Source organism: Lutjanus erythropterus, chromosome 16 (assembly GCF_056507025.1).
Source record: "Lutjanus erythropterus isolate fLutEry1 chromosome 16, fLutEry1.hap2, whole genome shotgun sequence".
Taxonomy (NCBI): Eukaryota; Metazoa; Chordata; class Actinopteri; order Lutjaniformes; family Lutjanidae; genus Lutjanus; species Lutjanus erythropterus.
This window is the reverse complement of record NC_139332.1, coordinates 5,612,748-5,756,926: the sequence shown is the minus strand read 5'-3', so window position 1 is coordinate 5,756,926 and position 144,179 is coordinate 5,612,748. Positions and strand designations below refer to the sequence as shown.

General features: G+C 40.0%; 1 protein-coding gene across 1 annotated transcript; it reads right to left on the bottom strand.

Annotated features, from left to right (window-relative positions):
• Positions 1–71,881: 71,881 nt before the first annotated feature.
• Positions 71,882–136,195, bottom strand: foxo6b (forkhead box O6 b). The gene is made up of 2 exons (XM_084739095.1): positions 134,815–136,195; positions 71,882–74,535 (listed from the first exon to the last, which is right to left on the bottom strand). Exons 1-2 carry the CDS (start codon positions 135,313–135,315, stop codon positions 72,808–72,810), a joined length of 2,229 nt encoding a protein of 742 aa, XP_084595221.1. The 5' UTR covers positions 135,316–136,195; the 3' UTR covers positions 71,882–72,807.
• Between the last annotated feature and the right edge of the window lie 7,984 nt (positions 136,196–144,179).

The window sequence follows — 144,179 nt, the reverse complement described above, 5'->3', positions numbered from 1 at the left end:
AGTCTGACCCTCAGTCATATTCTTCCTGTTGTTTTTCTTTCCTACCAAATACAGTCATTGTTCACTCCCTCACGATATAAAGGCTTTGGCAGCTTTTTCACAGCTCTCCTAGCAACCCCAGCAGGTGCTATCATGGAGGCCCATTGGAGAATTGACTGCAGTCGTACAACAGCTAAATATATAACAGGTTGTCAAGAAAGAGAGATTTACCTGAGAACCAAACCAGTGGTTATAGGCAGCAGAGACGAGATGGAAGTGCAGTTGCTAAGTTGCCAAAAGGTTCAGTGTCTGTATGAAGTTCAGACAAGTTTCCACTGACATGCGGGTGAGTCGATAATGACCGGATTCTCGTATTAGGATGAACATTTCTTTCAGACTTGGGGTTTTTCATCATACTGTACCGTCTTATGGTCCGGCCTTGAAGACAGATGCACCGCTGTGAGCCCCGCTGTTTCTCGCCTGCGCTGATTGGACTTTTGCAACGACACACTGACCGCTCAGTGGCCCACTGGAATCACAGATTGATGTCTCAAAACCCATACACACACACAAAAACACAAACACACTCGTTTTCCATGCTGATGAGCGGAAAAGTACACAAACGTGTGGCATGGATTCATTCAAATGTGCCTGCGCGCGTGTGGATTTTCAAGTTCGAGCTGAGGATAAAAGTGAATGAGTGTGTCAGACGTGGGTGTTTGTGTTAATATCATATGTGTGTCCATGTGTATGTGAGTGGGAGAGAACTACAAACTGAAGCAGAGCAACTTTTTTTTTTTCTTTTAGGTTTGGTTGGAATCTTGAGGGGAAGTTTGGAGTTTTGATCAGTGATGTAACGGAGGGTAAACTCACCTAATCTCAGTTTGGCCATGTTTTCTGGCTGATGTAAATGCTCATGATGTAAATTCAGTGTACAACATGTTAAGCAGTTTCACACTGATGTAAGTTAAATGAAATGACTTCAAAAAAAACAAAAGCAAAACAGAAAACATAACGAGTGTGGATACCTCCATGGGCAGTTTTTTTTTTTTTAATGTCCATCAATAGCTTTTAACTACCATTAACTGTGGTAGAAGAAAAAAAATAAAATAAAAAAATAAAATCTGAAGAAGATAAATCAAATTAGGTGTAGTGATGAGAAATACACATTAACTACAGCACCATTTATGAAATACATAGTCTAGACTACAGAACATATTTGTTTATTCCATAAATATATCAGTTTTCCGTCAGATTACACCTCATTTCCTGTCTTTTTATATATGTACAGGTTTTAGACATGCACATTATTGGGTTTTTGCCAATATCTAATATGCTGATTTTTTGCAGCTCATTTTGGCCCATTGCCAGCGCCAACATGTGTGCACATTTTTTCCACCTAATTGCAGAGAGCATCAGTTCTGTCCTGTAGTGATGTCATGATACCAGAAATTTAGCAGTTAATACCAATACTAGTAAATTTCCATGATCCTCTGTTCCTAATTCAATACCACTGTAAAAAAACAAAAGCATATTATTATTATTATTGTTATTATTGATGATGATGGTAGTAATAATGACAATGATCAGATTTATATAATGCTGCTGACATGATTGTTATTATCATCATTATTATCAATAGTATCTTTTTTTTAGTAAGTATTAAGTAAGTATTTTAGTAAGTATTGACAGCTTCTTTTGGTGGGGTTTATCTTGGTCCTTATTTGTCTTCCTTTTTTTTCCTTCTCACTTTAAAAAACATTTTTGTGATTGAATGGCCAAAAAAAGTCACCACCTGGATTTTAACTAAGCAACTAGGTCAGAACCTTTGATTGGATAATTACTGGTTATTGAAGTTATTGAACCCTAACTTGTGTAGTGAAGAGCTTCTCATTTCTTAAACAACCATGTCAGACGAAATATCCTGTGGTCGTGGAAAAGATGAAGAAGGCTCAAATTATTGACCTGCATCAAGCAAAGAAAACAACTACGGAGGATGATGAAACTACTAAAATTGAGTTAAGAACTGTCCAAAACATTATTAAAACCTGGAAGAATAGTGGTGAAACAACATCTTCAAGGAAGAAGAGAAAAAATCTTGAAATTAAACATTTGGTGAAATCAACAGTAGAAGTCACAGCTATGTATAATAGTGAAAGTAAGAGCCTTTCTACACACACAATGTGAAGAGAAGTCAGGCGATTAGGACTAAACAGCTGTGTAGCCTTAAGAAAACCACTTATCAGTGAGAATGATCAGAAAAAAAGGCTTCAATTTGCTAGAGAGCATAAAGATTGGACTGTGGAGTGATGGAAAAAGGTCATGTGGTCTGATGAGTCCAGATTTACCCTGTTCCACAGTAATGGCGGCATCAGGGTAAGAAGAGAGGTGGATGAAGTGATGCTCCCATCATGCCTCATTTTCACACATGGATTGTCCACCGCAGAGTCCAGACCTGAACCCCACTGAGAATCTTTGGGACGTGCTGGAGAAGAGTTCACGTAGTGGTCCGACTCTCCCATCATCAATACAAGATCTTAGTGAAAAATTAATACAACTCAGGACAGAAATAAATGTTGTGACATGTATAAGCTGATTGAAACAATGCCATGGCAAATGCGTGCCGTAATCAAAGCTAACAGTGGTCAAACGAAATATCAGAGTGTGTTGTTTTGGGGTCAGGCAGTGTATATAGGATGCTAATATTTCAGCATGTTCTTTGTCTTGATATGATTCATATTACACGATATGATCTTGCAGCACATTAATCAAAGCATGTGCTTAGATGAAATATGTCAATAAATAAAAAGTATTTAAAAAACAGTCGTTGTTTTTCTTTGCCACCTGAAATAAAAAAAACCTCTTCTGAGCTTCTAGAACAAAAGACTGAGGGGGAGATTTACTGAGCCTGCCACAAATTCATTGCCATGTCTGGAAAGTAATGCAAAAGTGATTTCTGCTCATGATATTATTATATTAAAATCTGTTGCTTTTTCTTTTCTCTCATTCTCTCCCTCGTTTTTTTCCCATCTTGATTTAACAGATCATTTTAACAGAATAGTAGTTGTAGGTTGATGCTGTATTTTTGTAGCCTGCTGTTCGGCTGCACAGTTTTCACCGTTTCAAGATTCAGTGTATTTTGTCGTGCTTTGAGCTGAGCTGACAGAGCGCACTGGATGCGCGGCTGTGCACACTGCTGCAGCTAAGAGGGGGAGAGGAAGGTAGAAGGAGGACTATTGCACACAGTCTTGCCGGAAGTCATTTCTACTCCAGCTGCTGCTTTGTCACTTCACCCCCGTCGTAAGAAAGAAAGTCAATCTGAACCCGTCTGCCTCCTGGGTCAACTGGGTTGATCTGCGCATCACTACGTGGTATTCTGTATGAGTGGAAGTGGAGCTGCTGCTGCAGCTGCGTGTGTTGCTATCTTACATGTGCAGTTGTTGTTCAGTGCTGGTAGGCGTTCTTCTCCTTCCTCTGGCGTTTAATAGCAGAGTACAACATTTGTAAGCGTGTATGATGTACCTGTCACATCCAGAAGAATTGCATCTCTGGTACCTCCAGTGCTGTGAAAAAAAATATTCCACTACAGGAGAGTAGGGAGAACTGATACTTTGGTATCAAGTTGATGCCAAAATTTTGAAAATGTGTCGGTTCTAACATATTATATCTATGCCTGATCTCATCATGATGGCCCACTGGCAGATGTAGACAAATGCAGTGCTCTTCAAAATGTTCACATTAACTGAAATAATAATGATGGCGTTTGATGACGGCTCTTAATATGAGAGAAAGCACACAGATTATACACTGACAAAAGCCTATCCATGACTCTGTCTGCAATTATGTGAGCTAGCTAACCCCCTAAATCACTGTGCCGCACATATCAATAACAACAAGCTAGTTAGCAACTAAGTGACCAAATCGTATTATTGTTCCAAGTGTGCAGACACTGTTATGAGCCACAATGGATCATTTTGTAACTTCTCAACTCTGACATACTGTCGATCTCAGAAGCCTGCAGCAAAAGTGCAGAGGGTGAAGCTAACGTAGCTAATGTAAGCCATGCTACAACTAGGGATGTGCGCGATTAGTCGACTATTCAATTAAACGTCCCCACCCATGCTAGTCGGCACCAGACATACTAGTCGTTTAAACTATTTATTAATATTTCATTCATGCACGATGCCAGTTATGCAGCCGCCCACCACTAGTTGGGGCTGCAGCACTGTCAGACAGCAGCCCTTCTCGCCCAGTGCATATGCCACGATCGCCCTGGCAACCTCGGATGTTTATATCAGCAAAGTCGGACAGATGGCAGCTCGTAAAAACCAGCGCGGTTTGGCAGTGTTTTAATCTAGAAAATGGAAATAATGTTGAATGTAGACTGTGACAGAATAAGCTGATATATATTCACTCGACTGGAGAAATGTGACCACATTAAGCACATACACAGACATAAACCTGCAGGTGGAGCTGCTAGCACTGCTAACATTAGCCACACTGTGTGTCAGGCTGGCAGCTAACATTAGCTCTGGGTCCTTTACCTGCAGACACTGTGACCCTCTTTGGTCTGAAAAGGTGAAGCATTTAGTGAGTTGTTGTCATGTTTTGTACATTAATGTGTAAGGTTTGTATTGCACAGCGCAAACTAGCGAGCATTTTAGCAGCATTTCAAGTATGATTTGGCGTTTGAAGACTGTCATTAACATCTTTAAATGGCTCTTAATACACAAACTCCAAAATATTCAGTGTAGTATGTGTAGTAGGGGTCCCTGCTCCGTCTCTCTACTTTAAAGATGTAAATATCAGTACAGAATATTGGCATCTAGCTTCAGTCCAACATATTGCACCACACTTGCTTTTATAGATTCAAATGGATCAATTCATTTAGTCTAAACTGATTACAGATTTTGTCAATAATTTTGTAGGTGGCCAGGCAGGGAGAGAAAGGCTACACTGGAGGTGGAAAATTTACCGATAAAAAAGGGCGACTGCCAGGCCTGTAAAGTATTTCAGTCCAAGTCCAATCACATGTGCTTTCTTTTCACCCTTTTCCTTGCCTCCCCTCCAGCTGAAGCTGTTACAGGTCCTGATAACCTGGTTGAGACTGACCCAAGCTGTCGGGACCTCCCGAGGGTTGCCCCCCTGGGTCAGGACCACCAATCAGGGGCTAACAACTCCGAGGTCCTGGAGAGGCAGAGGGAAAAAATCTAAAACAGAGCAGCAGAGAACTGCTCTCTTCACCATCAACTCCAGTTCACTCTGTCCTCAGAGGAAGTCTGGGAAGAGAGTAAGATCTCTGGACCATTTGAAGCATATTACATTATTAAAAGAGCTAAAGATAGAACAACTAATAACTTTTCTCCAACAATGTAAAAATGTCATATTTGGCATATTATGACATTATAAAGTTGATAGCCAACATGCCAGTGAACTGCTGGCTGGTTACACTTCCAGCAGGCAAAGCAAGATTAGCGTTCATTTGAATCCTGATGAATATAAAACCAATATTCACTCTATTTTTTACTCCTTCAAGACAACACTTGACTCTTTGGCTCGCCTGTAGCTCATCTATGTACAGCAGTTGCTAGTTATGTCTTTCTGCTGCTTCCAAAATGAAAATCCATTCATTATCTCTCACCCTCATGCCAATTGAAGGTCGGGTTTAGTTTTTTAGTCCACAGAACACTGGCAGTTTTTTTTACGTTTGAACACGCTGTTTTCCTCTGAAACTCCAGCAAAGAGAAAACATAAAATGCCTCCATACATTGAAAAAACGCAAACTGTTGGACCAAGTTAAAAAAAAAAATACTTCAGTTGGTGATGAATTAGGTTGATGAATTAATGAATTAGGTTTTTTCAAATCAAATTAACAACTTAGATCACAATTGCTTTCAGTCAGACAGCATTAATAATTTGAGTTATTTCAAATGAAGAGTTTGCATTCTTGCAACTTAAATTTAAGGTAGGTCAACTTTAAAAAACATGAATTTCCAACTCAATTTTTTACCTTATCCTAAAGTAAATACCTCTCCTGAACAACCGATTAGTATGGTTTAAGGAAAAGTAATGTTTATAGTAACATTTGTGTTTAATTTTAGGTTGTTAAATATATTTTAAATACTTTGCAAGTAATTAATATTTAAGTATGATCACAACACAGAACCTGGCCAATACATATGCATAAAATGCATAAACTTTTAAAATTTCAGTCCTTTTCTCTAAAAAAAATATGCAGTTATTAGGACAAAAATTCTTATTTTGCTTAGCCATGAATTTAACAAGTTGTTAAGTGCATATTAACACAACAAAGTATTACACAAAATAAAATGCATAATGTACATTAATATTCTCAATACTGTTATGGTTTCCTCTCGAAAATTGTCAGCAGTGATGTTAATTGTGTACATTTGAAGTAAATAGAAAAAAAACACAACTAACATATTAAAGGGATAGTACACACCAAAATGAAAATTCAGTCATTATCCACTCACCCTCATACCAATTGATTGAGTCCACAAAAACACTGCTGGAGTTTCACAGGAAAACAGCATTGTGAATAGTAATCAGTTTTCAAATGAAAAAAAAAACCAGCGGAAAGAAAAAAGAAAAAATATACAATGCCTCCGTATTGCTCAATTGGTATAATTCAAGTCTCCAAAAGCCCCGACGTGCTGTTCAAGCTGAGGATGTACAGTGAAGATTTTGGGTCCAAACTTGGTATAAATGATGTCTTTCAAATAAACATGGCATGTCGGGGGATTACACCAGGCAAGCAGCACTATTTGATTATAATAAATACATTATTATGAATATATTATTTTATTCTTATTTTATTTACACTGTTATTTGTTGTAGCATCTGATGCATGTTAGTGTGCATAATTCTTAACTTTTTTACATACTTGTGTATCCATTTCTTTTATACTATTGTTATACTATTTTGTTATATATTTTAGTAGAGTGTACTTTTTTTTTTAGATATACTACTATACTATACTATACTATACTTTTATTTCAAAGTTCTTGACTCCAGGTAAAGTAAGGGGGGCCCTCAAAGGAAATCTTGCCCTCAGCCTCCTCTTGTCTAGAGCCGGCCCTGGTAAGAAAATAAAGTTTTTTCACACATGGGTTGAGAATGCTCTTTTTATAAAAATATGGCTTCCAGACACATTTGTTCTATTATATTTATGGCCTTTGCTCTCCGTTCTGATAATTAAAACTAGTACACCAAATTGGCTGTGTGCTCTGAGGAGTTTCACACCTTTATATATACTGTTTAAATGTGGACTGCCCTCCCTCCTCCCCCTCCCACCTGTAGCGCTCTCATCTTGGCACCCTCTCCTCCATAACTATCTTGGCTCGTACAAGTGAGTGCCTTTTTTTTTTTCCCCGAGCCCGACGCCTGCTCCCTCATTCACTAATCTCTAATCAGAGCTCACAGCCCCGCCGCTCCACAGTTAACCTCTAGGCACTCGGGAGACGCTCCTCCACCTCCCCTGCATATGGCCGTTGTGGATTTTGGGCGGCAGCCAGGGTGCCCTCTCGCGTCCGCCCGCCTGTCCACCCGCCAAACGTTGGCCCCGTACTGAGGCACAAAGGCATTTGTATGCCAGTCATGTTTTGGAGGGGCCACTGGTTCTGGAAGACTGTGGGAAAGAGGGCATTTCTACAGTGAAACAGCCCCGTTTTCACACATTCCTGAGGAGGGCATATTGAGCTCATTATCATAGCTCACTACAATGGCTCTTTGTGCGGGATCTGGGATTTGGGAGGGTGCCAAGTATCCTCGGGTGCATGTGTAGATGCACATGTGTGAATCTGTCTTCATATTTTTCATGTGTAAACTGAAGCAACGGATATGTTAAATAATGCTTAATATGAATTGTGATGTAGTGAAAGATTACAAGCTCAATTTAAAGCAAAGCACAGTTTCATTGTTCTCACCAGAAAAACAACAACAATTAGCATTCTTTTAATTCATGTAATAGCAAACAAAACGGTTCACAGTAAACAAATCTGCTCCATATTCTTTACATAGTGCATTCAGTATATGGAAATATTCTTTTATATCGCAAAATCCTAAAAGAAGTTATCTCAGGGCACGTTTCAAACAGAGCAGATCTAGACCACCTCTGTTATTTACAGAAACTTTTCCACCATGAGCAAGCACTTGGAGAGAGTGATGAGGAAAAATCCAGAGCCAGACTCTGGGTGGGCAGCGATCTGCCTCGACCGGTCGGTTCTCAGAACTGTACTGTAGAACTGTGCAATATTTCAGAACTGTATTTCACTGAATGAAGACCTATGGACATGGGGAAAAAATCTCTTCATGTTAGCGAGCTTGCTAATCTGGCAAGCTAGCAAACTCATTGGTGTTGTTGCTAATAGAAGAATAAGGTCAGTCAGTTTATTCAAAAGACACTAGTTGCCTACCATCAATTCTTGTCTCAAATCCTCTCTTTTGTGGACCAGCTTATTCTTTGACAGACAAGGTTGTCTCACTGCTAATATGCTATGATAGCCTCCTCCATTTTGGACGCTGTCAAGCATGCTGATGTGATTGGTCAACATTGCAAATTTACTCATAAAAGTGATGTAGTCACATAGTTACAGTCGTATTTCAAATTAGCTAACATTAGCAAAACCCTAGCTAACTAGCTCAGAAACAATTGGTTTGGATAAGCTTGCTAGTTGGGTAGTGTTTTACTGACTCATTCTTGAGGATTGGGACAAAATATATTTTTAGAGGGTTTTGATTTTTACTCTGCAGTTATGCCGGAAAATATATTTTATAAGTTCAAACTCTTTGCTGTTAAACCAACAGGCCAAGCTCGTAGAGGTTAAACTTTTTATTGAAAAGATTTTCCATCCAGTGGAGTTGATGTCTTAAAGAGTTGGTTGGGGTTTTTTTTCATATCACAGCAGAGTTGTAGTGAGCAGCCATTTTATTTTTTAAAATGTCTCAGAGTTCTCTTAATACTAATCAAAATTCACATTTTTAAACTATAATTCTTATTTAGCTTTGCAGGGTTGATGTGTTATGGTTGAGACACATCTGATAACAAAAGTATTTAATGAATTTGTCAAAAAATAGAAAGCTAACCAGTGCTCAAGCAGTATTCCCACCTTTTTTTTTAAAACAGGAAGTGAGACAAGGGTCCTTAGGGTCTAGCTAACCCTTTTTATGCCTGATTAAATCAGGTTTTTATATAAAAAATATGACAGAGTTGACAGCAAACTGGAGTGCAAAATATAGATTTTAAAACAAAGACGATTATAATAGCATATTTTTGCACTTCTGTTATCAGTAGGCATTGTTAGTTTTAGATTTTGAAGGATCTTAAGCAAGTTTATAAATAAATAAAAAATACAAATAAACCAAAGCAAAACATTTTGTATATTCCACATATTTAATATATATAAACCTTTAAAGAATAAATCTTTGCAAAAAAAAAAATGGAATTAGAGGGTTGCTATGAATTTTTTTAGTTTTCAGTTCTAAAGTATAGACACTCTGTATATTTACATAAAAAACTAGAAAATACAAAAATGGGCAGGACCTTTTGGCAGCAACAGGGTGTGTATGTGTCAAAATATCAGATATATCAGGCTTTGATACACACGCAATACTTGTTGGTAGGATACATTCATTGTTTGGGATGTTTTCATAGGGACTGATGACAATAAGAGAATATTGGATATTAGCAGATTTATCCTTTTAAAGAACTGCCAAAGGTAAAGAGTTGAGTTTTTGTGTTTAAAATATTGTTAGCTCTGCCTGTGTTTGCAGCCCTGGTGTAACTGCGTGTGTAATTTGGCAGGTATGTTTGAGTCAATGAGTGTCTGTTGCAGTAGTCGTGATGATAGCAGGGGGGTGGGGAGTGTGTATTGTGTTACACAGGAACACATTAGCAGCCAGCCACTCTGAAAGTGGCGCGCTCACTTCCTACAAGGATGCTCCCAGCAGCCACACTGATCGAAGTCGACATCAACAGCTTTCCCTCTGCTTCCCTGCCCTCAACACGCACACACACACACACACACACACACACACACACACACACACACACACACACACACACACCAACAGCAGCAACAAAACATTTTCATGACAAAAATGGCGACAGCAGCAGAATCAATTGGAATCTTCCTTCTCCAGTGACACCAGTGAAACAGAGCCGAGCAGAAGTTACAGCAGCAGATGCGGCGAGGCCATCATGTTTCACTATGTATTCCCACTCGCGCACTGAAAATAGAGACCCCCCACCCTGAACGCATCACCCTATCGTCTAGACCCCCGTCTCCGACTCTCCCTCACTGCATGTGGCCAAAACAGAAAGGGAGGGCGATTCCTCCTCTGCCGGGAAAAAGGTTAAAAGGGGCTGTCTTTCATCAGCTCATCATCCTCAACTCCCTCTGCATAATTTATGGGCTTGTTACTGTAATCAAAAATTCTTCTTTATTTTTTTATTTTTTTGAGGGGGCGGGGGTGGGGTTGGTAGATGCACGGTGGAGGCAGTGCTCTCCCCGCACAAACGGTTTCCCGCGAACCCGGGCCTTTTCATGTGAAATGAGATACTGCTGTGATGTCCCTCGGGTAAGAAGGCACACACAACACATACACAAAGTTGCGGAGAAGAACTCTGTGTACACAAGCAGCACAATATCTCAAACTTCCCTCTCTACTCGGCTCATGAATCTTAATGAGGGCATAATGTACAGACAGATTCACACGCTGTAGACCCAGCTACAGCATGTGATGGTGTTGGTTTACAGGCTATTGTTGGCCAGACTAATTGATCATGAGGTCATATCTTGGTTTTTGCCTCCAATATCTATAACAGCTAGACAGCAGCATCGCCAATCTCCTAGCAACTGCTTCTTGCACCATATAAGGAGAAGTCTGAGAAATTAATGGGAAAATATGCACCAAACCCAAATTTATATATGCAATAAACTAACTGACAAATGTCTATGATATCAAGTTTGGAAGCAACAATGATAAATTGTCTATCACTACTAAATAAATGCCAATGATTCCCAAAACCTCATATAAGACACTTGTCCCTTTAACACAAAAGTTAGCATGTATTAGTTTTTTTTTAAAAAAACTTAGGTCTGGGGTCTGCAACCTTCACAACCAAAAGAGCCATTTTCAGCCAGAAAAAGAAAAATATAAATCTGTCTGGTGCTGCAACAATTACAATTTCTCAATTCTCAAAATTTAGAGGAAAAGACAGAGCCATGGATTTCAGCTGCCAAAACCTTTTTTAAAAATTTGTTTTTTTTGTAAAAATTTTTTACAAAAAAAAAAAAAAAAAGTTGAGATAACTCAAAATTTCAAGGCAACGTACTGCAATAGATTTTTGAGCCCAACTCAAACTTTTTTTTTTTAAATAAACTAAAAAAAGTTTTGCTGACCTGTAATTTTCAGTTAAGATGTTTTTTTATTTCTTAATAAGAAAAAAAAGTATTTGAAAAAATTGGTCACAGCAAACTGCGAAGCTATTTTATTTTTTAATATTTATTATTTTTGTGCCTGAAAATTAAATGGTTTTAATTGAAAATATGAAAAATTTAAACATCATTCACTTTTACTTGAATGCTTTACTCAATATTTCTTCTGTACAATTTCTGGAGGAGTTCTAAAACTCAAAGTTTAGATTTATCTAAAGAAGAAAAATAAATTATCTCAACAACAATCTCAATATCTGATTTTTTGCAAAAGCCAGAGGGATCCACTGGAGAGGAGCTGAAGAGCTGCATGTGGCTCCGGAGCCGCGGGTTGTGAACCCTCTGCTACAGGGTTTTCAGTCGTGGATGAAACTCAGATCTTCATGGCGTTTCTTCGCTTCCACAGTTGAAGCAGCATCACATCGGTTGAGGCAGAGCACTGAGGCCATGTCTGCTATCAGGTGATTATTATCAGCCAAATCCTGCAATCAGCAATCATGTTTAAACAAGTTGCTGTTTATAAGTTGACAAGCTCATGCTTACTCTTATAATTCATTCTGCTTGTTCTCACCTGCTACATGCTGCTGTTACTGTTCTCCTGTCTACAGCCATCCTCATTATTACTCGTCATATTAAAAGTTGAGTCACTTTTTTCAGTGATAGGTAAATAATTTACTTAAAATCAGTGTTGCCAGATGGAAAATGCAGCAATATTGTACTGCGGCGTTGAAATGATATTTTAACAAATACTATCGTACATATTACCTGTGACTGGGATGCCGTGGACTGTACTCTGTCATCTGAACAAGATGACAACTGTGTGTTGTTTCACACACAGATCATTACACAGTCCATTCTTACCCGTCCAAACAAAACTCCCAGATCTACCAGTTGCGTAAATCAGTGGTGCTGATGTGATTGAATGTTCTCCAATTAGAAGTAAGATTTTGTGGTGGGTTTATTAAAACAGCAATATTATCATACATTTGGCCTTTTTTGGAATTATTGATTATACTTGCATATTGTGCAGTTGTTCAAATTACAGTACAAAAAAAACAACAGTAATCGGACATTTGGCATCATGACCCAGTTACTCAAGATAATCCACAGACAACTAGTTTCTTTCCAGTAGATTCTAAAGTAGTTCTGGTAAATTCTACTGCAGAAAGAAAGTAGTTCCTACATGGAACTCTTGACAACAAGGTCTGTGGATTATCTTGAATAACTGGGTCATAATATTTGGAAAGAGACACTAGTTTTGAATTTTTTAAATGTCTTTTTTTTGGTGCTTTGAGCACCACAAGCTGAGTGCCATTTAGTGCCATTTTACTGGAGAGCAGGCGAACATCTCTACAGCTGATATCTCCAAAACTCTGCAACGCAATAGATGACTTTGCTCATTTTAATGGAGCTGGTAATAACATTTCTTCCCTGACTTTGGGGTTGATCCTTATCCAGTGTTTAATATTCAGATTTCCCCGGCAAAGTTGTTAGGCCTGGTGATGAGTATCTTTTGACAGGGGCCCCAGCGTGGGCCAACGAGGGAGGGCCTCAGACTTTCTGTGATGACATAATCATGGCCAGAAATTGCAGAATTGAGAATTTAAAAAAGCTGTAACACCTCTAGATTAAGTCATTGCTGAAAGCTGACAGGAGATTTGAATTGAGTTGTTATAAATAAGTCATTTATTCAGAAGCATATTTTAATAAATTGACCATTATAGAGTTTTACAAGAATCTGACAGTCTTAGAATGATGAGTTTAGCAACGAGAGTTCCTTCAGCATACAGTCATAAATAAGCATAGAACTCAGTAAAGTTGACCTTTTGCACATGAAATGTCATCACATCATCGTTTTAGACATTGGTGTGACATTATCATAATTAACGTAGGAAATCATGAGTTATGATCAAAACTGTGTTTAGTGAGGTCAAAGTTACATTGAACTTTCACCACAAAAAAACTGCTCAATTCATTCTTGAGTCTAAGAGGACATTTGAAAAGGGCAGACAGACAAAACTTAACGCCTCAGGCCATAAAAACAGGTTTTTCAAAAACTGTAAACCACAGACGTCTTTGGGATATTCAAAAACAGCTGCGGACACACACACACACACACACACACACACACACACACACACACGTATAGTTCTTAATTGCGGAGTTAGACTGTTTTGATTGTTGGTCCCCCCCAACACTATATATGTCCCACAACCCCTCTCACACTTTCAGCGACTCTCTCAGTCCAAATCAGTCCAGCAGTTCACTTCAGCTCACTTCAGTTCCAAGAGCTCGACACAGAAGAAAGAAAAATACCATCCTGTCACTGTCCTCTGGTGGCTCAAAAATGTCTGGACATGTCTAATAAAGCTGCTAGACTGAGCGTCCATGTTTCAGGTCATTTTCAGGTTGTAGTGGTGTTTGACGCTGAGACAGTGGAGTGGACACACCCCCAGCATTTCAGAAGCAAACTGCTCATTTTTTCATAAATTTGAGATCTAATCTTATACACTCAGCAATATTTTAATCATTCAAATTTGGCTGGTTGGATAATAACATGTTCTGTTGTGTGTTAGGTTCAGAACACACATTTATTGTTGTTTCACACAAACTTTAACAAATGAATCCTGCACGTATTCAAAGAACCAAGTACAATTAGAGTTTAAAAGATAACGTTAACATCAAGGTAGCAGTATACCTCACATGCATGCTGTGAGGGTGGGGCCTTTTCTTCCATTGTATAAAAGTACATGTAGCACATATGTATAAGTCTTGACATGTTGACTCACACTGTTACAACTTTATTTTCCCATTCTTCCTGAGGAGATACAAGTTGTGTTTTATTCATCATGTTATATTTCTATATTCTGTATGCTTCACACTGTCAATGCAGTTGTGTGAGACTCCTCCAGAGGACTGGATTCCTCTCTGCAGAGCTCTACTGTCATGTCTGTCCCTCTGAGGGCGGGAACTCTCCATCATTACAGCTGGAATGGTGTGGTGCATGTGGATGTGCTGCATGAAAACACGCATGTGGGTAGGAATGTTGGTACGCTGTGTTTATTGTGAGCGCGAAGAGACGAAGCAGCCTAACGAGCGATGAACACACAGCCATCTCACACTATCGGAATCTTTAACCGCAGCCTTAAAATACTGTCCTGACAGTCAGCGCTGAGGGGAAAGAGGAAGTTGTTGGCCACAGAAACCTGCGATCTTATGTGATTCAACCGCTGGTCATCCACCTCATCAAACCCAAGCCCATACCAGGCCTCTTGATAATGCAGCCGGCTACCGGTGGGCTGACCTGACAAGCTGGGCGCTGAGTGTCGAGTCTGGCCAAACACATTCCTACACAGCCACGAGACTCTCCACCCTGTGGGCTGAAGACCATTCCTGGGCTCTTCCTCTGTAGTTCTGGTAACTGACTGTGCACGTGCTCAGACATTAACGTGCAACATTTTTATCATTAGATAACATAAACCTACACTGATATGTGGAGAAATAATGATGGCTCACAGAGCTACTGTTAATGCATGAATGTGTCAATCTTACCACAGCCATGGCAGCACCATTTGGGTATTTTTTTGTAATTTATGCAGTTTAATATAAACCCAATGCTCAATCCCAGTTCCAAAAAAAAGTTGGGATGTTGTATAAAACACAAATAAAAACAGAATGCAATGATTTGCCAGTACATTAAGACTTATATCCAACTGAATACAGTACAAAGATAAGATATTTAATGTTCAAACTTTTCTGTTTTTTGTTAATATGCATTCATTCTGAATTTGATGCCTGCAACATGTCAATAAAGTTGGGACAGGGGCAACAAAAGATTGAGAAAGTTATGAAATGCTTAAAAAACATCTGATTGGACTTGTAACAGGTGACAGTATCATGATTGGGTATTAAAGAGGCGTCCTCCAAAGGCTCACAAGCATGGGTGAGGGTGAGGTTCACCACTTTGTGAAAAACTGCTTTGGCAAGTCCAACAGTTTAAGAACAGCATTTCGCAACACAGAACTACAGCAATTTAGAGATTTTACCATCTACAATCCATAATATCATGAAAAGATTCTGAGAAATCTCTGCATTTAAGGGTCAAGGCTGAAAACCAACATTGAATGTCTGTGACCTTTGACCCCTCAGGCAGCACTGCATTAAAAACCCACATCATTGTATAAAGGACACTACATGGGCTCAGGAACACTTTGGAAAACCATTGTCAGTAAACACAGTTTTTCTCTGCATCTACAAATGCAAGTTAAGACTCTACCATGCAAAGAGAAAGACATATATCAACAACATCCAGAAACACTGCAGACTTCTCTGGACCTGCGTCCAACAGCGTGGCTTCATAGTCAAAGAGTTGAGGTACCTGCCTACAGTCCAAACCTGTGTCCCATTGAAAATGTGTGGTGCAATATGAAGCACAAAACATATCAGAAACCCCAGACTGATGAGCACCTGAAGTCATATATACATACAATTACTGTCCTCAGTTCCCAAACGCTGACTGAGCGTTGTTAAAAAAAAAAGGTGATCACAGTAAATCTGCATAGACCTCAAGAAGTATTTGCAAATCACTGCATTATATTTTTATTAAAGTCTTACACAGCATCGCAGCCTTTTTGGAATCATTGTATGATAAACCAAATGTATGATGTTCATTTGATATATTTTATATCTCACACAGTTACGACACATATGGATAGTGCTGTCAGGGAAGGATAAACTTAACAACTTTATATAGCTGAGATAGTTCCTCCTGTTTGCCATCAATAACATTTTCTGTAATAACTCTGGTGAAACCTCAGACTCAAATGCAGAGGACACACAGGAGGTTGAGCAAGGTTCAAAAGAAAGCATGGTCTTTACTAGTCCAAAAAAATGATGCACAAACAAGGAGTCCAAAAAAAAGCTAACAAAACAGACAGGGAACAGGCAAAGTTCAAAAGAAAATCCAGGGATTCAAACACAGAGAATGCTAGAAAGCTATGACACAAAAGGACAAAGACAATCAGGCAGAGACATGAGGAGCTGGTGGGTTTATATAGACAGGGATGGCTAAGAGGATAATCAGGGGCAGGTGAGTTAAGTGGCAGCAGGTGTGGTTGATGAAAGGCGGGAAAAGACAGGAAAGTGCAACGACACAAGAGGTTCATATTTCAAAATAAAATTTAAAATAAATCCAGAATGTTACACTTTTAGATCCCAGTATGATTTCCTTGGATGTGATTTTTTTAAAGACAGATCTTAGATGTAAATAGTGTAAAAATACAGAATCACCGAGGCCAGACTGCACTTCCAGCTCACAGAATGGTATAATATCTCCATGCCTTGTAACCTGTCCAATCTGACAGATATTTTGGTGTTGCCAGGTTCTCTGCAGCAGTGTTATACCACCTGCAGGTAACGGTGGATTATTCCATATTGGACACGATGGTAGAGGCAGGTTTGTGCACTGGCTTTGCAGTTTCACAAGAAAATCAATTAGCAGATTCTCTATTTTAGCTTTATATTTGGGATAATAATGTTACAGTGATCATTTCGTTGTATAGATATGGATATGGTCCTGTCCTCCAGCCATTCCTGCTACCTACTGCATATTGATTCTTATCTTTGTGTGCCCAGGACAGTGGGAGTGAAGTAAAATAAAGCCTTCAAAGTAGACTTGGACACCGAGCCCCTCTGCAAGAAAGGACCAGAGGATTAGGTAATAACACAAAGTATTTCTGTAGAAAATTCCTAAACAATTTCTCAGTTTTTCAGTAACTTAGCAACATGCACACACACCATGTATATGCAGTAAAAGGTACAGCCTGCGCCACATCTTGCACGTCTTACACAGGCTCACACAGGGATGTTGTTGAAAACTCTCTGGCTGTTGTGATCCAGCTATTATTTGAAATAAATGAAACAATCAACTGGAAATAAAGTAAGAGCCTATATTATTTTTTTCCTGTTCTAATGAGGTTGAGTTATGCTTCATTATGCAGGTGACAGAGTCAATAAATGTGTGAAACTGAAGCAAAATACAGCTGGTGTGAAGAAATGTTCAATGGTTAGAACTGTAAGCCAGCAGAAAAATGACAACTACCAACATAAACCACCATGTTTTGAAGAGACACATTACTTTGTATTTTGGAAACTTACTGAGTCAAACAGCTAACCACAAAGTACTCAGCCCAGCACAAGGCATGATGGGAAATGTGGGATGTCGCTACCTGCTACAATATTTTAACCTACATTACAAACCGTAGCTGAGACAGAGAGCAACACGCTCTGCTCTGCCTAGGCTGCAAAATGCAGATAATTATTTTTATCCTGTGCTTTTTATTGGGCATCAACCTGATGTTTATGCTCATGTTGTCAAAAAAAAAAAAAAAAGATTTGGAGCATAACTAACACTCACAGTTATGCCCTTGAGACCTGAGCCTGCACAAAGTCAGTGCTAAGTCAGTAGCTAAGTAAAAATACTTTTATTCTGTATGTAAGTATATTTTTCAGGTATTCTGTCTGTATCTTTACTTGAGTATCTATTTTGCTGACAACTTTTTACCTTTGCTCCCCACATTTTAGCACAAATATCTGTTCTTTATATTCCATACCTTTTCAAAACATGCCCGTTTCAACCAAAATAGATAGAAGATAACAGGTGATGCATGGTGCATATGATGCATAACAGACGCAAAGACATGAAAATGATGAAAAAGATGTAACAAGATGAAAACGACTAACAAGACGAAAACAATGTAGTGAGACAAAAACAGCATAAAAGATGAAAAAAGAAGTAACAAGAAGACAAATTTCAAAAGATTCAAATGAAATAATACAATAACAATGCAAAAAGATGACAACAATGAAACAATGCCAGCCCACGTTAAAGATGTAACAGAACAAAATTTAAAGATGTAACAAGACAAAAGCCTTCGTGGCCTCAATCCTGAAGATGAACTGACTGAGGAGGCTCTGAATTTTCACTTGTTTTGTGTCCAACATTGGATTTAATCAACCTGCTCGGAGCAGCACATGACAGTACAAAACATGTCATTTCCTGTTGCCAGCAGGTGGCGCTATGATTATGACTGAGTATTGTCATGTCAATTGTCAATTTAGGGCAGATTTAACCATTTACAATTAAGTTACAGCAACGTCCTGTTTTATGGCAAAACAACAAAAAACTGCCCGCCACGCAACAAAAACTAAAGCTTTTAATTGCATTTGATCACAAACAAATCTAGATGGCGCAAACCAGTTTTGATGTTGATCTGATTAATTCTGTTGGATGAGTTTGTTAAAAATACAATGCCTGGAAATGGTAAGAAATGGCGCCAAAACTACACATTAAATTCAAAATGTCCGACTTCCTGTTGGGTTTAGGGTATGGCTCCAAGAGGCTTTTTCGCAAGTCTGCACTTGCTACATGTTCCCACCGAATTGCGTACGTCTACGTCAAATGTGCGGAGGGGGCTGCTTCGCTGAAATTTTGTAGGGGACTTTGCCACGCCCAAACATGTATGTGCAAAGTTTGGTGAGTTTTTGAGCTTGTTTAGCCCTTCAAAAATACGACTGAATTCAGCAAATAGTAAATAGTAAATGATTAATGATAATTCCTTCTGTTTTAATAGCGTCCTCACACACTAATAATAAATACAGGCTCAGATTGCTACTTTTCCTAGTTAAAGAATAATTTAGTTTGACATACAAAATACAGCTACAAAAATAATTCTTATGCAATTAAGCTTTTCCAAGATTTTTTAAAATGGAATTGAAAGTTTGCAAGAAGTTGCTATAGAAATCATTACAGAAAAAGTAAAGCAGGAAAGACAAAACAACAGAAAAAGAAAAACCAGTTTCCCTCTGACAGCGCGGGCCACCTGACCCCGTCCAGCTGAGGCGTATTAATGATTGAGCTGACCAGCAGCTTAGTTTCTGGATGAACAGCCCTGTGGAGGAGTGTTTCTCTCACTGTGATGCTAACTTTTCTGCTTGTCCTCCTGAAAACAGGTGCCATCAGCAGCGAATGGTAGAAACTTCAGAGGGAAGAGAGGCTGAGGGGAGATAAAGAGAGTGAAGAGGCCTTTGAGTAACAGCTCATCTTTTATTTGGCAACACTTCAAATGTAGCCCGTTTACCACGTCTAGACGAGACAGCTTTCACAGCCAGGGTAGGGTACTGCGTTTTTTTTTTTTTTTTTTGTTACCCAAGTATATAAAGGCTATTTACTGTAACAGCAGAAGACAGACATCTCTTTTAGTTTTCCTACCACAGACGCTCTACTTCTCCTCTACGTTGCAGATGAGTTTGTCAGATGCCTGCGTCCACCTCTCTTTCTCTCCGTCTAACCCTCCTCCTCTCTCTTCTCGCAGTCTGTTTGAAGCTGTGAAAGAAGTGAGACAATCTGATCCCGTTTGATGGATAATTTGAAAAACTCAGCGTGCGAGATCAGGGCTGAGACGATGTTCGTTTTCTCGTGGCTGGGCTTCAGAAAGTGGGTCGTACAAAGGGACTTGTTCTCTTTCCGCGGCCCTTTAAATTCGACAGTCAGCGTGTTGAGACCGCTTATGTACTCTAACTACCGCCACGAGCTTTTCATGTGGCTCTTCATGCTGTTTTGCTGTTGAGAAGGCCCGTATTAAAAGATGCAGTGTGCAGAGGAGGCTTTCCGCTTCAAATATTTGTGGTTTTTACATCAGGTGTAGCTAAACGGACCTGCAGACAATCCCAGCATGCCTCTGTTTTCCTGCCCGATTACTGTGATTCAAACGCAATTCCAACAAACACTCTTAAATAATTAATAACAGAAAGTCATTATTTGTGTTGATATGATGATTATGATGGAGCTACCCAGAACTGATTCCACTGAGGCGTTTGATCACATTCAATAAATGCACACATCAAGAAATGTTATTATTTTAATGCCGGTTCTCAGTAGAGAGACGCAGCGTCCCAGGATGGTGAAGATACGCTTTAAAGGCTCGCATTTTATAACTTCATCCGGACTAAAAAGAGAATATTTTCATGCTGTTGTCAGGAAATTCAAATCAAACCTAAAGAGTTGGGAAATGGGAAAAAGAAGTATTTGAGCGACTGGTAGCTTCATTCCAAAGTAGCAACATAGGTTTCCATAGTTTTTTTATGACAGTTTTTATCCCCAACAGGCGTAAGATGGGAGGGGATCATGTAATCACTTCCGACTGTGTATGTGTGAGTTGTGACAGCTTTTGTGTGCAACTGTTATATTGTATTTGTTTATTATTTATTTAATTTATTTATTTGTATTCTTATTAGTTGTTAGTTAGTTAGTTTACTTTTTGGGGTGCCGGCCAGGTAATAACCTGACAAATATTGTCCAGTCACACAGTCATATACAAGAAGCCACCACAAAGGATGTACGCCTTAAATGAATGGATAAGTTCACACAACCGTGAAAATAGACAACCATTTACACCAAGAGAAAACACCACTTTGCTTCTTCAAAAAGTAACAAGTACAAGGCACTGATTTTTCTCAATAAATAAACCCATTAGAAGACAAACGTTAGAGTCCATTTTTCAGTCTAAAAAAAAAAAAACACACCAAATATTCAGTCCTTCTTGGAAAAGAAAAATGTTGAGTTCTGACAATGTTGAGTTGGAACAACTTTAACCAGACGTGTTTAATTTTTCAGCAAAAATTAGAAATGTTTGTGAAGTTCAATGGTGAAAATGGCCCGGTCTCTTTAGGGGGTAATTTTCGAGTTTTAAAGCTCTCTCAGCAGAGACATGATTGCTTCAAGTTTTCAGATTTCACATAGAAACTGTTAAGTGCACTGCCTTAGAATGACAGTCTGCCACGTCAAGTGCAGACCATTAAGGGCACTTATTCACCTTCTATAAAGTAGAGGGATTTGTGGGAGATAGATTTGAAAGGTAATGTTCAAAATCTATTCCCTTGTATGGGTGAAGCTCCAGAAACACAGGATCCTACCGAATGAAACTAGATAGCATCTGTTGTTAGAGGCTTCTGTTTAAGCAGTTCCACGTGTTTCAAACAACAGATCTGTTTGTAACCTGTTTGTCTCCAGTTTTCACCTCAGAGACAACTCTGAGGACAAGTATAGTTGTTTTTCCATCCAGATGTATTCCAAATTTTAACGGAATCTTGAGTAAATCAGCAAAAGAAAATGTGAATTGATGCTTGTTTCAGCACACTACCTTTAAGTGATCATTAGGAGTTGGTTCGAGATAACCAGTAGGTGGTGCCAATTCTCCAGTCAGAAAACCATCGTACCATCGCAGAGGAAGACCGTGCAACAAGATGATGTCATCAAAGAACGCCAGTTATTCATTAAAGGTCAAAAAATCTGACAAATTCCACCTCAAGCGAGCGTAAATCATTTAGCCTTTTCCATCAAAGTTTTCAAATGTGACATTTCAAAATGCTATTAAAATACTATTGTTTCATTACCCGTATTGATAGTAGTATCACAAAATGCCTCCATTAGAGCCTAAAATTCTATATTGCATTATAACAGCAAGGACATCATTCTATACAGTGATCAAATACCACAAAATTTATTAACCCCAAAACAAAACCCTACTAATTCCTAGTAGCATCCTGTACCTGAGTCCCCCAGGACAGTGGACATGTTCTATTGCGTACATTCTCTGTATATGTTTGCTCGTGTTTTACAAAGAGATGAACCTGAGCCAGGCCACACCAAAATGACAGCAGTCATATAACATCCATACATAGTTCACTTAATGAAAGTAAAAAAGGTGCCGGAACTTCTTTTAAAAAATGCGCTGACGGAAACAGAACTTATGACAACCTCAGGGTTGCACTGGATTTTAGCTCGCAGAAATTCAATTTGACTGACAAAGGCAACATTCCATGTTGAATCGGATCAAAACATTCTCTTTTTAGGTATTTTGGTCAGTTAATGCTATGGGAGCTGTGTGGACACTATACTTTTTTCCTTGACTAAATTTGTTATGCTCAGGGCATTGTTACATTAGAACATATTTGCTAAAAATGTGTGAAAAGACCGAATTATGTAGTTAGAATTGTGGAGTTAGACTGCAAAAGATTATTTCTGTTCAGGATTTTTTGAGCGGACCTGAATCATGGCCGTGAACTGACACCCTCCTGGCAGCCTACCTAGGTCAGTAACAAACATCCCTTCAGTGACTCTCTCAGTTCAAGTCAGTCCAGCAGTTCACTTCAGCTCACTTCAGTTCCAAAACCCGACACAGAAGAAAAAAAAATACCATCCTGTCACCGTCCTCTGGCTCCGGTGGCTCAAACATGTCTGGACATGTCCAATTAAGCTGCTACATGGAGCTATATGCCCCCAGTGTTTCAGAGCAGAGATAACTGCTAATCTTTTGTGATTTTGAGACATAATTTTATACACTTGGCAATTTTTTTAATCATTCAAATTTGGCTGGGCAGTTAATAACAAGTGTTTCTGTGGTGTGACAAACTCAGAACATACATTTATTTTTGCTTTACACCTTTAACAACACACAGAGCAGATTAGCAGCAGTGTACAGCAGGTACTCAATGATAATCACCTGCTTGCTGTCTCTAAATCACTTAAGATAAGAGCTACAATGCTTCAAAACTAAAATCCAAATAGTAAAATATTGCCACACTGAGTGGTGGAGTGGAACTATGTCTCCAAGCCACAGGGTGTCCTTCTCCGCCTCGCCGGTGGGATCCTGGGCTTCTCTGATGACGGGGTGCAACTGTGGCTTCTGGGGAGTGTCTGGAATGGGTGCCATCTCCCTGCGGTGCTCCACAGAGGCCTGATGACGGGAAGAGAAGGGACATGTCACCGTCCTCGACCGGCCATTGGTTGACATGGGAGAGGACGAGGAGGAGAAAGAAGGAGAAGGAGGAGGAGGGTGAAAACAGAGGGTGCATGGGAATGGCTCATTCTCTCCTCCACCGCCCGGCAGCTCTGGCATATCACCAACGTTATGGCGGTAATTGATTCTCTCTGTGCCATTAGTCTCTGAGACAAAGATGCGCCAACGAGAGGGGGTGCTGTCACTTAGAGGCTGGCATGGCGCCCAGCCACACACTCTCCTCAACACACAAATAGATACATGCAAAGATATACTGGTTTTACACACGCACACACATTTAGTTTTTCACACAGATGCAAAGTAGCGTTGGTATAATGTCAGCTGTCAAGGTCTGTTGAAGCAAGAGCATTGCTCATTTGCAAATAAGCCGAACATCAACAGTATACAGCGCAAACATGCTTAATGCAGAGCTGTACACAGAGAAAATCAAAGAGAATACAAATAACCAGTGATCAGATTTGACATTCTCCTCTTATACATGACATTATTCTGTTTGTGTTATGTTTGTGAGGTTACTGTGGTCGCGGCACACACACATTTCCACACACTCGAATATAAAACGAGAACTCCCCAGACAAAGAGCAGGGCATGTCTTTATCTCATTAAAGTTAACGAGAGGCTGCTGTCTTCTGCCTGCACACCAGCTGTAATCTGATCCAGAAGACCTCCACTTGCTGTGGGCATGAGGCCTCAGCGCCGTCACCGCTACCAGCGCCATGATGCTCAACGCCGTCACAACACTCATCACTGTTCCCTTCACTGCTGCTGCCGCAGCTGCCGCCACCTTAAAGATTGTGTAAAACAACAATAAATGTGGGTTCAGAGTTTGTCACACCACAGAAACATGTTATTAACCATTCAGCCCAAAGTTTTAAGATTAAAAACATCACTAAGTTTGTAAAATTAGGTCTCAAAATCATGAAAAAATGAGCAGATTTCTCTGCTCTGAAACACTGGGGGCGTGTCCATGACCTGAAGACAACCTGAAACATGGATGCTCTGTCTAGCAGCTTTAGAGCCACCAGAGCCAGAGGACGGTGACAGGATGGCGTTTTGTTTTTTTTCTTCTGTGTCAGGTTGTTGAAACTGAAGTGAGCTGAAGTGAACTGCTGGGCTGATTTGGACTGAGAGAATTGCTGAATGTGTGTTTCCATGACTGACTGTTAAGACGGGCGAAGGGACAAGGAGGTGGTGTCGTTCATGTGTGTGCTGGGCAAGTTACTGAAATTTAGTAATTAGTTACAATTATTTCTCTAAAAAAGTAATTGAATTATTTTACCAGTCATTGCATTGTACTGCTTACTAGGGAAAGTAATTTTTGTGTCTATTGCAGCTACATTGTTTTAGTGTAGCTACATTTTTATACTTTATTCTAGCTTTTTTATGTACATATATTAGTTTAGTGACAACTGTCAATTTTTTAATCTATGTATGGTACCCACTGCCAGTAAAAAGAGTTAATACTCCCAAACACCAGAGGGCAGCAATGACTAGTATGTACCTGTACCCTACACCTTTATTGCCTATGGTTTAGACATTAGGATTTAATAGAAGACCACGTGGAGGTGGACATGTTAACTATGTAGGTAACAAATAATTACATGATGAACAGTTGAATGAAAAGTCTTGTGAGTTGAGTCAGGATTGCCATGAGAGCGAAAGTAAAACAGATAGTGACAGGAGAGAGAGAGATGACAGGACTGACTCCGAAACATCTCATCAATATGGCGGACACGCCAGGGGAGAGATATTACTACAAGACATAAGTAACAGATTGTGATACTTAAGAGTGAAGGACTTCAATGTCCAGGGTCCGTATTACTGAAACTCCCAAACTTGTATATTAAATATGTATATATTGTATATTATGTTTCACAAACATCCCAACTTTGTAGCCAACGTACTTACTAACTAACGGTAGCTGATGATAGTGTTAACTAATGGTAGTCGCATTCACTAACTTGTATAATCAGTATATGTATATGTTCAGTATATATTTTAATGTGAACAAAACAATGCTTACAAAGTTTTTTTTTTTTAGCTTGACTTGGTCAGAAGATAAAGGTTTTTATCTAAAAGACGGAAGTCCATAGTTCATAGTTAGATAGGGTATCCTAACCTGAGATTCCAAAAGTTAGCTCAGATTTTCCTTTGAAATAATAAAATGGACAAAATCCTATCTCAAACTCTTCTTGCCTTAATTTAAGGTTCATGATAGAAAGCTTCTGTAACATGGCCTAGGTCTCTTTCTCCATTCCCATGTGCCAGGGGTGCAAGCAACACAATCAATAATGTGTTTTATTTAGTTTGATATAGTTAGATAGATGCAAATACTGTCTTCTTATTTCAGTTACGGAGTCGAGTGAGTTCCATGTCTCCTTCCTTCCTACCTGCCAGAGGTGACAGGTAACACACCAACATCTCGACAGTGTTTAGTTTAGTTTCTTAAGCTTCTTTTTGATAATTAAATGCTATAAGATAAGTGTGTCTGACTAAATTGTGAAATAGTTTACTTTCATTTTCTGCATATAATGTTTACCAAACTGATATATTTTACTGTGATATTATTTCAGATATGGAGTTGAGGGAATTAAGATCCAGGTCTTAAAATCATTTTTTCTTTCTTAAAAATCCATTATTTTTGTCTTTTTGATAAAAATCACCAACATTCAAATTTTTATAAAAAATGAATTAAAGTTATACAATAATAAAATAAAAAGTTATAGTATAATAAAATGTGTTTACTGTTTCTTCTTTTTATATATTCCCCATTGACATATTCAGAGAACAAATTCTTCTAAGGGTCTTCAAAGATTACTAAATATGATCAGAAATGCTGGCTGGCAACTTAGAAACAATACTCTGGCAGAGAAGGTGTTAAAGCTCATCGTAGTCATCACCATAACTCTCATCGCTGTCGTAACGGCCATTACAGAAATCCTCACCGTCGCCACGTCACCGTATCATCTTTACTGTCGACACATGAATGCCAAACATTGTACACCGTCACCATGGCAATTGTCTTTTGTCATCCTCCCTGATGCTGTTTCTCATCACCATGGCCACGGCAGCAGTACCTGCTTCACACTGAGGGAAAGAGGTGGAACAAAAGCAGGTAAAGCCCATACACACACACACACACACACACATACACACACACACACACACACACACACAAAAAAAAAAAAAAAAAGGAGAGCATGCACTGAATGCCAATTAACCAAATGAAGCATCAGCTACACTCTTAGAAATTAAAGTGCTAACTAGAACCATAGGGCTCTTTGGCTTGTTTTCATGGGAGAACCTTTTTTGTTCTCTAATAAAAAAGAATATTTAAGGCTGCCTAGAACCCAACATACTGGGTCATATGTATTAACCCCCTATGAAAGGTTCTACAGAGAACTCTTCTAAGGTGTTTTGGCTCCACACAGAACTCTCTCTACATCGTCTATCCAGAACCTTTCCACCTTCTCAAAGTGAAAAGAACTCACCCATTGGGTTCTAGCAAGAACTCTTTTGTATTCCAAGGGTTTCATCCAGAACCCACTCAGGGCATTGCACCAGGAGCCCTTTTATATTCCATGGGTTTCATCTAGCACCCACCTAGGGACACCTAAAATTATATTTGAAGTGTTTCATTTAGAACCAACCCAGGTGGTTCTCCTGAGAACCCTTATATATTCCAAGGGTTTCATCTGGGACCCACTCAGGTTGTTGCAGCAAGAGCCCTTTAATATTCAACGGTTTCAGCTAGAACCCACCCAGGGGCAACTAGCATTATATTCTGAGGGTTTCATTTAGAACCAATACAGGCAGGTCTAAGAACCCTTTTATATTCCAAGGGTTTCATCTAGAACCCACACAAGACCTTCCACCAAGAACCCTATTATAATCCAAGGGTTCCATCTACAACCAAGCCAGGTGGTTCTACTAGAATCCTTTTATATGCCAAGGGTTTCATCCAGGACCCACTGAGGTTGTTGCAGCAAGAGCCCTTTAATATTCCAATGGTTTCAGCTAGAACCCATCCAGGATGTTCTATTAATACTACTCCCCTTTTATATTTCAAGGGTTTCATCTAGAACTCACTCAGGGCATTCCACCAAGAACACTTTCACATTCTAAGGGTTTTAACTAGAACCCACCTACTGAGAATCCTTTTATATTCCAAACATTTCATCTATAACCCAGCCAGGGTGTTCCGCCAAGAACCTTTTTATATTCTCCAAGGGCATTCTACGAAGAACCCTTTTATCTTCCTAAGGTTTCATCTAGAACCCACTCACAGCACTCTAACAAGAATCCTTTATATTCCAAGGGTTTAATGTAGAACCCACCCAGGACACTCTACCAAAGAGCATTTTATATTGCCAGGTTTTCATCTAGAACCCTCCCAGGGCGTTCTAACAAGTAGCCTTTCTTATTCCAAGGGTTTCATATAAAACACAACCAGGCCTTTCCTTTAAGAACCCTTTCCTAGTCCAAGGGTTTCATCTAGAACCCAGCCAACCTATATTTCTAAGAGTGTAGCGGAGACAATAGCCTTTCAAAGTCAGTTACGAGCTAATTAAAGAACATATAGCATACAATCTAAGATCAGTGAGATCAGTTTGCCCTCAGGCGCTGGGAGCTGCTTCATAAGCGTTCTTCCTCGTCTCTAAAGCGAGCTCTGCATGTAGGGACCGGAGTAAAAGAAAGGGTCTGAACCGGTGGCAGTCCTCCATCACTCCAGGAGAGTTTAAGCAGCCCTGCCTGACTTTATTCCTCTCGCCTCTCAAGGCCTGCTACTACTTGGATGCTCATTTGGAGTCTGTAATTAATTGGAGCCTCTATTTTTTCATCTATTTTTGTTTGGCTGTTGACCGACGTGTGGTCCTCTCACGCGCTCGTCTTCAGGTCGACGTGGCTCCCTAATTAAGACTCCAGAGGACGGCTAATTGCTGTTGCGTGCCTCTCGGCGGAGCAAGGGAGCCTTCTCCCGGCGCTGCCCGGAAAGAGCGCCCGAGCGCTGAATTAAAGGGGCTTATGTAAGCTTGCGGTGAAACTATTAAACACCGACCAACTTTTCCTTGTGAGGAACTGCCACTTGATTTAATGGGCCTCATTAAAAGTGCACATCACAGAGATCCAAACCGCTCTCTCCGGCTTCACACGACAATGGGATAATGGTTCCTCCTCCATGCTGTCAAAGCCTAATCCTAAATATTGAACAGTGCTATTGCTCCCACAGAGCGATCCAAAATGGGCTGCAGCGTTCTTAAAAGGAAGGATTCACGTCATTTGTCTTTTTTGACAAGGGGCAGAGAGGAGCAAGTGAAGGAAGAGATGGCGCTGAGCAGCTCGCTGTTGTTTATTGCGAGCGGTAAATGGAGAAATCTGGGGCTGCATGAAAATAGATCCTGTATCAGGCTGAAATATTGTTTTCACTCCACACATTTTTAAATAAGTTTTCGTCTGACGGGGCGAGATCAAATACATGTTGGCTTTGTTTATTAGGAGACTGGCATGGTTGAAATCTGATTAGATGTCACAAAGTAAATCCTCACATCTATCAACACATACACATTTTAATAGTCCTACACTTAGACGCCTTTTTTCCAACACCTGTCGTGTTTTTAATGTTAAGATGTCGACATTATTATCACCACTGTCTTGTTGCTACTGTTGACATGCCTAAAACAAAGCATGCACTACAGAATTACATTTCCAGGGTGTATAAGTGCACATATGGATATATTCTTTTATTTATTTATTTATTTAGATTTTATTCCCAGACTTGGGATTACATTTAACACAATTATGTCATCTGGATACAAAAAAAAACTGTATTCCATTACAGTTACTGATAAAAAAAAAAAAAATACAATTGGGCTACAGATACATTTAGTAAAAATTGGGATTACTAGTAGGAATACAATTTTAAAATAAAGAACAATATACTACCATGCACAGTGCACACTCAGCTGCCAATTCATTATCACGGCCTCTAGTGAAAAATGTTTCACTGACTTTGTCTTTAAATCAATCAATTTTGGTTGGGCAAACTAATAAACCTAACAATGAACATGAAACACTTAGAGCTGCAATGATTAATCTATTATTAACTGACCATTAAATAAATCTGATTCTATTGTGATATTTGACTGTTTCTTTACTCCTCTCTGACAGTAAATGGAATATTTTTGGGTTGTGGGCAAATCAAAACATTTCAAGACATCATCTTGGACTTTGTTGAACATTTATCACCTTTTTCTTACATTTCATGGACCAGACAACTAAACAATTAATTGATCGATTGATGATGAAAATAATTATTAGCTGCAGCACTAAAAACACGATATTAGGCTGAACAATTTCATCATATTTTATATTGAGATAATCCAAAAAATAATAGAAAGTACTGAAGTTGTATTACTTTAATATTATGATACTTGGAATATGTTACTGATTACATTTTTTACAGGTAATAGACTACATTTTTAAAGTAACCCTCCCAACACTGATTATCAAAGTCTACTGCATTAATAATCTGTTTATATGTTGAATGTATGTGCAGCAGGAAAGAATTTCAATGTGCGACCTTGTGTTGCACAGTGGCAAACAAATAACCTTCAAACCGTATACTCATTCTAAAGGGATCAGAAAATGTGAAGGGATTTTTTTCTAAGCAACAGACTTAAAGACAGTGAATAAAAACTAGATTTCCAGTTTTTTTTCCCTGTGTTCCTTGTATCCTGTTTTCTCCTGGTATCTCTTGGTATTTGTCAAATGTAAAACATAATTAATTTTGCAATTATATATAATTTGGATGAATCCTCCTGCACTTTGAGTTTAATACAGCTAAAGCCACTCTTAGTGTTGATCCATACGCTGTATAAGGATGGACAATGTATCTCCACTTCCTCCCATTAAACAAAAATAGAGATAAAATATCCCAAATATGAGAGCTGCCATCTTACGCTGGTGACATCATTTGGGGCCAGAGTCTGCGTGGGGTTGGAGCTCAATTGTGAGCTACTGTTCACAACAAAACAAACAAACAAAGAAACAATTAAATAGTCCTTTTTCACACATAATAACCAAAAAACTTTGTATGTCCTCTTTTGGCCTTCATAACAGCTTACATTCTTGCTGCCATTGTTTTTATGTACTTTTCCACAGTCTCTTTTGTTATTGAGTTCCAAACAGTTTCTATCTGTTCCCACAGACTTGCTTTAGATGAAACTTTTGTGCGATCAATCTTTGAACCTACTAAATCCCAAATTTGTTCAATAGGATTCAAATCTGGACTTTGACTTGGTCAGTCCATCAGTTCCAGAACTCCAGATTCCTTTTTCTTGGTCAAATAGTCTCTGCACAGCTTTGAAGTTTGCTTGGGCTCATTGTCTTGTTGGTATATGAACCCACGACCAATCAGACTCGGTCTAGAAGGGATTCCATGATGCACTAAGACGTCGTGGTAGACGTTCTTGTTCATGATACCGTCGATTTTCACTAATTTGCCCACGCAGTTTCCACAAATGGAACCTCATACCATAATGGAATCTCCACTGTGTTTCACTGTGGGTGCATCTGGTATCAAAACGTTCTCCAGGTTTTCTGCAGACATAAACACGATGATGCTGACCGAAGAGGTCAAACTTGGACTCATCCGTCCAGAGTACCTTCTTCCACTCATCAACAGTCCAGTGTTTGTGCTCCCTGACAAATCTGAGGCGTTCCTGGATGTTTGCAGGCCTCAATAATGTCTTCTTAGCAGCTAGTCCTCCCTTTAAGCCTTGTTCCATCAGTCGTCTGTTTTTGGTCCTTCTGGAGACTTTCTCACTTTGATCTAGAAGCATTTATCTCTGCCTGAAGATCAGCAGTGGTCTTGGTCATACTTGGCCACACTGTGAGACACTTTATGTCTTTCCCAATTTGTCTCCGAGACCATCCAGCATCATGAAGTGCTTTAACGCAGACTCTTTCATTTTCAGTGAGCTCTCGACGTTTCACCATTTTGAACAGGAATGAGGAATTTCACACTGAATTCACCGTTTTCTACCCAAATTTGAGGTGACTCACTGGGCTTCTCTGAGAAGTCAGAAATTAATTAAGTATAACATTCAAACACTGAAAATAATTCTTCTGTTCAGGAATGCTGTTTTTTGTTCTGATTTTCTGTAAAACAGTAAATTTTAAAATTCATGGATAACAAAGAGCTAAAGAGCTTCTACATACTGGTGTATTAACCATTACAGAAACATAATAAATAATTTTGGTAATTACCAATGCTGTTAATTTAGGGCAGCTGTGGCACAAACCTTACACTGGGTGGTGGTCTAATAAATTTGTTAAGCACTGTACAGTCAATGTGATGAACCCACAGAGAATCATCACCAACCCTGCAGTTTCCCTCTGCTCTACTTATCATTTTAGTGTCTTTCTGCTCATTGCTTTTATAAAAGTTGTCCAGCAGCTGTTTTCAGTGAAGACGCTATGATAAACTCACTGTACACTACCTGCACAGCACCTAACAACAGATGCTCACAGTTAGCAACTAGCTGGTGAAGAGTCAGGTATTTCCTTCAGGAGTTGCTAAATGAATGTTGCTCTGTGTTTGCTGGATGTGTAAATGGATACCTGCTAGCAAGTTTGCAATTACAGCTGTAGAATGTTATCATATATCAGTGTTGTGTTAACAGTTTGCTCTGCTGCCCATTTTAACCTGTAAACCTTACTCTAGATTTACATCTTGTAGTCAGCAGCTGGTAGAGATTTTACACCGGCTTTTTGTGTTTTTTAAAAAATGTGAATCAACGCTACCACATGAGGTGTTTGACATTACAGTCATAAATGTGAACAAAAATTGTTAGACTGATGGGTCCAGTGGTATGTGAGACTGGCTGCAGACAGAGGACATTCATACATTCACACATCCTTACCCATCGTAGTAAAGATAATTAAAATCAAACTTGAACAATTGAAAATAGATTAGTGTGATAAGAACTGCCCAAAATGACTGTAACCATCTTTGGGAAAAAATTATTTGATGTATAGTTTGACTTTTTAGTTTGGCCCATGTCCCATATACTAACATGGAGGAGGTGGGGTTTATGACATATACAGCCAGCCACCAGGGGGCGATCAAGATGCTTTGGTTTCACTTTTAGGGAGGTGCCATGTTGTTTATCGTTATATACAGTCAATGTGATGAACCCGCAGAGAATTATCAACAACCGTGTGGTTCCCTTCTGCTCTACGGATCATTTTAGTGTCTTTCAGCTCGTTGTTTTGCTGTACTTTACTGTTTCAGTTCAACCTGCTCAGCACCAACCAGCAAGTTAGCACATCTGGTGAACATAGTGGCGCATTTAGCTGCTAAAGAGTCAGATATTTCCCTAAGGAGTTGTTAAGTGAATGTTGCTCTGCATCTGCTGGATGTGTAAATAGATGTCTGCCGACAAACTTTACCATAACAACCATATAATGTGATAATATGTCAATGTTGTGTTAACGGCTCGCTCTGCTGCACATCTTAACCTGCAACTCTTCCCCTACATTCAAAGTCACACAAGATCGGCCAAGTTCTTTTATATGTTCTCCTGTAAAATCTGCGAACAGAGCCCAAAGAAAGACAAGACAGTTTGGAGAGAGAGAGAGTATAGATTCTGTAGGAGGGAGGGAATGAGGAAACACAGCAGCAACAATTACTTAAGAGACACAATTAAGACACGAGCACAGCAAAGACCACTACCACAATGGGCGCTTCGGCAGATACCCTTGAAACATTCCTTCACTTCAAACACATAACTTGTGCCTCTCACAGAAAAAAAAAAAAAAAGCTTGAAGAGAAGAAAGAGATGGTAAAAAAAACAAAAACAAATCAGGAAGAAGCTGGAAATGAGTCCAACTCATGCATAACTTCAAACACTCCATCTTCAAAGTTGCATAACATTAAAAACCAAGCCCACTCCGAGTTCTCAACATCAAAAACCAGCCAGCATCGAGGGGACACTGCCGAGCCTGCTGAGCCATGCCCTCACTCTGAGGCACAACATGCACCCACCCTCCTCTTCATCTTCATCCTTTGTCGTCCCTCGCTATTGTCCTTGGGGTATTTGTTACCACAGAGCAATACAGTATTATGGGTAAAAGGAGGGCCAGGTGGTAACGCACATAATGACTTCCCGCCCCAAGAGCAAGCAGACAGAACACAGAAACCCTCTGAATTCTCTCCGCCACACTGCCTTTTACATCACATACATGTATATTTCTGTTTATGTGTGAAAGGCGACGGTGACAAAGACTGAGGGCGTAAAGCAGCGGCCTCCAGCCTTTGTTGTTTGACGTACCACCACAGCCCTGTCAACCTCATGAAGCCTTCGACAACACGCATCGTGTGCAACACATCTTCATACCGGTGGAGGGTAAGTATATTATGTAAGTCACGTGGCGTTAAATGCATGGATAATGTGAAACTGTAGCAGCTTGGTTAGGTTTAGAAAAAGACAGGGTTTTGAATTAAAATAAGTACCAGTGTCAGTGTTTAGAAAGCAGGGTGACTGATGGTGGATAAATACGCCAATATCAACAAAGAAAAGTCATGTATAATTCCATTATTTCGCATTACATTACATCTAATATACATGGTTATCTTAGCCAGTAACATTTGTTTTTGATCAAACTTTTATCAGTAAATTAAATAGAAAAATGCAATCAGTTATGCTATCGATTTCAGAATGTGACTGGCTCCAAAATAACATTTTCATCACCTAGTAAGAAACTCATGAAGGCGAATGCAAACATGGTTCCACAACAGCCACACTGACAATGCTGCCTGCAGGCACATCTGCAGGCAGCATTGTCAGTGTGGCTCTTTGTTTAGCAGCCTCGTGAGCACAGTCAGCCCGACTAATCTGACAGTCAGTTAATGGAAGTGACGTTATGTAAGTTGGGTAATGTAAGGCAGTGGTTCCCAACCCCCCGACTTGTATCAAAGGAAAGCTGAGCTCCACTGTCCCCCCCAAGCAATCACATTAATTTAATAATTAACTGCTGCATGACTAAATTAGTTAGTTAACTTTTTTAGGTAAGACACAAAATTACTCAGATTAAAGCTGTACTAATCGATGAGTAATCAATAGTCTAGAAAGGGCAGTAATTGGAGCTCATTTGACGTTGTTTTGTCAGGCATAACCATTCATTGGATAAGGAAACTTACACTGAAAGTAATAAAAAAAAATTAAAATGAGGAAAAATATCCCATTTATATCTTATTCATTATTAATGACATATGACATAGACAAGCTTGAAATGCTTAAAAAGAGTTTCCATTTGATTTTGGAAAATGTTTAGGAATCCTGAAATTGTTATTGTAGTTGTCATGTACAAATCTGATTTTGAGGACCTCAGGGCAGACAGAGTCATGGGGACCCAATGTGATTTCTGGTGCCCCCTAAGGGGGTCTCTGGACCCCAGGTATAACCAGTGATGTAAGGTAACGGAAGGTAGCGTAATGTGAGCACAGGCATCAGCCAAAGACAACTATCTCAAAATGCGGGATATTTATTTATTTATTTATTCAAAAAGAATCCCCATTAGCTAGTGCCCTTGACACAAGCTAATCTTCATGGGGTCCAAAATCAATTCATCATATAGATCATTAGCTTATAACATCACATATGTACATCACATGTGTGTAACAATGACTGTGCATGTAAGTTACAATTTTCAGAACCATGCATTCCAAAGTATTTTCCAAACTGACTCTGCTTACTCTTTGAACAGAGGTAGGTCAGAAGGAAGTTTCATCATGAATTGAATTGGGATTGGGATAATCGGCCCAATTAATTCACAAACCAATTATTCAGTCTATTAGACGTAACCTAATATAATGTTGTGTTTGTATTATCCATCCTTAGGTCCTGGCCGACTCCTTCAACAGACTTTGTCACTCTACGTCATCTGACTTCCTTCTTTGACGATCAGTTACAAACGTACTTTCAGTGACTCTCTCAGTCCAAATCAGTCCAGCAGTTCACTTCAGCTCACTTCAGTTCCAACAACCTGACACAGAAGGAAATAAAATACCATCCTGTCACTGTCCTCTGGCTCTGGTGGCTCAAACATGTCCAGTAAAACTGATAGACATAGCGTCCATGTTTCGGGTCATCTTCAGGTCGTAGTTAACAGACACGCTTCCAGTGTTTGAAAAAATATTGAAACTTAATTTTACATTTAATGATTTCTTACAATTAATAATTCAAATTTGGCTCGATGGAACATTTATTGTTGCTTTACAAGATCTTGATGTATTTTTTCAGAAGAGTGAGGGAACTACACACAGCAAAGGACCACAGGCTGGAACTGAACCTGTGACCTCTGCAGAGGACTAACAGTCTCAGTGCATGGGACAAGTGCTTTACCAACTGAGCTACAGCAGCTTCCAAATGTCACAGAACTTTCTTTGACATTATCTCTGGTTACTGTTAGATAGCCAGAAGTAACGGGCAAATGACTGAAATATTTTCAACAATTTATCCATAACTTTTGGTGAACTATTTCAACCATTTTATATATATATAATATTTACATATGATTTGAACTCTTAATTTATTACTTTTAACTATACATTTGAGACTCCTCACTCAGTTGGTTTTCATGCACTCCCATTTGCATTTGTTACAGCTGGCATATTTTTTTTTTTTTATTATTAATAATTTCAGTTTTCTTTAAATTAACTGAGCTACTCTACATCTTTCCAACCACCCCCTGGCAACTGCAGAAGTACTACTTACCATAGGCGCCTAGTTATATTTAAAAGTGGGGTTGCAATATTAGTCACAGCCAAGGAGAATGTGGCAGGATTTTTTTTTCTTCTGTAGTGGTGACAAAACATTAAAAATATACATATATTAGTTTGAATTTTGGATTTTGTTGCCTCTGTTGTTCAGCTCTGCTTTTATAGTGGTAGAAGACTTGATGATTGTTGCTGGAGAGAGCACGTCTACTCTCCAATGATATTAAACATTTTTAATTTTTATTATTATTATCATGAACTATTTGTGATCCAAACTAGCCCAAATTTTTAAAATGAGCAAAGCTGTATGATCAAAAAGTTTGAATTAAAATAAAGCTCCCTGCGCTCTGTGGGGAAAATATTACACCAAACTCCCTTGAAGAAATAAGACATATGAACAACTCTTTGTGTGTGTAAAAACACATGACTCTACAAACACAAGATAAAGGGCATCATATGTCGACAGTCAGCTTGTCAATTCGGCATCAATATAATCCATAAATACAAACTGTATTTCTGTATAAATTCTACATATTGTTTCCTTAACTGCCTCTGTTGGACAGCTCTGCTTTGTTATTAGTATCATGAACTATATTTGATCCAAACCAGCTTAATTTTTTTTAAAATAGAAAAGCTGTGTAATCAAAAAGTGTGAATTCAAAAGCACACATTTGCTCCATGAGGTCAAATAGTGCTGCTTTAGAGCTGTAATGGTAAATCAAACAATTGATCATCAATCAACCATTGAATTAATCACCAGCTATTCGAGAATCAATTACTCAGTTTGACAATTTTTTTAAGGGAAAAAGTTAAAATTCTTTGATTTTTGCCTCTTAAATGTGAATATTTTCTGGTTTCTTCACTCCTCTCTGACAGTAAACTGAATATCTTTGGGTTGTGGACAAAACAAACATTTGAGGACATCATCTTGAGTTTTGGGAAACACCGATTTCCACCACATTTTATAGACCTAATAACTAATTGATTAATCAAGAAAATAATCAACAAAATTAATCAACTATGAACATAATCGTTGGTTGCAGCCCTAAACTGCTTCACTGCCATTTCCCAGGCGCCTGTGCCCCTCACAAAACACTGGATCCCACCACCGAATTATTAAAATGCGCTGTCATTCATAACACATCTGAGCATAAAACTACATTTCTGTGCAAAAAAGTTCTGTCGTGCAACTCTGAACAGGAAAAAGAATCTGCATTTTACAGCACGGGGAAGCTGTAGGATAAGGTGTGAGGTGACAACAAGCAGATTGCAATCAGCAGGTGCAAAGTGTGATCGTGCTGTCATATAGAAAAGACAAATGTATAGGAGGCACCGTGGATAGAAAGGTGTAAAAACACGCTGGTGTCTTTAAGTCTTCACTTGGCTTTTCCCCTCCTTTGTCACTTTCAAATGCTCCTGACAAATTCTCCAATATACTGATAAACACATACAAAATCCCGCCCACACGTTTAAACAGAAAAAGCTCTTCAGAAGCGCACCTTTCCACCCACATATGTTGACATACGCACATGAACAAACTGGTAATGTTCCATCAAAGCTTATAGCGCCCATTAAAACGCGGAGACAAACACGGAGCCACGGCTCGTAGTTAACACCCACACACTCTTGAATGGCGTGCCTTTCCATCACTGCAATTGCCAGTGACAGTGACAATCATGTACCCCACTCAATTACACCTGGCTAATTGTTGAGATGCCACATTACCATAGAGGGACTCACAAAGACAAGTCACACGCGTTATATAAAGTCGATATATATAAACACAGGCCTGTGATATTTCTCACTAAACATATAGTATTGCAGTTTTGCATAAGCATGCTACGCCCTCATGTAATCAGATAATGGATTATTTAAGCATCTGCTCTCACCACGCCGTATAAACCGATGTAGATACAGTACATCTTCTCTCTTTTTTTTCACCCTCACACACACATTCTGTGCACAGAACACGGCACACACTTTGCCTGAAGGATTTTAATTTGAGATGCAGACTCCAGTGTCATAGTGAATGATATTAAAAGTCGTATCATGAATAAATCAGGAGACAGAGGACTCACCTCAGCAATGTGACAGATAAGCAAAGAGAAACAGCACACAGGAGGAGACAGAGGGAGAGGAAGAGGTTCAGGACTGACGGAGGAGAGACCGATAAATAAAGCCGCTCGCGTTTTAACAATACAGACAAGCAGCAGCGGTTTGATGTAGGCCATTAGTTTATGGCACTTCCTAACAAGGCTGTAATTGCTTTACTGCTAAATCCACAACATACCTTCATCTGTCATCCGATCACTCCACATTGCTTTTTTTTTTTTTTAATCCAAACAGAAAGACGTGCTCATAATGAAACCCTTCATTTGTAACAAATCACTCAGCCGGAACATCAGTAGAAATTGACAATTTGTCCATTTGTCATGTCGTTTCTGAACGAGACGGGGTGTCGCAGCGGGGGAGCGGTGCATCCAAAATTTCTGAAGGGGCAAGAATTCATTCAAAGCTGTCAACATTTCGAATCAAGAGGGAGCGCAAGATGATGAAGTGATGTGTTGATTTGGGTGCTGTAGGCATGTGAGACCTTGAAGGCTCTGTCTCGAACCAGCAGGTGTTAGCGCTTCTTGACCTCGTCCTTCTCTTAAGTACTGCACACAACTGAAGAAAGATAAAAGAACTGGTTATGTTTTTTGTAGCACTTCTGCTCCTGCTGCAAACTCTCAATCTGCATTGAAGGACCTGCGTCAACTTAGTTTTTTGTGCCACAAACCAACATTTGTGCTGTGAATGAATAGAATTCGTTCCACATGGTGTAAATGCAGTGCAGAGGTTGACAGATGCTCATGACGTTCTTTGTGATAACCAGCCACGACAGTGATATTGTTCTATTGTTTTTATATTAGAACCCGACAGATAATGGATTTTGGGGGCTGATGCTGATATGAATATTATGGAGTAAATCTATGTTGACATATCACCCAATATTCTTAACTTACCTACATAAAATCCAAAATGACAGCAGGGCAATTAAACAGTCATTTTTCACTAATATTTTAAATAATTAAGAATAACTATAAATTTAAGTGAAATACAAATAGAATAATTAAGAAAATATACAGAAAACTAGGCCTAAAAACAAAAACTAAAATATGCATTATACTCTGTAAGAAAATATTGTACAACATTTATGCTGAGATGATATAGACCAGTATAGCTGTGCTAAGGCAATATAATAACAATATATAGGCTGACCAATAATAAAGGCCGAATGATATATTGGTCTTGCTCTAGTTTATGTCTGTGAACAAATGCAATCACAAAACAGCTGTGTAGTTGAAATCAAAATGAAGGCCAAGTTCAAAGATGGGTGTGGTCCTGACAGAGGTGAAGAGGAGAGGTAGGACGTAGGGAAGGGGCCACGTGAGTTATGTCGTCATGCAACTGATGTCACTACCATCACGTGACATACATAAGTAAACTTAACTTCCATAACATACGCACTTATTTTACCCCAAAACATGATGTTTTCCTGAAGTTAACAAATTCATTTTTGTGCCAAAACCTACTGCGACTGTTGTACAACATTAATCATGTCCGGTACGCCTGTCGGTGGTGGTGGTCAATGGCAGACAACATATTCTGTTGCTTAGGTACGAGGATGTGTTGGGAGATTAAGCTTTGAACACAACATGAAAATGACCTTAGTTGCTGTGGTGGACATATTAGCAAACAGTTCCCTGTGTGCACATACAGGAGGACATGGAGCAAAATTAGGATGCGTTTATGTCCAACTGATGAATGTCTGTAAAAGTGCAGCTTTAAAGGACAAATCTGTAATATATTTACTGTAATTTATTATAAAATGACCATGACCATTTTTCATCAGAGATCAAGGAAACATGCTAAAATACTGGCAACAATGCAAGAGTTGGGATGCCTTCCTTTGAAATCTCTATTCTGAGCCAGAACAGCTGTCTTAGTTTGCCTGTTTAACATTAATTCAAGTTCAAATTAATGCTGAATGTTCGCCAAATGAGTAAGTGTCTGTTTATGAGTCATAAGAAAGCATTAATAATCTTTTAGAAGGAGCATAAGTTTAATTTAATTGAGCAAAATGTTAATGGAGTTTGGGAGGCAGTATGGCAGGCAGCCATTGAACTCCAACTCCAGTGTGTATTTTCAGAGCAGTGGGCTTTTGTTTTCAGGATAACAGGCTGAACTTTACATTGACAGACAACTGACAGTTATAAACAGTTGATTAACTTACCGTGGAGAACTCGTCTTTGTTTATTATTGGTAAATTACAATGTTACAGTTGTCTTGCACTCCTGCAGTATTCCTGCTGCCTGCCTGAGCTTCCTCGAGTCTGAGGAGGAGGGTGCAGGGGGAAACAACTTGCTTCAACCATAGATCGTAAATTAAATTTGGATTCAGCCCGTTAAATAGAATATTGAATAAATATAAATAAAGTTTTTGTTACACGCTGCTCCTTTGAGTTTGAATTGTGTCGATACCTGCGCAACACTGTTTCTACATGTAGGTAGATAAAGGTTCATCCTGACCACAGCTGCAATACTTTTCACTGAATGTCTTTATTTTACCTTCCTTCTATAATGTTTTATTTGAAACAAAATCTCACATTTGTAGAGAATTTGAAGAGTTTCCCCTGTAGGGGTGAGCTGGCTCACACTGCCTAAGGTAGTTTTATTCATATGGAGAGTTTTTGTCTCCCATGATGCTCTGAGTATCCCCCACCAATGAGGAGACCCACCCACCCAGAGCCATTCACAGGGGTCAGGAGGACAAATGAACAGAGGGAACAGCAGAGTGAATATCAGCCTGCTTCTGTCTGTAGGCGGGTGGCTGCATGTAATCTGCAGCTCTGTCTAACTAGCCGAGAGGAGGGTCCGCCACGTCAACTGGTGTCTGCTGCGTGTGTGCGTACGCGCACATACGTGTGCATGAATATGCATGCGTATTTGTGTGTGTCTGCGCTGTGGTTACCTCTGAGGGGAGACGGCGGTGCTGTCGGCAGGTTAATCCAGCCCTCAGGCTAAGCATCAAACTTTCAGATCAGAGAATCAATAATTCAGACAGCAGCTTGTCAGGATCTATCACAGAACACAGACTGAGAGGCAGGCGGCGGCACAACAAAGGCACAGAGGTGATTTACAGCCTCATACAATTCACACACATACAAATAAAGGTGGACGCAGACTCCCTGCGTAATTGCGCACCGATACGCTGAAATCACAGGCGCGGATACACACACGTAATGCTCAAAAGCGAGCAAACATGCGCATACATAAATTCCCTCGCACACAAAGAGCCACACCTTGACTTCAATCCCCAGAGATATTACAAAAAACTGATTGATGGTCCGAATCACTTTTTGATTCCCAAACCTCAGAATCTAAACTCATTCCATCCCGACTACGGCGCGTCACAGATCTACTGCTGTGCTTAAGATCCACCAGCTAGTCCTTGAAGTATACACCACCCTATTAATATGGCCGTGGCACTGTTGTAAATCCCCTGCAAATCAGAGAAACACAGCAACAAACCATGTCTGTTTAGTGTGCGTTGTGGGGGAGTGAGCTGGTAGGGGGTAAGAGAAATTGAGGGATATTTCAGCGCGTGGGTGTATAATGGCTATCAGAGGTGACTTTCAGTGGGATCAACTCAAAACACTCGCACACAAACACACAAACAAGCTTTTTTCCCCTTTGCTCGTGCAGTCACAGACACACAACATTAGCTTATACAGATACCCATATCAAATGATCATGCAGCAGCAACTAGCAAGCTTCTGTGGGTGTATGTGTGTGTGAGAGATGTGTGTGTCTGCATGAGGCAGTCATAAAGTGAAAGTGCTGACGCTCGGAGACATTTTCTTGGAGCTGAGTGAGCCCCTGCAGGCCTGGTAACCTTGAGTTCCATGCCATGTGTGAACTACAGGCTGCCAGCCGACATAGCGCATGTGTGTGATGGTGTGGCGACCAATCACAGCTCCCCATTCACCCACAGGTTATCTCTGTGTTGTAACCCTTTACTACAGGCTATGCACCTTTTGGAGTGTGATCCTGATGACAAAAAAGGAGTAGCAGGTTGTTTTTGGGCTGTTTAGCCCAGAGTTTTACCTCTCAGGCTAAATACTGGCTGCCCTAAACATCTGACTGTTTGTTGGGTACTACAACGCCTGACAGGAAAATATAAAGACACCAATCACAGCTGAAAAAAGTACTGCTGCCACCTCCTCTGCAAATTTTGTGTCAAATAATTTAATCAATGTTTTGTATAGATGCTGATATGTAATTATACTAGTTAACAGTTATCTCCTGCAACAGCTGTTACTAAGCTGGGGGTTGTAATGTAATTTTAACTGTAAGTCCAAACTTAATGTTCCTTATTTAAAACATTTTATTTATTTAAAACATTTTACACACCATAAATAAAACCCATACTCAACTCCCTCGCCCTTCCCAAGCCAATCTCTAAGACTTCCAACTTCTGTCACACTCTGTTAACAAGACATAGCATGAGAATACCGTTGTGTGTCTTAAAGAATGTTGTGTTGTTGTTATTTCCCCACAAAAAGTATGCAATTCATATACATAGTAAGGTTTCAAAAGAGCTAAAAAGATCTCACATACAGTTTTAGTAAACTATATAGCATGTTAGTAAGAAATTTTGGACTAAAACAGTGTCATAGTTGGCTAATGCTGGTAAAAATGCTAAGCTCATGTAAATCAAATCATTGAAATAAAGTTATCTCAACAAAGCAAATGAATCACCTGAAGCTGCTGATAAAGTTGTCGATGACTGTCTTAAAGTTTCATCGTCCACGGGGGTTAAACGTCTTCGGTGCAATATTCAGGCACGCTAAAGTTAGCAGCAGCCACTTCGGGGAACCTGGCTTTCAGGTACAGCTTTTAGATATATTTTGTTTGACCATGTTTTGCCCTGATCAGCTTTTCATTTCACATTACAAATATTACAGCTAGTGCTGGCTACTTTAGTTTTGAACAAGTACAGCTCACCATTGCCATGACTCACATGACAAGGGTCATGTCGTTCTCAATCATTCTCTCTAAATTACTCTCTCATCCAGATTGTACGCTTCAGTCCTGAAATTAGGCAATGATTGATTCAACTGATTGGTTCGTGTGTTGGGTCATGGGGGCTTATATATACACATTAAATCCTGAATACAGAAATTGTGAAATTTTGCCTTTACACAGACTTTAAAAGTAGGGCTGTTCCAATACCGACCTCCCATACTGCCTATAATGGTGGTAATGGTATGAGTGAGTACATGTATCTATGCACAGAGCTGGTACCATATAATTTATTTACCCCAAGACAGGACCCTCCTACTTCCCAGCAGCATCACATACATTTACATACATACATCTTTTCACCCAGGATGGTGAAGTCATGCAGTTTACAAAGGAACAAAGAGTTTAACCTGAGCTAGGCCATACAGCAATGACAGCAATCATATCACATTTCTACAGAGTTAGTAGTTTACAATTTTCTTTAAGGCAATGACCAATATGCAAAGTTTTGAGATTGGAATCAGTTTTCAGAGGATAAAAATGGTATGGAACATTTCACAAGCCAGAAGACGTCGGGAAATATTGTCCTAAAAGACAGCAGATATGAACGTGAAGAAGATGAAGTATTATGAAGGATTGCAGAAAAGTGCTGTTTATACAAAGTAACAATCATTTAAAAAATGGGTCCATAAAGCCAGTTCCACATAGAAATAAGTTTCCCAGTTTGATGTGGAAAAACTTGACCGGTCTCCACAGATCCCTGACCTCAACCTCAGCCTCACACCTTTAAGAAGAGCTGAAACACCGACCGAGAGCCAGACCTCATCACTCAACATTAGTGTTGGACCTCAATAACGCTCCTGTGGCTGAACTGGCTTGAAATCCCGCAGCTGGTTCAACATCTGCTGGAAAGCCTGAAACCAAAAGAGGGGACGTTGTTATAACAGCAGATAAATGACCGCAGAGACATCTGATGGTCACAAAGAGTGCAAAGTTTAGGTTTCTACACAGTTAGTTTGAATGTCCACATACTTTTGGCCTTATAGTGTCATATTTCTATAGTTTTTTGTTGTTTGTTTGAGGAATTCTGACTTCACTTTTTACATCTAACCTTATAGTGAAGACAGTTAGCGAGTGAAGAGAGATGGCGAGAGAGAGAGAGAGCAGTGTGACCTGAAGAAGAGAGGCAGATAAAGAGATAAAAGGATAAAGAGGGATGAGAGACGAGATGGAGGATGCAAGAGAGGAAAAGGAAGGAACAGCCTGCTTGCTTCCTGTGTTCATCTATATTTCACAGCACTTTCAATTAGTAGCAGTATGGCTGCAGAGCGGACGAGAGAGATAAAGAGAGAGCTAGAGAGAGAGAGGTTTGCTGCAGGTCACTGTGGCCGAGTAATGGCCTCTCTCTGACTCTCTTTAAAGGTGTTTGCAAACATAAAGTCTGTTTGCTTTGGCCTGGAGCGGGGCAGCAGCTCGTGGTTTGGTGCATCTACATATTTCTCAGGTTATTTTTAATGTTGCAAAACTTGGAGCACGCTGTAATTTATCAAGAGAAGCCACATGGAAGAGGTCTTTCCGTACATTGCTTGGAAAAATTGGGACTTTTTCTTGGGGGAACGCTCGATCCACAACTTTTTCAGCCAACCTGGTGCAAGACGAGGTCAAGTTCAAAGTACAAACAAACACAATTCTGTGAATATGATATTGAGACATGGTGGAAATTCGTTTTAAATAACTTTGAAAAGTGTTTTGAGCTGATAATAGAAAGACGTGCCCCGAGTTCACCTGATGCTGGTAAAAGTTCTTGACAAATGTGGGCTTCAACTTTCATTTTGGTGCACTAAAATTTTTGTCAGTATTGAGCTGGGAATATATCTGTATTTAAAAGTACTATGAGGAACTTTAAGAAAATCCTTGTTATTAAAAGCCCAGACTGAAATTGTCAAGTCTACAAGAACCAAAAGGTGAAAGGGGCCTTGGTATACCCAGCTTCCAGTGGAATAACTGGTTGTTTGTACTGCGCCCTGTCTCCAAATTATTAAATCATGCTTCTCGGGTGTCCTGGAGGCCAATGGAAGAGAACACGGTGCACACTCACAGGTTACAAGACCTGATATGCTGCATCATTCCACTCAAACAATCAAAAGAGGAATTTAGCTCAACTAAAATGGAAGTAATCTCTACTTGGAGTCTTGCCGAAAAGTACTGCAAAGTTTTGTCTAACTCGTATATTCACTCTCCCATTTTAATAATATCAACCTCCAATTGGGGAGCCAACGAATTTCATCTTCTCAACATGGCAGGAACAGGGTTCACACTCTTGGTGGCATTTATGGTCTTTGGGGCCTTCGACCGTTCCAAGACATCCAGGAACATTTTCATCTACCTGGAGCATAATTGTTTTTCTATCTTGAACTCCACACAGTGTTGCACACTTACAGTGTGCCTTGAAACATACCTCCTCGCATACATCCATTTTATACAGCTCTGACCATCCCCAGTGGACTGGTCTCGACAATATACTCTATCTTACATAAGGCCTCCTGTAAGCCCTGATCAATTGGCAGACTGTGGAAGGCGAACCTCTCCTCAAATAGCTCCAACCTAAATTAGAAACTAATCTGGCAGAACTATCTTCCAGGAACTCCAACCATGAAGATTTTCATTTCACTTTCATAATTAAATAAAGGTTTTTTTGTTTGGTCTTTTGGTTTATGTTCTTTATTTTCTTGTAATTGCTTGCCAATTTAGGACCAACCAACGCATGGACACTTTTGATTATGTGCATTTACTTACTTATAGGTGATCTATCAACTTGTAACCTCACCCTATATACTTGTTTAAATACCAATAAAATATTGATCACAAGAAAAAGAAAATCCTTGTTATTAATAACACAGGTGGCATTAACTGATCTGTTAACTGAACTGCAGTCAGCACTGTGTTACTTGCGCTTGCCAGCACTCTGTAAGCATGAGGCAGCATCCTGGGCATCGGCCAAAACAGTGCAACACAACCTCATACCTAAACAACAGAAAAGATCAATCACCAATGATTCCCAAAAACATATAAGACCATTGGAGAGTACCAGTGGACCTTAAGTATGTTATGTAATACTTTTAATAAGTCGATTTGAACTTTTGGTTTCACAGGGAACACGAAGCCCACCCACCTCCTCCTCCAAAGATGGACTCTTTTTATACTACTCACTCATAACTACTACGGTCACTAGAGATTGCTGCCTAACAATAAACATGAATATATGTCATAATAAGCTGCGACCTAAACAACCATTTTTCTGGTGAGGGCTGTGACTGAAAATGATTCACAGGCATTATGTTGATATATAAGTAAAGTTAAGGCGCTTTCACACCTCACAGTAACCAGTCTGACAACCGCCTACCTGCGAGGGCATTCCCCGAAAACCCACCAAAAGTCCACAACATGTATACCAGTTTGGTGGAAATGTTGTCCCTGTACAGAGCTAGTGCTATGTTGTACAGCTCTATTTGATTGGCCAAAGCCAGGAGGCAATTGCCAGAAGTTCAGTATGATAAAGGCTCTTTGTAACTAGCAGCCTGATGTAGTATGTAACTCCCCATAAAACCACAACTTGTTGCTTTAACATTTCTGTTTGTGCATGAACAATTAAAAGAGATATGGTGTGTTAATTAGTGAGATTTAGTAGGCAGACTAGAATACACGTTCCTTGCTTTGACTCTTCAGGCTGGGCTGAGCTAAGCTAATCATGTCTTGGCTCTGGCTTCATGAAAAAATGAGCAGTTTTCTCTGCTTTGAAACACTGGAGGTGTGTCAGCTCTACTGTCTCAGTGTCAAACACCACTATGACCTGGAAACAACCTGAAACATGGACGCTGGACATGTCCAGACATGTTTGAGCTACCAGACCCAGAGGATGGTGACAAGATGATATTTTTTAAATTCTATGTTGGGTTGTTGGAACTGAAGTGAGCTAAAGTGAACTGCTGGGCTGATTTGGACTAAGAGAGTCACTGAAGGTATGTTTGTAACTGACCATTAGGGAGGGTGAAGAGAGGGGGAGGTTAATGGGGCTAATATAGCGTTGGGGGACCATGGCTCCAGCACATAACTAAGCCAAAAATACAAAAAGTTGTGTATTTTTAATATTTGTTCAATTCATTAAAAATTAAAGACAACTTATGCAGTGAGAAACTCTGTAAATGCTTGTGCGGGGTACTGCTATGATTTGTGGACTTGCAGGAAGCTACAATGATTGGTCAAATTTGCAGAAAAGTTGTGTTGTTTGGACTTAATTGCAGGGTCATGCAGAATTCACAGGAACTGGTTAATTGTTGCAATTGCAACATCGCAACTTCCTTGAGGGACTGTTTAAGCAAACAAAGAGCAACATTTGCATTCAATCAAATTCATGTTTCTGGCCACCTCACACCTGTAAGACCAGTAGTCACGCTCCTTTTAGCTCTGCTTAGGTCTTGCTTATCTCCAGAGAAAAATATCTTTAGCTTCTGCTAAACATACCACTATGTTCAAAAGCTAGTTGCTAACTTTGCACATCTGTTTAGTGGTGGGCAGGTGGTATAAGTGGGTTCATCAGAGCTCTTTTTGGTAACAGACATACAGCATCATCAAAACCTCCATCTCACTACAGCCTGTGTCTGATTTGTATGATTACTGCTTGCCTATGGTCAGTTGGACCCTTTAGAGTTTAACACAGAAGAGCCTGTCAGCCAGATGACTGGCCTGGTGTCAGAGCAGATCAGAGGTAGTGAGGCAGTACTGATGCTACTTCCTCTGACCTACTACTGGGTGTCCTCAGCTGGGTACCACTGAGATCCAAGCATCAGCAGGGTTTCACTGCAACCACTCACTACAGTGACACAGCTCACAAAAAGTCATCACTGAAATAAGTTCCTGTTGTCTTTGTTAGAAAAATGACTCTGAGGTGACCTCAAAGCTAACAGTGTCAAGCTGAAACATTTACTCCTGTGGAGATGACTCCCTTTGAAGAGAACAAACTGGTTAACAACCCAGTATCAGGAAATATCTTTAGAGTTTGAGATGGACTACACGCTGGATGACAATTTGGACACCACTTTTGAGCTGGCTAGTTTGACAGTGGATCCAAGCTTCATCACTTTATCTTCAGCAAGTAATGTTTCAACCAACCTTTATCCCCTGCTTTCTTTTGCCTTTGAGTTATATTTAGAGCTCATTTCAATTTTTACTTTCCAAAATGAAATATGCAATTCTTTGTTTTTTCTTAGGCTTGTAATGGAAATGGTCCACAAGTATCTACATTTGTATTTTTTGCTCACTGTGATGTGTTTCTACCTATTTCATGTCCTAAAATTCTTAATATCCCTTAAATCTGTACAACCTCAGCCCAAAGGTGATATGGGTTAATTGAATCATAAATTGAAAAACTACAAAAGGCATGGTGCCCAAGTGGTAAGGCGTTGGTCTCGTAAACCAAAGATTACAGGTTTGATCCCATCTATGCCTTTAAAGCATTTAAGGCAATCAGCAGAATCCTCCATGATTCATTGGGGAAAATTTGTACCAAGCTACAATAGTGATGTTCAGGCTTAATTGGCGGAGCATGTGCCCTATGTACTGAGGCTGTCAGTCTTCAGCAGCAACCCTGGTTCAATTCCATCCCTGCCTTCCTGTCAAGTTCTTGGCTGTCCTGTCTAAAGAAAAACAATGCCCCCAGAATCATTATAAATTAAAATATATAAAAGTTGGACACATTTTTTCATCAATTTTTACTAGGTAAACACACAACATATTGATCAAAAGAATTTCTAAATGTAAAAACATGAACAAACTAGATGAGCTCACTAAGTAGAGTGCAGACCTCCCGCCAGGCAACTGATGGTGAAGCACCTACTGCAATGACACCACAACTGTCAGTCACCATATATGTTGTCCTGAGCTGACACAAGCTGTTGTTGATCACTTGCGCCCCTAGTGGTCGGTTAAGAAGAGTGAGAGGTCAGCTGTCAACGGTCATATAAAACAGAGCAGTCAAAAAGAAAAAAATAATTACTGCCTCAGTTGTTTGTCTCCACCAACACAGTCAAGTTAGTTTATATCCATATCTGTCCAGACTCATATGTCTGTAGTAAAGACTTTGAAGAAATTTAATATGGAACTTACCACTATATTGACCTGAAATTTTGAAGAAAATTTACTAAATGGTATCAAATTTATTTTTTGTCAAAATATGTGTCATACATGTGTGATTCAAGTGAATAATTTCTAGTGAGAAACATGCTGTCTTCACTTAGAGGCTATTTTTACAAAGGACTGATAGAGAGCTGAACATTATGATGTCAGTGAAGTTGACCTTTTAGATATAAAATCATTTAATTTCATCCTATTAGATAAGGGGAACTACACTCACCAACCATATCACCACACAAAGGGAAGCATGCATCTTCTCATGAAGAGGCTTGTGGTTGTTACAGTGCAGGATGTAGCTGACCTGTATCGTTAGCACCACTGCTAGCTGGCACCATGATACAGTTGGCGGATGCAATTTGGTGTAAAGAAAATAGTTCCTACATGAAACTGCTCACAGCACAGTCTGTGGATAATCATGAGTAACCAGGTGATGATTTTTGGAAAGAGACACTGGTTTTGAGAGTTTCAAATGTATCTTTTGAGCTTTGAGCGCTACATGTTGAGTATCATCTAGTTCCATTATAATGGAGGTGGAGGAAGACTATCAACTCACAACAAAACAATCTAGATGGATTTAACACAACAGGTAGGTGGAAAAATGTGTTTTTTGATTTCTGGGGTGAACTTTCCCTTTAGATCAAAATCAGTGTGTGTTACAACTCAAGAACTATCAGAACATTTCCACTCACCAAGTCATGAATACTACAACAGTGGGACATTCATATGAAACTGTGACCATGACCTCATCTGATGGCAGCAGCTCGAACATCAAACATGTGACTGAGGACATGTGAATGAACAAAAATGAAGACTGAGAGAGACCTCTGGGTACTCTGGGCCTCCTTGGCACGCTGCAGGAAACACTGGAGTACACAGTGTACTGGTTGGACTGGGGAGAAGGGGAATTACTGTAAGGGTGCATGTGTGGAAAAGACCAATCCTGCTGCATCCAGCAGCTGTTATCTGGCACCACCTGCTTCTCCGGGGAGCCGAGGGCCTACAGAGGAGGGACGCCAGCCCCCAGGCATAACCCCCGGCAATGTATGTCAGCCATATGCCCGGCCTGCTGCGGGGACAGGCGCGGCAGGGGGAAAGAATGACTCCAGTGTTGGGGTTGAGACAGAGAGCCACTGTCATGTCAGGCTGACAACTCAGCTGATGCCAGGCCAGGTCAAACCTTGGCCACGGAGGACTGGGGGCTCGTCCCCGTCAGCGCCGCGGCAGAACATTCTGATGTCAAACATATCTCCGTTTGATAAAAGCACAGCCACAGGACACAGAGCAGAAGATGTGACTGCGGGGAACGACGAGGAGTGACGCGTGAGGAAATTAATTAACATGGGGGAAAGGAGTGAAGCACCTGCCTCTGGGCGCGCAGAGCAGAGCGGCCGTCTGAATCAATGAGGCTGTGTTCGGCTCGCTTTGACCAGCCGGCCAACCTGCGGCGCTTAGCAGCACATAAAAGTGTAATGAGATGTCTATCGCTCCAGCTCAACGTCACCCCCTCTGTTTCAAGCTAGCCGGAGCTGGATGGCGAGACTGTGATATGATAGCGGCAGCTGACACCTTGGGAATTGCAGAGAATTGCCCCCCTTTACAAAAAAATAAGATAGCGGAGTCTGGAGGCGGACAGTGTTTTGGGGGAGATGATTCCTCTGATAGATGCAATCTACCTGCCATCCAATCTAACACTCCTCCTGCTGCCTCTCAGGCTCAGGCTCATACCGCAGGTTTCCTCACACACCGAGTTTTAATCATGCGAGGACAGAGAGGAATCAGCATTCCTCACAGCATTTCTGTGGTGTGTTCGACTTTATGTCTTATGCAAACCTCAGTTTGCTTCACACACGCGCTGTGTCGCACACACTGTGAATTATGGCCCGAAAAAAAAACTGTGATTCTCGTTTTTTTTTTTACTTTGTCTTCATCTTTGGTGCTAAGTGCTCTTTGATGTGTTTCTCCACTGACTTTCCCACAGATCATCAGTCAGTCAGTCAGTCAAACAGTGTGAGTGTTACTGATGATGGAGTGCTGGAGATGCTCCTGTCTTTGTGTTTTACGTTATGTCTGCTCATGCCACTCACTTCAACTTGAAGGTCCAGTATGCAAGATTTAGAAGGATTTATTGACAGACTATGGCAGAATATTGCGTATAATCACCTGAAAACAAAAATTATGGCATTTTTGTCACCTTAGAATAAATCCTTTATAAACATGCATAAAACATGCCAGTCACTAGTGCATGTTTAGATGCTGTGCACGCACACAAGCTAAGGATATACAGTCAAGATTCAAGCTAAAAACATGTTGTAAATGACGTCTTTCAAGTCAGCTTGGCATTTTGGGGCTTTAGGAGACTTGGATTACACCAGATGAGCAGTATGGAGGCATTTATGCTTTTTGAGGGTTGTGTTTTTGCATTTGAAAACTGGCCACCATTAACTTCCATTGTCTGGGAGATTCTGCAATGCTGTTTTCCTGTGAAACTCCAGCAGTGTTTTGTGAACTAAAAAACAAAATCCAACCTGCAATCGGTATGAGAGTGAGTAGATAATGACTGAATTCACAACTCTTTTATAGCCATGAACACTTACGGACTTAAGCTGATGTCACCTGCGGTGCTCCAGTGTGAGAGGCTGCAAGGTGTCAGAATGGTACATCTTGGAATGGGATAGCACTTTGTGCCATATTGGAGTGACACGAATTATACAAGTACATATAAATAATATAAAATGAAAATATTACAAGACAATTACATGAAAATAAAATAGAGGCATCCAGAAAATCCAACAAATATATTTAGAAATGTTCGAGAATAGGTTAAAACCTGACTGAACTGTGCATAATTCCCTCAGGCAAAATATCCAGGCATACAGACTTATAGAAAGTGTGCATAAAGGGCTCAAAAAGTCCACAAGAGAGCCCTCATAAACTTGGCAATTTGAGAGTGGGACAGTCCTAAGCCCTCACTGACTTACAGAGAATGCACCTCAAAGTCTGTGACTGTGAGATCCAGTCTTGCGTGGTTTCATGAGTTTCGTGGCCTCTACAGGTTCTTCTACACCACATGTGTCAAAGTCAAGCCCCAGCACCTCATTTAATGTGGCCTACAAGACATATAAATATAAAAATATAATCTGTTCAATACAATTTCATACTGTGTTACGGAAGTTCTATGTCCATAAACTACATATCCCACGATGCAACCAGATTTTTCATCTCTGTATGCCAGCTAGTGTCTCATATCATATTGCAGCCTGAAAGCTCACCGCTAGATGCCACTAAATTCTACATCCTCATCCTTTCATCTGAAAAAAGTCAAAAATAGTAAAAAAATAAATAAATAAATAAATAAAATTAAATTCACTATTAGCTGCATTGATCAGTAGTTTTACATGAACAGTAGTTCAAATAATTGTGCAGTGTTAAAGGGGACACTCATAGTGAGGAAGCCACAGAGAATTATGATCTGACTCTGCAGTTCGCTTCAGGTCCAAAGAGGGTTTTAGCATCTTTTAGCTCCTGTGGTTGGTAGCGTAAAGTTTCACTGCTCCCATTAACCCAGTTTCCAGCAGCAGCAGGCAGCTGTTTGCAGCAAATAGCTCTAATACACTACCTGTCCACCACCAAACAGCAGACAGACACAGTTACAGACTAGCGGGTGAACATGGAGTTTTTCTCAGGAGTTGGTCAGGAGAGTGTTTATTAGACTTACATAAATAGCAAATGGCTGCATTTATGTAACGGGTTTATCCAAAGCACTGTACAGTTTGGTTCATTCATTCACCCGTTCACTAACACACTGATTGCAGCGAGCTACCAGGCAAGGTGCAGAAGCAGTTTTTATTGCTGGATTCAAAATGTGTGTCTATACACGGGGGATTCACAGGAAACATCCATGGTGCATGTGATGAAGCCAGTGCATGTCAGCCATATATTCCACATTATGCAAAAGACAACAAGCTGTATCAACTGTACAGACATTAGCTTTAGCAAGTGCCTTAGCAATGCACCTTCTTCCTATGCACCTATCACACACTGAGCTGTGCAGAGATTTTTTTCAATAGGTAGCAGTGAAAGCACCAACTGCCTGTTTGTGTTCAAATCAGAAATCAGCAGAAATTTCACTAAGTTTTGTTAGTGTGCTTTTACACTCACCTCAAGTTTGATCTGAACCAAAATTACAGGTGTGAAACCTCTCCCTTAACTTTGGTCAGGCCAAAAGAGGTGGCCTCGGTCTGGATAAATTTGACTGATGGTTCGGTTTGTTAGCATGAAAACATTTCTTTTGGATGGTTTGGACTTTTTGGAGCAACGACAGGAAGTTCTGGTAGGCTATCATCAGAACAGGGATAAAGGAAAAACAACACACCACAAGGAACTGTTTGTTTAATTGACTTTATAAAGAGTCAGGTGAAAAGAAATTCCAAAAATCATGATCCAGTTATTCAAGATAATCCACAGACCTTGTTGTGAACAGTTTTATGCAGGGTCTGCTTTCTTTCTGCTGCAGAATCTACTGGAACTACTTTATTTTCTAATTGAAAAAAAGTAGTTCCTACATGAAACTGCGCACAACAGGGTCTGTGGATTATCTTCAGTAACTGGGTCATGATTTTTGGAAACAGACACCGCTTTTGAATTTTTCAAATGTATTTTTTTTTCTTTGGGTCTCTGAGCACCGCCAGCCGAGTTCCATTTAGTCCCATTATATTGGAGAGAAGACAGACATCTCTACGGCCGATATCTGCAAAACTCTGCAATTCACACCGAAACTATCTGCATGTATAAATAGCACTACAGGCTAGAGGAAAAATAGGTATTTTTGATATTGACTAACTGTCTAAGTTCAGTATAACTTGTCAAAACTGTCCTCTTTTTAGTTACTTGTGAGTTACTTGTACAATGTTGTTACTGACTTTCAGATGTGAAAGCACCTTTAGTTTCTTCCAGTCTTTTCTTCTTCCTTTTGTGTCTCTCTGTCTATAAAGTGATTCATAAAGCTGTGGCGTAATTCGGACAAAAATTCATCAACTCAGTATGTTATATATATTCTTGACTGTCTTCTTTATGTAGCCCATTTAGCCCTACTTTAATCAGGGGGACCTGGGTTCTTTAATACAGATACCTTAATATATAATAAAGGTCATAAAGATAACATTTTATTTCAATTTAAAATATGTACCTTTTAAGTTTGTCTTGATGAATGAAATATAGCACCACGATTTTAAATTGTGTGTAATAACCCTTTTTAACAACACTGTAATCAAATTGAGGCAATCAGCTACTTAATGAAATGTATCAAGCTACATGCTTCATGTGTCTACACAAACGTCACACACAGTTTGACTCTGTCAGTCAAACGACCAGAAGGCTTTCCTTTTCGCTCGCCCTCAGACATCCACGTGATCCAACACACCTGAACCAATAAGTGACCAGTATTACGCTCGTTTACACACACTACTTCCTCTTGCTAACAGGAACTCTTCACAATAAAACATTTCAAAATAAAATAAATTTATAAAGCTGCATGTTTTAACTTATTTGTTGAGCTGTACTTTTTTTTAACCTTTTATGAAATAACCTTTAACCATATTTATGATGTAACTTTTTAATAACCATGCAAAGTGTTTTTAAACAAGTCACATATAGTATGTATTCAACTTCATCTTAACATTATATAACAATGAACTGTATTTTTGTTAACCTGGTTACATTTAGTATGATGCAGTCAATCATCTCAACACAAATTGTGCATCAAATAGATTCACAAGTTATTCCTCTGTTCTTTTTTTTTTCTTTTTCTTTTTTTTTTTTTGCAGCATTTTTAAAACACATTACCAGTGACCGGATTACAACTTTAAAAGACTACAGGTTCCATTCACTATTAGAGTTGACATTTAGGAGACATTTATGAAGGCAGGCTATAAAATGGACGTAAAGCAGCATATATCTGGACAGGGTCAGTCACAAAGATTTGAGGTTTATAGTCACTTTAAAGTCAGATCATGACCGTCAGAATGCGCGCTGTGATGGGAGTTGCGAGGGGTGATGATGTCACTCTTGTTTTGCCCAGTTTGATCTCCACTCCTCTCCGCTAACACTCCTCTCTCTCGCAGCTTTTCCATCATCTGATATGGTGTTTCATTGATCTGTTTTCTCTCCTGCTTGTTTTGGCATCTCAACATGGAGTCAACAAGAAAAAGTCTCCAGGGGCAGCAGAGAATGGCTGGAGGTTGATCGCACACTTCAGTTACAGACCCAGAAATCATATACATGCAATCAACCCGACGGACGCTTTCACACCACAGCAGTGACTTCCAGCTGTCAGGGAAAACATAGAATTTTCTCAGAGAAGCATTAATTTATGCAGATTTACTTTCACATATTATCATTTGCACTGATTTTTTTCATGTGCTGGACAGTTTTTCAGTTTGTATCTTATAGAGATCCTGTGTTGATTGTTTTATATCCTTTCTGCTGCATGTATTGTGTTGAAATTTACTCTTTTTACAAGAGTATTCTCCTGTGCATTTCATTTCATGATACCCTAGAAAGCTCTAGTACTTTTAGCACAAATTGAAAAGTGCTATAAAACATTATTATGTAACTAAGCCCGATGCATTAGGAGTTAATAACAAATACATATAGACTTAGGACAACAATGCAATTTGCAGATTTAGCTCAGTTGGACTAACCAACAAAAAATATTCTGTAACATCACAATACTAAAATGATCATCACATGTTGTTTGACTGTCTGTGCAGAAATGGGAATAACACAGTTAATCAGCAAAGACAACCATCAATATGATGGTAGAGAGGTGGTTTTTATCATATTTAATATGGTCTTAATTTATTGGTTCAATATACAGAATGTGCTGAACTTGAATGAGAACTTTTATACACTTTTTATACACAGAGTAGTTGTGCTTGTGAATGCTTTATAAATGCACTACCTCTAGCAGTATTGGCAGTGAAAGTAAAAAGTATTCGCAATGCAAAATGCTCATTTTATTATTGATGCATTATCACCAGAAGTGTCAGAATTCCATAACTACTAGAACGGCCATAAGTGGTCATTTTGACCTTTTAATTCCAAACTGTATTATCTCTCATGATAAATAACAGATGAAGAGATTAATGCATTTATTCCTAGTTTATCTTCCTAAAAATGAAATAACACCATAATGTCAATTTAGACATTAAACTTTAATTATGTCTTTTATTAGTAAACTTTAACTTTAATTATGTTTCTATCGATATGCAGCAGGTAGTAAAGCATAATGTTTGCATATATTGACAGCAGTATTAGGATAATAACCATCATTGATCTGATACAATTTTTTTGATTCATTACTCAGAGTGAGAAACTGTTAAATATATTTTCTGAGATTATAAACATTTTATTTTAACATTAATAATAACAAATTTCCATCTAGAACCATCACAAAAAATAATCACAGCCCACAAGAAAAGGCTGAAAACAAGTATAAAAACAAAAAAAAAGGCAGAAACACTGCAATTTGTAATCAGTAAGTGTACTTTGTTTCACAATTCAGTGAGTTATAGGTGCTGAGACAAAAGGGGTTACAACTGTCCCTGGTTTCCCCTACTTTTGTTTAATTGAGTCTAATTAGTTAATTATTTGTATTTTAATGTCAGGATTTTAATTGGAAATTGGAAAAAGTTAGAGACGGTGATAGTTGCTAAGCAACCAAGATGCATCTCCAACTGTGTAAAAAATAACATAACAGCGGCAGTATCTGTGGGGTCAGTATGACCGCCTTTTTACGAACGACAAGTCAGGTACCAGCATCAAAGTATTTTTTAATTTAACAAAGTTAAATTTGAATGACCACCTTAAGCTTGTAATATTGTTGATTTTTTTCTTTTAGGGACAAGGGCAAAAACTAAATGAATGAAGAAAACTGATGAATATTAATTTATGCCAGAAATTTGCAAAAGTTCATGCCAGAGGGGCAAATTATTCTGCATTCTTTCCTCAGAATTAAAAGTAACAATTTTTGAAGGATTTAGCATAAAAATGCTGTTTCAGTGTACTTACTGTTTGGTTATTTTCATTCTTTGAAAGTCCCCACAACGCAGGAAATAAAGCCTCTGAAACGCAAGATATTGATTTTAAAATCCTCTCGTCTTTTGAGGACTTAAGGTTGGCAAGTATGGCGCACATACTGCTGAAACAATGTGATCACATGTGGTCTGAATGCAGTCTGAGTTATCGGATCTCCAGTGCATCCTTAATGCATCTTGGGTTCATTCACACCTGTACTTCAAGCTGTCCACTTGTGATCAGATCATCCAGGTGTAAGCAGCCTCTAATTGTTTGCAGCGTCTGCTTATGTAGTCTGGTCTGCCAATAAAAGCCCTCATGTTCCTCCTGACATGCTCTAAACTGCTGCAGCCTGCCCCGTCAAAATCCCAGCACTTTACTTTTTACATGGACAGATGATCACTAGTAGTAAAGTACAGGCGTTGTGCCGCGTTTTGACAATTATCACATGTAAGACACCAAAGACTGCATACCAATGAGCAGCTGCAGACAGCAGGCAGGCCAGAAGGTAATAACTGGACAAATGGATTTTTTTGTCCAGCAGACTACTGTCAATAGTATTTAAATAAAGAAAAGCCTAATAAATTTCATTAGACAAAAGTGGGACATTAGTTGATTAGCACACCCTTGGCTTTGTTCAGTAGATGAAAACTCCAAATTAGAATAAATGAAAAGATTTTTTCTCAGAAACACACTGATTAAATAGATTTTGAAATTCAAAATATCAGCAGCTGTGAGGAAATGCTGGGATTCTGAGGCATCATTAGTCGCCATAGCAGACTCTAGGAGAGTAATTTTATAAACTGTATTAATAAATGAGCTCCTTATGAAGCGTAATAAAAGTTCAATTGGGAACTTTCATGCTCATTCTCACTATAGCTTTTCTTTTCTTGCTTCCAGCTAAATCAGGTGACTGAGGGAGTTCTCTCTTTCACCGCATTTTTCCTCTGATTGAATGTTCACATCGAGGTGTGTGTTGCTTGTAAACCCTTTCCTCCATCATTTCTGTGTGTGTGTGTGTGTGTGTGTGTGTGTGTGTGTGTGTGTGTGTGTGCGCGTGCGCGTGCGCAAAATCGGTTCCTTTTCTCTGCAGCTGCCAGCTGTCATTTCAGTGTCTGATTGACACAAACCACCCACCTGCACTCCATTCACCTCCATCAGAACCAGCTGTCCAGTGGGTCCTCTCAGTAAGCTCATCAGGAATTACGCTCCAAGATGGATTTGGACCAGTATTCCAACCCGTTCTCATCCCAGGTCACCAAATACCAACGCATTTGTCGCAGCACCTTTAGCCACGTGGTTAATGCTTTGAAATGGTGGCAGTTTAGGCACCAAAACTACTTCTAGTCGATCATGGTTTGGGGTAAAATAAAAATGAGTTTCTGATGCCCAATAGCTGAGTTGGTAGAGCGCAGAATATGGCAGAAATGGAATCTAACATGTCTTCATTTGTGTATAATCACCTGGAAATAAAAATCGTTGTGTTTTTGTAAACTTAGAACTGTGGTTTTCAAAGTTTTTGTGGCCTAGGCAGACCATGAGGCAAGCCAAAAGCTCAAGGCACACCTATATTTATATCTAATTATAATTAAAATTAGAAATAACTTCTGGCAACAAGTTCTAGCCAATCAGAGGCAGAGTTCTAAATGCAGGCTTTGAAAACTGCTTGGATTTTGGATAAAGAGCTTGAAACTGCTTGTAATTGTAACTGCCTTACTTTCAGAATAAAATGCTGAACAAATTAGTTAACTTTTTAGATATAAGGTATTTGCTGAGGTAGATTATATCAGAAGTTAATAATTAATCATTAATTGATTAATTTCCAAATAAGAATGAACCAATTAAACATATTAATTGATGATTAAATATTGCACTAATAGCCTAAATTTGGCAACTATCAATCAAGGAAAATGCACAAAACTCACAACCCAGATAGGAGGCCAAGTCTCCTAACAGACAGGTGACAGATGTTGAAACATTAAACTTTGCAGTGTTTGTTGATTTGGTTTGGTTGCACAATTACATCTGATTAAATGCAATCAGGAGGTAAAATAATCATTTGGTTTATAAATATGCAATTTACCACAGATCCAAGGTGCCAGAAAAGCTTGAAAATGCACCTTGAACTGTGCTCGAGTTTCACTTTCAACATGTGTAAATCAGATTCCCAGGTTGGGAACCAGTGTCTTAAAACTATGGAACCCGAACCCCAAAAATCCATCAACAAGACACTTATTTTGTTCAGCAACAGACTCATTTACCGTCACAGTACACACCCACTGAGCCAGAGGACGACTGTTTTAGTTCTTCTGCCGAGTTTGAATGTTTTACAATTAATTAATGACTAATTAAATGTGTTCTATTCTGGTAAAAGAGAGAAACTTGGATTCAGAAGGTTAACAGTTAAGAATAATTCACATCTGAACACTTTGTGAGTTTATTTTGTTTATTTATTGAACATTGCAAAGTTGCACACAACTTCCCAGCTGGGAGTCCGGAGGATGGGAGATGTGCATGATGGGGGGAACGTTTGTGCAAATATATCTGCAGAAGCATCTGTATGAGCAAAAGCTTACATAAATGCAGTCAGGTCTCAACCAGAGTCCAGAAAAACAAAAATCTACAAAGGACAAAATGCAAAAAACAGTCCACGAAAACAAGAACCTGGTCCAAAACAAGAAGGCAGGAGAATACAGGACGACACGGACACGACAACAGACAACAACGAACTGACACAGAAACAGAGAAACACAGGGACTAAAGAGACAAAGATCTAATCAGACACAGGTGGACAGACAGGTGAAACAGAAGGCAATCAAAAAGAGTGGGAAAAGGACAAAGACAGGAAGTAAAGACAAGATACATGAGGGAGAACCAAGACTACAAAATAAAACAGGAAATAATCAACAAAAACCTCAAACCATGACAAATAAGAATTATGGTTTAAAAATGTGTATTTTGATGAGCATTAAGAGAAGTCTGAGCAACTGAAAAAATGTAACATTTTGCCAACTTCAGAGTTTAAGTTTAATTTTTAAAAAAGTAATCATGAGGAAGTTGGCCAGTTACAAGGTTTCAAAGCCAAGAGTTTGATCTTTTAAAATATATTTCCCAGCAAAACTGAAGATTAATAATGGCATGGATTGGTGTATCACCTGCACACAAATTGGACCACATACGCAATTTCAAAGTCCAAAGTTGTGTCATTTGCACGCACATTGAAGAGAGTGAGCCGCCTGATCACAGCCAACCAGATCTCAGCATGACGACTGCCCCCATAAAATAAGGACGTCAAGATTGGGTTTAATTGCCAAAGACTCCTCACATATCTCCTCAACTTTTCCTCATGTGCACATTAAAATTAATTCATTTTTAATAGCTCTTTAAGCCCCTGCAATCAGTCTCTACTCATTTAAATTACTGTATTTAACTGTATTATTTTTAATACTGAGAAGAAGTTGTGTGTAGGAAGGAATGATGATGAGGAACAGTGCAGTAAAAAATGATATCCCTCTGCTGATAAAAGCCTCTTTACGTACACATATGTTCTGCATCTTTCCTTTGTGTTTGTTTTCCCGTAGATAAGACCAATATTATTAATAAGATATGAAATGTATTGTCATATGGAGTGACCCACACACATTTCTGTGCCAGAGAAATCTGTTTTCAAGTCTTCGCCCTCCCCCACAAACGTAACAATCAACTTCCAGATCAATTAGCATTCAGTATCAAATCTTACACAGTATGTACTAAGCCCGAGCTGCGTATTATTGAGGGGATAATTGTTGCCTTGCGGTGGTTTGAAGTTGCTCACTGACTGACTGACTGACACTGATACATACACATACATGAACAGTAATTACTAACAAGCACATAAAGACACATAAAGAGTGAGTGACACTGATAATTAACACACATGCAACACATGCACTCCTCTTTCTTGTGCCTTTCAGAGGGGCCCGTGTTCACCCCAGTCAGAATAATCCATCTCCATCATGTCGACACAGCGCTCTGTCTCGGAGATTGTCACACTCACTAATTACTCTTTAAGATAATCAGCCTGTGTGGCTGGAGATGCAGCTCCCCTCCATGGCTCCGTCTTCTCGGGGAATGAGAGGTTTAATCTGTGGCGAGATCAGAGCTACTGGGAGCAGGAGGAGGAGGGATGGGAGGCGGGTGGAGGGAGGCGGGTGGAAATGAGAAGGAATTTGGGCATCTTAACAAACTCTTAATTACGTTCTCTATCCTCTGCTGGTGGCAGGCGTAAATGGCGGTCCCCAGGGAGCCTCTGATCCACTTTCTGATCTGCAGAATTCACAGCCGAGCTGCTGATCAAAAAGATGGAGCGGCCTAGATGCTTCAAACACATGGGACCTTTTTCCAGCGTGGGACTCGTAGCTTGTCATTGAGCGGAAGTTTGAATTGTCGAAATTCATGCTCAAAAAAGAAAAAAAAAAAAAAAGCTCAGCTCCCTTTAAAGACAGGGAAAGAAAAAGAATTTGAAGAGAAACAGGGAGTGTTCAATAGCAGCATGAATTGATAATGAGCATGCATGCAACGTGCTGAAGGCGTTTGTCCCATATAGGAGGCAGAATTCATTGGAGATGACCTCCACCCACATTCTTGCTGTTCTAATATACTAGGCACAGCTTTGATGTTGGCCATCAGCTGAATCCCTGGGGAGCCTCTGCTGGAATAAACCACAGCAACGAGTGCGCCACAACGCACTCGCCAGCAGGAAGTCCCATCAGCCTGTCCCAGTGGCTCTCTGGGAGCTGCATGAGGTCAGGAGGCCACTGAAAGCGGATCACGACATGTAGATGTACAGTATGTCCTCTGACCACCAGTGTAACACTCTGCAGCCTCTGTGGATGGGATACATTAAAGAAATATAAGAAATAAAAGTACAGACAGAATTTTATCAAAATGAAAACATTTTTTATCTCAATTTTTGGGCTGTGACAATCCTTTTCTTTGGTCTCTTTCATGAAATGGCCATGAAAGAAACTAATTTGTGATTGTCTGGTGTGTTTATTAAGATTGCCGTTGAGGAGTATTAAGGCAACGATAACAAGAATAAAGTGGAAATGTTGAAAGTCAAAAATAAAACAAAATGTTGAGAATAAAGTTGAATTTTCAGATATACAAAAAGTGAATCAAAGGAGAAACTTATTTTTTAAGAAAAAGTTGAATTTCTAGAATGAAGTTGAAATGTCACAAATAATGTCGAAAATAAAATGAAATATTGAGAATAAAGTCAGAATGTTGAGAATAACATCGCAATATCTAGAATACAGTTGAGAATATAGTCAATTGTAATGCTGAGAATAATGTCAAAATATTGAGAATAGATTTGAGATAAAGTTGAAACATTATTGACATGTAGAGTATAATGTGAGAATAATGAAAATAATGTTGAAATGTTGGTGATAAAGTTGGAATGTTGAGAATGTGGCTGAAATTATGAGGATAAAATCAGAATGTTGAGAATTAAGTCGAAATGTCAAAAATAAAGTCAAAATGTCAAGAATAATGCTGAAATGTCGAGAATAACGTTGAAATGTTGAGAATATAGTCAAAATATTGAGAATTAAATCAGAATATTGATAATAATGTTGAAATGCTTAGAATAAAGTCAAAATGTTGAGGATGAAGTTTAACTTTCAGTAATGGTCACAAGCATAAGAAAAAAATCATCAGAAGTGGAAGATTTCTTTTTGCATTGTTGGATTTTGAACTTTGAGAATTATTTATTTATTCCCAGCATTTTGACTTTGCTTTTGAAATGCAAAATTTAAAAAAAAGAAAACTTCCTCCTCTCATTTTTCCCCTTATATCTCACCCTAATAATCCACCACAGATTGCAGAACCGCACATATGAAACAAAGCCCCAGAGCACAGTTTGACCACCATTATAAATAAATGCACAAGGAACATTAAACGACAAGTAACCATAGCAACAATATTTCTGTTTGATGATTCACTGAAATGGATCTACACTAACCAACAGTTAAAATAACCACAAACGCACTTTGAAAATGGTTTCTGATTTGAAGCCAGCCCACCTTGTTTGACTTTTTGAAGTGGCCGTGGCATCAGCCTGGAAACAGACTCGCATGTGTCCTGATGAAAAGGACGAAAGGATAAGACCGTGGTCTTCATCCAGCCTTTATTTTAATATAGCAGTAATTTCAGTTTATTTTATTTTTCTGTAGTGATGATGGTGTCCTCTAGTTGGTATGATTCTTTCCTACAGACTGATTATGTCAGTACTGTAATGTGATTGGTGAAAACACAAAGAGGGAAAATAAGAATTCATGAATGTTATGATGCATGATTTTACTCCCAGACTTTCTGGAGTCCATTTGGAGGACATGGTCCGCACATGGGCACTAGATGGGCTTCTACAGGATCACATGGACAAGTCTGTGGACAAGTCAGATTGGGGCAGATGTCTACACAGAACCTAAACCTTCACCCTCTGACGACACAAAATTTACTTCACGCGACCCTTTGTGCTCTTAGACATGCAGAGATGATAAAACTGTCTGTGTTGTCAGTCAGCCAACTCCACAAGAGACCAACTCAGAGGCTCACAGCTTAGACACTGTTTCTACTAATGTGAAAAATACTTTTATTCTCTTTTGAAAATAGAATGTATTCTCAGTATAATTTTATACTCTAAAAGAACAACTGAATTATCTCAAAACGCACCACAAAACAAGCCTAAAACAAAACTGTTTCTGGTTGAAAGTGTATAGTGTGAAACGTATACAAACAGGTTAATGTAATATACTGAGGAAAATGTAGCCACTTTTAATAATAGATTTACAGACGAGTATTTATGCCAATATACATTCTCCACATTTCAATGTTATTCTCAACATTTTAACATTATTCTCAACACATCCACTTCATTCTCAAAAGTCTGAATTCATTCTCAGCATTTTGACATTATTTGCTGCATTTTGACTTTATCCACAACATTTCAATTTTATTTGCAAAATTTTGACTTTTATTCAAATTGATATTTTTGTAACTTGTATTATTTTACTGTATAGCACTTGTACAACTTGATTTGAGTATTGAACTTTCAACTTATTCAAGACATTTCGACTATATTCTCAACATTTTGACTTTATTCTCCACGTTTCAACATTATTCACAACCTTCCGACTTTGTTCATGATATTTTGACTTTATAGTCTTTAACTTTTGTTATTTTACTGAACAATACTTTTTTTTAAAAAATAAACATGATTTGATTGTTAAATATTTAACGTTATTTTATACATTTTGACTATATTCTCAACATTTCAACTTTATTCTCATCATGCAATTTAAGATTTTTTAACTTTTGTTATTTTACTGTACAAAACTTTGGCCAGCTTTGGTTATATTTAAATGTTCTTAACCTTGATTTGATTCTCATACTTTTAACATTACAATATTATACTCTTTATTTTGACTTTATTGTCAACCTTTCAGCTTTGGGCTCAACATTTTGACTTTGTTTGCAATGTTTTGATTTTGTTTTTGATATTTTTATTTTATTTTCGACATTTCAACTTCTTCTTGAAAAGTAAAATTTGAAGAAGACCTTCTTCCTCTCGTTTTTTCCCACCTTCTGCTGGTCCCTCATAGTCTTCTGTATAAATGGCTTACTAAGCATTAGAAATCTCTTTATATAAACTCAGTGCAAACAACAATACTGTGGGTCAAGAAACCTTCCCTTTGTGTTTTGACGTGTAATTTCAGTTTTCCCTTTAACAAAATACAACAATTTATTATCAGTTAAAGAAACAGTTCTGTTTTCTCCCTCTTTAGCAAAGATACATATCATCATCATTAAGAATATAATAGGCATGTTGGTGTTGTGCATATTAGTAATACATCACTTCACAGAGATTTGCAGTTTCCTTTGTGCAAGTACAATAATAATGTAAAGAAAAAATTAAAAAAAAATAAAATATCGCAAAACCTTTCGATTGCATGATTAATCTATTTGGATGATGAATTTGAATGTCTCTCACTAATGTTTACTGACATGCCCTACACATTATACCGCACCGTATAGTTTATGCAGATATCACACACCAGAACAGAGCTCGCATATCTTCCTACAACCTTTGTCACATCACAAAATTCCATATCCTGTGAAATATGGGGACGTCTGTGAACTAGCTGCAGAAGAACATGGGAGATTAGGGAGGAAAAGTGCATTAAGATGCTCGGGTTGTAAATATATACGGGGAGGGAGAGAGCGAGAGGGAGAAGGAGTGTAGGTTTTTAAGTTGCTGTCACCAGGCTGTCACTGTGTCTGTCAGAACAGATCCATCACGGCTCTGACACGTCAGGCTTCACATTTGCATGGAGTGCAGCAGGAGCCCGTCCTTATTATGCATTCTGTCTCACACTAACCTTCCTCTCTCTACCAGATGAACTAACTAGCATCCGAGAGGCATATTTTATACAACGGCATGAGCCGGGGATGATGGAGAGCTGTTATTGGCTTCTGACAGTGTGTGTGTGCGTGTGTGTGTGTGTGTGTAACACTGTGCCGCCATCTTCCCAGGTGTAAAGGGATCAGCCATCTTGTCAGGTGAGTTGCTGCTAACTAACTATGTATTACCGTACTTTGACTCTCTCTCTGCGGGCTCGTGCCACACACAGCAACAGAGGTGAAGGGGGCGATGAGGACACAGCCGTGTGTGTGTGTGTGTGTGTGTGCACGTGTGTGTGTGTGCGTGCACAGAATGGCGGTGCAGATGCAGTCAGTCCCTCAGTGAGGAAGCCTCCGCTGGGACAGACACAGCTGTGGCATGGCATCGGGTTGCTAACGAGCCTTATCACACAGGCGCTAGACGACACACACACACACACATGCAGGGAGTCACGCACACACACTCAGAGAGTCCCAAAACTGAGGTATGGAGTGATTTACTGGTGTGTTTCTTCATCTTACACACTCTGATAAACACACGTGTGCACACTCACATACTACAGATGATCCACTCTCCCCTACACTCATACAGACACACAAACACAAATACATGAACACACATACAATATGCATCTTCTCTACAGAAACATTTGTGCTATCCTCACACACACACACACACACACACACACACACACACACACAGATGTACAGTAAACACCCCCACACATACAGCTAATGATGTATCTTGTGATATACTACCACACTGATGCTAACTGTATGACATATTAGCTCCTATGGCTGCTACTGTTAATGTGGAAACCTTGTAACGCCACTTCATGTCAGATTATAAAAATACACAGACAGTCATCCTGTGCAATGAGAGATTATTTCACGCATTTTACCTTTTGTTAGCTTAATTTCATTTTCACCTCAAGCAAAGAGATTTTACAGTCTAATGTCCATTCTTTGTATATGTTTGCACTTAATTTACCTGATACTGTAACTGTGAAATTTACTACTAATATTTCTCTCTGCTCTGTAGGGGAGAGCCGGTGCAAAAGTAACGTGGCATGAAAGTAATGGCACTAGTTATCTCCGAGCCCATGCGACTCTGATATGCCAAACCGTGTCAGCACATGCAGCCACAACACTAACCAGAACTGCCAGTTTTACCCAGAAGGCTGTTCTGGACCGCGGTAAGTAAATTCACACAAGTCGTGTTTATTGTTCAATGTGTCACAGTCAGGATTACTTTTGAAATTTTCCATGTCAGTGTTCTTATCTGTATAAGCAAGTTAGGTTTTACTGTCAGGAGTCATTGTCAGGAGGGAAGTAACAGTTTCCTTTTGTCTCTACAGTAACAACAGGCGTCTCCTTCGTTGGGCCACTGATGCTGTCACTGTGTGTTATCACATTTATTAAAATGTACGTGTGTGTCTTATTTCACCAGCAGAACGTGCCAAGAGTCAGAGTGTGAACTACAGAGAGGTCTGGTTGTGCTGTGTTGTCACTTATTTGATTATTATTGTACATATAAATTAACAAAAAAAAAATGGGATAATTAACTCTTTCCCCACCACTGACGAGACGTTCCATCATTTAAGACAATGCTTCCCCACCAATAACACAGATAACACACACGGCTAACATTAACCACACTAACAAGCAAAATGAAATGATACCAACCAATATTAAAATGCTTATAGAAAAGAATGAATTAAGCTAGTGTTATATGTGTCAAAATCAAAACAAGATGGTGGACCCAAAAACGCAGACAGAAAACAGTTCAAATGCATTTAACATAGAAAGTGAATGAACAAAAGTTTATGAAAAAGCAGGCAGGTCAAAAGAAAAACAAGAGAATCCACAAAGGGCAAAAAACAGTCCAAGAAAATGAGTACGTGGTCCAATACAAGAAGGCATGAGGAGAATCCAGGACGACACACAATAGACAACAACGAACTGACACAGAAACAGAGAAACACAGGGACTAAATAGACAAAGAACTAATCAGACACAGGTGGACAGACAGGTGAAACAGATGGCAATCAAAAAGAGCGGGAAAAGGACAAAGACAGGAAGTAAAGACAAGACACGTGAGGGAGGACCAGGACTATAAAATAAAACAGGAAACAGGAACAGCTAGAACAAAATGGTGTGTGTGTGTGTGTGTGTGTGTGTGTGTGTGTGTGTGTGTGTGTGTGTGTGTGTGTGTGTGTGTGTGTGTGTGAAACTTTGAGTGTTAACATATTCATACAACTGAATATTCTGTGGGTGTTGAAAAATCAGTGAAATTTGTCAAAAATGCTGGCCCTAGCTAGCAACTTAAAAAAAAAACACTGGTGGGGAAAGAGTTAATATCACTTAAATCAGAAATTAATTTTACACTGTTATACTATTAATTTTCTGTCAAAACAGTTATTCGTTTCTTTTCTGTTGGTATAAAATATCGATGATTTTTAAAAAATTATTATGATAAGGCACATAATATGTTTGAAAATACATACAATTCAAGTTTCAATCATTGTGTTACTTCTGTCCCAACTGACTAGATCAAAAGTAACTATACACAAAATTTCATTCCAAATATAATCACAGTCACATTTGTACAAAATAGCACCTGGTATTGATTGATCACAACAAAAATTTGTTTCTTCTAAAATGAATTTATCCAAAAAGTGTTACTCTTGTCCCAGCTCTCCCCTGTATATGCACAACACCTACTACATGTCTGTCTGTCCTCAAAGTGGGATCCCTCTTCACCTGCACTTCCTGAGGTTTCTCCCCCTTTATTTGCCTCTTAAAGGTTTTTCTTTATCCAAACTGTGGGCGCAACAATAGAGAGTATTGTTTGTTGTCAGCTTTGTAATTTGTGATTCAGGGCCACATAGAAACAAAATGCCTCTCTTTATGAATTCATACGCAGGAGATACAAGGTTTTCACCTGACGGCAGTGCACATGTGATTGTTTATGCAAAAAACAGACAGACAAAACTTCTACGTTCTTATTTGTTTTTATTTTACAGTCACCAGATGAGCAGATACATCATTTTAGAAAAGAAATTGATATTTGCAAAAAAATTATAATACAATTTTCTCAATATAGATTATGTACAGAATGAAATGTAGTCAAACTGAAATAGCATTCTGCCTCTTTGTCTTTAAGAAGACAAAGCAATGAGGGGTCTGAGCGGTCCTCCATAGACCCGTCTCCCTAACCAATAAATATAAACTGTATATATTATGTATGCTGCACTCATCCAGGCATGGACAATACCAGGGCAAGTTAGTTCTCAACAATATTCCCTTAATCAGTTCTTGTACATCACTGTGCTACACACGCACGCACGCACACGCACTCACACACTCACGAGAAGCTTGACACACAAGTGCACGCAGGCCAAAGAACAAATTACAGTTGGATTACAACAATGGGCCATCTTAACTCATGAAAAGGAAAGAAGAAAGCAAAAGAAATGTGTATGGAAATACCCGTCATTGTCCTTGATCAGGAGGGAGAAGTGGCTTTCTGGTCAGAGCTCGTCGGAGCTGGCTGAGTAGCACTTGACATTTGGCCTGATTCAAACAGCCAATTCTACAGAAAGCCACCGAGCTGGAAAATCTCTCCCAGTCTCACAGATCCTGCCTACTCATTTAGCTGCCTCCCTCCCATTCAGCCTCTCTCTGTATCTATCTACCTTTCTTCTCTCTCTTGTTCCTATTCTCTCTATCTTGAGTGGGACAGGTGCCAGGACCAGGGGATTGGTGAATGCCCCCTTTTTTGCCTGTTTTCCCTCTCTGGGAGTGAAAATAAAACGCACACGAAAGCTCCTATCCAAGCCGTGTTGAAACGGGACAGACAACTGCACAATCACAGAACGAGCACAAGAAAAGACAACAGCAAAGTAAAGCTATGGCCGGGACAGGACAGGTGGGGGGTGGGGGTGGGGTTCTTGTAAAGGGGGACGCTTGAAGGACTGTAAGGACACGTTAAGCATGCCGCTTGCCAGCCGCTTTACCTTGTTGCTGGGCATCACCTCTCAAAAAATCACCCTCCTTGTTCTTGGCGGGGGGAAGAATTATGACTTTGTGCCGATGAGCGAATACACACACTTGCATAAATCATCCATCTTGTTTGGCGGTTAATTACTCTTGTTTACCCTCCGAGTAACCTCGGGATGGGGCGGCGCGATAGGAGGGAGCCTGGGAAGAAGAGATAGCACCAAATAGTAATCTGCTGACGCTGTTCATCAGTGTGCAATTCACAGGAGTAAAAAGCACATCGTGGGCTTGAACCTGGGTGTTAGTGAATTAGACAAGGTTGCCTGGGGTCTGAGGACGGCAGCTCCATCAACATCCTGGCCTGACCGCGGCTGCTCGCTAAGCTGTTCTGGGGTCAGCCGGTGAAGGAGCCATGCTGAGGCAAGCCCGGCTCAGGCCAATCAGAGAGCTCGGCAGGATGTACAGCAGGCTCTGATCGTTGCTTATTTCATTACGGGGAAAGCTACATAAATCCACAAAATGGAGAGGAAGAGGCACAGAGGGAATATTTGCATTTCTCCTTTCCTATCATCTCTCCTCAATGTGCCCCCCCCCTCCCCAACACCATCCCCTTTCAATCCCTCCCCCATTTAGTGCAGAGTGACTTTAATCATCACTTTCGCCAAAACACATTAAGCCGGTGTGTCCGGAGTTGAGGAGGGAGAGGGGGGTTGAAAAAACACAGAGTGGCGCATTAGATTTGCAATAGTGATGCATCACTCTGGCATTACTTTGGAGATTAAAGAAGGGACGTTGCATTTCAATGGAGTGGTGCTGATGGTTGCCTGATGGATGACTGTCCTCCTACACTGAAGTGAGCAGGAAACACCACTGTCCAGTGAAACGCCTCTGTCCGCTCTAAACGCTTGGCTTTCGTCGCTAAAACTGGGTGCAAACAATTAGAGAGTTTAAAAAAAAACAACAAAGTCAATCACGTCTAGAAGGGAGTCTCTGATTTGCAAAACTCTTGTAAGATTTGAATGCATTGTTTTTTTCATCGACCACCAAATAATTATGTGGTTAAAATATGGGTAGGTTTTAGGACAGAAATTACTTGGTTAGGATTAGAGAAAGATTGTGGTTTCAGTTAACATGATCACTCTCGCAAGATCTTTCTCGTGTCTGGGTTCCTTTCTAGATACATACTCCTTCATATTGGGGCAGTGACACTGTTTGCTTACTACTAAGGAGAATGGGGGCATACAACGTTTCTGTTACTTTGGACTGATCTCACAGCTTTCGTCCCTAAAACTGGAAGGAAGATTAAAAAAAAACCTCTGTTGCAGAACCAATGCAAAGTCGGTTGTGCCTAGAGGGGATTTGGAAAACTCTTGTAAGATTTGCCCGTGTTTTGTTTCTTCATTGTGCATGCTATACAAACTAATTATGTTTTACAATGTGACAGTACTGTAGTTGAAATTTGTGCAGGTTTAGGGACAGAAAACACTTGGTTAAAAATAGAGAAAGGTCATGGTTTCAGTTAAAATCTTTTGTGGGTCTGAGATTCCCTTCTAGATATGAACTCCAAAGTCTTTAGGACAACCCTTCATACTGAGCCAGTGACATTGTGTACCTATCACTGTGGAGAATGGGGGCAGTACAGTGTTTCTGGTTTCTGGTTAATCTGGAGATTAAAGAAGGGTCATTGCACGTCAGTGGAGTGGTACTGATGGTTGCCTGATGGATGACTGCCCTTCTGCACTGAACAGAACAGGAAACACCAATGTCCACCCAAATGCCACTGTCCACTCAAAACAATTGGCTCATTAGAGGCTGAGAACAATCTCCCAGCTTTCGTTGCTAAAATTGGCCAGAAACAATTAGAGTTTTACAAAAACCCTCTGTTGCTGAACCAATCCAAAGTTGGTCATGCCTAGAAGGGATTTGCACTATGCAAGATTTGTACGCATTTTTTTTAACTAGTTATGTTTTATAATGTGACAATTCTTACCCCAATTAAAGCAACCACCTTGCATTTAGAAATCCCCAGGAAGGTGGTGAGATCTCCAATTGTCTAGTATCACAAGACTACTGTCCAAAAAGATGACAACAATATGTGCTTACCACAGGGGAGAATGGGGGCAGAGTATAATTTCTGGTGAGGTGTGTCCTTGAAAAAGTGTAAGGGGCATAGGTTTGTTAGCGGCCATGCTTGCTTACTACCTTGCATTTAGAAATCCCCTGACAATCAGTAGGTGGTGAGATCTCCAATTGTCCGGTATCGCGAGACTACTGTCCACCAGGGAGAGAAGTCACACTGACCCTGGAGTTGCCTTCCATTCTATCCCTCCATCCCTTCAGTTCTTATTCCCCCTTCTTCTTCCAAAAACCTCCTTTTTTATTTATCCTTAAACCTCAAAGCTTCCCCCTGCCTTTTAACCCCCAATCTGAGAGCACCTCTACATTGAAAGATATTTATGCAGCTGTTTGATCATGTTCTAAAGTCAAAAACAACACCTCCTTTCTAGGAGCAGATAATACTGTAAAGTGGATTGCATACATTAAACTTAAGCCAACACACAACATGACTTTGCCTGGTCTTTGTGTTACTGCATCTGTATGGAAAGGATGGATGTAAAGTGCTTGAGAGCTTAGAACAGGCAGGACGAGATTGGGAGGAGACCATAAAAACACAAAACAATTTAAAAAAACTGAAGGGCATGAACAAGGGGGGCTTTAGGGCTGGGCTCATCGGGGGCAGGTTCAATATGGAGACAGAAGGCTTTATAAACAGGGTGGGGGGAGTAGGTTGTGGGGTGTGTAGGGAGTCCCCAGGAAACAAAATGACAATACGTATTTTGTTCTACAGTCTCAGAGGAACAGAATCACAGTCAGTCAGTCCAAGGGTACAGCCCACCAGCAGCCTGGCCCAGTGGGTGAGCTTTCCGGTCATGTGTCTATCCAAACCCCAGGGCCTGGGTTCACCCTGGCACCCAGCTCTGGTTGCTGTGTGCTGGTGGAGGGCAAGCAAAGGCCCCCAAGCTCATGCCCATCCCCATGCCCACGCCTTGGGACAGAGAGCCGTCAAAGTTGAAGTCCATGTTCTCTGTGTCCATAAAGTCACTGAGCAGGATGGAGTCTACATCACAGTCCAGGCCATTAGAGACGTTCTCCATCTCCAGGTTGCTGGCCATTCTAATGTGGGAGTTGTGCTGTTGCCCCTGGTAACCAGCATTCCCTGGCTGGTGGTTATTGTGGTAGTACCCATGCCAGGAGTCGGTCATGCCCTGATGGTGAGCTCCGGGGTAAGGCTGGTGACGGGGGTGAGGTGCAGACGCCAGGCGGCAGGGGTCCTGCGGAACGTCCATGACACTGGCTGGGTTGGGTGGCAGGGATGGCGATGTCGGAAGGTGAGGACGGGGCCCATAGTGATTAGAGGTCTTGAGGCTGTAGGGCTGCAGGATGTCAGTGCTGACCCGTGGGGAGAGGGCCTGGGGGTGAGGCCCGCTGTGCATAGGGTTGTGAGAGTTGTGGGGGTTGTGGTTGTGCATGTGACTCTGGTTGGGGCGAGGGTTGTGATCATGGCTGGCGTTTACTTTGTTACTGTGACCATGCTCGTGACTCGGAGCGTAGTCGTGGGCTGGGTGGGGCTTGTGGCTGTGGCTGTAGTCGAGGCTGGCTTGGTGTTTGTGACCCTGATTGTGGTTCTGATGGTGGGTTGTGTTCTGGTCATGGACTGAGCCATGGCCATTGTGTAGGCTGGGATTGTGAGCATGCTCTTGGCTGTGATTGTGGTTATGATTGTGGCTGCGGTTCTGATTGTGGCTGTGTGGGCTGTGAACACCATTGGTTCCCTGTGTCATTAGTGTGTGTGTTTCCCGTCCCTGGCCCAGCACTGTGTCTTTGTTGCAGTAGGGGGGACCTCCAGTCAGCAGACTCTGCAGGGCGTTGTTCTCTGAGTAGCCCCTCATTGGGCGCTGGAAGCTGACAGGCTTGTTCTCCTGGATGGTCTCCATGGGAGTGTGGTGCCGGAGCATGCCCATGGAGGGCTGTGTGTACATGGGCCCACAGTAGGAGCCCTCTGCTTTGGGCCCAGGCACGTAGGGATAACCGTTGCATTTGATTTGCCGTGGCTGGGGGTATCCACTCTCATCTAGACTGATAGCCCCAGTCAGGTCGGTCAGCTGGGGCAGCTCCACAGTGGGGCAGTGTCCCCCAGTTCCCAGGGCCGGGGAGCGGGTGCTGGTGGGGCTAGGGTACAATCGAGGGGAGGCTGAGCAAGACAGTCCACCTTCCTCTGGTTCGTCAGCCTCTGCCTCAGCCAGGATCGGGGACAGGCAACCACTCAGTGTGGAGGCAGAGGAGGAGGTGCGGGAGTGGAGGTCCGTCCAGGTGTCATACTCCTCACCCCCCATGCCCACACCCCCTTTCCCTGCTGGACTGCCATGCTCTGGAGAGCCTTGCATTGTGGGTCCGGCCCCTTGAACTTGCCCCCGTCCAAGGCCGATGGCGCCTGCTCTCTTGCGGCTAATGCGACCCTTGGTCTTCAGGTAACGGGTACCATTGTCTATAGAAGCCGCACGTCGTCTAGGTCCCTTCCCCATCTTCCCTCCTTCTGGGTTCAGCATCCACCACGAACTCTTTCCCGTCCCTTCATTTTGCACCCGGATGAAGCGGCTGTGCAGGGACAGATTGTGTCTGATCGAATTCTGGAACGAGAGAAAAAGATGGGAAGGAGAGGGGGAGGAAGGGAGAGAGAAGGGAAGAGATAAACATTAACACCCATGGGAACATTTAGGGTTAAATAATCATTTCTTGAGAACACAAAGTCATTTCAAATTATGGCCAAACTATCAAGGCTGCACGGCGAGCGAGAAAAAAGATGGATAAAGAAAGAGAGGGAGATGGAGGGGAGAGCAAAGAGGGCAGGGAGAGTGAAGGACCAATCGATACCTCCCCTGACCAGCCTCTCCTCTCCACACGCGCTCACTGAGTCATAATATGGACATGGGTGCAGCCTCCACATCAAACCATCACCAAGGTTACAGAAATGAATCACGCGAGGCAACCCAATCACAGACAGCCCATATCGATTGCAAGGCCTCCAAATATGAGAGCCTGAGATCCAGCCAGAGACAGGGAGGGAGGGAGGGAGGGAAAGGGGAGGCGTGATTTGGCAGGAGAAGATCTGGAAGCGCACCAGAATGAAAAAAGAAACACTCATACACAGGCCTGGAATAAGATAGAGGGGAAGTAAACGAGGGGAGGGAGGAGGAGAGGGACATGCTCATTTAACCTCTTTTAAAATCATGGCACAATTAACATGGCCGTAGGCGACGACGGCAGATATCGTTACGATGAAGTCTTCCTGTGAGTAGCTTTGAAGGCGGACGGATGTGGCGGCTGTGGGTGGGTGTGGAGAGCGGGGAGTGGGGGGGTGTATAGGATAAGCCTCTCCAGACCCCTGTTTAAGTGCCTGAGTGACGGCTGTATAGTTAATCCAGCAGCTCCGCAGCAGCATTTGAAGCCGGTGCCAACCTGGAGTGAGTTGATGAGATCTAAGCCTGCCTAAAGGAGAGCTTAGCAGGGATACACATCATCTCAGCTGGCCAAGTTAGTCTAAGTACAGCATGTTCATCCAAATCTTTCCTGCTTGTGTCATTATTCACACTCTCTCCAGCTTTCCTCCCTTCGCTTTTCCGCCTTCTCTTTCTTTCCCTCTTTTTTGCCTTTTCTTTTTCTGATCTTTTGGGAGGAACAAACAGGGCTGAGGAGTAACAGAATACAAATAACAGTGTTATGTATAGAAAAAAATGAGTATGTGCATAACATTGCAGATACAGTTTACACTGGTGATATTCTGAATATAGATAAGTGATAACAGTCAGTTACCTGACTTGTGATCAGAGTTAATGCTAATAAATAACATTTCTAAAGAATCTTGGGCACCGTATGTGGATAACAACTTTACAAATTACATATGAGCAAGACATTGATTGATACATGAATTAATAAAAAGTTTTTGACCAAACATTTTCTCTCATCTGCCATGTTTTTGCGTGATGACGTCAACAGGCAAGTCAGCAAGTCATGCAACAAAATTTCCTCCAACTGTCCGAGTTCTGACTTGAGACATTAGCATAAATTTTCCACTTATTTTCCCAATTATTCTGACACCATATGAATGCAAGACTGTCTTTAAAAATATATTACTTTATTTGTTGTTGTTTTATGTGCTTCTAATTAGGACACATGCATTTGTCATAAACAGATTTTTTTAAAAAGTGCTCCAATTTTTGCCTGTGCAATACACCTGCCACACGTCACACCACAGGAGACGCACAGCCAAGAGACTGCCAGGAATGTGTTTTTGGCCTGGAAATATAAAGAACATTTTACCTACACACACAACTGAGAAGGCTGCAACATTACAGCGCACTGCAAGCCCTACTTAGCATCAACCAAACTGCTTTCTGCATTAAAAGACTCCAGATCTAATATGAAGAAACATCTTGAGTAACTTTAAACACACGATATGTAAGTTTGATGATGTTGTGAGGTAGTGTCGGTTTATGGGAGTTGTATTCATTATTTAACAACCACCGTTGCCAAAGAAGCTATCTGACATGACGCATTAGGTAATGTTAAAGTTTTATGCACATTACATTTAGTAATATTTGCCAACTTCCCTGTGTTTTTCTGGAAGTTATAGCAACTACTGGCTAGCAAGAAAACACACAGTTACCTTGATTAAATCACGTATTTCTTCAACTCAACAAAATATGTAAAATGGGTCTCGTGTTTTTTGACTCTTTTATGCAGTAATGTTACATATTTTAGCTTTAAGTTTCTTTTCGTCATGCTAGTGAACAGTAATGCTAACGTTAAGGACATTTGGTGTTGTATGCTGTATAGACTGTTGCCCCCTGAGGCAAATTATGATTTAAGATTCTGGGCTATAGGCCTAAATAAGTAAAATATGACTTGACTTCCTTGTTAGTTTCCTTGCTAGCTTGCTTACTAGCCACAAATACGATATGTTGATTTGATACACACTTCATGTTATATTCTTTGGACATGTGTGACATGCACATGCTGTAAACAGTTAAGGGATTTCTCCAGTGAGGTCATTCCCAAAGTCTAGTGTTAACTAAATTCAGAGAGACCAGGACAAATGGACTAACAATGACGATTCTTAAGTATTCCAAAAGTAATCCAAAGTATTTCAAATTTGTTAATTAACTTAACTTACTTAATAGTCTAAATATTCATGGTGGCTACCCACCATGAGGACTGGTTCCACTTGTTAAAAATGAGTTTTTCCTCACCAGTGTTGCTCATGGTGGGAACTATTGAGTCTCTGTAGGTAATATAAAGAGTAGAGTTTGACCTGTTCTATAGGAAAAGTTTCTTGAGATAACTTCTGTAATAACAAACTGACTTGACTTAATAGAATATGTTACAAATTATATTTCAGGGCATGTACTCAGTAATCTGTAGTTGAATACATTTTAAAAGTAACCCTGACAACACTGGGAACAAACCCTCCCCCTCCAACCTCAACCCTCTACCCCATTCGTGCAATCACACACTTTTCTTTTTCCTCTCTGGAGATATCTATCTATTTCTGCCTTGTTTATTACCTGCACATAGCTCACAATCTCTGTCTCCTGATATCTGGAGCCATTCTCTATCTTCATTCACTCCCCGCCTCCTGTCCAATTTTCCTGCTCTCAGCCCCATTCATCTCCCTCTCTGTGTCCCAGCGTCTCTTGATCACGACATTGCTCATTCTCTCCCTCTCTCCACATCCATCCTCTCATCACCTTACACAACTCCCATCCTCTCCCCCTTCGTTTCTCCACCCCTCTTTCATTCATTCATTCACACTGAAAGGCGAGCAAATATCGGAAACAAACAGCAGGAGATGCAAATCTGTGCTCGACGGGGGGCCAGCTTACATTTCACCCTTCAGTGCGATCCATACAGTCAGCATATGTAGCCCCCCCCCCAAACTCCCTCCATACTCTGGCAGCATACAGAGCCACATGGCTGCGGACTGGACAACCAGCTGAAAGAGGTGACGGCTCTTTGTTGTTCGGAGGGTATTATGAAAAGCACAGCAGCCAGAACAGCAGGTAATATGTTGCTCGCAAAATGTTTACACGGGGAATTCAGCTCTAAGTGGGCTTCAAATCAGTCTCCTTTCCTACTACTATTCTCATTCATGTACTCTCTGAGAAATACAGGTGCTAACTAGAACCATATAGGGCTCTTTGGCTTGTACCCCAAGGAAAAACACTTTTGGTTTCTGGTAAAACCTTTTATTGGGGCTCTACTTAGAACCTTTGTAGACAGTCCAACCTAGAACCCAAGATTACATCTGTGGAAGGTCCACCCAGAATGCCCTGTGACAGGCCAGTTCTGGTTCAAGTACCTAACTTTAAACTGTTTGGAGCATTTCCACCAAATATAAACTGCTTCAGAACCAGAAAAGTTGGTTCTCAGCTGGAACCAAAATATAGCAGGTTTTCCTTGGGAACCAACGTGGACGTATCATATTCTACAGGTTGTTGTGCACTGTGCAAAAGATTACAATGGTTCCACTCAAAACTGGTGGTAACATGGATTGGTTCACTAGATCGCACCAAGATTCCAAGAATCTTCAACAGAACATTTCAGGAACCAGAGATCATTTGGTGGAAAAAGACCTTTCCTTTCTATAGGGAAATGGTTCTAAACCCTCCACCGTTGTGCCATCCAAAACCTTATCACCTTCTAAAGGTAACAAGAACCCACCCAAGAGGGTCTACTAAGAACCTTTTTACATTCTAAGGGTTTCATAGAGAAGGGAGTCCTACCAAGAACTCTTTATATTCAAAGGCTTCATGTGAACCCCACCCCAAAAGGTTCCACCAAGAAAACTTTTTTATTCCAGGGGTTTTATTTGGAACCCACCAAGGGGGTTCTGCAGAGACACCTTTTAAAGTCCTGGGGTTTCATTTACAATCCACCCAGGGGTTTCTACTGGGAACATTTTTATAGTCCGAGGGATTCATGTTGAACTCCCTTGAAAAGAGTTCTACAGAGATATCGAAAAGGGCTTCGTCTAGAACCCACCGAGGGAGTTCTAACAAGAAACCTTTTATATTACAGGGGTTTCATTTAGAACCAACTTAGGGGGTTCTACCAAGAAGTCATTAATATTACAATGGTTTCATCTAGAATCCAGCCACAGGTTCTACTGAAAAGACCCCCTTTATATTTCAAGGGTTTCATTTAGAACCCATCCGCGGGGGTTCTACCGAGAACTCTTTTACATTCCAAGGGTTACATCTAGGACCGATCCTGTGGGTTCTACTGCAAACCCCTTTATATTTCAATGGTTTCACTTAGAACACATGCAGGGATTTCAACTGAGAACCCACTTTTTAAATTGAGAAAACATCTTTTAAGAGCCATGCTTTCAACAATTCTTGAAGACCTCTTTCTTCCAAAAGGGGTTTGGATGAAAAGGGTTCTTAATGGAACCACTAGTCTTACAAAGAACCCTCATTTCAAAAAAGGGTCTTCAAAAGCAAATGGTTGTGGGTAGAGCCTTAGTAGAAAAACCCTTTTTGAACCCTTATTTCTAAGTGTAGCAAAGCCCCCTCCAGGCACACCCATCCCCTCAGCATGACTCCGAACAGGTAATTTGGCCCCATCCTCCACTCAAATCACGCTGCTTTGACTACACTCTTCACAGACATGGAAATTGGATAGGAGAGATGTATTTATGTCTTTTTTTCTCTGCTGTTCAGAGGGGTCCTCTCCAAAACACCAGGTCGGTAAAATTGCACAAGCTCAACGCTCGGCGACGAAATGGGCCGACTCAGCCGCCGCGCGCCGCGGAGCGCCGACTTTATCAAAGCCAAATTGAACGATGACGCCGTGTGAAAGAGGCCGCCGGTGGAGGCGACCCGCATCAGGTGATCTGAGAGCGGCACCCTGACAGGTTCCTCCGCAACATGACGGCTCCGGCTGGGCGTAGCCATGGCAACAGAGTAAACCAAAAGAGGGGAGAAATGAAGAGGAGGGGAGGTGATGGTGGGAAGGAGAGCGGGGGGAGAGGAGGGGAGGCGGCTGATGCTGTTTGATGCTGCAGGCAACTCCAAACAGCCTTTTATCTGAGTCTGTCAGATTCCTGCTTCCAATCCACCAGGGAGGCTCAATCACCAGTAGTCCCAACGTCTCACTACCTGTACCAAGCTGTGATTAGCAGTCGGGTGTGTGTGCGTCTGTGTGTGTGTGTGTGTGTGTGTGAGGGGGGGGAAAGAGAGCTTCAGTACAACTACCAGAGCAACAATTATACCACAACAGCAGCGTGCTGTTCCTTCACCTGCTGATGTATTGTACAGTGCTATAATGTGGCAGCTCCCGTCATTGTCTTCTGTTTATATTAAGATTAAACTGACATCTTTTCAAAGCCAACACTGACAGTTTTGCACTGAAATTGCTAATAGGGAAAATTCATCAGCACCTAATGTTAGCTTCTACACCCAAGCATGATTTCTGATTGTCATTTTCTGAACAAAGGGGAGCAAGAATCTAATTAATCATTAACACATTGGATGAAAACATGTGAAGAATAGGGCTAAAGGCCTGCAGATCGCTTTAAACTTGATAGACTAGTTTCCAAACAAAACATATTCAGAGTCATGTGGGTGGAATCTGATGAACGTGAATCAATTTAGGTTATGAACTTTTAATAGACATCTAGTGTGCATTTCATCAAGAGAATAATTATGTAACATAAATTATATTCATCAGAACTGTATGGACAAAAGTAGGCTGTTACATTTTTATTTTGTCCTTTCTTGTCTTTATTTTGTTCTTTGTCTTCCTACTAGAGCTGCAACGATTAGTTCATCAACTGATTAGTCAAAAAGACACCTATTTTGATAACTGATTAATCGTTTTAGTCATTTTAAAGCAAAAAATGTGAAACATTTGTTGGTTTCAGCTTCTGAAGAGGAGAATTTGCTGCTTTTCTTTGTTATTTATGACAGAAAATGAAGAGTCTTTGTGTTTTGTACTGTTGGTTTGACAAAAGATGCAGTCTGAAGACATCGCTTTTGGTTCTGGGAAATTGTGATGAGCATTTTTTACAATTTCCTTTTGACATTTTAGAGACTTTTTTATGAAAATAATCATCAGATCAGTCCAATACACCAGTAAATCAATAAATAATAATATTACAAAATAAATTAAATTATTTTGTCTACCCCATTTATATAAATGAGGTTAGGCTACATAACAGAATTATAATATTATATTAATAATATAAATATAACAGAACATTTGATTAAAGACAAATAATGTTCTAAATCATAACCTTCTTCTTGTGATCTTACCAGTAACTTATTGTAGCTAAATTGTCTCCAGTTGTTATACATGTTTATAATTATGCACGACAACTTATAACAGGGTTATTATAAGTGGTGGACATAATGTACAGTGTAATACTTTCAGCATTCATAATGATTTATAGCTCCATGTCAAGTAACAACAGTGTTTGAAAGAAGAATCTGAGTCCTGGCTCACACAGCTTATTATAACTACCACCACTTTAGCCAGTTATAACAACACATTATAAATAAGTTTCTAAAATGGAATAATGATAAAGATTTTTATAAGTTGTCATGCATGATAATAAACATTTAGAGTGTTTTATAAAGTTATAGAAATGCATTAAAATGTCTTATGAATGTGCTTATTATGCAATATAGACATGTCATTCATAGACAGTGTTACCTCATTCATTATATCCACCACCTATAACCTAGAACCTTGTTATATGTTGTTATGCACTATTATGAAGACTTATAGAGTTTTATAAAGGCTTATAAAAGCATTATAATGTCTTATAAATGTACTTATAGTGCATTATAAACATGACCATCATAGAAAGTGTTACCACATTCATTATGTCCACTACTTATAACATTTAATGAACGTTGTTTTAAGTGGTCTTGCATTGTTATGAACATTTGTAAGCTGTTTACATCTTTATAAATACATTATAATGTCTTACAGATGTGCTTATAATACATTATAAACTTGACTTTCATAGAGAGTGTTGCCTCATTCGTTACATCCACCACTTGTAATACTTCATAAACGTTGTTATAAGTTGTCATGCATGATTATGGACATTTGTAATTTCATAAGGCCTAATAAATGCATTATAATTTCTTATGAATGTACTTATAATTCACTGCAGATATGACCTGTCTACGATGAAAGCATTACCTCACTATTGTTTATGTTTGTTTATTTATGGTAGTGACAAAAAGTGGCCATAGGAATTATGGTGACAGTTGGACAGTTCAACCAGTCATTTGACTGACACAGAAGACGTCGGTGTGTGTCACGTCCTACAGACAGTCAACTGTTTTTCTTTTTACCATGACAACAACCGTTATCTAACTTTAACCGAGCCTTTATTGTTTTAACCAAGACATTAAAAAGTCCGCAACCTTAATAAAGTAGTAATTTTAACACAAACCATGATCTTTCCTTAACTCTAACCAAGCATTTTTATGCCTGAACCTAACCAAACCTTAACCATCATGTTTTCAGATCAGAAAAAGCTTTTATTTTTGCAACTATGATTTGTAACAGTTTTGAAAGTCCCACACAAACAGTGTCATCCTGCCAACAGGGCGCCGGATCACAGAACACTTGGTTTTGAATTGTGCTCGAGGGCAATTCAAACAATGTATTTTGTTGTGTAACTGTGACTTTTTGGTAAAAAAGATGCTGTGGCAACTGTGGCTAGAGTGGGAAAAGGGAAAAAACTGAACCAAAACTCAGACAACCAAACCATTGTTGCTGAGTGTTGCAAACTCCCATCTCATTAAGAAACTATCTAAAATGAGTCAAGCTCACTGGTTAATGACAACCAAACATGAACTCTGCCCAAGAGAAAGATAAAACGAACCAAATGAACTAAAATAAATCACTCATTCTTGAGAGATGAGACAAAATTGTATTTTGAGGAGGTTAAATAAAAAGGTTTAATAAAAAAAACAAAAAAAACTTTTGGTTGTTAAGCTTCTAACAGACCAAGCTCCTGGTGATTATATCTTTGCAGTTGACATCTTATGAAGCTGACAAACAGGATAGTCGTATTGAGCAGCCATTTTATTTTTTAAAGTGTCTCAGAGTTCTCATGTTTTTCTAAAAATCTGAGTTGATGGACAATGGGACACAACTTTTTTTCATTAAGAAAAAACTTCATTTTCATACAAAAATGATTTTAAAGTTGATTATAATAGCACACTTTTATACCTGTGTTAAAGAAAGCTTTTAACATATTTTTAAAGTTGTAAATTCTTGTCTGGGACACGGCTGTTTTCTGGCACAGACCAAATTTAGAAATAAAAATTAAAGCAAACAAAAGCATTTCATAAATTACATATATTTCATATATACAAATCATAAAAAAGAAAAAAGTTTTCACTATAAATGGAATTAGAGTGTTTCCATTAATATTCTTTAAAGGTTTCTTTTGGTTGGACATGATTTGTCACAGTTCTTAAGGATGGGTGATATCTAAATTTAATAACTAAAATAAAGGAATCTTGTTATCCTCTATAGTTTTCCACTTCAAACATCACAGTTCCATCTTAAGTGTTTGCTCACTGAGTGTGATAACACGGTCAACAGCACAACAAGACGACAACAGGAAAAATCAAAGGAACTCCTGATTATCACTTTAATGATTCAGGGTCCAGTGTATGAATGTGACTCTGGCGCAGGATTGGACCATCACACGCAAAGCGAAGACGGAGAGTCTCCAGGTTATCATTGCAATCAAAGGCTATATGGCAGGAGACGTCTCTGATTAGCACACTGTCAGCCTCAGAGGGGGAACTGATCAGTGAAATCCTCCAGCACAGTCTTTGCTCGGAACGAAACCTGCAGACTCTCAGCCCTCCGTGGCTCGTAGCTGCCCATCCCTGCCTCGGTGTATATATTAACTTGTCAGAAAGAGTGATTCTGAAGTGGAGAAGCCTGCTCCCTCTGCTCTCAGCCTTTGCCTTTCTACTAATGCAGGAGGAGATGGACTGTTGCAGAGAGAACGGTGACTGAATCTGTCCTCACATCCACCCTCCTCCTCCACGGGGAACACGCTGCACTGTATCCAGCCCCACTACTGTACTGTATATTATGCATAAAGAGTGACTGGGTTTGACCCTGACACACTGCTGCTTTCACTGAGTCAGGGGATAGTCAGTCCAGCGGTTAGCTAATGGCCCGTGGACACACAGATCTGTCTAAACACAGAATTCTTACACTTCTCCCGTTTTCAGAATGCCAAACCAGGCAACAATTCATGACTGGGTTTGGGAGCTACATCATATGCTGTGTAATTACAGCTCAACATTTAAATGCAACCATGTAACACAATTTGGATACTGAGCATCAAACTTCAATCTTGACCTTGGAAATACTGACAGCACAAACCAAACTCAGAGTGTGTTCAATCAGCCTGTTCAAACCCCCAATGCGTCAAATATAGCAGCTTGATCACTGCCCATATGCTGCAAAGTATGACACTGTAGGTACTCCTGCAGCGTCATTTCTGAAGGTGCTCCTCTAGCATATGTTTTAATGTCAGGTGATGTAGTATAAAAAGCAAGAAAGTCTGCATTTGGAGAAGATGGAGTGGATGGATGGGTCAAACAAGCATGGGGCTCAGGGTTATGTCCCTCAAGAAACCTTTTCAAGACGTTACGTTCATTGCGTAAGTTACGTAACAACTGGTTCAAAAAAAAAAAAAAACTGGTCAAAACTGAAGGAGGAGAGGCCGGGATATCTATATCATGTAACATACCTGTGTGTGCGTACATAAAATATTTATGTTGTCATCACCTGACTTTGATGGTACAACTTGCGTAACTTGGGGACTTTGAAGAAACAATATTCCAAATTATGTACATATTAACTTACTTAAGGTAAGGTAAGGTAACGCAACGTAACATAAGATAAGTCACAGTTATAAGTAAATGGACTTACATATCATATTTATTTTAACATAAACCATGATCTTTTCCATAACCTACCCAAGCAGTTTTTGTGTCTTTATTTTGAAAATCTAATGTAAATAACCATATGATATGATAAGGTTTTTGCTGTAGTTTAAAGTAGACTTGCAACAATTATTAGTTGTCAATTTACGTAATTTGGGAACTCTAAAAGGACAGATTTCGAAAAAAAAAAACATAGTCCAAATCAAAGTAACGTACGTCCATATTAACTTGCATAAGATAACGTAAAGTAATGGTAATGAAAGGTAAAGTAAGGTACTGTAACATAACACAATACACATATGTAAATTACATGAGTACATAAAGGAGCTTATGTGGAATACGTTAGATAAGTGAACTTACGTAACATACTCATTTTAAGCCAAGCCATGATCTTTTCCTAAACCTACCCAAATAGTTTTTGTGCCTTTATTTTGAAAATCTAATGAAAATACCCATGTGATAGGATTGAAAGTTTCTGCTCTAATTTAAAGTAGATTTGCAACAATTATTGGTCAACTATTAAATTAAGTAACTATTTTGACAATCAATTTTTTTTTTTTTCAAGAAAAATGTCCAAATTCTCTGATTTCAGATTTTCAGATGTGAATATTTGCTGGTTTCTTCACTCCTCTGTGGCAGTAAACAAACACAGCACTTTGGGAAAAGAGTGATCAGCATTTTCACCATTTTTAGACATTTTATGAGTTAAGAAAATGATCGACAGGTGGATCGTTAGTTCCAGCCCTAAGTCAAAGGGATTTGGAGGTTACTCTCACATGCCTCCTCCTTTTAAGGTTTTGTTTTTAGAGTTGTACTTTTAAGGGGCCCTCCAGCAATTTAGTATTGAACTTCTATGAAGTTTGGGCGACTCACAGGAGACAGATTTTTAATTAAAAATGGTCAAATTCGAAGTAACGGGGTGGGATATCTTGAATTTTAGTCCGCTGTCAAGCTCCGAAAACACTTAACTGTATGTCCCATAATGCAGCTCAACAGTATCTTTCATTAGACCCTGATAACATTATCAGGGTTATTTTTTAGACTTTGAAGGCTTCCTCCAGAGCTGCATAAGTACAGCTGAAACAGTTCCCAACTGTTTTGATAATCAATCAATCATTTTAGTCATTTTCAAGCAACATTTGTGGGTTCCAGCTTCTTAAATGTGAGGATTTGCTGCTTTTCTTTGTCATTTATGACAGTAAATGAAGAGTCTTTGGGTTTTGGAGTTTTGGACTGTTTGTTGGACAAAAGAAACAATTTGAAGACGTCACTTTGGGCTCTGTGAAATTGTGAGGAGCATTTCTTTCTTTTTTCCCTGACATTTTATAGACTAAATTAAGTATACAACTGTTTTCACAGTCTGAATATTACTGTCTAAGATGAGTATATCAAATTTCATGTGTGTAATTGGTGTAGTGTCCCTTTATCCTGCTCCTCTTGTCATTACAAACTGAACATACAGGATGGACAGAATAACAGGAAAATCTGTACAGCAGAATTCAGTCCAGTCCAAAATGCATCTCTTCAAACTGTCAGACTGAGCCAGCCTGATAAAGGCTGAGTCCCCTCTATGGTTACAGATTACATTACACTGTGAGTTGCTGTTATTTTGTCCACCCCGTCCCTGCATTTTATTGAGACCAAACAGCCTTTTAAACGGTCAGAAACAGCGTGTTCTCTCCAGCACGACGCCGTGTGCCCACATCCTCCATTTCAGAACTGCAATAACAGAGCAATGGCTAATTTTCTTGATTATTATTATTTTCAACCCCCTTGTCCCTTTTTTATTCTGGGTTAGGTAGCTAACGCTAATTACATCTATTGCAAATTATCCAGTTTGTGTTGCATAGCAACGAGAATGATGTAACCCTTTGCACCCTTTTTTCCTCTTGTTGTCTCTCTGTTACTGGCAATTCTCTCAACGGAGCTTTGTGTCTGAGCACAGAAAGCCTCCTATATTAATTCTACACAACAGCTAATATCAGAATATATCTGTGTGCTGGACTTTGTCATATCACAGAGGGAAAAATAGTTCCCAGACTTTTCCACTCCTCTTTTCAGACTGTTAAACATGACAAAATCAAAGGACATTAAATGCTTTTTGGACTTTTCCAGTTCGTACACATGCCAACAAATGCCATCATATATGTTTCACAACTTGACACATGTTCACCTCAACGTGCACGTGCACGCAGACTGAATGCACGTACACGAATCACACTCCCCCCCACCCCAAACTGGCAATCATACTTAATCCCTCTCCAGCCTGAGTAATCCCCGACAATCCAAGGCTAATCCTGGTTAATTCTGGGCACTCCTCAGCTGGGTTTCACCCTGAAACCACAGAGACAGGGTGGGGATTGGTCGGATCATGGCGATTGAGGCTGGGCGCGGCGTTGATGGACGTAATTGGTCGGGCAGTTATTGGGAGCCAAGAAAAACAAGAACAGGTTTTTCACGGGTCTTCAAAATACGTCCGGATTGACCCCCTGGTCGCTACGTCACACCATTCTGTTGTCGCCGCTCTGGTAGAAAACATGTTTTTCACTGCGTGTTAGCTTTTAAAAGCTAACACAAGACTCTGCTACTTTAATGACAAGGAGAGCTCAGTGAATAATCTTTTCTATACACTCTTAGACATAAGGGTTCCCCATAGGGTACTGTAGGAGAGTTCTAACTAGAACCCAACATAAAGGATAATACATACAACCATTTGTGAAAGGTCTATCACAAAACCCCCTATGAGAGGCTTTCTATGGTGTTATGGTTCCAACCCCAACCCTCTCTTTGGCCCTTTCCACCAACATGGAATGACCCCATTCCAGTTCATGGACCTAATTTTGAACTGTTCTGAGCAGTTCCGCCAAAAATAAACTTGTTTAGTTCTCAGCTGGAACCAAAAAAATAGCAGGTTTTCCTTGAGAACCAAAATGGCCCCCTTGATTGCTGGTCCCCCTCAAAACTGATGCAGTCCTGAATGGAACCAGTTTAAGAACCAGAGATTATTTGGCTTATTTGGAAAAGGGCCCAGCTCTGGGGGTTCTGTCAAGAACCTTTCCACCTTCTGGGTGCAAACAGGAAACCTTCCAGGCCGCTCTACCAAGAACCCTTTTATATTCTAAATGTTTTATTGAGAATCTACCCAGAGGGTTCTACTGAGTATATTAAAAAAGTTATATTCCAAAGGTTGTGAAAAGTTCCCCATAAAACCCAAAATGAGAGGTTCTACCGTGAACTTTTCTAGTGTCATAGTTCCACCCAGAGGCCTCTCTGATTTTGAACTGATCTGAGCATTTCTGTAACAGAAAACATTCCAAATGTTTTATCGAGAACCAACACAGTGTGTTCTACTGAGAACCCTTTTAGACTCTAGGTTTTCTCAAGAACTCAACCCAGGGACACCAAAAAACCTTTCCCCTTCTATATTCCAGAAGTTTCATCTACATTCCACCCAGAATACTCTGACAAGAACCCTTTTCTATTCCAAAGATTTATCTAAACCTACCCAGCGTGTTCTGATGAGAACTCTTTTATATCCCAAAGACTAGAACCCAACTAAGGACTGCTACCGAGAATCCTTGTATTTCTAAAGGTTTATCTAGAACCTACCTTTATTTTTAATTAATGGAACATTCAGTCTTACAAAGAACCCATGACGGACCCCTTTTTTCTCCAGAAGCACATGGTTTTGGGTAGAACATCAGCCCTTCAGAAACAACCTTTTTGAAAAGCTTATTTCTAAGAGTGCATGATTCAAAGGCATGTAAATTAAATATGTAAAATAAAAACAAGCAGGATCTACAGTAGGAGCCGTTCCTCTGGTGTGAGGGGCTTCTGAGAAGTCATTAGCCTCTATTCAATCAGCTCTACCTACCGAAGCTCCGAGCTCAATTCTTCTTAGTGGCTATTGATCCTGATTCCAAAATGAAGCACTTAAGACGCCTTGATCAAGCTGCTCCTTAATCTAGCGTTAAGGAGATTGAGACCTTTTCACCCCGTGTCTCAGACAGACTTATTACTTTGGCACGGGGGTACAGTGGCAGTCAGAGCACACTTCACTATCGCGCACTCAGTTTGGGTTTTATAGTCTGTTTAAGCCCCTTTGGTGCAGGGCGGGCGGCAGGAGCACTTTTACTCTCTGCCATTTTGAAAAAGCTGTCAATATACACAAAGCCAAGAGTGTTAATGAAGCAATATGTCACTGACAGGGGATGGATGGGGATGCTTTGTTAAAAACAAGAAGGCCTCTGGTGCTCGCCGGCTCCACTGTGCGCCTGTTCGATTGAGTTTGCACATGGAAGCTGCAGGATGTGTGTGTTTGAACCGCCGGTATACTCATGAGAGCGTGAAAGCAGAGGCAAAAAGGAAACTGATTTACCTTCTGCTGCAGCTCTGTCAGCAGCAGCGAGACGGGGGAACAGGTTGCAGAGGAGTTCTGCTCCTGGACATTTTTATAGGCTGCTTTTACCTCTCTATCCTCGCAGGAGAGGAGTCTCTTGGAGGGGGTTCTTTAGAGGATTCAGTAGAACATCATGTAGTGGATTTTATAGTGCTTTCTGCTTCACATTTTAAGGAGCCCACCTCTAATTTATGACGCATTCCACGGCGCATTCAGGACGAGGGTTGTGTTTTAAATTCCGTGCAGCGCTCCATTAGACGTGGTCCAGCACAATCCAGCCGAGTGTTGTGGGGATTGTTGTACGCCGCCTTGTTGAGAAGTAGTGGGACTAGGCAAAGCCGTTTTCTCCCCTTGCTCAACCATTATTTATTAATCCATTTCACACAGCCAGGAGTCATTATGCACGGTCCTGTCAATGGGTATCTCTCTATGCCGCGCATTTATTTGATAATAAGCAGGAGTGGGGGAGAAGATAAAAGCGCTGACTGCGTTCATTGTGGAGCGTTTTCTGCAGGCGGGGAGACTTAAATGAGAGCAGCCAGGCTCTGTGTGGGAATGGGTCTCGTCTGCTAAGCCTGTCTGGAGGCAATCGATGGAAATTAGTCAACGCTAAAGATTCACTTCCTGTGACTGATGTCACGGGCAGCGCTTGTCTCTTTGAAGGGAAATAAAGAAGTGGGAGGCTGAGGGATTAATGGGGTTGGAGAAGGTGTGAGCATGCGGAGTGCGAATGGGGGCTAAGCTGGGAAAAAAGATGCTATTCTTTCGGCGGATTGCGGGAAAATAATAGGTCAGAGCATCCTGAGGAATGCAGGAACACTCAAGAAATACAATAACTCAGCTGTGTATAACAGCACAGAGCGATCGGCTACAATAAAGATGTGCTGTCACACTTCTGCTGCTGCTGATGAAACATCCTGACCAATACAGGGTGGGACACTGCAAATACTGAAACATAACTTAATAGAAATAATAGTAACTGAATTTGTAATGTGTTTTTCTGACTGTAGCATTAAAAAATGTCTCTTTAGACATTTATCCTATGAACTAGACAGATACATTTGTCATCCAGCTGATATTATTGGCCAGTATTGACCTATCATAGCTCTAATGGCTTATATTGGTATTGACTTATATGAAAAACCTTTTTTTGATGAAAAATGGTGGAGATTGGTTTACATTTTATGTATTTTTGATGTTTCTTTTCTAGTTTCTTTTTTTTTTTTTTTTTTTTTTTTTATTTATACTTATATATAGAATGTAAACATTTACTGTTTCAGTGACCTGATGTTATTTTGGACAATAAAGTTGTTGTTTTTTTAAAAAACTGTTATATATCCTGCCTCCATTATGTATCTTTGTGTTGGATATCACATTTTAGGGGATCATTGCAATGTTGGCCAGTATATCAGTATTGGATCTTTTCTCTTCAGTATCATCAACATTGGCCCCAAAAGTTTAAAATGAAAAACAGAATAAAATTGTGACCTTGAAATTGAAAGTCAATTTGAATTGTGGATTTGGAGAATCATGACACCCCCATGAAATAATAAATAAAAAATGTACAGCCAAAGAAGTAGCTAGTCATGACTGAAGAATGTGCAAAAAATTGACAGCATCTTTATGCTGGAATAATGTTCGTAGATATCAACACAGTATTGAGACTTTTTTAAAAAATTGCAATATCACAGTTGATATGTTGTTACATAATGTGTAATATCAGACTTGAGTTGGGGAACAGTTAGTGAAACTGAAATCTTGCAAGTATTGCAAAAAAAAAAAAAAACTTCAGAAGACTCAGCAGACATGTTAAATTTCACATAAATATACTAATAAAAAGATATAAAACTAAATTAAAAACATATATAATGATATATTTGTATATAAAAACATGTCTTTATAACAATCGTACAAATGTACTTTATCAGTAAGTTGTATAAGAAAAAGACATCTAAGAGGCATCTAAGACATATAAGATATTTAATGCATACAAAACATTAATATATTCTTTTGAAGGCAATGGGAAGTTTTTTCTTCTCCGTGTGGGATTTGAAACCGGAACTACATTTGTAAAGATCTTTGTAATCGGCAGGTTCTTTGAGTCATGATGAACTGAATACAGAACTCATCCAATAACAAGAACCGTCTGTTCCTCTGTGTGGAGGATGAATAATAGTGTTTACAGCACTTGCAGCAGTTTCAGTTGTACTCTCGCAGTAGCTGTGACAATACGATCAGAGTTAGTGTCTCCAGCAGTTGTACTGACGCTGCCTCCTGAAAGGTGCACCAGTTAGCTTCTCCTCAAAGTACAGCAGAGGGACTAGAGCCGGCCCTCAGGCGACAGAAGGCCTTTCACTCCCTCTTACTCCCTGCGGAGCTCCGCAAGCTCTGGGGGGAAAGACAGAGAAACAAGGCAGACAGGGAGGGAGAGGACGGGTGGAGAGAGAGAGGCAGGGAGCGAGGCGTCGTCTGGGGCTAACCTGAGAAAGGTAGACGGGAAGAGAGCCTGAGGGGCCAGAGGCGGACAGCAAGCCCAATCCCCAGCAGAGAGGCCTCTAATTGGAGCTGCCGGCCTGCCGAGGCAGCCTCTCCCTCGGCGAATGGACATAAGGAGCCGAGTGAAGGCGGAGAGCCCGGGGGCGGGAGGAGAGGGCAGATAAAAATAGAGCCGGCAGATTAACGAGCATCTGAAAGCGGGGCAGGGGATCGGAAAATCCTCCCTGCGTGCCAGAGATGCCCGGTCCTCAGGCCACGGCCAGCTCTGTAAAGAGTGATGGACCCGGAGTGGCCACGAGTGGTGCTTCCTTCCTGTTGGCCTTTCTTACATCACGAACACCGGGGGGGGAAAGGAACTACTATGTCCTGCTCGAGGACTTTGCTTAAATTTTAATCAAGTGCTGTAGTAGTCAACTTCCTGGGGTAAAAATACAGTAAAATGTGCTCTTTTGTTTCTTCTTTTTAATAAACAGGACAGAGTATCTTAAAAAAACATTCTTTTGTGTCATACAGTGAACTCTTTTCACTTTGTAGTGGTTTTTGGGAAGGGCTTTTATGAATAAAAACAATAAAAGTCTTGTCTTTTTAATTTTTGTTCATGTGAAGCCTCTCTGCTTTGTACTTTCAGCCCTTCTTTGGTAAAATCGGCAAACTAGCTGCCAAATGAACCAGAGGATTAACCAACAGTTCCCTCTGTTGTCCCCAAGCAATATAAAACAATGTTATTACAGAATGTTATCAACCGTGTTAAGAACAACACAACTCTTTCAGCTTTTAGAAACTGACAATGTTCACCTCTTTGTTTTCTGGTCTTTGTTTTTAGCTTTCAAACTACTACACAAGGCAAAAAGCTAGCAAACAAGCAAGACTAGCTTGTTGTCTAGCTAGTTTGTTAGCTTCTAGCCTCATGAACTACTTTGATAGCTTAAGTTATTCTTCTGTTTTGTTTTTATGTTTGTTTGTTTTTTTGTTAATGCATCGCACCGTGTATACTTTCATTTCTGTATATCAGTTTTATATCTATTTAGTCTTGACACCTTGAAGTTGTCAATGTTAATTATATAGGGGAGGTATCTTTATAAGCCTTTTTGGCTTCCAACCTCTCCTGCACAATGTTTTAATCTTTTGTTATTTTTTTTGTCTTTGTATATATATATATATATATATATATATATATATATATATATATATATATATATATATATAATGTGCAAATAAACTAAACTAAACTAAACTTCATACAAATCAAAGCCAGCAATTCTGTTCAGCATCTGCTTGTCACGAAATCTTTATTAATTTACATTAACATAACATTTATTAATCTGTTATTCAAATTTTAAAGCCAGTAATGCAGTTTTTCAACAGCATTCACACTAAAGTTTATTCAGAAATTGCCTTCTCTAGTTTACCTAAGTTCTTCTGGTTTTAGCTCTAAACTACTAAAGGCAAAATGCTCACAAACAAGCAAGACTTGGCTAGTTTCTAGATTTTACCCCCTGCAAACTACTTTGATATCTAAAAACAAAGGAACCCAAGGGCAAATTCTAAGAGCTCTGAGAATTATATTTCTATTCCAGCTTGTAGAAAATGTTTCTCCCCTTTGTTTACTTAAGTTCTCCTGTGTAAATAAGTCAACAATTCTGTTTAGCCTCAGCTCTTCAACAAACCAAAAAATGTTCCTCTTCTTTCACCAATTATTGACTTAATCAAGTTTGAAAGCCAGCAATGCAATTTGTTGTCATCCAGCATTCACACCGCAATTTCCTCAGAAATGACCTTCTCTAGTTTACTTAAGTTCTTTTGGTTTTAGCTATTAGACTATTTCACAAGACAAAAAACTATCAAACAAAAAAGACCAGCTTGTCGTCTGGCTAATTTGCTAACTGCTAAAAAACAAAGGACCCCAAGGACAATTTCCACACATTCTTTATCTGACTAATGACTTTTTTGGCTACTTTTCTCTCTACATGATGTGTAGATTTGATGTAGCCAGTTCCTGGTGCTTAGCTTTGATGCTTAATAAACCTTAAAAACTGTGCAAATACAGAAAAATGCCCTTCAATTACACTTTACAAGAATAAATGTAGTTTGTCACCTCCACCTTTGACTCACACTCATAAAAGGAGTCCACCTCCACGGCTGTGATTTCTATCCCTCCCCTGGGAGCTTTCACACGCCAGGTGGAGCATCGTGACACCTATGGGAGCCAAAGGAGAAGCTGAGAAACAGGCCTGATCACACCTGCCATCGGGTCTCAGGAGAGCACCACCCACCTCAGCACTCAGCTGTCACATCCATCCACACACCGAGGCTGTGCGACACCTCCAACAAATGCACTGATCCACAGTCAAAAGCTGATACACTGGCAGGAACACAGGCTGTTTCTTTTTTATTAATGTCACATTAATAAAAAGAAACAAAGGCTAGATTGACTTGAGGAATTGGAAAGATGGGAACATACTCACAAACAGCAGACACTGCCACACAACTCGTTATCAGAATAACAACTATCTCTTATGTTCAAATAATGAGTTCAACCTTTGGCTTTTCATCCATAACTTAGAGAGTATCCAAACAGAACGCTGTAGCCTTGAATGAATAACAGACTCCTGAAAAAAAGAGGTGATCAACTTTTCTTAAAGTCCCTGTACCTCTATTATAGGTTAGCTTGATTTAATCCAAAGAGGCACTGAAAAGCCACAATCATGACCATGAGTATTCAACACTTTGTATTGAATATTCATTAGTGTTTCAAAAAAAAAGGGACGCTATTGTTGAATATTCAAAGCTTGGGTACCTTTGCTCCCAAACTGCTGCTTGATTAAAGTATCAAACTACCAACTAGTATTCACTGCTTCAGCAGGGAAAATCACTACCCTGTTAGTCAGATTGAATTGCCATTTTGCTTTACTTTGTTCATTCAGAATGACACTCCGTTCACGTTGGCTGGTTTCTGTTTGAGAGGAAGGGGAATTGTATTTCTGTTTTGTCCTAACCTATCGTGACATATCCGTCCGTCTGGTAATTTTCAGTATATGAAGAAACTGAGGTAGTGTAGGAGCAGTTAGTGTACACTGGCAAAAGAAATTGCGAGTGGATGCTTGTTTCCATCCATTAGGAGTTGGTTCATCAAGATAAGCAGTAGTTGGCACTGATTCTCCTATCAGAAAACCATCATGTCATTGAAGAAGAGGAGGTGGCAACATGCAAACTTCAATTAAAATGCACCAGTCCAACTTCAAATGTTGAAGAACAATGTAGAAAACAGGATGAAAATATGACATTTCTGTTTGTTTCCTGTACTAAAGTGAGAAAGGGTCCATCAGAACTGCGTGGAGCGATCATTGATGTGTTTAGTCATGTCAGTTAAATGTTTATTACCTCAGAACTTATTCGGAAAACATGTTTCCATCTCCATTTAAATGCATTCACCTTTTTTTGAAAAAGTAACCATCTTAAACATGCGTAAAAACTTTTCACAATTTTTTTTTTTTTTTTTTCAAATTTTGCTGTTTCCATCAACATTTTCTGATGGATTACTTCAAAATGCAGATAAAAATATGCTTATGGATGGATGGCTATTGATCTAGCAACAATACTATAGGAAATAAGGGGCAATAGATTTTGTTCTGCAAATTTTGAAGTTTGAAAGAAGCTACAGTAATTATGACGCTAAAGTAGTCTGCATTAAAAATTTGAGGGCTTTTCCTGATGTTACGGTCTTCAATATCCTTGCTAAGTTACTGAGGAGGGATTCATCATGCTGCTGAAAATAAACATACATGTGACTTCTTTTAATTTAATGCTTTTAATTGGTTTAAATAAGCGAACCCTCACGTTAGCTTCAGCTGAGCTTCAGCATGTTTTTGAACTGAATTTGGACTGTGGAATTTGTCCCCTATCTCTTACTGTAGTTGCTCTACAAATGTATCACTTCACAGCTAGTATGGAGATGAGGAATAATTACGGTGACCAATACTATTTCACTTTGTTGTATTGGAAATGCCTCCAATAAAGCCTGATATGCTGAATCAGAGAGTGTGCGAGTCTATGCACTTATCCGATATCAAGCAATGTATTAGACGGGACCCTGCCTCTTCCAAGCAACATCCCGTAAGCTAAATCTTTTTAACCTGAGCCACACCATATAACAGTGATAGCAATCACATCCATACGGGGCTAGTAGTGTACATACTTTTCAGCTCACCGGTATTGTTTCAGGAATTGGTACTGGCTGAAGTTCAGGGATCGGAATCAGTACTGGGAAAGGGAAAACTCTTACTCTTACAACTCTTTCAACATATCTTTGGCACATGAGTGTTGTAATAAGATAGACTTGAAAAAAATCTGAACCTAACAAGAGTGGTTTTAACTCAGCTAAAGCTGAATCACTTTCATTTACACTGTTATATTTTAATCACTCAACAAATTGTAGAATGTGATTGTGATGGAACTGGGCTCAAACATCACATCAGTGCACTGCAATCTGTTAGAGTTCTGTAAATCATCGGAATCCTCACAATGGCCTCTGATAGCAACATTTATCAAATCTAAACACATACACAGATCTGTTTGGGTCATATTTCACTGCAACTTGTGTGGCGTGTCTCTGTTCGTAATGGATCATCATTAGCTTCATCTTTAATTGCTTCTCTGTAACCTGATACCTGCTTTGGGGCCCACACTCAAATACCACAGCCAGACAGGAATAGTAATGATAGCAGATTTATGAGAAGAATACACGCTCAATACTTCACAGTATCTTTTCAATCAATTAGTCCTTCTTTATTCAGCCAACTTTGGATCCACTCTTCAAAAATTCATGGGAATGCGACTTTGAGATTGATTTTATTTTTTCACCCAGTAAATAATTTTGCCAGTTCACACTTTTTCAGAACTCAGATTTCTTTTAAGAGGAACACATCTCTCATCAGATGTGTTCTTTCAAAGTAAGCCAATTTTAAAAGGGAAAAAAGTCAGATGCTCCTTTCTGTGATGTGTACAGACTGTCATTGTTCCTGGACGAGGCAATATATTTACATTTAGTGGATGCAAACATGAAAAATGATTAATGCCAGCCCTCTAATGTATTCATGAAGGATTTACATGAAATATATCTAATATATGAAACGTTTTGGTCTGATTGTTTTAAATTTCTAAACTTGCTCTGTGCCAGAAAACACCCTTGTCCCAGACAAAAAGTCACAACTTCAAACAATTAAAAAAATGTGTTAAAAGCCTTCAAAATCTAAAACCCACAACACCTACTGATAACATAGGTGTAAAATGTGCTGTTATAATCATCTCTGTTATAAAATCAATAAAAAAAAAAGAGAAGAAAATGCTGGCCCTTAAAGTTGCATCTAAGACTTCCATCAGCATTTACAAAAACATGATTTAATCAGGCATACAAAGGGTCAGCTATACCCTAAGGACCTCTGTCTCACTTCCTGGTTTAAAAAAGGCAGGAATACTTCTCAAACACTGGTAAATTGCTATCAGATGTGTCTCAACCATAACATGTCAATTCTGTAGTCCTTCTAAATTAAAGCTAAATAAGAATTATGGTTTAAAAATGTGTATTTTGATTAACATTAAGAGAACTCTGAGACACTTAAAAAAATAAAATGGCTGCTCATTACGACTCTGCAGTGACATGAAAAAATGGCACATTTTGTCAACTCTGTAAGACGTCAACTCCATCAGATTTTCCATCTGATGGAGTTGGCAGTTGGCGTCAACATTTAATAAAAAGTTTAATCACTAGGAGGTTGGCCCGTTACAAGATTTAATAGCCAAGAGTTTGATCTTTTAAAATAGATTTCCCAGCATAATTAAAGAGTAAAAATCAAAACCCCCTCAAAATATGGTTTTGTCCCAATTCTAAAGCATGAGTCACATACATGTTCACAAATCATGAATTTAACAGAACTTCTAATTCTGTATTATTAATTGACATCACAACAGAAGTCAAACCCCACTCTGACAGTGTGCACATCAGCCTCACAAAGACAAAGCCACACAAAAACACACTAACACACACACACACATCTCGTGCTTCGCTAGCATGGCATGCTGGGCCGGCTCATTACTACAATGCCAAGCTACTAGTTGCTAAGGAGACCTTAGGGAGAGGGAGGGTTCCTGTTGCCATGGCAGCAAGCCTGCATCCTGCCAACTGTCTTCCCCCATGAGACATGACCATCGTAGACAGAGAGAGAAAAAGAGACGGGGAGGAAAAGTGAGGGCAGAGCGGAGTGAGGAGAGAGAAGGGCTGGAGGGGGTTATGGTTAAGATGTTGAAAGAGGAGGACTTGTAAAGATGCCTGCGAGGCAGCGCGCTCGCTGGAGAACCACAGAGTGTAGAAATAATGCACGGGGAAAATTGATGGGGTGAGAGCAGGAGAAGAGGGAGACCTTGGAAAAAAAAAAGCACCCCCTCTTCTCTTTTTGAAAGCATGCAGCAGCTTTTCCCATGGCTAACATGGTCGCTGCCTCGCCGACCACAACTAGATCCAGGCGTTGACAAAGACGCCAAAATGACGCTAAGTACCCCGAACCCAAAACCCCCTCAATCCCTGCCCCATAATGCCACGCATGTCCCCGACTGAACCGCCCGCCTCGCAGCTTTTTACTACAGCAGCAGAAGATCTGACAGAGCTTTTTGGACGAGCGTTCACAGAGCCCATCCGTCATGGAAAGAAATCTGCTTTGGTGAGAGTGAGCGGTAATGAACGACGGATGGGAGGGAGAGAAAAGAGAGACAGAGAGACAGAGCATCTGGGAGGGATGAGCGCGGAGAGATTAAACTGATTGGGGAGCGCAGAAGAAGGGCGAGGAGGAGGTCATACGAGGCGAAAAGAAGAGAGAAGAAGTCCTCAGTCTCAAATTCAAATTAGCCTTATGGGTTTCCAAGGACACTGAACTGTTTCCATCCTCCATTTCTTTCTCTGTGTCACTGTCTCACCCTCCCTCCCTCCCTCCCCACGTTTCTTTTCTTTTCCTCTGTTTCTTTTTCTCTCCCTGACTTCATTGGCTCTTATTAAATCATTCGTTTCATTGCCTCGGACTGCTTGGTCACATTGACGAGTGCATGTGTGTCCAGGGAGCTGTAATTGCAGAGCTACAACATACAGTATTAACACCTACAGCTCTCACCTCCAGCCAGCCTCAACTCTCTCTAGAGTTCTGCTACCCCAACTGAACCCAGCAAAGAGTTAGGTTTGGGATCAGGTTCAGGTGAGGATGTGGAACGGATTTTGTAATATCCAGATTTGGGGAAGGTTCCAGTTTACTTTCAAATGTTATTTATACAGACATTTCCCTCCCTGATTGTGCTAAATCATCTGTGTCCATGTGCGTGAGGGTTGCTCCGATACAGAAATGCCTCTGATTCAGCCTGAAATGCTGGATCAGGTATCGAAAAGTATTGGAGTCTAGCCTACAGACACAGTATGTCCCAGCAACGTCGCAACTGTGACGTTTCATTCATCATGTTGTCATGACGTTACTGCAACATTACGGTTAGAATGTTACGTTGTTGTAATGTTGCTGATACGTCACAACCCAACAGGTACTCTAAGGGTTTTTTTTGCATATAATGAAGTTGCTGCAACGTTGCTAAAATGTGACAATTTACTGGATATGTCCTGCCAATGTCCTGACTGTGACGTTTCATTCGTGACACTATAACATCACTGCATCATCACAGTTATGACATTATCATTGGTTACGTTGCTGCATCATTGCGGCAACATTGCTGAAACATCACATCGCAACAGGTATTCTATCGTACTTTCATCTGCATGACGTTTCCTGTACTTTCTACAATGACATTGCAGCAACATTCCTGCAACACTGCACTTGAAACATATTGCAGCGACGTTCCTGTAATGTCTCTGTCTTGGTAGGGACACTGCATGCAACATCCTGACCATACATAGAGATTGTGTCGCAACATCCTCAAAAAGCAGCAGAGACGAACACACCTGCAACAACAATGGTGACGTGCTGGAAAGGACACCTCGTAATTCCACTTGGTAGTTTTGCCACTCCCTTTTGCTTTTACACAGTCTTAAAAGGAAATGATAAAATGATACTTTAGGCAATAGACTTTGTGGCAGCAGCTTATATTTGTCCCTTAACTGTTTCAACATGGCAATGCCCGTGTGTACAAAGTCAGTTCCATAAAGAAATGGGTTTCCAAGTTTTACTTCAAGACCTGACACGTAAGACATGCATTTACAAAAATGGTCTAATGTCAAATTCCTCATTAGAAACAGCCATGTGCTCAAAGCATCACACAGTAAATAAAAGCCTCTTAAATGGAAGACTTTCGGTGTGCGGATCTCTGTCTTATCAAACTCTGCCAAGGTATTCTGTGATCTAGCACCCATCCCATTGGGTACTGAGACGTTCTTGTCCTGTTTAAATATCTTTTTGAAGAACTTCATCTACAGCAACCTCACCTCAACCCCATCCAACACCTTTGGAAGCCAGACCATGTCGCCCAACGTGAGTGTTGGATAGGGCTGGGTGTTGTTTAAAAGATTACGATACAAGGACCAGTACCAATACCGTTCAAGTGATGCCTTTTCTTCTACATCATTCAGTACCGTTCAGTATTTTTGCTTCACTCAGTCTTTAAAGGTATCAAGTGCTGATACTCAACCGTAGTGTTGGACCTCACCAATGCTGTTGTTGCTGAATAGGAGAAAATCCCTGCAGCAGATTTCCATGGTTTTTGGAATGACATGTTCAACTATCACATTTGGATATAATGTTTGGTTGTCCACATATTTTTTTTTTTTTACATTGTTTTTAAGTGAGAAAATCCTTTCGTCAATCCAAAACAAATGTATCTCTTTGTCTTTGAAAAAAGCCTCAGGTTGGAGTCGGGTTTGGGTCTCGCATTTGGCAGCACTAGTCAGGTTCAGCTGGGTTCATCCGGGTTCATCTGAGTTCGGGGCTCAGTATGAGGCCTGTACTGAACCCTAACACACACACACACACACACACACACACACACACACACACACACACACACATGCAGCACAGAGCATATTCCCACATACTTCTGCTTCCAACCAATTTCGTGCAATGTGCAAACATGCTGTAACTGTCCCAACCGATTCAAAGCGCCCCTCTCTCTCTTTCTCCCTCTCTCAGTCTGGTTCTCATTGCGAGGGAATGTGGCGTCTGTCTCATTGTCACAGACGCTGGGAAACAAGAAGCCTCATCACCCTCATCCTCATCTAATGCTCTGCTCTTCTTCTTCTTCTTCCCTCCCTTCACCCTGTCTCACACACACACACACACACACACACATGCTGCACAGACATGGCTTTATTGACTTATTCATGCATGGGTTTGTTTCGGGGGCAGAGCTCCTGTCTGCCAGTCTGACAGACACCCCGTGAACCCTCGAGACTCCCCTCCCCATCTTCCTCTCCGCGCGCACACACACACACATTATTCTATCCTATACCCCCACCTCCCCCGCGCCAACCCCAGCATGGCACAGAGAGTACTCGCAGAGCAATCGGGGTTCACTCAGGTTTCTCTCCTCCATCGTTTTTTTTCCCTCCTCCTTCTCCTCCTCCTCCTCCTCCTCTATCGTTTCCCTCCTCCTCTCCACTTTCTACTTCTCTTTTCTCTCTCTGCTGGGGAGAAGGGGAAGGTATGCCCACATTTCCCAGAACAAAGACAGCCCAATTAAGTCAGTTTGAGTTAAGGTCTGTGTGGCAGAGAAGGATCGGAAGCGGGGAAGCTGAAGAGAGAAAGCGGCGGCGGCAGCAGCGGCGGAGGAGCGAACGGCGAGGAGAGGGGAAGAGAGAGACAGTCTAACGAACAGGGAAAAGAGGGGGTAAAAAAGAAGTAGAAGACGAGAAAAAAAAAAAAAGAGCGCGAGTCACTTTGTAGCGGAAGCGGGTCGACTTCGTTTTTAGCTCCTCAATGGGAGACTATGAAATATTAATAACTGCTCCAGCCATATACTTCAGAGGCCTATGGTAAAACTTAAAGTCTAATGAGACGCTGCTCATGAATTGCTAATGGGGATGCTGGAATGTGTGTTTTTTGTGTGTGTTTGAGTGTCTGCACATGTGTGTGTGTGTGTGTGAGTGAAAGGGGGGGGTCAAGCTGGTAGCTGAGGGGTGGAGTACAGCGGAGCGTTCAGTCTTTCAAAGAGTCGACGAGAAACTTCATTAGAGGCTTGAAGTTCTTGCTGCAGCACATCTAAGCGCCGTCGCGTTTTTTTTCTTGAACTGAGAAGTTACTTCACTGTCGTCGACGGTCCGACCGCAGCTAACAAAGTTTCAAACCGGCCTGTTAATTGAAACAAAATGGAAATGGATCCTTATTTTTATGGTTGTTTTTCGTGTGTGTCAATCTTTCGTAACAGTTCCAGCCTTTTGTTCGTGGTTAGACTTTTGCATGTCTGTCTGAAGGACAGAAAGTGCTACAAGAAGTCAACGTTCGCACTTCGCCACCTGTCATTTCACCATGCTGCTTATCCAGTCTTAATTATGAGTCGCAGTCATTTAAAACGGTTTAAGAATATTTTATTGTGTGTAATAAAGCAGTGTTTTGAAACCTTTTTACAATGAAGTAATACCTGCTGGTGAGACAGTGTCAAAAGTTTTGTATGCCTGAGTTGTAAGCAGGTTTAACCTAAAAGAGATTTGTCCTTCCAATCTTAGTTTGCTGGTGAGAGGCCATAAAAGGAAAAAATATTCAGTATTTCATGAGAAATAAAAGCAAAGATCAGTAAAACAAGATAATAACTAGTTAGAGGAAAAAAAAACATTTAACAATTTTTCACTGTGTTATAGATCATTAGTTAACTGTTTATGAGTTTTAGAAAGAGTAGAGTGGAAATAGACAACTTTTCTGTTTAACTTTTTTATCATTATGAAGTGTTATGGCTGTACAACAGGGGTCAGCTTTAGCTTTTCTATCAAAGGAACCATTTTTGGCCAAAAAAAGAAAAAACACGAAACCTGTCTGGTGTTGCAACTTTTTTCATCGGAGGGGGTTTGGCGTCCAAAGCGTAGACTAAGCACCGGAAAAATGCGCTGTGCTGTAGACGTAGGTTATGGTGCAAATTTTGGTTGAAACATTGTTTGAAATATTAAAGCTTTTTTTTTCAGTGGAGAATGTAAGGCCAGAACTTTGCATATGCATACACACCCCTGCACATGTCTGCCTCACATATCCTGCGTCCATTTGGAGCGATGGTTGTGCGCATCCTCAGAAACGAACGCTACATGAATGCGAATGCAAACGTGTGGTTAAACAGCAACAAGTTTACCTCCGGCCTAAGGATCACTTTAGGCCTACAACAATGATACATGAAAAACAAAACATCAACAAAACAGAACTGTTAGTCATTTCCATCTAGTTTTATGTCAAAGCCACAGGGAGCCACTGGAGAGGCACAAAGAAGCCATGTGCAGCTCCGGAGCCGCAGGTCGCAGACCCCTGCTATAGAATAATGACACCATCTGCATTTTGATTGGTTCCCTATAAGCTTCACTTTCACTTTGTCTCTGTTGGAGACTAAATGAATGAACAAAGTCACACTTTTTCTCCTTATGTTGTCTTTTAACATTCTGCCCTCTCTACCCCAACATCAACCCCTGCTAAAGCTACTTGTTTGTGCAAAACAATACTGTTTACTGTTTAAAATAAATACATACACATGCTTTTCTCTTCTTGAAAAGTTCTCTGTTTGCACTTCAACTAACACAATTGTAAATTTTACGTGCTGGCAGTTTCATTAGTATGGTCAGTGCAAAAGTTTGCACTTGGCTTGGCAGTTACTCATTCCAGTTTACTGCTCCAAGTGACTGGAACGAGCTGTAAAAGATGCTTCAGCTTCACACCTTTATTTTGTTACCCACCTTTAATAACTCATTACAAAGGATAGTCTCTGATCACTGCACCTGCTGCTGAATTTGCTTTTCTGGAACACAGTAGATCTCTGTTGTTTTGCATACCATATATTATAATGTTGAATTTTTTTCTGATATTGTTTTCTTGCACTAGCTGTATCTGTGATTTATTGTCTTGTATCAGCTTCCCTCTTGTCCAAGTCATCTTTCTAAATAAGAATTAGACTAAAACTTCAAATCTATATCTGCAGTTGAAAGCTTAATTAAACTAAGTGGATCTTGAGTTTTCAAACTAACATTTCTAAGGTGCACAACAAACTGAAAAGTATATTAACACTTGAAAATTGCCTTATATGTGCTTGATTACAAGATGGTGCTGTGGTATGGCAACACGTTCTTGCTCTACAAAGGGCAAGAGCTTTATGAATTGCACCATTATGGTATTGGTACTGCAATGTAATCTCTGTGTGTGTTTTGTATTACTGAACACAACTACATAATAGAGTGTTACACACCCTTTAATAGCTATTTATATGCTGCTGTCAAATGCTATATAGAGGGGTTGCATGTTGACCTGATAATACATAATTAAGTACCAATTTCTAAAAAGTCACTTATCATAAAGAGTTTATAAGTTGCACATAATGGCTGTATTAATCATTTGCCAAGGCTTTATGGATGTGCTATAAGCCATTACTGGGACCAGCGTTTGGGTTGCCAGGTTGTGAAAAGTCTCTCCTGCAGCAGGACACTTGTTTTGCCTTTTAAGCTGCAGAGCTTCCGAACTGCGATCTATATATTAACTTCTAATTAATATGCACCACTGCAAAAAAAAAAAAAATGAATCCATGACTCAACAGTTACTTTATATTTATGATTGCAGGTGACTAACTTTTTCTGATGGCCTATTAGAATGTGAGAAACTCTTTGAGCCCTTTGATAATTATTTTATTAACCCAAGTAATTGCAGAATTGATGGTTTACTACCCTTTATTAATGATTTATTATCATTAATAACCGCAGACTTAATGGCCTATTAGAAAGTGGAAAAACTCATGAGCATTTATTAATGACTTGGATATTAATTTCTCACCAGTAAGAGAGATTTTTCAGGCTGACAACCTAAAAGTTGCTGTTATTAATGGCTTGGAACTGATCTATAAAGTATTAGTCAATGATTTATGAATAAAGCTATTAGTTTCAACTCATAAAGTGAGCCATATGAGAAAGTGTGACCAAAGATTCTACAAAAACACTATGTACTGACAGAAAATAACCATCTCCACATATACAGTATGCTCTTTATCCCTGTGTGACGGCCTCATGTTGGTCTGCAGCCCAGATATTCCGTACAGCAGCACGGTACCTGGCTGATCCTCCCGGTTTAATCTGTGCCAGAGCCGGCAGGCCTCATGGAACCTTGCGTAACCCCGGCTGAGTGTAACGGCGGGGCTGAGCCATCAGCTGGGGGATTGCGGGCCGTGTGCAGGCTGGGACCGAGGGGAGCCCAGGGGTGTCGCCCTGCATCGCAGCAGTGCTTACTGACCTCATTTCTTACCTCCCTGAACGTCCCCTGGCAGTGCGCTGATGCTGAGATGCTGAGGCAGGACTGAGCCCAGGCGAGCACGCTCAGATAAATTGGTATTTTATTAAAAATCAAATACAAACAAGTCAGTGTCTTCCAGTGATGTATAACAGATTGACTGTAGAGCTGATCAATAGCACACTGCATGTCTATGGGAATAAATTACCCTGAATTGATTTAAATAAGCTATTTTGATCAGATTTCCATATGCATGACTGTTTATTATTAGTAAGGGCCAATTAGTAATTAGGCGCCAGAGCAGCAGGAGAATACTGAGTTAGAGCTGGAGCACAGTCTGATGAAAGAATAGAGAGATTTTCACTTATTATTTTATTGAGAAAAGTAGGCTACATCCACAAGCTGCAATTTGGAGGTGTTGCTAAATAAGTGAAGTGGCGACGATTTATTTCTGAGCACCGCTGGAGTGTTTTCTACCTCGTCTCAGATTGGCTAATGTGTGCGTGAATACATGTAATACTGGGAGAAAATCTCACCTAGCAGCAGGTCTGGAAAATGTTTGGATTAGTGTTGGCAATCAAAGCCAATATTAATCAAACCTGCATCCAGCTGCAACCAGGTGTTAAGTGGATCCAGAGCAAAATGTGAAAAGATGCAAAACTAAAAATGAAGTACCTGTTTCTATGAGACGAGGTGAAGTAAATACATTGTTTTTATGAATGCAGAAATACGTGGTGAGTGGAAACTATAAATTTAATCTAAGATGTAAGAAAAACATATTAGAAACACGTCAAATTACATAAACATAAAAAGAAATGGAACAAACTAAAGTAATTCATTAAAGGGATAGTTCAGAGTTTTTGCAGTGGGGTTGTATGAGGTCCTTATCCATAGTCAGTGTATTACCTACAGTAGATGGCGTAGGACTGGTGTAGGAAGCTAAACAATGTACTGCTGGGTCAGCAGCAAAACATATTAGACATAGATACCTAAAAAATCTGTGACACTTTAAGTCTACACTATATTTAGAATATTTTCACCACTTAACGTTGCTATCAGACAGCATTTTGTGATGAGAAACCAACCAAACTCCATATGAAAAATCAGTAATTTTACCTCTCAGGACACAGGAGTTGCTGGTCTGCTGGTGCCTCCACCTATTAGTTTGTGTGTGTTATAGCGTGACTTCAGTGAATCCAAACTAACCCCTTACAACACTGAAGCCACACAATAACATGAACAAACAAACATACCGAGGCAGTTTTAGACCAGCAACCCACATGTTCTTTTAAGTATAATTACCATTTTAGGCAATGGAGTCTGGTGGCTTTGGAGAGAGCAACATTTGGCTTATGTGGCGGCTTCCTGTTGAAAAAGCTGTTTGAAGACAAGGTAAAGCAGTGAAAAAATATTCCAAATTTATTGACTTAGGTGGTTAAAATACATTTTGTTGCTGATCTTGTCCACAGCAGTATATTGCTTGGCTTCCATGCTGGTTCTCCTCATTGAATCCTTGTTGAGGTAACATGCAAACTAGGGGCTGCAGGGACCAATTGTTTTCATTATTAATTAACAACATTATGCCACGTTATTAACCATTTATTAAATGTTTATATACTGCTCATGAATTCTATGTAGGGGGACAGTTCACTTGAAAATCAAAAATACATATTTTTCCTCTTACCAGTAGAGCTTTTTATCCATTTAAGTTGTTTTGCTTTGAGTTATTGCACAGCACAGGATGTGAACTTTAATGGTGTCCTCTCATTAATGAGTAGATGCACACTTCCATCTGCATGGTGATACGGTTAGTGAGTGTAGTTCGGTAGATAGACAGACAGATGATAGGTCCTGCTCACAACAAGTTCTGCGTAAAGAGACATTGCTGTTGAGTGTTTTAAATGTTTAAGCACCACAAGCTGAGTGCCATCTAGTTCAATTATACTGCAGAGTAGGCAGACATCTCCAGGGGCTATAACTCCAAAATTCACACCAAAACTATTTAGATGAATAAACAGCACTACAGGCCAAAGGGAAACTATGTATTTTACATTTTGAGGGCAATCTGTCCCTTTAAAATGCCACAAAATATTGTGAATATGCTCCACAAAAGTTCTCAGAACAAGGTCAAATTGCTTGTTTTGTTCACCCACCAGTCTTAAATTCAAATGTGTTGAATTGACAGTGTGTACAAGTAGAGAAAAGCAGCACATCTTCACATTTGAGTTCATGTTTGAATTTTGTTTTTGCTTGATAAAGGACTTATAACCAATTATCAAAACTTTTAATGATTATATTTCTGTATACCAACGTATCAATTAAGTGTTTCAGCACTTATACATGCACTTAAAGCACAAACTAAATGTAATACAAAACTGTATTCTGGAAAGTTGTGTTGAAAAGACATTTTACAAACAAGGCATCATGTCTTCAGCTCTAACTGCTGAGATTGAGGCATTTACTGAGCTTATCATGTCAAACCTGCATCATCATTCATATGACTAATACACCCCCATCTCTATTTATTACATTATTTCTTTATCAACAAAAAAAGTTTTCTGCCTCAGGCAAGCAGAAAAACTATTTTGCGACACTGCGGGAATTTCACTGAAATGTGCCACTTTCCATTCAGCCTATCTAATTCAATATGTTGTCATTTGCATAAAAATGCATGGATGGGAAGTCAGCTGCTCCATACGGATGCTGTGGAGTGTATAGGATGAGTGCTCTCTGTGGATAATGTATACTGTGTGGTCTATTTGTGTGTCTGTCCTCTGCTCCACATATATGTCTGTTGACATGTGAGTGAACAAATGGGCGTGATTTGTTAATGCAGATCTATCTGTCTCACCGCGAGTGCTTACGCAAGTTGGCGTGCGTGGTGCATGTGTGTCACACATGCATAGTAAATATGTAGCGTTGGGATGTGTAGGAGTTCATTACTCTGGGAGTGTGTGTGTATGTGTGTGTGTGTGTGTGTGTGTAGGGGAGGAGGGGTGCAGCCTTTCCGCATGAGTGGGGCTGTCAGTGGGCATCAGTCAGCCAGGCAGCGACAGGCGGAGCAGATCATTAGCAAAGACGGAGAGGGAAAGGGAAAGAGAGGGAAAGGGAGAACGGGAGAGAGGGAGTGCAGGGACAGAGCGGAGGGAAGGCCTCCGCGCCGCGTCTTTAATATCCGCCTTACGAGAATTACACAGACAGGCCCGTGCACCGCTCAGTCACGCAACCGCACCGCTACAACCATCCCGTCCCCCTCTGTCCTCCCATCAGCTTCATTACTGTCGCTTTCAACTGACATCACATCTGTCAATATCTGCAGAGTGAAGCTGCAAACTGACAATATTTAAGACGATAATGCACAGCATTTAGGCCATCATTAAAGGGGCAGTTCACCCCAAAAGTAAAAAAAATAATTTATTTCCTACCTAAAGTTCTGTTTATCCATCTAAATAGTTTTGGTGTGAGCTGCAGAGTTTTGGAGATATCAGCCATAACAATGTCTGCCTTCTCTCTAATATAATGGAACTAGATGGCATTCGGCTTGTGGTGCTCAAAACACCAAAAAATATATTTGAAAAACTCACTGTGAGCAGTTTCATATAGGAGCTATGTTTCTTTCCACTGTATGCCAATTGTATAACCATGCTGAAAAGGCGTGCATCTACTCATAGAGGAGAGGCTCATTACATACATAAACTTACTTATACTTACTTAGCAAACTTCAAGTTAACTAATCACTAACACACTTGAATACACATGATTAGTCTGACGGCAAGTACAAGTCAAATAGGTCTGCAACTAACAATTATTTATCGACTAATCTGCTGATTATTTTCCCGATTAATCAATGAATCTTTTAGTCTATCAAATGTCAAGAAATTGTGAGAAATGCTCTTCATAACTTCCCAGAACCCAAAGTGCTGTCAGTCCAAAATCCAAAGACTCTTTATTTACTGTGATGAATGACAAAGAAAAGCAGCACATACATTTAATTGAAGAAGCTGCAAGCAGCACAAGTTTGAAAATTTTGGCTTGAAAAATGACTGCAACGATTATCAAAATAGTTGGCAACTAATTTGTTGCAGTTCTATACTCAAGTATAGTAAAATTGAAAATACTTAGCCTATTTATTTTTCACCAGGGTTCCCTCAGGGCAGTGGTACAGTTGGCAGGTGTAGTTCAGTGGAAAGAAAATAGTTCCTCCATGAAACTACTCACAGCAAGGTCTGTGGATTATCTTGAGTAACCGAATCATGATTTCAGGAAACAGACATTGCTGTTGAGTACTGAATTTTTTGCCAAGTGTCATCCAGTTCCATTATATTTAAGAAAAAGCAGCAACTAACACCAAAATGATCTAGATGGATAACTCAACAATAAATAATAAAAAAAAAAGCAAATAGGAGTAAAAAGCATGCATTTTTGATTTTTCAGGGTGAACTGTCCCTTTAAAACTGAAGTCCACTAAAACAGTTGATACTATAATTAATGTTACAGCTGATATTAGTCATGTTATATTAGAATCTGGTCAAAATAATTACTGTATTAAATTCAGATCAGACTGACATCTCTATCAACTGTAGTGCTGTTCACATTAATCAGTGGTGGCAGACTTAATGTTACTTAAAGAACTACTTCTGCAATTTAGTGGTGCACTTCCATAAAGTTGGAGGACTTGAAAGAATTCTCTAATTTGAAGCAGCAGAGGCTGAAATAATCTGATTTTTAAACGTCACTAGTATGGATTAAGCACCAAACACCCTGGATCTTACATTTCCCATAATACAGTTTGATGGTGTATTTTGTTAGACCTTTGCTATGACATCATCAAGGTTATTTTCTCAGACTTGACAAAACTTCCCTCAAGTGACAAAGAACATTATATAACTGTCTCTTTCATAGGCCAAATGATACTGTCCATGACAAGAATATTCTTGTAAAAACCATAATATTTCCCCATGAAATAGTGTAGTAGTAAGTATAATGTATCATGAGTTGAAGTGCAAGTACTCTGTAAGTATGGAGATCTGATCCGTCTCATCTTTTACTTAAGTAGAAGTGGTAATACCACAATATGTAATACACTATTACATGTAGAAGTCCTGCATTAGGGACAGCAGCAAATTATATTTAAAGTAGGGGACACCTGGGATGGTAGTAACACTTTTTGTTTGAGCATCAGCAACTCAGTGATTGAGTGAGTTAATGTCAAATACAAAGAGATCCTGTGTTACAACTTACCCCACAACTGGTGTGAGTTTTAACACTAACTGGGGATAGATGTATCAATGAGAGGTAATTTGCTGAAATAACTTCAAGAACTTTATTGATGAATTAAAAATGAACGGTTTAAAATAAAGCAAAAATTTGGACAAGAAACTACATTTTTTTCTACTCAGAGACAGCTAAAAGGACCTTGTACATTATTGATCACAACACCGCAGCTTGGTAAAACAACTAACTCGGTGTTACAACACCCTGGTCTCCCCCTTTCAAGGGTAGAAGTACTCATTTTGTCAGAGTGTCGTTATATTACTGGACAATCATCACTGAATTTAGGTGTAAATAGCATTTTAATATTTTAACTGGTTGATACAGAGATAGTTCTAACTACTTTATGTTCCGTTGGGTATTCTATTTTTAAAAATTAATCATATTTTATGATCTGATCATGTGTTTATATATAAAATCTTGACTAATAATCTAGTAAATATTTCAGAAATGTAGTTCAATGTAAATGTAAATTAGCAAATGCTCAAGTAAAGTGCAAGTACTGCAGAATTGCACTTATGTACAGTACTTCAGTAAATGTATTAAGTTGCATAAGTTCCACCACTGCTACTTAGGAACGTCCCTTCACTCATCTTCATCCTATCAGAAGTTGACGACACCGTTAGCACAGAGTACATGATAAAAGTCTGTTATGATCCCAGTTATATTGGTGTAACCTTATTCTTAACCACAGCCAATTAAACATGGCACAAAGTCCTCACTGGGCCTCATTACAAAAAACAAGCTGCCACAATGTTGACTGTTTTGGAAAACACCTGAAAAAAGGTGTATGATGTTAAGTCTCGATATGTTTTAGCAGGCTCATTAGCTAAACAAGGTTATGAGGAGAGGAGCAAAAGAATATACGCGTGTGATCCGATAAAATGTCACATGAGAATCAATTATCATGTGTTCCGAGTAAATTAGCGGGAACGCAAACCGTGCTAACAAATAAAATATCACCTCAGGCATGTTTAGCAACACCTAGCGACAGATGACAACCCGCTGCACACTCTGACAGCCTCTGTCTGAAATGTTTTTATTTTACACCGCACTCAGCTCCAGTCTCTACCTAGTCTTATGAACGGCATATAGGAAGACCTTGTTTCATTCTGCCACTCTCCTCCACATCTCCACTGCTTTGCATTTTGCCCTTTCATCGTTCACCGGCTGTGCCCATAACTCATCTTTTAGTGCTGCATCTTGTGGTGACCACCTTCCACTCAACAACACCATTAAACAGGCAGATTAATGCTGCTATTAAATCCACACATCGACTTTGGTGGCACTCATCAAAGACAGTATATATGACTAGCGGTATCAAGGATTTGATGAAGTCAGACTTTCAGAGGGCCAATAAATCAGTTAGGGAGGTGCAATCTAACAGTTCGCAAGGTAGAGGCTGACACGGGAGGAAACAGATAGCGGACAAATACGACTTTGTAGAAAAGGAGCACAACAGACGTGTGTGCAGCTGTGCAAACACTTGACTTCATGTACTTTAGTGACAGTAACAGTGACTTTTACCATGTAGCTGTGTATGACTCTGTCTTCAGTAATGAAAAGGTCATTACCTTCATTTTTGTATGATATTAGCATGGCTGGATGAATTTGTTTTGGGCCCCTATTGATCCCACTCCTACCACTTTCTGTACATCATGCATGTAGTAGAACCAACATATCCTCGTATCTAAACACCAGAGTGGGTAGATTGTCAATTGTTCCCAAAAAGACATATATTACCAGGGGAGAGTACCAGCAGTGACAGGTTTACCTGACCTTAACTACATTACATAGATACACATGTAGTTTACGTTGTAAAACAGTCACAGTTTGGTTTGGTTTAGGCAATAAAACTACTTGGTTAGAATTAGGAAAAGATCATGGTTTGTTATGTATGTATGTTATGTATGTCACATGATGGAAGTGACATCACTTGTGTGACAACATCTATATCTATTTGTGCAAAAAGATTTTTGGGTGGTTTGGGTGTAAATAAATACATTTTGTATGTCACATGACGAAAATGACATCACTTGAAGCTACTCGAAACTTAAAATAACTACATTTACTCTGTGTTCCATACCAGAATTGAACCCCGGTCTCCTGTGTGAAAGCCATCCAGCTGCTGTCATCACTTCACAACCTAAACTATGTGTGTTACATGAGTTATGTCATTGCATGAGTGGCGTTACTTCCGTCATGCAGCATACATAATAGTTATTTTATCCCAATCTGTTCAATAATTGTGGAGATATTTTTAAATTGGTTCAAAGTGGTGGCCCTACAGACATTTGCCATTAATAGGACCCTTCTACTAAAATGGCTAAAAATAAAAACAAAACTAATCTGATGTAAAATCGATATGATATGACTATATGAACTTAACAACTCATACAATTTAGTAGCTGGGAAATTCTCACAGCTGCCTCTGGGTCTTTATGCAAGTTTATGTCCAGGAACATTTTCCACTGCATCAAACACCAACACTTTCCAATACAATGGACTGCACAATGGATTGCATTGTGCCTGTTTGAGCCTTCCATCCACCCCACATCCTCCACATGCAGACTTTCTCACTTTTCATACTGTGTCACTTGACCTGATGTCACATCAAAACACAAAGCTCAAGGCCCACCTTCAGAAACGGTGCTACAGGGGTACCTACATCATGAGAGTCTGAAGTATAGGGCCACCGACCAGACATGAGAATTTGACACATCGCGAGTGAGGAGGGACTGGATCATTACCATAATTGACGCACCCAATTTGCTACAAATGTTCTGCTCCATTTATGGTCAAGTTTAATTCATAAAAATCTCACCCAAGAGCAAAAAGAAAGACATACAGTTTTCACCACTGTCTCATCTCAGAGCCCTATCATGACAGGAATAAAGAAGGAATGGTTTGACATCAAGATTATGGTGGTTCATGGAGATGAACAAGACAATACAATCCATTGTATTGGGGAGTGTTGGTGTGAGATGCAGTGGAAAAAGTTCCTGGATATAAACTTGCCTTAAAACACAGAGGCAGCTGTCTGCAAGAATTTTCCAACTACTAAATTGTACAAGCTGTTATGTTAAAATAGTCATATCAAATCGATTTCAACTTAAATTAAATTTGGTTTTATTTTTGGCCATGTTAGCAGAAGGGCTCTAATAATAGCAATGTCTGTATGGCCACAAATTTGATCAGGTTTAAAAATATCTCAGCAGTTATTTAACAGTTTGGGTTAAAATAACTATGTTACATAGCCACTCGCACAATGACAACTCACATGTTATAAAATGGTCAAAGCTTGGTTAGGTTTAGGCACCAAAACTACTTGGTCAGGGTTAAGAAAAGATAGTTTGGGTTAAAATAACTATGTTTTGTATGTCACATGATGGAAGTGACATCCCCTGAAGTTACTCAAAACTTTCAATAACAGTATGTTTACTTTTTGTTCCATACTGGACCTCAACCCCAGTGTCCTGGATGAAAGTCCTGTGCTTGGTTTGAGTCATCCATCCACCCACCCTCCTCCAAATGCAGACCCTCTCACTCCTTGTTCTTCTCCTGCTATGTTTACTATGTCCACTAGGGTGGCACTGCCTAACAACAAAAGGGCATATAGGGCAGAAAAAGCTGAGTTGACAGGCTGAGTAGAATACACATGGCAGCTTCATTATAGCCACCTAAAGGCCAACATGTACACTACATGAGTCGGGTAGTTTGTTTTCATCCCAGGTTGTTAAAGGCCAAAGTCTACGCCCCACCTCCTGGTGTCAAATGCTGATTAGTGTCTGTATAAGATGCTGCCAGAAAGCTTTTTTAACACGTGGTTTAATGCATTGTGAAACGATTGCAGTATGTGCGTGAATTGAGGCACATTTTGCATGTGCCATTATGTAACTTCAACCTTTAGACAGCCTTGACTTTTGGATTCACACAGACACGAAGCCCGGCCTCCTGGGTTTGTTTGACCTATCCAACCGTTCTACCTCCTCCCCAAATGGACGATCTAGCTCTTTATACGACATGTGGGTTTACATTTCAGGTACTGAAAGCCTGGTGTGTCTCACACATTTGGCAACCTGGTCATGAGAAAGGGCTGGTTTGTAATAGCCTACTTAGATTAAGCACCGCTTAATTTAGGAATATGGTCCATGTGAGCAAAATCTAATAAAAAATATAAAAAAAACAAAGCCTATTCAGTAGTTTTTGACATTTTGACACAGGGCTCTTCTACAAGACAGGGCCACAAAATTAGCACTGCACAACCCACTTCAGTTGATATTGTACTTTTGTGGTGCAGATTCCCTTAATTCTCTTAATCAAATCACCAAAACCAATTGACATGGAGTGAAGCTGTGACTTTTAAAGCCCCTGGGGGTCACTGCTGATTTGTGTGATTACCCAACAACTAATAATGTAGGTCTATCTGTATTTAGCCATCACTGCCTTGTACAAATCTGATTTTCCTCATTTACTGGTGGATCTGTTAACAAGGCATGAGAGACAATAAAAAGCCACGGTAGTGGCCCGCAGAGACCGAGCTGGTCATTAAAGCTAACAACATGAAAATGCTGGACAGTACCAACAACACTGTTTTAGAGCCTTGTGTAGTGTGCAGCGGTGGCAGGAAAGGAAAAGCCCTGGGCTGGCCAAATTTTGCAGCAGTGTTGGCAATCCAATCAATTTGTGTGTTGACCCAGGTAAAATATTAAATATTAAAAGTATAACATCATATACTTAGTGGATCAAGGTAAATTCAGGGGTCAAATTTGGGTCCTTTATGTGACAGTGTAAGAGAAAGTGTTTTATTGTAAAGACTGACCACAAAAAATTAGGAAAACACAGCGAATATGTTGCATAGGTGTAGGTGTAGACTGATAACACAATGACACACCAGATGGTTTATTACACAGAGCCATCTGGGAAGTTGTTCTTACAAACTGTTTGGAAAAGGGCAGGCACTTTCAAAAAACACTTGACAGGTGATTGGATGAACCATCTGTCTATCACGTCTAACATGGGCTAACTTCAACCAATCAGATCAAACTCTTGCTGAAGCCCGTTGGGAGAAAAATACTCTCCAGTTTGGATATAATTGTTGCTATCACAGGATCTACGCTAACCTCTTCAGGAGCTGCCATTGTTTGTTAGAGACCCAGACCAGATCTCTCTGAAATGCTGAAACTTTGCTTTTCATCTGTAAAAAAAAAAAAAGTGCCACTAAATCCACAAAGTTTTACTTTTAATTCTTGATGCAGCAGGGTGTTAGCACCAATAAAAACTATGAAACATTACAATTGCAATTTCACCTGGGTTGGTCCCTTTTTGAGTTAGATAAATTGGAGTATGGGTGAAGAGTTCAATACTCTCAAAGGTCTCCATCCTCAGGACCTGGCACTAGCTGAGCAAAACCCAGCATTAGCAAGAAAGCTACAAGTCACCCGTTCACAATTACATTAGTTGTTTTTCTAAATGAGCTGCTGGCTAATAGCCAGGTGGGGCAGCCAACTCTTCTCAGGCAACAAGGTGTTGTGAAAGCTATGAAACAACCTCTTTTCTGTTTAGGTAATGTAATTGGACCCAGATCAAACCTTATCAGAAAATCCAGTTAACAGAATTGACCTTGCAGCACTCTTTTCACTTATCTCCTCTTGTTGTTAGCTTTATATTTGCCCATTATTTGTGTACAGCCAATTCTCCGCATGCCAGAGGTGCTTGTTGTGACTCAATTGCCTCAGACGGAGCTAAACACTGAACCGACTCATCTGTAAGTGAATTCACCTTTTACAGAGTCATTTTTAAAGCGTGGCAGTCATGAGAGATGAGGCCCTGCTCTGTGGGAGAATAATAAATCAAGCCCTCCTCGTGGTGACCAAACATACTGTAGACCTTATGCTAAGCTAGGTCACTGCTGGCCCACAGTTGAAATATTATCCCCATAAAACTTTGCGGCACATCTATTTTCTCTCTCCAAAGCAGGACTACAATACTCAAAAGTATATCTAAATCAAATAAATTCCACCAGACGCAGACTATTGTGGATTTAAGTGCAATTTCTATGCAGGAGGGGGCGTAATCTACGGCCAGAGATTTGAATTTCTTTACGTGAGCTTGAAGCCACGGCAGCAGAGAGAGACAGAGGATGACAGGACAGAGTTTAGATTACAGAAGAGCGGGGAGGGTGGAAGACAAGAGGAGAGGGTGGTGGCGGTGGTGGGGGAGTGTGTGTGTGTGTGGCAGGGGGGGTGCAGAGACAGAAAGAGTCTGGAGTTCATTCGAGGCTAGCTGTCGTCAGGCTCGGCGTCAGCCATCACATGGGCAGAATGCTAAACGCCGAGCTCTGAATCCTGACCTATTTTCATCAAACTGACACAGAAATCCACTGAGAGGCCGTCTTACGCTGCTAACCTCTGTCTGCCTCCTCGACCGCCCTCAGCAAGCCATCAACACACACTCACTCACTCACTCACACACACACACTCATATTCTACGATCTGTACATACCATAATGTAAATCTGCTTAGCCGTGATCCACAGCAGTTTAATGATGTTTGATTAATAATCTCCAAAATGACTCGATTTTAAATTATTGCCACTCAGCTCCGGCTTGAAAGGCTTTTATTGTAATTTGTCCAAATATGCCGTTGGACTGATGAATATTCATTAAGTGAAAATACTCTTCCCTGACCCTTCTTTGTGCTCACAATAGACAGTAGGCATGTTCTTTTTCTGTGTCTGCGCTCAACTTGACACCGTTAGCAGACACCTTCCCCAGCGTAGCAACCGCTTTAACAGACTTTTTTCTTTTTTTTTAACAAAGACAATGAGCAAATAACTCTGGTTAAAACACAGCAAATGATCCCACTCTTAAGGCACTAATGGCTTTAATTTTCAACTGGCTTTTATCAACTATGATCAAAGAGCAATTACAGACATCTTTAATGAAAATGGATTCAATTGCCGGCGAATGAATGTGACTTGATTGATGCTGAACATCACCTGAACATGACTGAACTACGCTGAGAACAATAGGCATTAAGGGTGATTGATAGGACTGTAAAATGATGGAGTGTGGCTTTTCACTAATATGCCCTGCAACCACTGCGACCGTTCTTTCAACATTCGTAGCATGTTTACATGTCTTCTCTGAAACTGTAACATTTCATATCTTACATGTAACTTGGTAAAACTTCTTGGCTTCTCTGAATTGAGTCAGTCATTGGGCCTCGGGCAAGAATGATTTGTGTTCTTATCCCAAACCACTTACTTTTTACAACGAGGAAACTTGTTGCAAATATTTTGATAATTGATTAATTGTCTCAGTCATTTTCTGCGTTTTTAAGCAAAAATGCTGAAAATTTGCTGGTTCCAGTTTCTTGCTCCTTTTCTTTGTCATTTATGAAGACAAATGAAGACTCTTTGGGTTCTGGACTGTTGAGCAACCAATTTGAAGATGTCTCTTGGGCTCTGGAAAATTGTTATTTTTCACAATTTTTTGACATTTTATAGACTGAACAATTTATTGATTTGTGAATCCTGAAAATAATCTGAAAATAATCTGAAATAATCGTAAACTGCAGCACTATTTCGTACATTATGTCACTTGTAAAAAGTGAAAAGATGTTAATGACTGTTCATGAGAAGCTGTGAATTTGTGATATTTAATCATTCATCGTGTTCTCACTTCCAATTTGTCAAATAAATCAGCTTGGTCAGTGGCCCTACTGGCTAAATGTACCCCACCAGCATCCACAGCCAAGCTAGGAATAATAAACATATAATGTCTAGACATGCCTTAAAAATAAAGGTGCAAAAACTACTGGGTAGCTTTATGAAAAAAACATGGGTAGGGTCAAAGTAAATATCTTAGTTACATAAGTTTACATACGTAACGTAACGTAACGTAACGTAACGTAACGTACTAGACCTGCAACGATGAGTTAATCATTTTTCAAACAAAAATGTCAAACATTTGCTGCTTTCAGTTTCTTGCTGCTTTTCTCTGTCATTTATAATAGTAAATGCTCTTTGAGCTTTGGACTGTTGGTTGGACAAAAGAAGCAACCACTTTAACTTATGGGAAATTGTGACAAGCATTTTATACGTGAAAATAATTGGTAGATTAATTGATAATGAAAACAATCATTAGTTGCAGCACTATTACGTATGTTACGTAACTTAAAAATAAGTCATTGTTGACTTTTGCTTTCACAGGAGACTCAAAGTCCTGTCCTGAAAGTTTGTTTCACCCACGCACCCACCCCATCTCCTCCATACATGGACTTACTCGCTCTTTATATTGCATTGACTTCAATGTCACATAAAAACACAAGACTAGAGGCCAGAAATGATGCCACAGTGTGAAGTATAAGGCCACTGACCAAGCTGACGCATCTGACATGTCAGAACCATTAGAACCATTAGAATATTTAGCATATTTAATACTTTATTTGTGGACAAACTTAATTCATAAAAATGGCATCCAAGAATGAAAGGTGTCAAACAGCATCATCTCAGGGCTCTTGAAATAAAGAAGGAATGGTTTGACGTCATGTTCATGGTGGTTCATGACTGAAAACAAGGCTGGTCAAGGGATCGTGACAATCATGGACATGAACAAGACAATACAATCCATTGTATTGGGGAGTGTTGGTGTAAGATGCAGTGCAAAAAGTTCATGGACATAAACTTGCCTAAAGACCCAGAGGCAGCTGTCTGTAAGAATTTTCCAACTACTAAAATGTACAAGTTGTTATGCATAAATTGCCACATCATATCGATTTTATGTTGAATTAATTTTAGTTTTATTTTTAGCCATTTTAGTAGAAAAGGGTGACAATTAGTGACAATGTCTGTAGGGCCACCACTTTGATCCAATGTAAAAATATCTCAATACTTATTTAACAGATTGCCATGAAATATTGCACAGATATTTGTTGTCCCAAAAGGGCAAGCCTACTTATTTTGGTTATCTCCCAAAATTGGTGGGAAATTGTGGCTTTGAGTGAAATGTCCAAAAAATTAATGGATGGGTTGACATTCATGTCCCTCTGAAAAACTGTGTAATGTAAATGTAATTTCCATTAGCCTACCTCTGCTGCTAGAGAGTGAAGCATGGCAAGCAAGTAAAAAATTCATTTAGATAATTTCTACATCAGACAAGCATAAACTGGTTGTACTTGACTGTACGACAGGTCTGAATCACTCGAAAAATTTCTTTGTGGTCCAGTTTGTATCTGGAGAGTTCTCAGTCTAAGAAAATTTGCATTGAATGCAAAAAGTTCTCTTAAAACACTTCAACAAACCACTTCAAAAAAGAGTCCTTCACTTCAAGTGGTTCGTGGGTAATGAGTGCATACTGTACATTTTTCACCATGAAAGCTTCAGCCCTGGCAGTGTTGGTGCCTTCCTCATTGACAATGATTTCTCTACTCAAACTAAATCAGAAATCTTAAACAGACCACCAAGTTCAGTGACTGAAATTTCCACATTGTCTTGTCTTTTTTTAGTCCAGTAACGCTTCCCAAAAAGACAACCATACTTTGAAACTCCCCAGTGAAAAAAAGATGTCCACTTATCATGACTAGAACAATTTGGAGAGCAAGAATACCAGCAGATATCAGTCCCACCCCTATTTGCTCTATGCTCCAATAACAGTTGAGCAAGCTTCGTCCCTGGCAGAACCCAAGTCAGCTTTCTGCTTTTCTGTCTCTTGTACTTGGCTATACTACGTGCAGGGCTCGTCTATGTTGAAAAGACAGCCACAGAAGATGGTTAAAATATGTTGCTGGGGAATCTGTGAAAGTAACATTTATATAATCACATCTTAAGTTAGCTAATGTTTGCAAAATTCTAGATAGCTACCTCGCAAATTATTGACGTATGTTAACTTTCTAGTTAATTAGTGTGACTAGATGTTGCTTTTACAGGTCCTTCAGCAACATCTTTCAGCCATCTTACATTTTTCTTCTTTTCAACATCAATGAGTCCATAGCATATCTAAGCACAGGAAATCGAAAGGGAGAAAGTTGACCAAGATCCCAAAAGGGCGGGATCAAATTTTGAAGATGGTTATAAAGTGTTGCTGTGGGACCTGCAAAAGCAAAACAAAATGTTGGCTAACTAGGTAACTAATAATTGATGTAAATGACTTCACTGGTCAGCTAGCATTTTGCTAACATCAGCAAACATACCTAGCTGGCTAACAATTAGATCAACTAGCTGGTTAGCTAGCAATTTGCTATGGAGCAAAATGTAATTAATATAGGTTAGCTAGCTTGGTTAGCATTTTGCTAACATTAACCAACTTAAGATTTGACCATATGTTGCTTTTACAGGTCCTCCAGCAACATCTTTTAACCATCTTCATTATTTTCAAGATGAACAAACCAATTGCATATCTAAGCACAGGAAACAGGAAAGGAGAAAGATGACAAGTTATTTATGAAATTTATCTAGTTAGTTAGCTAGCATTTTGCTAACATTAACTATCATGTAACTATCTAGCTAAAGATTAGCTTAGCTAGCTAGTTAGCTGGCATCTTACTACAGAGCAAAATATGATTGACATAAATTAGCTAGCTAGCCTTTTGCTAACATTAACCAACTTAAGATGTGACTATATGTTGCTTTTATGGGTCCTCTAGCAACATCTTTCAACCATTTTAAGATTATTTTCAAGATGAACAAGCCCATATCATATCTAAGCACAGGAAATAGGAAAGTCAAAAGATGACAAAGCTAACTAGCTAGCAAACAATTCATGTAGCTAGTGCATTAGCTAGTTTTTTACCAACATTATCAGCTGTAATGACCTAGCTACCAATTAGATTAACTATCTAGCATCTTGCTACAGAGCAAAACACAATTGATATAGATTTGCTAGCTAGTTAGCTAGCGTATTGCTAACATAAACCAACTCAAGATGTGACTATATGTTGCTTTTACAGGTCAACCAGCAATATATTTTAACCATTTTCTTCTTTTTTTTTCTTTTCAACATGTGCACCTAGCATATGTAAACATGGGCAACAAGAAAAGAGAAAGTTGACTGTGGTTGCAAAGGGGCTGGGACGTCAGAGAGCTAATTTGTTGCTAATGGATCTTAAACTACAAGCAGTAAAGAGGCTACACTCAGCAGCAGGATGGATACATGAAACATTTGTTATCCACAGAAATAATATAGCCAAATAAACAACAAATTATTGAGAAGGATCTTCAGTAAGTTGTGGTGGGTAACTTCATACTTCATACTCCATTTGCAGAGGAGATTGTCCCACTCCCACTAACAAAGGCAATGTAAATTTGTTCTGTGTGACTGAATCTAATCTTGATAGTCTGCTACAATCACCTGTGGGAAATCTCTGAATAGTAACTTCACTGTGAAATACCGGGCCATTATTTAAATGAAACACAAGTCTGATACTACTTGTCAAGCAGCAGCAGTCCTCTTGTTTTTACACACCCTCCTCAATTCAACTTGACAGAAAATTTGGGGTTGAAAAGCCGCGATCCAGGTCATCTGGCGTGGCGGTGAGAGCTTCACTCTCCAGCAGCATTAATCACAGAGCCGCTGTCCTCCGACTGATTACCTCCCATCCATCTTAGTTTGCTGAGCCCTCCAACAGGAGAAAGCCCTCATGAAGATCTGATTAAAAAATGTAAGTGACTCATAATAGGAGCACATGCCCAGCCTGTGATAGTCATAAACTCTGAGTGGGATTTATCTACTCATCTCCAAATGTCCATTCACCTGCTCACAGCCTGATCTCAGCGAGGGGACCTGCTGCGAGGAGGTGAGGTCTAGAAGAGAGCTAGTGGATATCTGTGTGTGTGTGTGTGTGTGTGTGTGTGTGTGTGTGTGTGTGTGTGTGTGTGTGTGGTAGTCATTTGCAGCTGCAGACAGAAGGGGGAGTGACTTTGAGAGTGTCTGAGAGGCACATCCTGCCTGCAATTAAGGTGGAATCAGAGAGAGATCTGTGCTGCCTTGATAATGAGCCTCATCTGAATTATTAACTAGAGCTGTACCCCCCGGACCTGGACTCCCATCAGGCCTAGCTACACAACAACAAGAGCAGATGCACGCACACGCAAATACACACACAGAATCTTCAGATCCATACAAACCTCTATCAAACCCATTTTTGCGTGTGCAGGAACTCAAAAACTAATCCCATTTGCAGTAAAAATCAGGGCAACACATTACTTGAAGTGGCGCTCATAAGGCATTATAAGGCATCAAAAGCCCATTATAAATAAACACACTGAGTACATGATGATTTATTAAAATTGGTGCATGGTATAATGAGTACAATATGCAGAAAGTTAGGGGGTTGAATACTTTATGAAGCAACTGTGTTATTAATCACATTAAAATTTAGTGCCATTTCACATGCATGATTACATTATAACATTTTTCTTTGATTCCAGTTGGATTATAATCAGTTTGTCGCTGTGGTGAATTGATGGATGGATGACTAATTCAAAACTAAATCCTTATGTGAGGTATGACTTAGAGGCACATTTCTACCCAAGTACTTTTAATCCCGGGAACTACTTTTCAAGGAACAACAACCATTGTTGTCTGTGCCTCCACCACTGTCTACAGACCTACAAATATAAGACAAATCAGTCACAGCAAATTTACGACAGCGATCTTTGTCAGTCCATCTAATGTATGCTTTCTTCTCTAAGTCAATAACTGTGTTTCCATTGCAGCAACTTTCCCCGGGGAGTAGGAACCTTTGGAGGAACTTAGTGCGTTTCCACAAGCACAATGAAGAAAAAAAAAAAAACTGGTTTGCGGCTACAGATGTTTACAAAGCATAGCTGAAATAAAATACTGCATGTAATTGACCAATCAGAAATTTTAAGTGCTGCAAGCCCCAGAAAGTATAAAACCTCAAACAGGAATCTTTTTGGGGGTTTAATAACATCCCAGGAACTTAATTCAGACCCTGGTCCTTGCAATGGAAATACACTGGGTTCTGCCAAAGGCTCCTAGTCCCTGTTTAAGTTCCTGCAGTGGAAATGTGCCTTTTCAAGGTTAGCTCAAAATGTAAAATTGCTACCGCTACAGTACAACTGCTAATTTGCATGTTCTCCAAAACCACACTGCGCGGATTTGGATGCATGTTGCCTTCTTCAGGGCAGCCATTGACCTCTATTAATTTCCATATAATATGGCAATCAATCAATCATATGTACTTCACATCACAAATAGTAATTTTGTAAAAAAAAAAAAAAAAAAAAAAGCTTTTTGTGTTTTAGGAATTTGGATGAATATCGTGTATTACTCAAGGCAGCCATTATTTTCCATTTATATACAATGGAAAACAAAATAACATAGCAGACTTAGAGTCTGCATTAGAGCAATACTTAATTTAAAATTCAAAATAGCTCAGGATTAGGACTATGTCAGTTGTGTTCCAATTAACTTGAACAAGTTAAATGTTAATTATTGTGCATTCAAATTCAAGTTTAAGGACAAGTAATAGTACGAGTCTGACTTTTTTTTTTTGCAATATTGCATAATTTGTGAGCTGTAATGCAGCACAGACCTGATGATCATTGTGAGGGATTGTTCAACTAAAGCAGTTTTCAAGGATGGGAGTTAATGGGGAAACAATCTCTGCCTGAAGCAGCAAACAAAATACAAGCAAATTCCATAAAAATAACATCATGATTTAGAGAATGAATATTTGTTAAGTGATGTAAATGTGATTTGTGGATTGATTTTCTTACTAAATGAAAATGAATGGAAACCAATGGCTGCCTAAAGATAAAGATACATCAAAACAACAAAGTTCTTCTAAACCTTTTATATTCAGGATTTATAAACAGAGAGCCACAATGTACAACATAAAAAATCTTTGTTTTCACCCTCTGAGATAATCTTCAAAGTTAAACATTACTCAGTGAATAACTGTAATGGATTACATAACTCAAGTCGGATTGAGCTAATAAGTTTTCATTTTATGTAGAAATGAATGGAAACCAATGGTTCCCTGCAGCAGTAGACAAAACACAATCACATTTCTAACAGACAGCAGTGTGGTTTTCACACACTTGCTGTTACTTTTCATGTAAAATGCATGCGATTTGTAAAAAAAAACAAAACTGATGAAAATGATTTGTAGAGAAAGATCAAAGATGATAAGAAGCCCCCGATACGGTCGTTTAAGGCCTCATCAGCAGTGTAACAAGATTACGTGCTGACCTGCTCCTGAGTCACAGTCTGACAGTGAGGACAGAGGACTGAATGTTTTTTGAACAACGCTCTGCTCATCGTCCGGAGCCAGACACCAGAACATTTTGAAGCCCTGAGGTCTGCTAGACAACACGGAGAGAATGTGTGCTGGGCCGACATTTTACGACACACCACCAGGCACGAATCCCAAGATCCGCCTGCCTGACTGACTGTTGTGTGTCTGGACTCGGTTTTCTCTCTGGAATTTCCGTCTGTAGAGTGTTTCTCAACATTTTATTCCAGCTGATTTATTCCAACTGATTGAAGTGTGAGGGCTGAGGGCGAGAATATTATGTTCTATTCCAACCACTATGACTCATTTAAGCAGTGAACACCCCGCCTCCACTGCCGGTGCATCCCTTGTTTACATCCCAGCCCTTCTCCAGATTGAAGCGATATCTGCCCGCGTTCTATTCTAATGCCTTTTGTAGCTCGGCATCAACTGACAAGGCAACTGATCCGCTCGGATCAAAATCTGTCCGTCTCCACATGGCCTCCTTTCCATTCAAGCCCTCAACGACTCTGCCCAACTGTTTCCTCTCCATTCACAGGACTGATCAGATGAGTTTTACCATAGTCTCAGATTCAACAACCAACCCCCTTCGCCTTCCAAATTCCTCTTCCCATTCCCCGCCCCCGGTTAACCCAGCGCCAAGCCCGCCAACTCGAGAGCTGCCTCTCCTTCTGCTGGGCCTTTGTGATAATAACAATAACTGTGTAGCAGTGCAGAGGGCTTTCTGTTGAGCCAGCGCCAGGCCGGCTGGCACAGGGAACCCTCTAAGCCTGTTCTACCATCTCCAACCAATTCCCCTCTGTCTCGGCTGGCGCTGGAGCATCACAGGCATTAAGGCTGCTATCAATGTGCTCAGCAGCAGGGGCCACCGCCACCACTCTCGCACCCGCTCTATCTTTTCTCTTTCCGCCTCTCTCCCTCTCCCACTCAATTCTGAATCCAATTCAAAAAAAGGTTTTATTGGCAGGACAAATAATACCTTGTTCTTCAAAATGTCTCCTTGCCTCCTCTTTTTTTTCCCTCTCCGTCTCTCTCTCTCTCTCTCTCTCTCTCTCACTTTCTCCGTGCTGTGCAGCTCATTCTGCGTCTCTATCTCCCGCAAGTGGAATCTCAGCAGAACAAGGTGATGGCCATCAGCGTGGGCGGTAATACTTTACGTGAAGTGCATTGTGATGCATTACAAGCAGATTAGAAGCATATTAGAGGTAAAGATCCACTTTTGCTCTCAGTAATCAGGGAAATAAAAGAAGGTAAACCAACCTAAAGTCAGCCAGACTATTTTTAGTGCTGACAAAGTATAATTAAATCAGTATTTTCCTCCATATATGTCCTGTTTACTTTCTAAACTTTTACACCCCCCAAAATATTGATTTTATGTTTTATTTTCAGAAATATGTATGAGTAAAAATACTGCTGCAACCAGTTAATACCAGTTATGTGCCAGTACATTGCCAGTAGACCATCTTCAAACTTTTATTGGGAAGTTTGCCTGTTGGGCTTTAAAGGCCCTGAAAACTTAGCTTCAAATCATACTTTTCTCTACATATTTTTAAAATAGGCATGACTAAATAAGCAGAAATCTAAGATAAAGTTTTGAAAAACAAATCTTCGTATATTATTTAACCTAATCTTTTTCCAGCCAGGCCCCGCCCATTTCAAAAACCTAAATTTTCACATGAAAGTACCAAAATTGTTAACTTTTGCTTACTTTGGGTGATTATTTTGGGTGCATGTAGAGCCTTACAGAATATCACCTTTAAAATTCTTTCTCCTCTGGGACTCCTTAGGAGGTGTCTAACGTTCTGATGGCATTTTTTCCTTCCCAATACTGATTGATTTCTATCATTGTATAGAGCAGCTAAAAAAATAAGTGTATGAGATGCTGCTGGGAAGTAGCATGGTCTTGTTTCAAGGCTAATAAATTACATCCTAGACTCTCAAACTGCAGTATGTGTACCACTGGTGGCACACAAGCTCACTCTAGAGGTACAGTGAGGAATATCAGACTTTTTTTTTAATGAAATAAACAAATTTTAAAAAATAATACTATCAAGTTACTACAAAATTTATAATGAAAAATATAAGAGCACTGAAAAGTAATTTGAAATGTGTCTAAAGAAAGATGTATTTTTGTTTTACATAACAACCACACAGTCATGCATGTAGCACTTGTATACAGCATTCATGATTAGCCGTAGGTACAAGCTAAACTGTAATGACAAGATAGCACGTGGAGGTAAAATGATGAGACTGAAAATGAATGCACCATAATCAGGAACTATTATGAAGAAAGGTGCAGATCAAGAGCAGAAAATTTCGACCAGATGTGTTGAAAATGAAGTGGCTGCTCAAGACATGCCGGAGACGTGTCCACATCATATGCTAGCGTGAAACGGCGCCAAACGCAAGGCGGTACTTGGAGAGCTCAGTATTTTGTGACACTGTAAAAAGTTTGTCAAACACTGAAATTCATGATATCGGTTCAGTACTTAAACTCCCGAACTCATGATACAGCATCCAGGCTGTATCAGAGGCATTTGGGATACTGGTATCTGTATTCGGAATAACGTTCATGTATACATTTGCTAAATAAAATGTTGGACAGCAGTTTTTGTACCAAACAGACACAGTGATTTAATCAATTTGCCATACACAAATTGTGGCAGTGGGAGCTTATTTCTTTAATAATCACTTCCCTTATTGTACATTTATTCTTCTCTGCTCTTGTTAAGTGTATATACTTGAGTTCTGCACAGATCTATCTTTATTTTAGCAGTTAATTACTGTTACTTACTGGGTCACCAATGTCTTGTCTGCAATCACCCCCTATTTATTTTATAACACACTATATTTATGCTCTGTCCTCAGAGAACCTTGTGAAAAGATTGTGAAAGCTGAAAAAATGAAAAAGAAAAGAGAAAAGCTTGTCCTTAGAAAACCTGAAAAAGTAGTGTCCATGCTGCTCTCTGCTTACTGTGCCACAGTGCAACGAGTTCATGCATTTTGTAGATGCAAAAATTACAGTCATGCAACTCATCAGCTGTCAGTGATGATGCAAAATGATTCATAAGTGTCAAAAATCTAAATTTACAGCTCACTACACATTTAACCATTGAGTGTCTGGTGCATAAGAAGGACTGACAGAGTGAACAAGGGAGTGATTTTGAACATTTCATCTGTCTCTTTCTGTCCTCCCGACTGGGAATTTTGAATCAACCTGACACACATGGATACAAACCATTACCACAGTCAGAGAGAGGAAGAGAGAATTTACTTCAGAAATTAGATTTGAAATAAACCCTATGGAGGCCTATTTCTGCCAAATGTGATGGAAATAAAGATCCCATAAGTCATTATAATGAGAAACTTTCACAAAATAATGATTTTATCTCAAAATATTTATGTTTAAATGTCATTATAATGTTTCTCGTTATAATGACTTGCAGGATTTTTTCCCCTCACATTGGCAAAAACAAGCTTCCATAAAATCCAAACCCACAAAAGACCTCAGACTTCGTCAGGACCCGGAGGGTTTGGGTGAGGCAGCAGGACTCTACTATATACAGGTGTGCAGGGATTATGTATCATCTTGACAAGATCTGTGTAGATACAGAGCTCTGAACAGATCCAAATGCTTCCCAGAATGGTGCATTCATGAGCAATTACAATGCCAAAATTCCTCTATGTCAAAGAGTACCCAAACACAACACTTTTTTGAGTCAGTAAATGAATGTACAGTCCCTTTATTACACATTTTGTCCCATGTGGGTTTGTGTGCTGTGTGAAACCACAAGTCAGTGGTGACTGTAATTCCACCACTTCTGGCGGTAACTAGACATGTAACTAATTACTTTTTCAAATTAAATACCACAATTACAACTAGTCAAATTTAAATGAGCTTTTTACTTTTGACTTACGTGAAAATAGTGAAACTACTGGAAAGGAAAGCAGACAAACAAGACAGTTCAGACAATATGAGCTTTCTTTTCATCACTGCAATGTTTCTAGTATAAAATGGCATCATATAACTAATATTAACTACTGTAACACGCTTTGTTAACATACATCCAGTATCCTGTGGGTCTTCTTCTACCAGATTTTACTATCGAACCAAAGACAATAAAAGTCATTACTGCCCTCTGGTGGTCGGGAATATTAATAACTCCTATCAGTGATAATAGGTACAATGATAGATAAAAAATTTGACAGTTGTCAGTAAAATTATACAGCCATGTGTGTAGTAATTAGCAACTGTAACTACTTACTACATTTCAATAACTTCCCCAAGTTATAACATACGTAAGTTAACTTATGTAATATGCTTAAGTTATTTCATGTAAGTGATGTACTCACATTATGTACATAATGTGAGTTAACATACATAAGTAACTTAAGTAATTTTAAGTTAAATATGTTAACTAATATAATATACTTAACTTATTTCATGTACATCGCATACCTACTTATTTACATAATGTAATTCAACTTATGTAACGCACTCCACTTATGTAATGCACATCATGTGCTCACATCACATATGAAGTGTAAGTTAATTTACATATGTAATTTAAGTAACTTACATTACATAATGAATGTACCTGTATTAACCCAAACCTCAATGTTTTCCTAAACCTGTAGTTTTGCTGCCTAAACCTAACCAAATAGCATCCGTTTGACAACGTGAACCATGATGGAGGTCAGCATGACAACAAAGGTCACCTGTTTCCACAGAAGTTAAGGATTAGCATATGACCTGCTAATGAAATTGGGTTTTGGTGTATGCACTGTATGCGATTTCAGAAAATCATGTCATTTGTACGCAGATTGACGAGTCTGGGTCGGTTCAGGCTAAAACAAAGAGCTGCGTTGGACACGGGAAAGAATGTTTTTCTGAAATGATAATTGATCCTCATGTGTATCACCGCTTTTTTGCCATGTTCTCATTATATCACAGCCTGATTACAACAGTCATACACCCACGACGTGCCTTTAACGTGCTGCTGCTTTGTCGAGCCTTCAGGTAGAGTCAGTGAGCTCCTACCTGCCTGCACAGCGTCGAGGCTGATGTGTACAGTACAGCCCGCAGACAGGCCACAGCTCAGCACATCCATTCCCACGCAGAAGCCACTTGTGAAACGAATACAACAGTGCGTGTGTGTGTGTGTGTGTGCAAGCGCGGACCCCCGCATCACCACCGTGACCACCTACAGAACTGAACTCACTTCGTATGACCAAACACAGCCTCCCACCTCAGATGCAATAACAAACACGGCCCAAACACTTGACCGCAATTACAGAACCACAGTCGGCGAAATCCATACATAGTCATCATGGTAACCTGCCAGATGCTGGAGCAACACTGTGACTGTGTGTGTGTATATGTGTGTGTGTGTGAGACCACAATCAAAGAAATCCATACACTACCACTGGACACGAGAAGTGTGTGAATGTGTGAAAGAAATCCAATACACCGCTGTAGCCTTAGCGCTTGACACTTAAACAAGTGAGTGACACCTCAGCAGTGTGTGAGTACAGTATGTGTGTGTGTGTGTGTGTGTGTGTGTGTGTGTGTGTGTGTGTGTGTGTGGTATTAAGAGGCAGGAGAAGCTGCCGGCCCAGATGAAGACAAAGAGCCCAGCGGCTGAATTGAGCAGCAGCTCTCAGACAGGATTACACAACAGCTCTTAAAGACTGCTTTTAATAGCAAGACTCTGACTGGATCTTATTTCCCTCCCACTCACCCCATCCAACCATCCATCCATATACATCCCCCCACCCACCCACCCATCCATCCATCCATCCACCCCCCAAGTACTCCTCAACCTAAGCAGAAACATACCAGAATGTGCGAGTGTATACATATTGTACGTGAGCGTGCGTGCTTGTACCTCCGTGTTTCAAATCTCATTAAAATCGCTGCCAACTGTTACAGTCCAACATGTGCGTGCACATGTGTGTCTCCCCTTTTTTTCCTTCTGTGTTGTTATTATGATTGAATCAAGTTGTTTTTCGCCTCAACTTGGAGCCTCTCTCCACCAATCAGCTCCCCCTTTGCCCGACCGGCCAATCAAAACCTCCATACAAAGCTGGAACGGCAGCAGGTATCAAGCTGGGCATCCCTGGGCAGCACAAACAAGGCCCCGGGAATTAAGCCCCTGCTTTAAATCCAATTTTAACCCCCCCTTTCCCTCCTCTATACCATAAAGATTGGACAGTGGTTGAATCAAACAGTGATTTTATTGAGATTAATCTGCGTCTTAATACTGCTCAATTGGAGGCTGGTGTGGAGCCAAATGAGATGTTGGAGCATTGGAAAAACCTCGGGACGAAAAGAAGGGAGACAATGGCACTTATCAAAACCCGCTGCAAGGATATGATAACATGACAGGAGAAGCAGATAGAGGATTTTGGATCAAGTCAATGTCAAACACACAGATGGTGTGAAATGCCTGCTAATCCCACCACGACTCGTGTTTCCCCTTTTTTTCCTCTGTGTGCCTTCTATCGCCGGGCTGTGTCAGAAAAAGCAAAAAAAAACACAAAGGAAAACAAACCACAACTTCAAAAGCATTGAAAGAATTTTAAAGGGGCACTCCACCCATTGTCACAAGTAGAGCCACTCCGTAAGGGTGTGGGGGGGTTCATTCACTTAAAGCTATGATGCACAACATTGCTGCATTAAAATGTCTAAAAAAGCTAGACATATGTATTTTGTTGAGTTTTGTGCTTACATTTTCCCAAATGTTTCCAGTCAAATGCAGACATCTCTAATTTATTCAAGGTAATGGTGCGTTTGCCTTCTAGCCATTGCTAGCTAGTTGCTAGTTGCTAAAACTTCTGGGAAAACACAGGATACGTTTGAGAGTGAGGAAGGAAGTCGGCACACATGACTAAACAAGACAAGACAAAAACAAGATTTTTGCCTGAGTCACGTCAGTTAGATTTTCATCAACTATAGTGGTTGTTTACAAGTGAAGACAACAATTCTCATGATCCCACACTACTTCACAACATCAAACTACGTCTTTTGTTATTGTTTACATATGAGAGACCCCCTAGCGGCCATACAGTGTGTTTAAGTGATTCTTTTTTCACTCATTTTTGAACAGTGTCTATTTACACCCTGGTCACAGAGCAACTAGTCAACTAGTCTGCAAATAGCACAGTTGGCTACCCATACCTGGATGCTAGTAGCATCTTCCTTTTCGATCAATTTTTTAATTCCTGACTTGTTTTTTTTGTTTGTTTTGTTTGTTTGTTTTTGCCAAAGCATTTTGGACTTACATCTTACATCTTAAGTTAAAAGCAAGAGGTAAATGTAGAAGTTCACTTGATGATGCTGCCTTACATGTGATATGCATTGTTTTTGGAAATATGACTCACTAAAAGTGTATGTTTCAACTTTTTCCCATGGACTAGTGTTTAAAAAGTAGGGATGTAACATAATGTCTGGATACCAGATTGGACTGTGACAAGATCTACCATGATATTACATGGTTAATTATTTTATTATTTTTATTTTATCTTATTGTATAAAAGGACTGCAACTGACTGCTGCATTGTTTTTTGCACATTCTTAGGTCATGGCTGCTACTTTTATTTTATTTGATCAAAGAAGCAAAGCAGAAGCATTTAAAAGGAAGATTTTTATGTTAAAAGGAGAAAAAAACTTAGAAATTTAATAAAGTACACTTTTTTCATGCCATCATTTTTCTTTGTTTTTAATACTAAAATAAACATTGTCTCATGGACTTTTTTTTATGGTGGCATTATTGTACCTTGAGTTTTTGGTATAGTTACATCCCTATAAAGCAAGACAACAAAAATCACAATAAATCATAAATATCCAAGTGCAACACATAAGAATCATAATACACATTGAATCGGCGCTTAAGTACAGTGACAGTACCGAATCAGAAGATAAGCAATCATCCCAGCCCTACTGCTCAGCCCATGAAAACAATTGTATAACATGGCTCTGATGGAGATTTCAAGTTTTTTTTTTTTTAAAAATGGTGATGTCACAGTGATGTCATTGGGGTTATCTCAGCTTGGACTCAATTTATATTTTAACAGAAAACCTCTGTTACAGACCACAGTTGTGTGGTTTGAAAGAAGTGGGAGGAGAGGGTCTAATAAACATTATTGAGTTGCATTGTGGGAATTGTAGGACAAAGCATTTTTGGAGCTTGACCCACACATGGGACAGAAAATCAGGATAGCTCAGCCTCTTCCACTTCAGTTTTCATTCTTCAAAATACACGTCTATTGTGAGTTTGCCAACTTTATGTAAGTAAAACACTAAATCACTGACTGACACTTTAAACATGTTGGCAGTCTCTGCGATTGTCATTATGTTGGATGATATATCTGTTTTTCAAGCTCCTGAAGAGAACAATGCCAGTAAAGCGGTTAAAACTCGCTGTCAAATTTAACAAGAAGGGAGTTATTGAGGCTGTTCTGTTCGAGTTAACAGTGTGTAGCCAGCATTTAAAAATTCCCATTAACTGCAGTGTTGACCCTTGTGGCCCTTTGATGAAACTCCCACTACAGACAAAAGACCATAAAACACAAGTGGAGACACAGCAAATCAGCCTGTCAAGTACATGTTGTTTCTATTCTGTTCCGAGAATAAATCTGATTCAAATGTTATTTACTTGTGTTTACATCTGACTTACATATTAGCGTGCAGTTTACACAGTCCTGACTGATGTATTTAATGTATCATTCACTACCAGGAGTCCATATTTACCAGATGTAGGAACACAGTGTACATTAGGGCTGTGCGATTGGGACAGAGTCAAGATATTTATGGACAAATACCTTTATAATGATATTTACTGATATTGTGACAATATTGTAGGGATGACTATTGCCAATTTCACAAAATATGAACAATGCGATTTTTGATAAATAACCATCAGTAATGTTGATTTAATGACCAAGTGGGTAAATGCAAATAGTAAAACAGCTAGAACAGTCTGGTATATTCAGAAAATTACATAGTTTTACTGTAATGCAGCATTAAAAAGCAGGGAAAGACAACACTTATGTCATATCACAATAACGCAACAATATCTCATCTCATATCAGGATATTGATATAATATCAATATATTGCCCAGCCCTACTATATATTTATTTAGAATTTACTAAACTTAAGTTTTAAGTATCAGAGCTGAGTTAGATTTTATTCATCTGTCTTTAAATGGGTGAAAATTAAAAGGTGTTATGCATAAGCAAAACTTTCTCAAACACAAAGGAGAGTATGAGGGGGAGCTACAGTACAGTGCAGGGCTTGGAAACAAAAGACCCTTAATCCTCCCACAGAATGGGTGGTAAACTTAAGTAGATTACAGCAACCAATCTATTAGATTAACCTCATATTAATTTGAATTTAAGGGATAATCTGTAGTTACATCTGTTTGCTGTGACACCCCCATGTCATCATCTCTTGTTATTGTCCTTTTAAACCCCTCTCTGCCTTGTGCCATGCTTTCGCGCAGCCTGTGCGTAAATTCAACGTGCGCGCACTGGATCGCAGGGGGGGAGGCGTGGAGGTGGCGTTGCGGGGGTAGAGGGGGTGGCTCCAAAAGACGGTTTATCCCGAGCACCACAACGCTCCAAATCGGACCGGAGGCACACTTTGTCCCCGGTGTGACCCGATAGCGCAGAAGCTTTGGACGCAGACACTTTGCCGATGCGTCACAGCGCGTAATAGCCGCCTCTCCAAAGAGAACCGTGAGGAGAGGGGGAGTTTGGGCTCCGTGCGGCTACTCCTCTATATGCACAGGCTGCAATCCCTAAATACGATGAACCCAGTGAACCCTTAACCAACACGCTCACCGCCCCTTTCCACACACTGTAGAGCGGAGTGACACGGGGACACGCCACTGACATAAATTGCCGGGACCAGGGGTCAATTATGTGGCTTAGAAATATGCAGAGAAGGAGTTGAGCTGCAGACACAGACTCAGACTAAATATAGAGCCGCTTCTCCACTAAAACCTTCAGCATGTGGTGTGAGAGAATTCTTTCATGTGGCCTACCTTCCATCCGGCTGAACTGTTGCTGTCGCCTTTATCCTTGAAATAAGGAACAAAGCGAACCATCCAGTCATAAATCTGGGACAGGGTGAGTCTCTTCTCCGGAGCGCTCTCAATGGCACGGGTGATGAGGTCTGCATAAGACAGGTTCCCCCACGCGTTCCGCCGGGAGGACTTGGCTTTGCGCAGCTGGCCGGCCACGTCGAGCGCAGCCCCCGACATGCAGGCAGGAGCGGCCACGACCGGGGCTGGGGCGCCCGCCGGATGCTTGATCTCAGCCGGCGCGCCACCTTTTCTCTCGGCCCGGCATGCGGGCACGTTGTACTGCTCCACTTTGACCGACGCCAGGGCCAGACCCCGGCTCGCCTCTTGATCTCCCCCTGGGAAATCCTCCGGACACGGCAGCGGCCAGGTGCACGACCGCGACCGGCTGTGAGGCTCAAATTCCGAATCGATATCAACCTGATGCGCATCCATGCCGCCGTTCTTCATCATCATCAGCATGATGAGCTCCCGCTGGATGGATGTCAAAACCGGGCAAGGTCACTACTAATCACAAAAAGCCTGTCAGAGCCAGAGAGTTCAAATCAAACCTCTCCAGTGTCCAAAATCAAGAGAATAAAGGTGTATTGTTTCACACACAAGCGGGATGAAGCGGTGTGAAGGAGCCGGCAGCAGCAGCGCTGGTGTGGGATATTATCATTCTCCTCAGTGCAACAATGTGGCATCACATCAGGACAGATGAAGGTGTATCCGAGGCATCAACAACAGTATCAGTCTCTCTTCCATGTTAATTGCACAACAACCGGCTGCGAGGCTGCATGCAGGACCGAGCGACGGTCAAACATCCAGTGTGGACGCCGCACACACTTGGAGAATGTCTGCTTGTGTGTGTGCTCTCTCCTCCGGCTGCAGCAACAGTTGATCCCTCTGACAGATGAGGTCCAGTGCAGGTTAAAAGCAGCGCTTATCAAACTCCGCGCATTAATTGACTTTATAATTCTCTCCCAGCTTCTTCACTAGCGTCTTTCTTTCTTTTTCTCTCAGCGCCCGGCTGAAACTCACTGCGAGCGCAATTACTCCCTTAGAAATAGAAACAGGCTCTCATGAATCATTTATATGAAGCCGTGAATTTCCAGACGAGAGAGAGAGAAAAAAAAGAGAAGAAGAAGAAGAAGAAGCCCTCCTGGATTTGATTTGGAGCATCCTCCGTGTCTCCTGCGCACGCCGCCAGACGCCTCTCTCCTCTCCTCTTCTCCTCCTCCTGCTCCTGTACTGTAGATATTTCTACCTTTGTCTTTAGCTTTCCGCTCACATGTCACATGGGTGCCGTCTCTCTGCCTTTATACTACGAGTCTGTGCGTCTCTGAAGGCTTCAAGCCACTTAACTGTAGCCTGGAATAAAGTGGAATAAGTGCTGCTTCCATATAATTGGACGCCGCCTGAATCAAGTCACTCCCTCCAGAACAGGTTTCCAGAGGAGGAGGAGTGTGTGTGTGTGTGTGTGTGTGTGTGTGTGTGTGTGTGTGTGTGTGTGTGTGTGTGTGTGTGTGTGGTGGGGGGTGATATTCCCAACAATACAGTTTCCAAAGGCAGTCCTTTATACACACAATACACAGACAAAAGCAATCACATACTTATATTTTGCAACCTTTATGTCCTTTTTCCCCAAATGACAATCATCGTGAGATTTGATTTATTTTACTGCTGATTAAAGATAAATGTTTACTTTACTTTTATGTTTTTGAATAACTTAATTAGATCAACTGGATCAAATCAGTTAATACAAGTTTCTTCAATGAAACTGGTCACTTTTAATATGTTTTAAAGGGATAGTAGAGATAGCTTTTTTTTTTTACCAAACTTTACTTGTTTTTACTTTATTGTTAATTGAATTTTATACTTTATAATGCTTATTATATATATATATATATATATATATATATATATATATATATATATATATATATATATATATATATATATATATATATATATCTGTACTTTTCTATTGCTTATCTTATTTTATTCCTGTTTATTTATTCTTTGTGAGTTTTAATACAATCCTTATCCATAGTCAGTGTATTAGGCTACCTATAGTAGATGGTGTCAACATGCCCTCAGTTTGCAAACCAACCAGACTCCTTCAGCAACAGCAGTACGTTACCTCGCAGAACATGGGAGTTACTGGTCTACCACTGCAAAATGTATTTTAGCCACTTAAACCAATGTTTTTATGGGGGTCTTTTTAAAAGTGTATGTAATATGTGGAATATTTTCCTCATTTTACCTTGCCTGCAGACAGATATCGCCAAGACAAATATTGACAAATATCACTCTCTTTCTCTCAAGACTCCTTTAGCAAAAACAGTAATTTTTCACTGAACACAACAGTTGCTGCTCCCTTGACTGGTTACCTTGTGTTTTGTATGACTTTGGTGAGTCTGGACCAACTCTTTAAAACACTGAAGTCACACAATGACACAAACAAACTAACTGATCAAGGCAGTGGTAGACCAACAACTGCTCTGTTCTGTGTGGGGATGTATGTGATTAGTCAACTACAATTAAATGTTTCTACCCTTATCAGTCAGTGAGTTTTATATTAATATACAAGTTCAGTTAACAGTTGCCTCTAAAATGCCACCAGCCATGGCTGCAGCCCTGGCAGACAGCAGCCCCCGTCTCCTCACGCTATATGTCCCGGAAATAAACCAGCGAGATAGAAAGAGGGACAGGTAACATCTCGTATAACCAGCGCAATGCATAACCACATTTAAGAAAGGCATGTGGACGTTAACCTGCAAGGAGAGCGAGCTGATGGTGCTAGCACTGCTAATGTTAGCCACACTGTGTGGCAGCTAATGTTACAATGTCATAGATGCCATTGTTTACCAACAGAAGATGTGATCCTGCTTGATCCGAAAAGAAAACGCAATTAGTGAGTTATTGTCATGTGTTGTAGGATAATGTGTAAGCTTCATAGTGCATGGGTGCAAATTGCCACACATTTCATTGGCATTTATAATAAGATCTGGTTACTGAAGAATGTGATTAATGGCTTCCGAGGGCTCTTAATACATATAATATTTCTCTGGACAAAGTCTACCCTAACACTTAATAAACTGTTCTCAGATCTGACTGTTTGATGTTCTTACTTTAAGATTAGTTGTCTGGTCTACATTAAAATTTCCAGTTAATTAATGGGGGCATCAATCACCAGTGATGTCTATAGGTCTGTCAGGTAAAATGACTGTTTTTTCCAAAGGAGTCTGGAGGCTTTGGAGAGGGAAATATTTGGCTATTCTTACTGTGGCTTCCTGTCTGAAAATGCTGTCAGACAGCAAGAAAAAGCAGTCAAAATGTGAATATAGTGTACAGTTAAAATGATATTGATTTTTTTAAGGTGACTTAAATACATTTTGCTGACCCTGTCCACAACAGTACATTGCTTAGCTTCCTACACCAGTACTCCTGCTGCCTCTCCAAACTGGAGATGTGTTGACCGCCATCTACTGGGGGTAATACACTGACTATGAATAAATACCACAAACAACCCCACTTCAAAAACTTTGAATTATCCCTTTAGTTTGAACTTCTGCCTACCTCATTGTTTTTTAAGAAGCACCAAAGGCAATAACCTATACTTTACATTTGCAAATCCTAATGAAGGTTACACATGGTGTTTCGATGAGGCAGCCTGCAGCTTCATAGATTACAGCCTTGATTTATAGTATTTATAATTCATAATGACCTCTGGTCAACATTTATGCATTTTCTAATGTAGTAATCCATAAGTTAGACACCTTACAGCTGCAAATAACCAGGATCCATATATAAGGAATTAATACTTTCTTTCTTTCAGACTGAGGTCAGGGGTCCTCCTTATGCACCCACACCAACAAAAATAAGTGACTAAATATTTTTTTTATTATTTGGAACTTCCTTTTTTTAAACTTTTTTGTATCAAATTTATTCAGTTTTATAATTTTAATGTGCTCGGTCTGTAAAGTGTAACTTCTGTCTCAAAGCCTTCTCTGCACTCTTGGGCAAACCATACAGGGCCAGAAATTCTGAAGCCCTGATTTTTGTTGGTCAAATTTAAATATATCCTGTCAAAATATTCTGTATTTTTAAAATGCCAGCAATTTGTATATTTGTATCAATGAGAAAATAAATGTTGCACGGTTCTGCAAAGCCCTGAGAAATGTTCAGTGTGTTTTGTTTTGTTGTTTTTTTTGCGTTAAATGCCAGCGCTTTTAAAATCATTGCTTTCTCTAATATCTGCACATGCAATATTGGTATGCTAAAGGTTCGGGAAGGCTGTGGCTACGGTTAAGAATGAGAAACTAAAACACTTGGTTAATCTTAGGGACAGGTTGAGGTTACAGTTGGTAAAAAGACATGATTAAATACAGGTCTATGATGGAACGTCTGCCTGAAAGTCAGATGGAACATAAACACCACAATGTAAAGGCCACACTACTTCCTGAATTGTCACTGGATTAACCTGTTATTTTACATTACTTCAATTCCCACCAGCAGCGTTTCAGAAGTGTTTCAGCAGCGCAGCATTTTGCCCGTCTGATTATGTTTATGTGCTCTGATTTTGTTGATTAAGTCCTCTTTCCTTGCTCTTTGTGCTTCTACCATGGATAAACAGGCTACATAGTTAAATTGTTTATTTTCTGTCTGTCTTTGTGATCGTGAGTCTGCATGGGGTCTTTTATTTTGAAAATCAACTGGATTCTCCCTGCCTTTTCCGTGCCTGACTTCCTACCTGTTCGACCTGCTCTGTGCCAAATGACGCGCCATCCATCAAAAATAGACTCGCTGCTTATTCTCTGCGGAGCGGAGCGCCGAGCCGCTTCAGGGATGCTGCTAAGACGCACCGCAGCACTTCTGGTGTAATTTGCAGCATTGACTGGAATGGCAGCGTATCTCTCTGAGTGCCGCTGTGCAGCCACGCCTGGTATAAATTATGAGTAAGTTTTTTGACTCCATTCTACTCGCTTTTGGTACCAACTTCAGCCGTTATTTACTGACAAACTGTAACCTACACTGTACATTTACTGCCAGATTTACAACTTCACTGCTTACCTTCTCTTCCTGCTCATCTGCATTCTCTGCCACTCTCTGCTGCTCACACTGTAGTTCACTCTACCACACACTCCATCAGTGGTCTGCAGTGTTTTCACATCACCTTTTAGTATCAACTCAGCTTGCTTGGAATCTTGACTGCAGTGCCAAAAACAAGTACCAGGTACCAGGTATTATCTGTAAAGCAAAAAAGAGTGAGTGGAGTTGAGCTGAGCTGTACATGTGGTGGAAACGCAGTATATGGCTGGAAAACCAAATTTAGACTGTTTCCGCCTGTCATAGGGCAAGTAAAGTTCCTGACTTCTTGAAAAGGTTCCTCAGGTCCCTGGAAAAGTTCTTGGGGGGTAATTTATCTGTTTAGGACTTTCTTGGCCTTCAAGAACTCAATTTCAAACATATTCAGTCGTAAAATATTGGCTTAATCAGCTTATGAATTCTATGATGAGTGTTTTTAATTTTAGAATCTCTACTAGGTTGTTAAAACCCCCAGATTTCCTGTATCTAACACACATATTAAAAAAAAATCCCCAGTTCAACCACAGTTTATGGTTGATGGTGACCTGCAGCGGCTGTGAAACCAAAAGTCATTGCTGACCTAATTAAAGATTTAAGTTACTAAAGTTACGTTACATTTCATGACTTATCTCTTGTGACTTATGTAAGTTAAGTTAATGTAACATACTTATTTTATCTTAAACCAACATCATCATGTTGTTCCCAATTGCTCCTTTTTGACCAAATAGCTCTAGGAACTAGACACTACTAATACTGTGCTAATACTAGCACAGGGACCTAACATAGGAACTTAAAGTCCCTTTTGTGCGTTTCAGCACTCAAATTGTCAGGTCTGGATTTGACCAATGGAACACATTCAGAGTTGCAGATTTCACCTCAGTAGTTCCTTGATCGTCAAAAAGTGCTATCCCCAGACCAGGTACTGTTTTGATACCAGGAACTGAGACTGAGGAACTCTTCCAGTCATAACACGAGTTCCTGAAATGGTTCCTCAGGTGCCTGGAAAACTCCCTGCAATGGAAGCGAGCTGAATGGTGGCTACGGCCCTACTTTTTTGTTTTTAACATTTACTTGATTTGCAGATTTTTTTTAAATGTATGTTTTTGTTTGTTTTTTTCCCTCTTAAAGGTGCAGGGGCCTGGAGACAGTTAATAATTGAGTCACATTTCCAGGTCCTGAAATAATTATGTGTTGGGAATAAGACCCAACAACCAACTATTTCACCGACCTCTGATTGGACAAAGTCTCCCATCGCTGGCTAGATTTTCTGAAGCCTGAAAACAGAGCCAAGAAGAAAAGCAGAAATCTAGTTTTCTCTTAGACCACTTGAATTACAATATGCTTAAAGGTTATGAAGGAACCCAAAATAAACTGCCTACCCCAGCTTTAATGACTCCACTTTTTCCTGGTGAAACCACCAAACCACAACACATTAACTAATCTAAATAAACTGCATTATAATGCATTGAATAAGTGCATTATAATATAATCAAATACAATAAATTATCAGATGGGGTGATTCTTCCACTGCCAGCTCCCCTCGCTGTCTTTGTCCCACACCATTGCCTTTGGTGGCTCTGAGTCCATAAAGCGGCCTCCATCAATAGCTGCTCTGTGTGTTGTAAGCTCCTCTGGAAACCCCCACAACTGATAGAGGCTGCCACTCTCTGACAGCCGGTTGTCAGTGACAACCATAACCTCAAATGCACCTAAATGGAATGCTTTCATGAGGACTAAATAGGCCTATCAACATGAAGAGCGCGGGCGATCAGTGTTTGTGTGTATCGGAGTGTGCGTGCGTGTGTGAGAGAGAGAGAGCAGAAGAAAAAGTGGAGAGAGATGCTGTAAATGGGAACAAACAGAGGGAAAATTCAAAACACATGGCTCTGCGGTTTCCAGAGGAGATTTTTATGCGCCGCAGAGAAGTTGTAACAGGAATGTGGTGTGACTCCTATCATATGGAATGAAAACACTGAAGCCGTGCCAGCAGGGTGGATATAGGGTGTTCAGCCGTGGCTTACAGCAAAGTCCTCGTCAGCGCAGCTAGGTGATGTGCCGCCGCAGCGTAAACATGAGAAACATGAGTCACACGGCTGGACACGACACGAGGCAGACGGAGAATTACATGGTCTCACACGGGGGGGGGGGGGGGGGAGAGTGGATTTGTCAAAGATACTGTGGCTGTTTGTGCAAAATGTGAAGTGACTACAAGAGGAGCCCGAACACTCAACTCTTCCAAGAAACATATTTTTGCACCAGTGTTTCATTTCCAGCAATTATTTGTCAGATTAACTGATCTGCCAAGTGGATTTGTGTGAGATTCATGTTTATCCATTGTCCCTCGATTTTCTCAGCATCAAATATTGATGATATGCATATTGACTGTCACCGCCACCTCCCTCAAACTGACTCTTCTTATTTATCTACAAGACCACTGATGCCCCAATGAGGATGTAGTGAAAGGCAAATAATTTACCGCAAAGACATCTGGTTACAAATGCTTTAGGATGACATTAATCGGTCACTTTTAAAGGAACAGTTCAACATTTTGGGAAATCTGCTTGTCGTTAAAACTACGGTCAGATGACTTACAGCCATGCCAATCTCAAGTAAAAGGGTTCTTGGTCGAACCTCCTGGGTGGGCTCTAAATAAAACCCTTGAATATGAAAAGGTTCTTGGTAAACCCCCTCTGTGAGTTCTTGTTAGCACCCTTGGAGGGAGGAAAGGTTCTTGATAAAACCCACAGATAGGCCTTTTCCACCAAGATGGAACTGGTCTTGTTCCAGTCTACGCAACTAATTTTGTACATCATTCTGTGTGTGACGTAGCGCCACACATAGTGCGAGAACAGGCATTCTGGACGCAGAGTGGGGATGACAGAGGCATCATTCTCCCTCTTACAAGTCAGTGTAGCATCAAAATGATTCTGAAGCTGTTATTTTAAGGTAGAATAGTTGCATAATGTTGCTTTAAAAGTAAAATAAAATGCTTTTCAACAGCTCCAAAGCTGTCTTATTTACGTATTGGGAGCTCTTCAGCAGAAAAATGACAGCCTTGTTTCTTCAAACGCCTAAAACAACCTATGTTTTGTCTCCCTGACAAGCCACTTCTTGCGGTTGCATAAATAATGACTGAGTGTAACATAGCATGATGTTGTCATAATGCCATAAAATCTCTGAGGGAGGCATTTGGGTTTGGATGAACAAAGCATCTTGATTTAGAACTGTGAAGTTTTGGTTTCCTAGACTTAACAAAACCTTAAAGCAGCACTTTTAAATTTTTTGTGTGCGTTAAAATGGATCAAATGATTGTGTAATGTGAGAGGGGTCACTCATAGTGACAAGCCCACAGAAGATTAGCACCTGACTTAGCTGTTCCCTTCAGCTCAGCATAGGGTTTCTCCATCTTTCTGCTCATATTTTTGGTTTTATGGGTCATAACTTTACTGTTTTGTTCCGTTTCACCACTCGAACTAATTTCCAGCTGCAGGCATCACCTTAGCAGCACCAGTAAGCAGACAAAGTTTGGCGTGCCGTCATCAGGTGGCTAGAAACACTGCTTCAAATGAATGCCAATGTTGCCCCATGTCTGTGGGATTCTTAAATAGGCTAAGATTTGCTAGCACATTCACCACAACTATTTTATAAGGTGATAATATGTCATTTACAGCCAACCCAAATTCTCCTGTTCCACTGTCCCCAAGTGACCAAAAACTCAATTAATGCAACTTTTACCGTAGAGTTGGCAGATCAGTAAACCTTATATGGGTTGTTTTGCAAGGTACTGACATGACCTAGTTTGACATTTAGGTATGGAGACTTGTTGTGAAATGCATAAACCACATGTCTTGTTTTTATATTTCCGTTTGTACATTGCATGAGAAGGGAAGCTCTGGAGATGTTGGAAGGCGTATTTTTATACTCTGACAGAGTCAGGCTAGCGGTGTCTCCCTGCTTATTGTTTTTCTGCTAAAGTTAGACTGGACACATCCAGACAATGCTGGCACTGGACACATGGAGATGAAATTTACATTGATATTTCAGTAACAAAGTGTATGTTCTACAATGCCTGACAGTTCCTTTAAACCTTTTCTGTTCCTCTAAATGCCTTTTTTTCTAATCCTGTTCACACTCCAAAAACCAGCAAATATGGCAGCTTGGTCACTGACCCTATGCTTCAAGCTATGGTGTAGGTACCCCGTACTGTCATTTTTGGATGCCCCTCTGGCGTAATGTTTTAATTTGCCATCAAA

Excerpts from the sequence above, each read along its gene's own strand:
- foxo6b (XM_084739095.1), bottom strand. The coding sequence starts at position 135,315 with ATGCTGATGATGATGAAGAACGGCGGCATGGATGCGCATCAGGTTGAT. Across the intron at positions 74,536-134,814 it reads ACAGTTCAGCCGGATGGAAG|AATTCGATCAGACACAATCT; the intron begins GTAGGCCACATG and ends CTCTCGTTCCAG.